The sequence below is a fragment of the Caloenas nicobarica genome, chromosome 1 (assembly GCF_036013445.1).
Source record: "Caloenas nicobarica isolate bCalNic1 chromosome 1, bCalNic1.hap1, whole genome shotgun sequence".
Taxonomy (NCBI): domain Eukaryota; kingdom Metazoa; phylum Chordata; class Aves; order Columbiformes; family Columbidae; genus Caloenas; species Caloenas nicobarica.
This window is the reverse complement of record NC_088245.1, coordinates 147,603,565-147,743,792: the sequence shown is the minus strand read 5'-3', so window position 1 is coordinate 147,743,792 and position 140,228 is coordinate 147,603,565. Positions and strand designations below refer to the sequence as shown.

Below are 140,228 nucleotides of genomic sequence, written 5' to 3'. Positions count from 1 at the left end.
CTAGCAGAAGTGTCTAGCGGAGAAAGCAGAGTGGTACGTTCTCCTGTGTACACTTGGCTTCTGGTGATCTGCTGTTTGGGTGATTTCCTGAGTGGGAGGTGGAATGCTCATCCCTGTGATTCTCAGCCCCAAGGATATGTTCTTCCTTGAGCTCCTCTTAAGCACTCTATGAAACCGTTTCTAATTTTGGCCTGCCTAAAGCCCCATGGCAATGAGTTCTGCAGTTTAAGAACCACGCTGTGCATACCAGGACTTCCTCTCCACTCTCTTCATTGCTCATAATTCTCTGCATCTCTTATCATGTCTTACCTCAGTTGTTCCTTTCTAAGGTCACATTCCCTTCTGTGGCATCCTCATTCTGCCATTGGCTTTAAACTCAAAAAAGGTAGATTTAGATGAGGTATCGGGAATAAATTATTCAGCATGAGGGTGGTGAGGCACTGTGACAGGCTGCCCAGAGAAGCTGTGGATGGCCCACCCCTGAAAGTGTTCAAGCTCAGGTTGGGTGAGGCTTTGAGCAACCTGGTCTCATGGAAGGAGGGGGTCTCTGGCCATGGCAGGGGGGTTCGAACTAGATGATCTCTAAGGTCCCATCCAACCCAAACCATTCTATGATTTAATTCCGTCATGCAATATTGCAAAAGCCTCTTGCAGTGCCTTACTGCCAGTGTTAGTTTTTACAGTCCTGAAGGATTTTGTCACACCAGGAAACTTAGCATGTACCTGGAAGGCCGCATACTCCCTCACTTTACGCACACATGGCAGGTTACTCCTCTGTCTCCCCTGTGCGTGCCCAAGTTCTGGTCATTGCTGTAGTTTCATGCAATTTGCTTAGTACAGAAATTGGACTTGCGGTTTGTAGTCCTTTTTAAAGATCGGTATCAGAATTGCTACCCTTATACTGAGACCATTTCGATGAGCAGGTTGCACATCGCAGTTCATAGTTCAGTATCTTCATCCTTCAGCTGATGATCCTGGTGATGAATAGTGACTCATTTTATGCATTTCATTTCACATCTTTTACTAGCACTTCACTGTGAGACAGTTCTTTTCACTTGTACCCCATCAGCAAAGGTTCTTGTCTGGGAACGTCTCCAAGATCTCATGTAGAGATGCAAAGAATTAATTTAGCTTTTCTCCTAATCCTTCCGTGAGGATTTTGTGTGTTGCGCTCATCTGTTGGCCTCAGGCTGACCAGCAGCTTTTCTGTTTCTGATGTGCTGACAAAAGTTGTATTTGTTTGATTTTGGAATGAAGTTTGTGGTTAGAAATGATCATGCCTAAACTTGTGCCTTAAATTGCAGGATGGTTTGCTGGGTCCTAATCCAGAGTCAAATATACCTGTGATGCTTCTGTCCGGGTGGTCTTTCTAGTACAGCCTGCTCCTAATAACAAACTCTGCTGAAGAGAGCAAAGGAAAAAGAATAAACATATTTAGAAAGAGAAAGCTGTCTCTTCATCTAAATTTCAGAAATGTAAGCCACTCTTGGATAATGTACTTACTGGAATAGTGGATGTGGAATTGCAGAAATGGACTTCAGAGCAATAAAAAGTTTCCCCAGTGACTGAGATAGCAAAAAAATTATGTGACTCATATGTGGCTAATGCAGCCTTCTGAAATTATTATGTCCAAATTAAAAGGTTTCTGGTCAGAGCAGGAAAGATAACAGTTTAGAAGATGGAATTTTGAAGTCACAATGATTTCAAAACAGATTGCCATTTCAGGTAGCAAAAATCTTAATCTAAGAAAAAGATGGGGGTAACGTACTCCTGGGACATGAAGTGTAGTAAATGTGCTGCAAGAGAGGGTTTCTGTAACTCCACAGGGTGCTATATTTTGTGGGCATACGTGTTGGATATTCTTGGGCTGAAAACTTGTGTAAAGAAGAAGCAAGAGTGTGTGATACTAGTGTGGACTCAAATACATGAGTTCTCAGCCAGATTTGATTTCTGAAACGGATCACATTACACTTGAGGAGGAAGGTTGGGGCCCCAGTTACCTCCATGGGCCTGGGGGAAGTCGGATTCTGCAGGAGATATATCACTTCAGCACAGTCTCACGGTGTAAAGGGAAGGTTTGGTTTTCTGCCTTTGCAGAACAGCTCCTCTGGGAGCAGGCTGAGCATATTCCATTTCTTTTAGATGGCTTTATAGAATAGCTATTAAGTGGTCAATAAAAGCATAAAATATACCCATCACTCCTCATGTTTGGGTTTGAGTAAGAACCTCAGTAAAAATCATGCTTTGAGTTCCTAAAGAGGGATAAAGGGATTTGGGCTGTACTTAAATTACTGACTCTCAGTCTCCTTGTCGAACTCAGTCCTCTTGGCTCATAAATGCTAATACAGATGCACAGATTCCAAACTAGCACAGACACAGACAATCCAGCTTGGCAGGTAACCCTTTGCAAATGCAAATAAACCTTTACAAATTATTTGGCTGTTAGTATGCAATTGTTTTAGTATTTAAATGAACACCAGCCTTAGATAAATTGTAATTTACTGGAAAATTAGATCCATGACAAAAGGAGCACATTCAGTTTTTATTTGATTTCCTGAGCTAAGAGAAAAGCCGTGTAATTTATTATAACTGTAAAAGATTTTTTCTTCCTTCCCTTATTAAAATTGATTAAGTTATTTTTTGCTATTGTATTTTAGATGACTGCCAAGGAACAAGAACTGCATTGTGGGCACTAGGAAAAATAACTGCTAATGAAGGCGCAATAGAAAAAGACAGCATTAGGAAGGAGAAAGAAAAAGTGACAAAGAAGATGTATTAAACTGACTTGCTCTGCAGCAGGTATTTGAGTTTCTTCTAGCAAAGAGGCTGAATATTTAAGAAACAACTCCCACCAGCATATCTTTTATCCCACATTTCATTTGGAAAGGACACAGTGGGAAGGAATTAAATCACACCTTAAAATCAAAGGGGAAATTAAAGCACTTCCAGATTGTTCTGTTTATTCTCATGAGACTTCTCTCTTGTACACAGATTCCTTTCTGTCATAATTTAAGTGACCCGTCCCATCTACAGTGTGTTTTCAATAGCAGCATATCAGAAAGGGGAAGGAGATGGCGTATTTTGTAGGCAGCCCTTCATGTGTGTCTTTTTAGTGACCATTGAGTGTTTTTCTTCTAAATTCGTCTCTTCAATTGAAAACACAAGATGAGACCACCAGTGCAGAAACAGATTTTGTTATTCCTGGAGCAATCAACAATATTGGCACACTAACAATGCCTAAAAGCCTTCCTGAGTAACTGTATGAGAACACATCTTCACTTGTTAGTCAGACCTCAAAGATGCCAAGGAATTCTTGGATACCGCTTGAGGAGCACTTAAGAAACACCAAAAACATCAACACATGAATGGCTTCATAAGTGCCGAGCACTGGGTGGCTTAGAAATAAACATGTTTGTTGCTGAGTTCTTTACTGTGAATTTTAGTGGTATCTCTGCATTTGAAGCCAATTTGCAAATGGCAGATGCTCACACATGTACATTCATGTTAGTCCACTCACTTGGTTTCTTGAGTATGTTAGACACTTCCAGAAGAGATGGTGTTTCGGCCCCAATTAAAATCAATGGTGAAACTCTAGCAGAGTCATACTGCCACATAAAGGCAGCATACAGTATGAGTATTTGCATATATATCTTTGTGTAGACCCTTCTTCTGACTAGGAAACCCTTCTCTGATAATTCAGAAACATTTTCTCATTAAAAAAATATTTGAAGCAAAATAATATTTTCATTTGTCCTTTTTCTTACTATTTAATCAGACAGGAATTTTAAAAATCCATCTGTAATTCTAAAATAGCTGAGCGTGTGTTTTGTGTGAAAACATTCAGTATATGGATTGCTCAGGAACTCTTCACTCTGAACTTTAATTTGAGCATTCAGCATTTATAATGTGAGCTATGCAATTGCCCATCTGACTCAAATGGCACTATTTCCGTTCCCTGGCTCGATGACTTATGCTTTATGTTTCTGTTTTCATCCAAAATCAATTCCAGCTGAATCTTTACCTATGCAGATAAAATTGCAGGAGGAAGGACTTTATGCTTAAACTACAAATTTGAAATTCACCTTCTGAAATAGTATTCAATAATTTAGAAAGCTCTTGTCCAGGAAGTGGGAGATTCAGGTTCTGTTTTTTCTTCTGCCCACAGGCTGTTCCTATTAGGAGTAGAGGGGAGCGTTCATGTCCTCTGGCTGAAGTGACTTTGCTTTGTTTACAGGGAATAAAGATTTGCTGCAAGGGAAAGGGAGCGAAAAGCAGAGTCTGATGGTTTTAGTGAGAATGTGCTCAGTGTGATGCAGTGTGGTGGTCTGCTCCAGAACAAGTCACGCATGTGCTCGGTGGCAATCGGGTACAAAAGCATAAAAATGAAGGGACTGGAAATCTGTTGTCCCTCTTGCCCATTTAAACTCCCAGCCATTGGGAGAGTCACTTCTTCCCATTATTTCCCTTTAGAAAGAAAATTTTGGAAATTTAGTAAGGAAGCTCTCTTTCTCTCATATGTATGTAACTGTATATGCACATACTTATTCGTGTATAAACATAAACACTCATATTTAAATATTAAACCAGAAGTTTCTCATTAGAAATCTATTTCAGGTAGGGAAGAAGTCAGAGTATCTCATGGTGTGACACTTTTCCACATGACATTTGACCGGAAGGATGCTTAGAAAAGCTAATTTATAAATGTGCTTTTAGGACTAAACACAATCCTTTTGTGCAAGGAGGCAAAAAGTCAGTAGTATTTTTAGGGACATCACTGAGCATTGTGGTACAGCACTATATATAAACCAGGCAAAGAGAGAACCTCAAACTGCAAAGACCAATTTATAAAAATGTCTTTAAAAATATTTGCCGATTTTGTTTTCCTCTAGCAGTGGTGTGGCTCCACTTATTTGTCTGTATCCTGAGTTTTGCATCATTCGTTTTCTCACATTCCCATCTGTTTCAAACACCCAGTGAGCTCTTTACGGGGCTTTCTTTCCAAGTACCTACAAAGTTTCTCCTATGCGTGACTCTTTTATTGCCTCCTAAGTATGCTGCACACCCTCAAAGTGTCTTGTTATTCATCCCATCTCCTGTTTTGTGCTGAAAGCTTTTAAATACATTTTAATGATGCGTAACTGCAATATAATGAGCCTAATAGCATGCTATTGATTTTCATTTGAAACAGTGACATTTGAACATTTCGATAGCCTTTCAGCATTGTGTATATTTAATGTGATTCAAAGACAAGGCAAATGCAATATCCCTCTACTAAAAAAACTCGACAATCTTTATCTACTGAATGTCTCCCCCACCTTGCCGGCAATCTGTTTGTTACTGTCAACTGCGTTAGATGTATATAATTTTCAGTGTCTTAAAACAAGCAAGCTATAATCCTTGGTACAAGGAAACAAAAGGGAAAACCACAAAATCACTATATCCAGACAGAGCTTTGCTTGTCTGCTTTGGTCACAATGAAGTTATTAATGATCCATATCCAGTCAGTGCTGTCAGAGAATGCAACACGTTCGCTCCATAGTGAAGTAAACTGTCCAAGGATGCCCTCTAGACATCTAACTCTAACTCAAACCAAGTGGGTGGATTAAGAAACACAAAAAGAAAAATTAAATCAGCAAATGTACATCAGCGTAAGATAACAGTTCCCTTTTGATGAATAACTCAGTAGTTACATTGTATGGAAAGTTTTGTTTACTGGAAGGGTTTCTGAGAAGTCAATGGGCAGGCTGTGAAGCAGTCATACAGGGCCCTGAGTAGCCTGCCTGTGTGGCTATTTGGACATAAAGTTAACAGCAGCGTTGCCAGGCTGCACCAGCTGTATATCTTCTTTGTGTTAATAGTAAAGACCTTTTTTCCAGTGTTGTGACATGTTTTTTTTTCAGGGAGTGTTTATAACAAAAGAATACAAGTCAAATTTATATGAAGTATTAACCTCACCCTTCTAGCTTTTCACAGCATCACTGATATTTTTTACACATTATCCGTATGGCAACATAAATGTGCGTGACACTATCAAGGTATTAGGAAATACAGTTTCTGCCCTATGGGTTTATTGAACATAAGGTAATAGAAAAGAGAGAAAAGCAAAGGACCAGAGAAACAAGGAAGACCTATGCTTTTGTAAGGTCTTCAGTTCGCTTGCTTTCCCAATCTGCAGCTGTTGGTTTGTAACCACATCAACCAAGAGGATCATCTGACAAGTTGTGACTCAGACTTGATTGCAGTTGAGTATCATTAGACTGAGTTTTTAGCTTTTGAGCTTAAAAAAAAAAAAATCAGCTGCTTTGATTACCGTTTTGTTCTTGTCTTTTCCAGTCTCTGTGCTTTGCTTTCAAGATGATGAGAATATTTCTGATAATATGTGATTTTGAAATTTAAGATGCTTTTTGAATTAGTAGTAGTTCCCAGTGTGCAAGCTAGGCTGAAATTATGATATACAATTCTCAGAGGTTACCTAAGAAATTCAAAACTATTCAACAAATAAGGTACGTAAGACAGACATACGCACATGTTTTGTGACTAAAATGGAAGTAAAGTTCTATTTCTTCCCATACCAGAGTCACTAACTAGCGACAGAGGTGATCAAGAAGACCATCTTCATTTGGTTTACAAATTTGGAAACAGGAAAAATAACCTATCTTGAGTAGACGGTGGTAGTAAGGAGTCACTCTGCTGAAAGCAGTAGAAGATGGGTTTTAAACTACTCTGAGAAGAAATCTCAGATGCTGTAGACAGAAGAAATGGCTGTTACCATTTTATGTGAGATAGGACACATGAACTGTCTCTGGAAGTACCTAATTCTCTTGGCTGACCACACAGGGACTGTAGAATGATCAGCTCAGATGTTTATTTTTTGACTTCTAACTTAGGACAGATCAATACCATCCGTAAAGTCGTGCTGAATCCCCTGGGGAAGCAAGACCAAGTCTGAGGCGGAGCTGAGGCTAACTCCTCATAAGAGCCCTAGTTATATCTGCAGGTGAGATATATGTTCCTTTCTTATCTTCCGACAGTGTATTGCATCCTTTTTTCTTCAGACTGTGCTGGTCTTTCATATTTTAAACTTAACTTCTTCAGGACAAGTACTGCCTCTAGTGACAGCCCTCAGTGTAGCATTTGCTGGGACCGCAAAGTATACCTGTAAGGGAAATTCTAGCTGGTCTCAAGAATAAGGGACTTCTGTGCATAGGCCATTGAAGCAAAAACTAAAAGGTAGTGCAAAAGCAAAGGAGATGGATGATAGAGCTGCTTCTGTTCTGCCAACCCGCTAGGAGGGAAGTCCCCCTCAGCTCCTGCCAAACCGTTCTCTTTTTTTTGATGTTATGTCAGCTCTCATGTCTCGCAACAATCAAAAGTTTCTAGAGGATGTGGAACTACTTTGTTCCCTGTCTGTTAAGTGTGACTATAAAAGCCCAAGTCCACAATGCTGCCAGTTCAAAGAAACCGAAAGGCAGTACATTCAAATCTTGTAAACAAAAAGCATTTTATATACGATGTGCATAAAAAGAACTTACTGCCACAGACTATCACCAAGGCCAAGGTTGTAACGAGGCATACGACATTTTCAAAGATAACAAAAATATCTAGAGTTAATGCAGGAAAGGAGTAATTTAGAAGGCGTATAAGTGCTTCTTCAGCTTACACAATCTGTTAATGATGGACGAGACCTTTTTGGGGAGTATTTCCTCTGAAGTAGCTAGTCTTGGTCACCATCAGACAGGAATCTCTAGACCATAAATCTGACCAAATATAGCAATTTCTGTGTTGCTCCCTTATACCTGCAGGAGTCTGCTGACTTCCAAATTGCATGAAGGATTTGATGTAAAGCGCATCATCCACCGTCAGTGCAGAAGAAGTGCGTTCATTCTGTGGTGGTGTGAAAAATTGCCCAACAGGCAGTTGGTTTGCAAGCCAACAATATACACACATGGGTAATGTGGCGTTAGTGTACGAGACCTTGCAGTGGTTGCTATGCTGTCGTATGTCTAAAAGGATCCCAGGTTTTGAAATTCACGTACCTCCTGCTCTTCCTTTTAATGCTCTGCTCAAAATCCAGTGCAAACTTCCTCTCCCATCCTGACTATTTATAAGTATACATAGAAACAAATGTTTTGTAAAGATGTGAGAGACATTCTGCTTTATTCCCAGGGGCAAATAAAGCCTTTTATTTTTAGTCCAGTTTCCTAAGGAAATGAGACTGATGCAATCACATTGTCTATTTGTCTGTCTATCAAACCAGCCCCCTCCCCCGCTTCAACTTCTGACCATTAATCTTTCCAGCCAGATCTGACAGAGAGGCAAAATTCTTTCCAAAGTGTTAAATGCACATGAGTGTTATGAAAATCAGTGGCTGGGCCAGAGGCGAGACCTTACCAGTTCTGTCACTGGAGAAGTACTGGTTGAGTTCAGCAAATAGGCAGGAACACGCTGGGAAGTCACCTTCTGCATAGCTGTAACACTGACATGGTGCATGTTGTCCCCCAGAGGTGGAAGAACAAGAGGGGCTGAGGTGGCATTTCAGAGATACTTCTGGAGAGGCTCTCTGGGTACCTGGCAGAATTGCAGGGGTGGGGAGAGAGAGGAGGCACAGGGAAAGGGAAGGAGCAGGGAGGCAGGGGTCAGAGCACGCTTGGGGTTTTTCTTTATATGTCCTCTGCTGTGAGGACAGGCTGAGGGAGTTGGGATTGTTCAGTCTGGAGAAGAGAAGGCTCTGGGGAGACCTTATTGTGGCCTTTCAGTACTTAAAAGGGGCCTGTAAGAAAGATAGGGACAGACTTTTTAGCAGGGCCTGTTGCAATAGGACAAGGGGTAATGGTTTTAAACTAAAGGAGGGGAGATTCAGGCCAGACATGAGGAAGAAATTTTTTACAATGAGAGTGATGAAACACTGGAGCAGGTTGCTCAGAATGGTGGTCGATGCCCCATCCCTGGAGACATTCCAGGCCAGGCTGGACGGGGCTCTGAGCAACCTGATCTAGTTACAGATGACCCTGCTCATTGCAGGGGGTTGGATTAGATGAGCTTTGAAGTTCCAACCCAATCTATTCTATGATTCCGTGATTCTATATCCCAAAAGGACTGAATGTTAAGGTCACGTTCTGGGGAGCTTCCGAGTGGCTTCAGTGGTGGCTAAAAGACTGAGTGGAAAATAAATGCAGAAGCAATGCTAGAGAAGTGGTCATTACTGACTTTGCCGTTACCTAACAAGTGTTTCTCAGGTAATTCCTGTCATGGAAAATAATACACACTGGAAAAAAAGGGATAGGTTCACATCCAACCAGTTATTTGATAAAACCTTTGCAAGTGCATGTGCTGCCTCAAATGGAGAGTGCAGATCAGCCCACACATTAAGTTGTGAGCAGTCTCTGAGCTTTTCCAGTGTCACTGGTGGGAGACTTTTACCTGCTGAACGTATGGAGTATAATCAGACCAAGGCAGACAGCCAGCCTGTCCCTTGGCTGCCTGTTCCACCATAAGGTGTGGTCCTGAGCAGTGTGTGTGTTTCTGTGTTGGAGGGAAGTATGTACATCAGTATTTATTTACTCGTGTTTGCAGTGTTGTCTGGAAAGTAGTCCAGATGCCTGGAAAATAGTCTTAGATAAAGCTAAGATTGTAAGCCTACTGAACATGAGTTCATATTTCCACTATGACATAAATATTCTCTTATATTTCAGCATCACAGCATTGTCCCCAGTGACCTGTATTTCAAGTCTCAGTGGTAATGGAAGTGTGTAAACATCTTGGAGATGTGTAGCTTCTTCAATTTCGACATTTGCTAATGCCTTTCTAACATCCTTATTGTGAAGTCTGAGAATTATTTTTATTATTGAGAACATGGTAAGATCATTTAGGAGACTAAGCTTCCTTTAGTTCCTCCCTGTTCAACAATATGCTTGTCAGTAGATAATGTTTACATGTATTTTTAGCAAAGATATAAGGTCTCACAGCTCCCTCCTTAACAAAAAAAAGAAGCTTTCTTAGTAGGGGGAACAGAATACAGTTTTTTTCTTAGATAAGATGACAAGGCAGAAATCTGCTGGGGTTCGCTGTTCTCCTGCAAATTCTTAGCGATCTTGGATCCAAATTATTTTGAATGTGGTTGGCCTTGGAGTAGCATGGGAAAGGAAGAAGAGTCAAGAAGTACCTACAGCATGAAACTTCCTCTCACATACAGAAATTGTGATGCACATAAGTGCACAAACATGCAACTTGCAGTACAGAGACATGAGACCCTGTGGCATCCCTGATTTCTCTTGCTGTCCCTGCCTGTCACGTAAGACTGGTGTCCTCAACTGACACCCTCACAGAAGCTGTGAAGGTACAGTGTGCTGTGTCAACACAAATAGCGTGGAGCACGCTGGCATCCAAACAACGTTAAAGGCTGGGCCATTTTGCCTTCAGCAACTGAAACCATTCTGCAAGTATTTAATATATAATTAAACCTTCTTTTCCCTTCAGGTGATCTGACCTCAGCATATAACTGCATGCCAGGACAGAAAGTGGTGGGTGACATGGGTCAAGTAATGTAATAATGGGCAGAAATATTCTACTCGTAAGTATATTGTTGGAAATATTAATAAATAAACTGAATCCCTTGTCCAAAGGGGAAACCCTAGCTTGCCTCAGGATCCTTGTTTCATTCACTATGGACCCCATGCTTGTATCCATAAACGTTTCCCTGTGATCAGCCACCATCTGCAGATCTATGTCCCTGACTGCCAGTCATTCCTGCATCTCTTGCAGAGATCACACCAAGGACAGACAACATGCAGTCAGTGTAGCTGAAAAAGTGCACTCTCCCTCAGCCAGCTACTATTTCATGTGTATTGGCCACCGGGGCCTGTGGTTTGGCATCAGCAACCACAGCACAAACATCTTACTATCGCAGCGCTAGAAGTTGTCTAATCAACATGAAAATGGTTACCTAAGCCTGGTGCAGGCATTCCCTGGTTAGCAGTGATGACCCATTTGTGCACTGGCCCCCTTCTCTGCTTTATTCTAGCAGCTGTGGGTCAGAGAAAACTCTTCACAGGGCTCCCTGAAGGCGGCTTTCCCTACTCAACAACTCTGTAGCTGCTGCTCATCACCCCTACTCTAGATCGTGATGCCATTTCACAACACTGTGGCACCAGAGACCTCAGCTGGAGAGGGCTGAGGCAAACAGCAGCTGTCTGCATTCTGCTGCATCAGCAGCACCATTTCTTTGCCAGGAACCATTGCTGTCAAGTAAGGGTTAAAAAAAAACCCACTGTTGAAATACCCTTCTGTGTGCATCCTTCTGAAATAACATCACAGTCCAAAACAGGAACAGCTCATTCACTGGTAGAGGATCCATGTCTCGGCAGCAGCTGGAGAGGACACAAGGGAGAAAATGCTGAATGATAAGTATTTTATTTTTGGTGGTTTAATAATGCACTAGGAACGTTTGTGAGCAGGAGCTGAGGAAAGATAAACACGTCTTTCTGCAGCGTGCCGTGAAACAGTTCCTTAAGTACTTCATGCTGGTTACTCTTTGAAGTCCTACCCACCCTCCCAAAACTCCTCATGTGGACTTGCATATAGACCTGTGCACCAAATGTGTGCTCCCAGGCAGGTTTGGTTTGTCTGGGTATCTACATCCAGATGCGTAAGCCAGGGTAAAGCCTATGGCGAGAAGCGGGCAGAGGTACAGCTTGCCAGAGCTTTGAATGCATGGCAGAACTGAGAGTGTCAGGTCTCCAGAGCCCTCGAGCTGCTTCTCAGCCAAAAAAAATGGCAAAGTGCAAACACAACTAGCCAAATTTCAGTTCCCCCATGAGCTCACTGCTTTTCCCATGTAGGTATTGAAAGTGCCTGTATGGATGTACATGTTCCTGTATTTTTGTAGCTATGTTCTTTGTCTTTAGAAGATGGCATGTCTCTGCAAGCTCCTGGGTTTACAACATCCTTCCTCTGGCCAGGAGTTACTGCAGCTTCCACAGGCCATGCCAGGGCAGAGTAAACTTCATGTCACATTGCCACAAGGTAGATGGACTGAGAGCCACTACAGAATAGTTCGATAGCCTGAAAATGTTTCTGAAAATGCCTTTTTTGTTAATGTCCTGAGTCTTGTTGCTGGAGAATATAAACACATCCGTGACAAGCCACTGTGTCCTTCAGAAAACTGAATCTGTACCGTGAATGGATCAGCTCACACACACCCACCACTGTGAATGAAGCGTTGTAAAAAGTAGCAGAGAAGTGTCAACACTATACTTAGATAAATGGCTTCAACGGGAAAAAGTGAGTTTCCTCAATGTGGTTTATTTACAAGCTGAACATTCGGAACATTTAAAATGTCTACCTAATCAACGAAGGAAGAAATCAGCTCTGTGTTTACACAGGCTTGTAAGAACCTCCCTGTTTTCAGTAACACTGAAACCTGTAGTTAATTTCAACCAAAGGACAAAGAGGGGCAGAGGCCTGGAGGAGATGGAGCTTTACAAGTTCCGTCAGCTGGAAGCCTGGCAGGGGAGAAGGGCTATACAGTGGAGTCTGATGCCATTTTTGCACTTTGGTCCCTTGAGTCAATCACAGAACCATAGAACAGTTTGGGTTGGAACAGAACTTCAAAGGCCATCTAGTCCAACCCCCTGCAATGATCAGGGACATCTGCAACTAGATCAGGTTGCTCAGAGCCCTGTCCAGCCTGGCCTGGAATGTCTCCAGGGATGGGGCATCGACCACCTCTCTGGGCAACCTGGGCCAGTGTTTCACCACCCTCACTGTAAAAAATTACTTCCTCATGTCTGGCCTGAATCTCCCCTCCTTTAGTTTAAAACCATTACCCCTTGTCCTATTGCAACAGGCCCTGCTAAAAAGTCTGTCCCCATCTTTCTTACAGGCCCCTTTAAAGCACTGAAAGGCCACAATAAGGTCTCCTCAGAGCCTTCTTCAGGCTGAACAACCCCAGCTTGCATTCATGCTCTCACTTCTTGGCCACTCTGCAGATGTGTCAGACCAGTTGGCCTTGGCATGGAGGCCTTGGGAGAGAGTCCTAGACCATGCTGGAAGGAGGGGAGACAAGAGGATTGAAGACGTAAAGGCGACATGGAGATCTGGGAAGGGAGGTACAGGGAGACTGGTACAGGGAGGGAAGGCAGCGGGGAGAGCAGAGGCTCCTACAGGTTTTGCTGGTTCTGCTGCCTGCAAAATCCCCTTCTTTGACATGTGAAAGGAATGTGAAGGTGCAAGACAACAGGAATTAATAAATAATCAGCAATACTCAGTGCTTTTCAATTCCAAGCATTTTATAAACATTAATGAACTTTCATGAGCTGTTGGAGAGGTATTTAAGCCATATTCCATTTTCATAGACAAGGAGATGAAAGATCTGGCTTAAGTCCAAAGTTTTCAAAAGCAGAAACTACTTTTAAAAGCTTTCCTTGACAGTCAGCACCAGAACTCTGAAGGGATTGATTTCACTGTTGCCATCATTGCCAAGTATATGCTGATTACTTCTGCAAAGCTAGGTCTAAACCTGCACACTCAACAGCAGCAATAGCTTCTGAAAATTCAATTTCTGTTGGCTTGTTGGGTTTTCCCAAAGTATATAAGGAGAGACTGGTTTATGAGAGAAATAGATATGTAAAAACATTTTTAATTTGTTACTATTGCACCATGACAAGAATGGAAACCAAGACTTTGCAGGCTTAAGATAGTTACAAAAGGGGCAAAGTAAAACAAAGATTAAAAGAAAAGACTTCCAAGTAAACCCATTCATCTGTGCAAATGGGAAGGCAAACAGAGTATGTTTTCAAATCTTTCTACATCTCCCATAAAGACTAGGCAGATTCTTTGGGTGCATTTCTGTAAGTGTGTGATGAATACTTCATTCCTGAAAGGAACAGAAAACATGGATGTGTATTAGTCACAATCTTCACTGAAGTCAGGAAGAAACCACACAGGACTTCATTAGAAAACATGTGAACTGATAGTCCAGAGAAGAAAAAAATATATATTGTTTATAGCAATATAATAAAAAAAGGAAGAGAGAGTTATTTTCTTTGCAATGATGCATTCCCAGTTTTAATTGTTCTGTGGCTTTCTTTCAAAGACTAACCTCTTGTTTGCCTACCTGCCAAAACATGGGTGGTGAAATGGTGGGTGTCACATTTAAATTAGCCAGCAGCCAAAACAGGAGGAAATCACAGAGTTTTAAACAGAATATAGCAGTCAGGTAAAAGCAGAAATGCAGCGCTGATCAAAGAAAAAAGGTTCAAACCCAGTCCTAGGCATGTGCAGTGAGGTTCCTGCCCAGAGGTATCAGCAATGTGCCGAGTACAGCCTCAGCACAACCTTGAGTGTCATAGCAGATCAGTGAAAAGATGCAAGAATCACAACAGAAATGCTCCCAGTGCACAAAAATGAGTGCAAAATTGCCAGAAAAAAATTACCTTAAAGGGTACCTCAAAGGCACACACACAGACATTTTAAAACTCCTCTCAAAGCACCGACACTTCTGTGGCAACCAGGTTTGTGGTGTGGCACAGTTTTGCCATTCTGGCCTCCGCTGCTCCCTGTGGGTGGTTGGAAACACTCAGGAGACGAGCAGAAATGGTGGTTCCTTCCTACACCTTCTGCAATGCCGTGCCCAGCCCTGGCAGCCCCAGCAGCACCGGCAACACCGGCAGCCCCGGCGCGCTCACCCCGACACTGCCCGGGTGGTAACACAGCATTGAGCTCTACGGTGGGACACGCCAACTCTCCACAGCTGCCAAACAGGTGGGAAGGATTCACAAAAATGGAAAGCAGTGGAGTTTTATGAGGCGTCAAGCTGGTCGTAGGGTCCCGGTGTGTGAAGGGTTACGAGAAATCCCATGGAACAGGAGTACGGCATCAGATCCTTCTGCATGTGGGCAGGATGGAGAGCATAACGACTTCAATGAGGCGATATACTTCCATGTGTTTCTGTTCTGCAACTCCTGTGTGCTTTGACTCATCCCTGACTGAGAAAAAGGCATGGTTATTTCACAATTCAAAAAGGTTTTACTGTCTACACAAACGGTATTCCAGGGGATGAATGTTCCAAGGAAAACCAGGGCAGGCACCTGAAGGAAATCTATAAAAAAACAAGAGCCTGTGGCTCCATGTGCAGCAAAGCAAACTGGAATTTCAGCCAGCTTTCTAGGCCATACTTTTAGTCAAGGCAGATTGTACCCAGAACAAGAAAAAGGCAACTATGGTAGAAATACCACTGCCCGTCTTCATATGGAAACAAGATGGGCCACTGCAAACAAAGCTGGCATACTTTTGGGCATGGCTTGTGTGTGTGTGGGGGGGTTTGTTGGGTTTTTTTTTGTTTGGTTTTGGTTTGGTTTGGGTTTTTTTCCTCCAAAATCATCTAGCTATTGCTGAACTCCTGAGGACTTTTTGATCTTGGAAGATGAATTAGAATGGAGATTTTGGATCAGGAAACAGCCTTGGAGGAAGTCGCTGCTAACACTGGCCGCTCCACTCCAGGCTTCCTTTGAGACTGCCCAGCACGAGCGAATGCCGGCAGCTACGCTTTCAGTAGCGTGTCAGTGCAGCAATACCTTTTTTTTTTTTTTATCAAGGTCCTTTGTTTTAGCTGCTGAAACACCGCTGATCCACAGAAAATTGGAATTAGAAAATGGGCAGGCCGGAACCTCCGTTTAGGAAGTTTTGTCCTCTCTGCTCTGGGCTTTTCACTTTGTCACAGATTGCAGAGCCCTTATACCTTTACATCTGATTCCGCCACTTTTGTTCTTGGCACTGCTAATTTTTACGGTTGCTCAAAATCCCGTATCCCTGAATTTAATGTTACATTCCAAAAGGTATGAAAACCATTGGTTGCTTGCTTCATTCTCCTTAAGGAGTGCCAATGCATTTTAGGAGGCTAACTCCTCCGTACCCAATACACTACAGTGACTATGGCATGCCAAAAATAAATGGTATTTTTGGAGTGTAGTTTCTTATATAGGGCTGGGCGTTCCTCTCCTTTTGTACCAGAAAAATTTTAGTGTCTTTGTTCAATGTCAAACTGGGTAATATATAAAAGTCCTAAAAGGATGGGGTCTACCCACAGCTATGTCTTTGAGAATGAAAAAGCCTCTGAGATGAGGGTTTGGGCCTGCGGAGTATGAGCAGGGTGGGTAATTGGAGAAGTACTTTCTTCTTTCCATGATACCAGGAGTCATCAACGGCATCTCCTCTCGGCTTCCCAGGGTCGTTAGCAATGGGGTTGGGCAAGCTCTGGTGAGAGAGGTCTTCTGCACCTACTGAAGGCGGAGAGGAAAGCAGGTGTGGCTCAACTCTGGCAGAGTGCAGAAGCGTTATTAAGCACTGTGGAAGGGGTACCAAGTGATTGGCAGGGCAAGTCACGGTCACACTCCTGTCATTTGCAGAAACAGTGGCCAGGAAGCCCCTGCCTCAGTTTCCCCTCTATCACCTGCATGCTCTGCAGGGATTTGCTGCACATGAGTAAAGGGCTAAGGAACTTCTTCAGTATTTTGGAGAACTGGAAGTTGAAGGAGACAAGAAAAAAGGTGGAGAATTACTTCCTTAAACAACATGTATGTATTATTTCAATTACATGTCCTGAGAGGGGCTGTCTTCTTAGGAAATGTTTGTGAAACACCTTGAAATATGATAGCCCTTCTAGCATCACAGTAACCGTGTGGTTCCAGAAGAGATTTGGCAGTCCTAAATTGCAGAAGTGGGTTTTGCAACTGGAAGTCAGGGAGCGATGCTGGAAGTAAAACAAGAAGTGGAATCAGCAGCACAAACATTTTGGACATTTCTGTCCTAAATAGTTCATCAAAAGACCTAACACTTGAGTGAGCTCGGCCAGTCAAAATATAAAAATGCACATTATAATGTTGTTGACAGGGAAAAAGCCACAAGATACGGTTGCATAAAAGTATCAGTCAGGACCTCTGATTTGTTTTTACAGTGTTGCCTGTAGCTTAATTGCACTTATGCCTGATAGTGTATTATATCTTCATTACTACACAGGCATTAGTTTAATCAGAGATCATAAATGAAACTTCTGAAATTAATTACAGGTCATAACATTTTTGTTATTTTACTAGAGCAGGTGGGAAGACAAAAATATGTGGACCTATAAACATTAACTGGCTTTTGCAATCCAGTTGTTACAGGATGAAGATGATGAAATTACTTGGAAATGTAGCTGAGAATGCTCAGGCATTTCCACAGCAGTTCTTGGTCTTGGAAGACCTCAACTACCTTTGCCATCTTCTGGATCCTTTCAAATCCAAAATGCATCTTGTGTTTGAATCTATTTAAAAGATCTAAGCTTTCGAATTGCTTTTGCAGATTCCCGGGATCCGATGCATCTGGCAGGGGGGTCTTTGCAGCATGTTTTCAATGGAGGCACACTGCCAGGAGTTGGGAGCTGCGTGTGAATTGCCGTGATTTCCCTTTGGGCCCTCTCATTTCTGCCAAATTTGACGCGGACTTCTGCAAGTGAGAAGCAAACATGGACCCTTTCCAACAGGACAATGTGAAAAAACCTTGCAGAGGAGCCTTTCAAATCATCTTAAAATATCTCTTCTTGTAGGGGATTTCTTGTAGTGAAGGAAGTCATTAGCTGGGCATAGGAGGCAGAGAGTACTTTACTTGGTTGCCTAATCTTTCTGATCACAGAGTTACATTAGAAAGTAACTCTATCGTATATAAAATGATTCATCTTACACTATTTCTAAAATGCCTGTAGTCCTTCAACACACCATTCAGCACAGTAAAAAATCTCCTGGTCAGCAGGATTTGCTTAGTATTTAATCTAACCTTTCCTTTTAGAAAAAAACAAACAAACAAGCAAAAAACCTCTTACTGCTTTTAGTGAATTGCTTTTTAAATGCAATAAATACATCACCATCTTTGTGTTTAACACACCAATAGTTGTAGGCAGCTATTTTGTCTGCCACTTCAGTTGTCACTTCCAGCTGAGGTACATAAATCAGACCCATCCAATCTCAGCTTGCAAGTCAGCTTTAAACCCTTAATAATTTCTGTTGTTCTTTTCTTAGACTGTCTCTGCCAGATCTACATCGTTCAAGCACTGAAGTACTCTGAAACTGATATATCAGGGATAGTCCCTCTGGACTGCTATAGAGGACTCTTATCTACAGTGATTTGTCTCCATATGCAGGAAATATAATCCTCTGTTAAATGGAAAGCCTGGCAATCACAACAGGGTGGGAATTTTGGATTTTGAGAGTCCTTTCAAAGGTGACCCTGTGCCCAGAGCAATGTGCTGAGGGCTTGAGGCTGCTGCTGGGTGCTGCCCAAGTGTGTCACCACATCTGCTCCTCAGTACGGTGTAGGTGGGAGATAAGGTCTTTTCAAAATCCAACCACGTATCAATATAGAGAATCTGAAGACTTGTGGCTTCAGTTCTCCAGAAAAATCCCTTCCCCACCGTCAGAGTGAGCAATGGTTTTCAGCCAGAGGGCTGTGGACCTCTGCATTGGCAAGTAGTTTCAAGGGGACATGCCACTAAGAAAAGCAAATGCATTGATGTCTGCTGACAACTGGTCTATAGGAGGCTGAAGCTGTAGTGGAAAACTTCGGAGGTTGCAGAAAATAAAAGGTTAAAACCAGCAGCTGTTGGTTAATCTCTGGAAGACTTTTTTTTGGTCCCCTGGAATAAGTATATTTTAGTTATTTTTCCCTAGGTGTATTAGCCAGAAGTTTGAATTTCTAATGTTATATTTGCTAATGTCTATTATAAGTATAAATAAATTACGGTCCATCTTTAGGTTCTTATTTCATGATAAATGCAAATGAATCTGCCTACGGTCTCCTGCCTGAAAGATCACCCTGTTTGTTTCCCCCAGCCAAGGACATGCATTTTCACCCTAGTTTTCCTACAGTCGCAACATTACTAAAGAACTGACTTACCCAAAACACTTAAATAAATAAAAGGTTTTGACTAATTTAGTCACTGCACCTCACTACAGGAGGTCTGGCTGGGGAGGGGAGCATGGACAACCTGTTTTGGTGGGAGTCCATACGTGCATCAGCTTCAACTATGCAACAGCAAGCCTCAGAGCCTACCCTAGAGCATTGCACACCCTCCTAACTATGTTCAAGCATTATCAGCTCCACTTTGATGTAGGCTCAGAGGGTTTGGTACCTTCTGCAGGATGCCCAGACCCCTGCAGCTGCCTGTTTCCTACCTGTGGAGGCATCGTTCATTTTATGCACAGGAGGAATCTGCCTTCCCCAAGCATCTCGGTGGCATGCAGAATAAAAATTACATATTATGTGCTTGATGGATGAAAAATATGAAGCTGTGGGACATTAAGGGGCATGCTGAGGGCGGGGAAAGCAGCCGGGAAAGCAAAGTTTTCTCTGTGCCTGTCCCTTGCACCCTATGCAATCTGTACTCTGTCTCACGGACGCTTGGGAGCTGTGCAGTTTATTCCAGATATGACAGATGCTGTGCTCTAATGTAGTCTGAATGGCAGACTCCCTGCCTTCTGCTGTTTGGTACTGAAATCTAGGAAAGATACATAGCATCATAAATAACCCAAACACAGTCATTTCAGAGTGCATGTTAAGGGTGGCACAAAGCCAGAAACCCCATTTTCTTTCAGTGCTTTCCTTTCAAATACATCTTCATTTTTTCTAAAACTATTTTTCTACCACCTACTAACCTTAAGTACCTTCAGACAATTGAGTAAGATAGCCCTATCTTTTCTAGATGATACCAGAGAACATATAAAAAGGTCTACAACTTCTCACAGAACCCTGTTTTTTGTATAATAATCTACTAGATTCCTGTCCTACCTGGTTTTATTTACTCCTCTAGACACCAGCTTTATAAAAATATTACCTCACATGAGATTTCAGAAGATCCTCAGATGATTCAAATACTGGCTATGGAAATAGCAAGTACATTGCTGCAGGACTTTCTCCATGAACATAAACCTTTCCTTAGCTGTTGCCAAAGACTATCCAGTTAGCAGGTAGAAGCTGCGCCATTTGATGATGAGACATGTATGCGTGGGGTATTTTTCCTTGCTGTTTTTTGGTTAAATAATATAATAAGCAGGTTCAGCTTTTTTTCTGCAAACCTTTTTGACCTGGAGGCTATCGGCATCTGTTTCAGTGCCTAAGCGGCTGTGTTACTGCTTCCTCATGCCTGCGGATGCCCATCTGCCCAAGGTCAGGAGTGGCACAGAAGAGCCAGGGGAAGGGCATATGTGGATGGTCCCTGGCCCTGCCACAGCCAAGGCCAGGGACCATCCGAAATACCTGCCCTGGCAGCCTACGGAACATGGTGCACGACAAATGGCTTCATGCTCAAAGTGGTTCTGGCAGGTTCATGCATCCTGCTGACTTCTGTGGGAAAGGAGGTGCTCAGGGGTTGGGAGTGAGGGTGGTGGTGTCCTAACACTCATGGGTGTTTTGGCAGTGAGAGCCCTTCTGCAGCCTCCTTGGGATGTCAGGGTATGCCATTCACAACCACATCAAGAAAGAAGTATGCTCCTACTTTCAGTAGCTATGAAGTGTTTATTACAATATGTATTATGAAGCGCTTTCTTTTACGCCGTTGTCCTGGATCAGTTTTCCCTCATCTCATCCATCCTCTTTTTTTTCCTTTCTGAAGCCACTTCCCAGAGGCTCTTTGTTAATTACTTCCCACTGGTTCCATGTGTTGGAAAAGCTGCTTTATTTAAAAAGCATGAATGATACCATTTTGATTGAAATGTCTGCCAGGCCAACTCGGAGGTCATTACAAAGCCCATGACTTTGAAGGAGTACCAGTGGTGGGCTTCAAGAAGAAGCTTGTCTCAAGATGTAATTACAGAGGCAAGTGTGCATGACACTGAGCCTGAAACCAACTGCTTTACTCCTTTGCTACCTCTCAAGCTCAAAAGCACCTCAAAGGTCAACAATCTGTTTCGTCCTCTTCTCAATTCCACCTCAAATCAGCATGCCCAAAAAGCAAGGTTAAGTGTAAAAAAACACTCCAAAGACAATAGCAGAAATTAATATTCAAATATCTGAAAAGGGAAGAAATAGTTACCATCTCACTTCACCGAGCATTTAAACTTTCAAGACTTACGTGTCTTCAGGATTATTTTGGGGGCAGGGGAAACCTCTGAGCTATTCTTATCCTGAAAGAGCATTTTAAATAACCCCATCTTACACTCTCGTTAATTTTTAAATACATTGTTGTGTGGCTGTCCATCATCTCCTTTTAACAGCTTTTATTTTTGTATCAGACAAGCAGTATGCTCGCACTGCTTGCTTGCTATTCTATGTATGGAAACGAAATTGTTGCTTTACACGGGAATTGTAAAGAACACAGACCACACAGTGTTTACTAGACTGCAGCTGAGTACAGAATTTTGCCTGCTAAATGTTCCCACTGGCAGCTGGAAATCAGTCCACGTGGACACCTTCCAAATCGCAGTTAATAATTACTGCTGGCGGTGCTAAGTATCGCACTGCAGCATCAGTCTCAAAGAGTTGGGAAATTCACAACTCACATAACAATAGGTTGAGCTTGGTAAAGTGAAGCTCAGGTTTTTTTCCCTAATCAGCATTCTCTACTAAGAGGGATCTTTGCCCAACTGATGAGTTTGTGATTTAACCCACAGTGACTGGGGTCTTTAATCCAAATGAAGAGTGTGTGAGGTTTAGCAGCCTGCTACTGCAGTGGTTATAAAGAAATTATTTAATATTTGCTGTTAATTGGAAATGGAACATGACTGAGAAAAAGTATACCGGTCATGTTTTAATGGCAATCCGGGTTAACTGAAAGGTAAAATACAGTGTGAGAGGATTACCAGTGTAAGGTGCTGCAGCAGTAACCATTTGTGCAGGTTCACAAACGATCCTACCGACAGCTTAACCACAAGGAGTGCATGATTATTTGTTCGATGAGAAAAAAAAAAAACCTATAAAATTAAGATTCTGACTTTTCAGTTGAGATATGAAGTTTCAAGCACTGGCGTTCAAACATCAAACTAAGTATAGCTGCGAGCTCAGGCTTTAGGCTGTGATCTAGAAGAAAACAGGAAAGTAGAGCTCCCCCCATCCCTCCCCGAAACCACGGCATCCTTTCCTTCCCGCCATCTCTGACGGCCCCCCGCGGCGGGGACCGTGGGACACGGGTGGGGGTGTCCACCTCTGGGGCACATCCCGAGTGTGCCAGCACGGGCTGGGGAGACCTGGGGGCTGGATCCCGACGCCACCGCTGTCAAAAGGCGGGTGACCCCGGCACCGGGCTGCTGTGCGCCAGGCTGCGGTGCCGGTGCGCCGGGATGCGCCGGGATGCGCCGGGATGCGCCGGGATGCGCCGGGGTGCGCCAGCACGCCGGGGTGCCGTGGGCACCCCAATGTGTGGGGCTCGGGGCGTCACGGGACCCCCGAGAGGAAAAGCCGGGGACCCCTTTCCCACTCCTCCTCCCTCCGGCTGGAGTCGCCCCCACTCCGCCATCACTGCCCAGCACCCGGGACTGCGCGGATGGCGGCGACACCGGATCACAAAGCCCCCGGCGCCGCGGGAAGGGCGGCCCGTTCCCCGGGCTCCGCCTTCGGCCCCTCCCCGGCGGCCGAGCCCGCACGGAGGGAGCCGGAGCCGGCGCCGCGCCGCGCCGCCCGCGGGGGGCGATGTGACCCGGGCAGCCGGGGTGCGGGGCGGTGCGGGGCAGGTGGACGGGCTCGGGGGACGGGAGGGGAGGAGAGGGAGACTCCGAGCTGGGGAAAGATGTGGCTGAAGCCCGAGGAGGTGCTGCTGAAAAACGCCCTCAAGCTGTGGGTCACGCAGAAGAGCAGCGGCTACTTCATCCTGCAGCGGCGTCGGGGCCACGGAGACGGCGGCGGCCGCTTCACGGGTACCTGGTGGCGCGGGGGGGTCGGCGGGGCGCCGGGCCGGGTGGCGGGTTCCCCTTGCATCCGCTCGCTTCCCCTGCCTTTGCTCTGCGGGAACTTGGCCGCACCGGGGGACCCGGCGGTGGAGCGGGCTGCCGGAGGCGGGAGCGGCCTCTTTGTTCGGCCGGCGGCGGGGCCCCTCGCCGGGCCGGCTGGGCTCGGCACGGCTCGGCACGGCGCGGGGAATAACGCGGAACGGAGAGACGGGCGGGGGCGCGGAGCGGGCGAGGGACGCCGGCGGCCCGGGGCAGCGCGGCTCCCGCGCCGCGGGCGGTGCGGAGGCTCCCCCCGAGTTGCCTCGGGAGCAGCTTCGTGCTTCTGTAGCCTTGAGCACCGCTGAAGCCACTTTTTATTTTCCCCTCTCTCCCCTCCCGGTGGCTTGCTTAAGCGTGGCTAAGGGCGAGCTCGGAGCCCGTGTGCCGCGGTGCGGAGGAGCCGCGCCGGTGCCGGCGGAGTTGGCTGGGGGGAGCCGAACCGCCGGGGGGTCGGGGGCGGCCCCGCTGCGGCCGGAGCGGGGAGCGGGCGGGGGCCCCTGGGCTCGGCGGCGGGAGGTGGAGGGATGCCGGGGGGCTGCTGGGCTGTGTCCCCGTCCCCACCCCCGCAGACTGGCCGCGACCTGCGCTGGGGCTCGCCCCCCCCGTTACTATGTTGGGAGTTAGATAAATACATATAGGACTTGTGACTTTTGGCCGATACATGCGTTGAGGGGAGGGGGTTGTTAGTTCAGTGTGGTGCAAAAGTGGGTTCTGGCTTATTTTTGTATTAATTATCCTACGACTTGAGTGGCTGTAGATAGGGCATGTTACATCCATCTGGCACTCTAGGTACGCGTAGTGAAGGATAAATATGAAGAACAAGGATTACTCTTTTCCCTCGCAACAGTATAGATCTGTGAATAATTCCAGTGAGAACATTGTGTTAGGCTACGCTGACATTGTAGAGTAACCGAGTAAGGAATTTGGGCCAAACTTTCGGTTCAAAGTGATCAGCAACTGAATTCAAACAAACAATGCTTTGGAGAAAAAAATACAGTTTAATGTGTAATTCTCACTTAAAAGTAGATGAGGCTGGTTTGTACCTTTTAAAAAAATCAGGGTTTTTAAAGGTGCTTTGTATATTTGAAAGAATAGGTATTTTCAGAGTCAGTATGTTCTAGGCAGTTTAAGAAGCTACGTTACCAGGTTTGGTATTTATTTTATTAAAACCTTTTGTTCCTGAACCATTGACCGATAATACTGCTTTCTGCATTTTTTATTTTTTTTTTAATAAGAGCTAGTCCTAGCTGTGGAGTCATAAAGAAGCACAACGCTCAGTTGTGGCTTGGTAGATCCTGTGTTATCAATGTATTACTAATGAAATGCTAGCTGTGATAAGGTTAATGGAAGTTTTGCCGTCGAGTTAAACAACCGTCTACCCACATGTTTTCCCCTGCCCCATGCGTAGAAGTCACAGGGCACTCTTTTGTGATTTTAAGAACGATGTGGATTAATTTTCAGAGTTAAAAATAGCCGTTTACAGCTGCTTGATTTAGGTCCAGGACAATCATGAGGTTCAGATCCACAAATGTTAACTCCTCGTGCCTGAGCTTTCTGCCGCAGAAATTTGCAAGCTTAAGCTGAACAAACTGCTTTTCTTTCTGGTTAAGTTTCAGGTGAATCATTTTGCCGAATCTACAGTGCATGGGCTTGCATAAATCTGTTTTTGGCTGGCAAAGGAAAAGTGCTCCTGTCTCAGACAAAGTTTTCCAAGGGAATGATAAATTCTGACGGTCTTTTAAACCATTTGGAAATGTTTGTGTTTAAAAGGACTTAGAAATTAGAGTTCTATAGTCAAAAAGCAAGTGTGGGGGAGCATTAAGCATAGCTGGAGTTAGATGTATTACATTTTTCTTTTCATAGTTTTTACTTGGGACGAGCGAAATGGAGACCTGTATGGAGAAACAGTTGGGCTTTACTGGTAGCTCTGCTTTCGGTGCAAAGCTTACCTCCTGATTCCTGCTTTACAGGACGGTAGGGACACTGTGTTAGTACCTGCCTTTTCCAAACTGACAGGTACAAAGGGCAATTAAGCACTACCATATTTCAGAGTATGGTCTACCAAGCTATAGAGCTGTAAGCGAGAAGATTTTGTTTGTTTTATTGGGGAACCAAAGCTTAAGAGAGAGCAATATCCATATCTGTTTTCTTTTCCCTTTAGAAACTTGAGCCCTGGCCAACAGCAATTAAGTTTGATGGAAAGGTATATGTTTCAAAGATGTGAAGATCCTGTACGAGAAAGCAAGTGCCATGGTAAAAGGGAATCTCAGAGCTCCTCTGGTGAGGAGGAGGAGGCTGCCTGTGCTCAGGCTGTATTAGACCCATGTGGGATCAGGGGGACAAAACCTCCAGACTAGGTTTCGTAAGCAAAGAGTGCAGGTGGGGCAGTGGACCACTCGGGACATAATTTGCTTTAAACAGGGTGGGTGGACGCTGCCCTTCTGCCTCTTAACTACAACGTGGTATTTGTACTGAACCTGTGAGGGTGTCTGGTTTATGGCCCTGTTCTCATATTTGCATGGGCTTTTTTCTTACAGGACACTTCTATCTCCTGACCAGGGCATTTTGTCCATTATGTAAGTTAGTACAGCTGGAGGGTAAATTTCACGTGGATTTAGTTCCCGAAGGCTGGACTGGAGAATATATCTCACACAAAAGCGCTTTTCTTCTGTATCTACATTTCTTTCTTTGAGTACTGTGTTTCAGTCGGACTCTGAGCAGATGTTTGTAAGAGAGAGACTATATTTACTACTGTTATTTAATTTGGATCCTGGGGCAGTTACTGAATGCACACTGGGCTTGCAAGCAGCAAAAAGTGATGGAGGCTGTGTTTAACTCTTCATTACCTGACCAGTGCCATTCTGCTTTCTGTCTTCCTCAGGATACGCTTTTCACTTAAATATTTAACTTGCCACTTTACCTGGATCTCTACTTGAGAGTTCTGCTCGATCAGAGGCTTAAGAAGTAAATTGCTAATGTTTTAGAAATAATTTACAGAAACAGAGCTATAATTTTTTAACTAATAATTAATTTTAAAACTAATTTGAAGTTATAGATTTAAAAAAAAAATATTTAGCTCATCAATTTCTGTTGGTTCTGCATTTGTTTTGGTTTGGTTGGTTGGTGGTTTTTTTTGTTCTCCTAATTGGACATTGCCTTAGCTATCCCTACAAAAAAGACTTTTGATGTAGCCATGATTACCAGGTCAAAGTTGGCTGGATTTGGTACTTGCTGATATCTTTGTTTCTGAGGTTACATATTAATGACAAGCTCGAGATGCCATCAGTAGTCAAAAATACTGTCAAATCCCTTATGGTGGAATAGTGCAAGATGGTTTAGCCTGTAAGTGAATCACTACTTTCATTTTTATTGGGGGATGTTGAAAGCTTCATTCACCTTCCTGTTTGATTAGATTAGTTTTATATATTTTGACAGCAAAACTACTTCTTTTGGGAGGTGTTGGGAATGATTTCATCGTGAGTGCTTGGACTGAGAGGAGCTTTTCCCTCTTCCCAGGCAGCTAGCTTTGCAGTTGCTGTTTACACAGTACTTCACATTGCACACTCTTAGTATATTAAGACCCACTTAAGATTATTTAAATACTTGTGAATTTTTACCTTATATAAATAAGGTTAAATGAAACTTTAAAATGAACTCTTTGTTCCAAGCAGCAGTCTTTATTTTCTGAGATACAGTGATTCTTTAATTTCTTGCTTGAAGTAGATCAATAAAATATTATGTTTTGTTCCTGTTTTATCTGTGACTTTTAATTTAGTTATGCTATTTCTCCATACTATTCTTCTAGCCTCCATTTTCAGCTCAGGGCACTTTCCAAACTGGATGTGGTCTTACATTGTTTGCAACTCGCAGAGCATGAACATTTTGAAAAGAAATTAATTTCTCCTTCAGCTCATATAGACCTTTATAGTTCACAATTTTATAAGATAATATACTGGCAAAAAGAAGCATCTTCTGTACATGAATCTGAACCTTATTATTCCTATAATAAAAATAAATGTGGTAGGCAAGAGAAACATACTTCCTAGAGCTATATGCCAGCAATTGAAGTAAACTTCTGTCTTAGAATTTTATTTTTTCTTTTAAATAAAATTCTTGCAGGCTGATAGCTTTTGAAGCGATCTATGGAGCACCTCTTGGTTGTGAATGGAGATCTGAGTAGTTACATGATAAGAGCTCTCTTGCTTATTTTCCCCTTGCCTGGATTTTATTTTTTTAATGCGTACAGAAAAATGGCTATTAATAAACTGTGTCTCTTTTCTGGAAATTAAAAACCAAAAGATCTTTTGCTGTTCTTTCATGCTTTCCAGTCCAAACACTACTGTAATCATTGTGAATACATCACCTTTTAGTAGCCCTGTGCATCTCCCAAGGTCTAGGTAAATAATTTCATAATAGAGACAGTGAGGGGACCACAGAGGTTGAGGGTTCCTGGGACTTGGGTGAGGAATCCATCTAGTTTGCCCCTGTTGATTACATTTTAGCAGGAGAGGGTCACAAATATGGTGAAGACTTGTCTTTTTAGTAGAGAATACAAATGGGTATTCCTGTAAACTTTTACCTTTTGGATGAGTGAAAGGCAAAATGAGCAGCATATTAAAAGATCTGTCGCAATATAGTCTTCCAAACAGTTTGCCTTTTAGTCTTAAAATATGTCAAAGATACCAGAACAAGTTACAGATAGATAGACGCTCAATCTGAGCTCTAATTAAAAACCAAATAAAAACAAACAAAACCCTTCAAACAAACAACCCCTCCAAAACACCTCTCCCCCCCCAAAAAAAAACCCCAAATATAAACAAAGAACCCAAGCAAACAAAAAAGTTTCCAAAAAAACCAGCAAACAACAAAACCAACCAACCAACCATCACGGCTTTTATTTTAAAGGGAGCAGACTGAGGAGACGAAGACGCCACAATAATGAAGTTAATAAAGGATATTGGTGGTGCTCACTGTCTGTATTCATGGGCGTTTTTTGTTTGTTCGTTTGTTTGTTTTTTTGTTTTGTGGGTGTGTTTTTGTTTTGTTTTGTTTTTTAAGGCAGAGGTCTCTCTGAAGCCTTGCAGAAAGGGAGGGGGATATCTAAATACTTTACTGAAAGCTTGGACTCTGGTCAAAATATTATCTAGCCTTGCCCATAGCTGGAATTCAGATCGGCAGGTTTTATCCTCTTTTATTATTTTCCTCCTTATTTTACTGTAACATTTTTTTAAGGAGAATGCGTGCTTCTGAGCTCTTTCCCAAGAGGGTGGCTTCTCCATTAGAGCATTTGGCTGAGAGGCAGGAGCTGGAAGGAGGGATAGGAGCAGGAGGGCTCCTAACAGCAAGGCCGGGCACCCCTAATTCCTGAGCCCTGAGCCTCTGACCAAGCTGTGGGTGCTGCTCTGGCTCCCTCTGGCTGGGGTGGGTTTCCTCCTCCTAAGGCACAGCAATGCTGAGTTGGGTAAGGTGAAACACAGGTGCTGGTGTTGAAATGCTGATGTTGTGATAAATTCTGATATTAAAAGGTGATGATGGACCTGCACATGGAGAACGGGGTCTGGGTTGTGTCTGCTCGGAGACTGACCACCAGCCCGCACAACACTAATCCAGTGAACAGCTACGGTGGGTTTTTAGTTTCACATTGTGGAGGCCAAACGCCACAGAAAAAGGCAGGAAAATCAGACAATGGTTTGGGATGGAAGGGACCTTCAAAGATCATCTAGTTCCAACCCCCTGCCATGGGCAGGGACATTTTCACTAGACCAGATTGCTCAAAGCCCCATCCAACCTGACCTTGAACTCTTCCAGGGATGCGGCATTCATGTTTGGGCAACCTGGTCCAGTGTCTCACCACTTGCATCGTAAAAAACGTCTTCCTTAGAAAATAATGGCATGCGTTGGTGGTGGCAGAGTGTAAGTAATGCTAGAATGGTGTCTTCAGTGTTATTTACAGCACCCACCAAAAACGAGACAGACTTTTTTATTTTTTTACTGCCCCAAGTAGTATCCCATGTCTGGGTAATTCGCTGCTGCAGCAGCAGCTTGTGTGTCCCACCTTCTCGCCCGTCTTCAGGTGGAAAACAGCTTCAGGTATTTTCACTTGTAACGTGAGAATCGAAGCGTTTGGCTCTGCAGCTATAAAAATAGGCTCGGCCTGACCGGGGCCGGTGGCAGAGGACTCGAGATAAGCAGCTGTGAGAGCCCTGTCATGGCTGTGTGCCCGCCTGGGGAAACGGCCTGCGGGGAAATGGGGCCGAGGAGAAGTAACCAGTGCCCCGGGGCTGCCGTGGCGTTCCCGCCATTCCGGGAGAGCGGGTGCGCGGCTTCTGTTTCCCCGGTGTGGCCTTTCCCTCCCCATGCTGTGGGCCGGTGCTGGAGCAAGATCTCAGCATTACGCCCAGGGAAACGGGAGTCACGGGGACCGCGGGACACCGGCCTCCACAGTGGAACGCCCAAACTACCCTCGTTTCTCTTGTGCGGCCTCCCCAGAGTGCTGGGACTGAGGAGTTAATTTTGCTTCGATTTGTTTCTCCATGCCAGATTGGAAACCAAACAAACAAAACCCAAAACAACGAACAAAAAAACAAAACCACAAAACACACTCCCCCCCCCCAACCAACTAAAACTCCCCACCACACCAACAAAAACCCCAAACAAACCAAAACCCCAACAAATCCCAGTTTACCTAGTGGCAGTATTTGATCTGGCAGAGCCCATGTTGGCACTAGTGTAGAGGCTTGAATGTTGGGATTTCCATGGGTGAATAAATGCTTGGAGCGTTAGGTCTTTACACTGAAATCTAATGTTGTCTGTGCTTATCTTCAAGTGTGGTGAGCCCTAATCGTTGGAAAGGAAACACAGCCTTCCTACAGCCCTTGGAGGAGTCCTCCTTCATCCTTTTTCTTATGTACTTTCCCAGATAAGATCTGCAACTTTTTTTAGTGGGGAAAGCCTAACAAGAAGTACTTTCTCATAGGTGCTGTATTGTTTCAAAACCTGTTTGTAGAATTTTGCAGAATTCAGCAAAGACTGTGTGGCTGGTGTAAAGCCAAGACATTGCGCTGCTGTCGTTAGTGGCCTTGTATAACCGATGGGGCTCTTATCCAGCAAAAACGTGGATTTTAGGGAGTCCTGAGTGAAAATAACAACCCGTTAACCATCTGAGTCTTGAACTTTTAGAGAAATCAAATCAAGATGGTATGAAAGACCTACAGATGTCCCTGAATGTTTATGCTAGGGGTTACCGCTGGCCAGCAGTACCTTCATGCTCGCCATCCTGGGCTGTGTCCTACCTTGGTGCAGCTCGGAAGCCTCCACCTGAGCCTATAACACCCGGTTCTTGTGGTGCTCTCCTGCTGGGCTCTGAGGGGTGAGGATGAAGACAGAACTAAGGTGGTCCTCAGCACATCTGAGCTCCGGATCTCACCTTGGGTTGCGGTCACCAACTAGGTGCTCCTAGGTGGTGAGATGGTTGAGGCCATGTGGGATCCAGCTTCGTAACTGCCCCATCTCTCTCTCAGCAGGGATATTGGTCCTATGGAAAGCTTCGGAGATGCTGCACAGAGCCAGGCGAGCGACCCCTGCTATCTAGGACAGGGAACTGCTGGAGAGAGTCCAGCGCAGGGCCACGAAGATGATGAAGGGAGTGGAGCATCTCCCTTATGAGGAAAGGCTGAGGGAGCTGGGGCTCTCTAGCTTGGAGAAGAGGAGACTGAGGGGTGACCTCATGTATGTTTAGAAATATATAAAGGGTGAGTGTCACGAGGATGGAACCAGGCTGTTCTCGGTGACAACCAACAGTAAGACAAGGGGTAGTGGGTTCAAGCTGGAACACAAGAGGTTCCACTTAAATTTGAGAAGAAACTTCTTCTCAGTGAGGGTGACGGAACACTGGAACAGGCTGCCCAGGGAGGTTGTGGAGTCTCCTTCTCTGGAGACATTCAAAACCTGCCTGGACGCCTTCCTGTGTAACCTCACCTAGGTGTTCCTGCTCTGGCAGGGGGATTGGACTAGATGATCTTTTGAGGTCCCTTCCAATCCCTAACATTCTGTGATTCTGTGATCTAGAGTGCCCTTTTGGCAGGCTGAGGTTGTCTGGGTTGATGTGAAAACCACCTTTCTCCTGCAGCTGGAGCAGAGGGATGGTGAGGGGCTGGGGAGCGGGGACATCCACAAGTCCCTCCCTGTGTCCTGCTGCCTGGTGGGCTGCTGGTTCAGCCAGATGCTCGCCTCCTCTAGCAGGGCTAATTACTGCCACCATGGCTATTGTGAGACTCTAATTGTTTGTGAATCATTGCAAGATGGAGGAAACTAGGTGAAGAAGCATAATTAGGGTTCAGGGTTTAGCGTGCTTCTCTTCCTCAAAGAGCTGAGATTCTGCTTTATTTAAGCTGTTAGTTCAGTTTCACTGTCCTAAAAAAACCCCGGCTTTATTTTTATGGTCATCTGAATTGTTTGATTTTCTCTTTTCTCCCAATTCACATGCCTGAACAGCTTAGAGTGCCTCTTGCAGCTATTAACTGCATCCTCTGGGAAAGAACCTGTACTGTTAGCTCCTTCCACTTCTTGGGAAGAGCTTTCTCCCAATTTCAGGTAAAGTACTCTTTTGTCAGACTGCTGCTTTTGCTTTCTGGGCTTGTTTTTCTTTCAGCCCCCAGCTTTCTGAAGCAGGAACAGCAGCGAGCTTCTCAGGATGAATCTAGAGGCATGCTTTACACTTTGTGGCTTCATACCGGAGTGGGAGCCTGCCAAGAGTGCTGGGCTGTGGCCGTAGTCACAAATCCCTCCGTTTGGTGGCTTTGTCTTACAAAAATAACCTAGCCTGATTGAAGAAAAAAAAAAAACCACAAAAGGGTCTGAGTATTTAAAGCAGGGCTTTGTCACAATCCAGGTAAGCGTAGGTTGCCTGTGGCCAAGAGCAGCCTCAGCTTTGGAGTTGATGGGCATCTTGGCAAATTAGTGTGGGTCTAGGTACTGTGGTGGTGGTCCTCTGTCTGTTTTCTCCGAAAGGCTCGGTTTGGCAGATGTTCTTGAAGCACACCTTGTTCTCCAGGAGTGCTGGTCTCGGGTGCAATGGGAACCTCAAGTCTTTTTCTTCCAAGTAGGCCAAGAAGAAGTAGAAAGCAGTTTTCTCTCTGCTTCAAACTTCTGCGGTGGTCAGTTTGTTTGTGCAGTGGCTAAAGCTGTTACCCAGGATGCTGGAGGCGCAGGCTGGACTCTTGCCTTCTGTGTGACCCCTTTGGTTTTGGGAGAATGGGTATAAGCGCTTGATTTGGGGGGTTCAGGGCTGTGGCACATGGGTGGGAAGAGGTGCCTCCTTCTTCCTCGTGTCTGGCCTGCCGTTCCCCAGCTTTTAAAAGCGCCGTCAGAATTTCTGACCAACTAATTGCAGATACCACATGTTATTGCTTCTTTGAACTAGACTGACCTTTACTTCCCGCTTTGTGTTAAATTTATGACTGTGCGTTAAACAAAGGATCCCGGCTGTGGGGACCAGATGTCGTATTTAAAAACAAAGTAAAACTGTAAGGGTAATATTGCTCAGTATTGTGGTACTGCAGGCTTCCTTGTCACTTAGCCTCAGATTTAACTCTCTCTTTATTTTTTTTCTTTATTCCCCTCCCCCCCCCCCCCCCCCCGCAAAAAAAGGCAATAGCAGCTTTGGCCTTCAGGTTTTTTGTTTTATTTTTTGAATATTTTATTAATTTATTGGTCCAAGCCTCCTAAGTGATCAGTCCGAGTCCCTCTGCCTTGCAGCATGGCTTAACTGCCGAAGTGACCCCCCCCCCATTTATGGGAAGGTCTTTGAGTAGTTCTGAAATGTTTCCCTTTAAGGCCTTTAAAATATGACGGAGGTAAGCAGAAATCATCTTGCTCTATGTAGAGGGTTCCTTAATTCATGTGCTGTTGGGCCAGGAGTAATTATTAGTGCCTTGGACTGTCTCTTGAGTATTGTCCTAAAAGATGGAAATAATAGATAATTTTTCAGTTCCAGTTTTTAGTTTGGGTTCAGGTTTAATCACCCTCTGCCCAGCGTCTCAGTAGTTTAAAAGAATTTTTGAAATACCATGTGGATAATTAGCACTGATCTGGGAAGGGAGCTTGCATTCTTTAGTTTGAAAGATACGGTATGTTTAGTAAAAATTGGTGCTAGATTAACTTTCTGTAAACATGTTCCTTTTTCTAGATTAGTTATGAGCATGACACAGGATAACGTGTAATGGGATCTTTTATCTTTCTGGAAGCACGTAAGAAACCATGTGTTTAAAGCTGAAGAGCGCTGCGCTTGTGATAGTTCATTTGAGAACCTGATCGTCGTAAAATATCCTTGGCTTTTTTTTTTTACTGTGAAGAAGTGCTCAACAAGTTCATTGTGCATGATGTCCTGTTTGCATCTCATTTGGTTACAGACTGACCTCTCTAAAAGGGAGACACTCCCACCTCTTGCAGAATTTGAAGTGATTCCTTGCTGATTTTTATACTTCAGTTTATTTGTGGTATTGTATCCATAATATGCATGTACATATGATAAAATGGGTTTGCAATTAGAAGTACAACACTCTTGATTTACTTGGATTTTACTTCCAGTATTGAAGCAATAGATGTGTTTCAAAAATAGCAATGAAATACATACCAAGTAAGGTGTGGGATTTGTAGTGAGTTTCCCAGTTTTGTTTTCTAGACTCAATTCTGAAATAATACGGATAAGTGTTCCCTCTACCTGAAATCCACCTTACAGCTGAAGTAATCAGATTTATTGAGGAGAAGCATATAATTTCAGTAGAAGCGTGTCCTTTTCCACCTCTTTGGTATTTGTCGGAAGTATACATTACACCTGAAACTTGCATATGGATTTTAGCCTGGGAGCATTCTTTCTGCATGCAAAAAAACCCTCTACCTTTTGAGGAACCCGCAAAGGCTTTGCAAACCTACGTCTCTATCTCTCCTTAGTGCAGTTAGTGTGCAGTTTACTCCTTCCCTGACATAGTTCTGCATCTTGGGAGGTCAAAAAGTGGAGGAGAAGTTGGTGGGGTGGCTTGTTAAAAGGAAAGCGGTACTCTAGATTTTAAGTTCCTCCCAAAACTCTTGTCCCATATAGACTAAAAAGAAAAAAATGATGGGAATTTTGGAAACGAAACCATTGTAGCAATTCTTCTTTTCCCTGCCCTCTGTTTCTGTTTCCTTTTAATTTTTGGCTGTTCTGTGGGTATAAATGATTCACGGTTACCCGTGATACAGAAGAGGTCTGCTGCATCCTACCTGAAGGCATGTTAATGCATCAACATGTGAGCCAGAGACCCTTCATGTAATTTATATATACCTGCGAGCCAGAGATCCTTTTATTTTATGGACAGATCCTGTTTTATAAGAGACCCTTCCATGGAACCAGCTGTTAGGACATTTTATTAGAAAGGTGCTCACTCACAAGCTAGGTGTTTTTCAAAGCATGTTTCAAAATCAGTGTACAGTGTGAAGTTTCTTGTTTGTTTGTTCAGGGATTTTTAGGTTGTTTATTTTTTGATGATGCAGTGAGAAGTGTACACTCTTTTCCTTTCAGTCTTAGTTCTGGCTCCTCTTTGTTTTCCTTAGTTAATATTTTAGCTATGGGTAGTTTAGACAAGGGAGGTAATTAATTTGCAAAGTTGTAGGAGGAAACTTTTTTTTTGTAATACTTGGTAAGCAAAATGGAAATTGTAAGCAGAAGTAAACAGTGAGAAGAGGAATTGGGTTTTCTGGTCAGTTATTCAGGAACAGAAAAAGGACTTAATTTTGCACAGGCTAAGAAGTAAAACAAAATTTTGCAGCTACTTCTGTGCTTTCGTGCAGTTTTTCATGATTTCTGAAAAAGAAGTATTTCACAAATGAGATGTTCACTAAATGTTCTCTTGGGATTTTGGTAGCACTTACTGTTAGTTGACTTTTTTCCATGACTTTAGTGAAATGAAAAAGAAATTTTTCTCCTAGATCTATCATCCTGGGAAAATATGCAGGGCACTTCATAACTTTGTTCTGTTTCTTTCTTGTAATGCCCCAAGTTTTTTGAAATTTGGAAGTTAAACCCCATTTTTACTCTCTGCATCATTTAATGTTATCTTACTGGCTTTAACCCAGCACACTGAAGTTGGCACTCTACTTTCTGTGAACACGGATGGTTTGCTATCTTTTATACTTGGATTGAGTTTTTTTGTCTTTTTCTTGCAGTTACAGGAGTGCATTTAGTGTTTTCTGATATTATATGTATTACCAGTCTCCAAATTCAGTTCTCTTTTTTAAATAGATGGGTGTGATATCTTGACATAAGCAAACTGGAAGCGAAGTGGTGCAGAATAATATCTCACCCTGTAGTTTTAAAACATACTGTTTCCAGCTTCTGCTTGGCTTCGAAAGCATCATCGATGGTGTGTGTGAATGCAAGGAAGAAGTAGTTGATGCAATTTTCTTTGCTCTTGGAAGGTTTTTGATGCTGTTCCATGTGAGCTTCTTATACCTTCTAGACCAGAAGGTGGTTACGCTGCTGCTTTGTTGTGCCATACTCAAATTAATTAGCCGTGGTTTGTTGTCCAGGTGAGAAGGCATTTCAGGTGAGGACTTTGTAGGTCTCATTTCATTGTTTCTGTTAATCACTTAGGTGATGGGTTGGAGAACACAATTATAAAAACTGCACGTGGTGCCGAGGGCTGGCAAAGCCTTTGGAGGCTGAGAATCGTTCCTTTTATGTTGGATTAACGGCGAAGGAACAAAAATACAACTGTACATATAGCATTTAGGCTGGAAAAATTAAAGGTGCAAAGAGAAAATGTAATATTGTGGAAAACTTCCTAGAGAATCCAGCGGCTTCAGCACAGGTGGTAAAGCCACTCCTTGCTGTCTGTCGTCCCTCTCCATAGAGGTTGTGTCTCTGCAGGATATACAGTATAGGGGAATTGCATATAGAGCTGCTCCTGAATTGCTCTTTGTAGGTGCCATAAGCCAGTTCTGAGTTATTTGAATAAGCCAGCTTGCAAATCATGGCATTTGAATAACTTTTTGATGCATAGTTTGGTTCTGCAGGAAAGGCCAGCAACTCCAGCTGACCTCCAGACTGGAAAGTCTTTTGGGGGGACAGCAGTTGCCCCAGCTCTCAAAAACTGATTTGCCTGTGTTTATGTCAAGTGCCCAATTTACAGTGGGATACTGCTGCAAAGTTTTTTGGATACTTCGGTGTACACGCAAGATACAGGAGGTGATTTTCTACTCTTCTTACAGCTGGTACCTTACTGGTAGTGAGCATCATGTCCAGTTTGGAGTGTCGCACTTAAAAATAAGCTGGAGAGATTCCAATTTAAGCTCAAGAATAATGAGCTGTTGGAATAATATTACCCATAAGGATGAGATGAGGCAATTGGGCTTTTTAGAAAAAGAGAATTCATTCAAAGGTGGGCAAGTATGATGATACTTTTTCAGTACGTCAAGCATTAACATAAAAAGTGCTTGTGGTCAATTACTCTCTGTTTTCTGGGGAGCAGAATTAATTTCCAGCTAGAGAGTTTAAGATCGTGGTGGTTGGCTTGTTTGGTTGCTGGGGTTGGTTTGTTTGTTTTTCCTCTGAAAGAATACTTAGTGAAAATAGTGGAAGAGGCTAGCTGGGGAGGTTGTTGCATCTTGGTTGTGAGAGGTTTTGAAGAACAGGTTAGACAAATACCACTTGTGGCATAGGTGTATTTATCCAGCTTCAGAGTAGGGCTGGAACGGTAACTTCTTCAGGTGCCCTCAGGTCTTTCCACTTCAATTCTGTGTTTATATACGTATATATGAGGCAAAACTGGAAATGCAAAGAACTCGATATGTTTTTGATCTTCTAATCTAGTTTGCCTTTCACATTTTGAGCATTTGTACATCGCAGCGTAAAACAGGGAAAGAATTGCTATTGTTGTTGTTATATTCTGGATTTTAATTTTACAGCTTTAGATGTGAGAAGACTTGCAGGCTACAGAAGTAAAAGTTGGCATTAATTCTCTTTCCCCTGGCTTTTGTTTGCAGGTCGCTTGGTTGGCGCCCTGGATGCTGTGTTAGACTCTAATGCACGTGTCGCTCCGTTTCGAATTTTACTCCAAGTCCCAGGCTCACAGGTTTACTCTGCCATTGCATGTGGTGAGTTATTGAACGGATCAGAAGTTTACTGGGCCATAGCTATTGGTGAGTCACAGATGGGAAACCCCAAACCGGTTCTGAGCATGGTCAGTGTCAGCATGTCCAAGAAGCTCAAGGTAACCCCAGCTAGTAGTGTGTGTGTGGAAAGCTGTTGCCTATAGCTTGTTTAACAACCAAATTAACCCCTGGTTAAAATCCCAGATAGAAATTATGAGAAGATGTTAACGAGGAATATTAAGTTTCTATAGAAAGCTTGTTTGGCTGAGGGTGTTTTGCGTTAATTTTCTCTCTTGCAAAGTAGTATGGTTCTGTTCATATGCATAACTTTTCTTACAGTAGTAATAGTTCTCTATGGCAAGAAGCTACTTAGTCTAGGCTTTCACCGGTCTAGTCTTTCTCTTGCTTACTATGAAATGTCTTACCACACTTGATTATAATGAAATATAACTGGAAAAATCAGAAGATGCTATGTGATTTAGGAGATAAATAAAGTTGTTGAGGGGGAACGTCTCATTGCCTGGTCTGTTGTGCAGTAATCCCTTTTGCAGTGTCTCTGCAAGCTTTGAAGGTTGAGCTCATCTTCAGGACAGTGGTATCGATGTGAATTGCGCCTGGGCATGGCACACTAAGGGACATCTGAATGCGCTTATTCCATTCATCCTATTCTTGCTTGGACAGTCTGCAGGGCTGTTCTTATCCCTTCTGCTCCAGTCTACAAAATCCTAGCATTGAAATAGTAATAATGCTTTAACTTTCAGTCAGCCCTGAAGTGCTGAGGCAGTTGGACTAAATGATCATTGTACGTCCATTCCAACTGCTCCCTTCTCCTTCTCTTTCTCTTCCCTTTCTCTTCCCTTTCTCTTCCCTTTCTCTTCCCTTTCTCTTCCCTTTCTCTTCCCTTTCTCTTCCCTTTCTCTTCCCTTTCTCTTCCCTTTCTCTTCCCTTTCTCTTCCCTTTCTCTTCCCTTTCTCTTCCCTTTCTCTTCCCTTTCTCTTCTCTTCCATTCCATTCTCATATGGATCAAGTCATGAAATAGTTAGCTCATGTGAGTTTTTACATGTTGCTGGTGTTCGGCACAGTAGTCCTTTAAATAGCAGGGGCAATCTGTATATTCACCCCCTTCCTCTGTACAGGCTCATTCATTTCTCCCTTGGTTCAGCAGAGACCCCTCTGCGTGTTCCCTTGTTAATACTGGGAATTTTTCCCTGTGCCAGATGTCTGTGAAGAAGCTTACATAAAGTCCATTTGTGCTATTTCTGTTGTGGCTAGGTTTTCTTCATTTAGCAATTGCTCTATGCTTTATATCCCTACCCTCCTCCTTTTTACATTTAAATAATGCCATCTCATGGAGAAATTTAAGAGCTTCATGCTGTTACAGTCCTCTGATGAAGCCAGGTAGCTTTCACTGGAAAAGTAAGCTCAGTGTTGCTGTCATGGGCTTCTTGATCATTTGAGCATATGTAATATTCCTTTCCGGGGCTGATCCTTGCCCTATCCACACTCTTACTGCTTGCAGGTGGTTTTTTTTTAATATTAAAGGAACTACAGATCACTACAAAAAAACTTACCTGGTTGCAATGATTAAGGATTTTGCTGAGATAAACCGATTTGATTAATGTTTTCTAAAATTCTCTTTGGCTCTTCTGAATGGATGCTCAGCCCTGAGAAAATGAGATTTATTGTAACAGAGTGGAAAACAGAGGGCTCTACTTTATATGCTGTGTGGGTAGGGCATACGCGCTCGCCAGAGCTGCACAGAAATGGAGAACCGTGGTAGCAGAAGTTGTTTCTGAGTAGTATCTCTGCTGTGAAACCCTGACGTGAGAGTCCAGGGGAGAGAGCTGGCGCTGGCAATAGAAGTCAGAGGAGCATAGCGTCATAGAATCACAGAATAGTTTGGGTTGGAAGGGACCTTCAAAGGCCATCTAGTCCAACCCCCCTGCAATGATCTTCGACTAGATCAGGTTGCTCAGAGCCCCATCCGGTCTGACCTGGAATGTCTCCAGGGGTGGGACAAAGGACTTGCCCTGTGCAGAAGTGACCGTCGCTGCTCGCCCAGCTCTGCACTAACATGATGTTAAGAGTTTTGCTACTGGATTTGGAAGGAACAGTGAGTCATATTAAGGTTCCTGCTGTATAGCAAGGACAAGGAGTAGCTCCAGGAGCTCCTTCCAGTCTCCTGGTGTAACTTCATTAGGGGTAGCCATCATGTCATTAGGCAGTTAATTAAAATGACATTTTTTAATTGTATGTTGGCAGTTCTCTGTTCGAGGAGCTGTAGGCTTAAATGATGATATCTGTTTAAGGGTCAAATCTGTGTTACACACTTTTGCAGACCTCCGAGGGCTGCTAGGAGATCTGTTCCCTGCCCAGCATGGCTGTTCTGGCAGAGATGTTTCAATCCAGATGGCTAATCATGTTACACCACTACAGGAAGAAACAAAGCCTAACCTCAGCCCTAGTGCAGACCCACTTACTAATTTCCTTTCAGAAGGCTTGTGGGCAAAACCCAAGTCCCAGTTAGGTGAAGTAGCATTTAGGAGAGGGGGAGAGCAAAGGGATTGGTGAGAAGTGGGTTTAAAGGAGAGATTATGGGGAGTGGGGCTGTGGTTAGACTAAATATCCACTTGACACAGGCACACGAAGGTGGGTAAAAGGTGGAATAAAATGCTGTGCAGAGCATCGGCACAAGAGGAGGAATAAGGGAGAGATTGGCAGCGCTTGGGTCAAATCACAGGACGACAGTAAGCCATGAAACGGAAATTAGAAATAAAGAAAGGACCTGTGCAGCTGCAGAATTGGCCTGACCAAATAAAAGGAGCGAAGAAATCTTTCAGTGTTTGAGCAGAATCCTTGGAGATAGCTAAAGGCAGCCAGGAAGGATTGCAGTATCCACTGTGGGAGATGGCCACTGCCAGAGCCTGGGCTCAGAGCAGTGTGGATGCTGCTGTGAAAGGCATCTTGCTCACAGCTTATTTCACTTGTTTCACCAGCTCTCCCATACCGGTTGGTATCTTTTAGGCTGCTCAGAAATAACAATTCAACTCAGTATTTGCTTTGCACAGCCATTTTAATATAATTATATATTAATAATTTGTTTTCTTTACCTAAGGGGTATGTGTCTCTCTTTTTTTTTTTTTTAAATTATTTAACCTTGATTAATGATATTTGTGAAGTTCCATCACAAGGCCTTCCTGTCAAGGAAGTTAAAGCTTGGAAAGTTTCCCTGCCAGTTGGCATTCTGCATGGAAAACAGAGCAGAGGAAGGTGGAAAATCCTTAGCTAAATTTATCATTTTTTTGTTGTGAGGGAACATGATGCATCTCTGATGTACACACAAACCAAATTTTGAGATAATGAGTCTTCTGTTTGAGATTCATTTTATAGTTATATTCATCTGTGATTCATATGTCTCTAACATCCAAGTACTTCTCTCCTTTCTTCCACTAGCAAAATATTAGAAAAAGCAACTTTTACTGCCTTTACTTTTTTACCTATAAGATTTAATCACTGATCAGTAAGAGCTGTAGAGGCCAGATTTCCTGCTAATTGCCCTGTATGTTGCTCGTCTTGCTCTGAGTTTTCTGTCATTGTGCGATAAAGTGACATTTCAGTTAAAAGCAGAAACAGCAAAAGCAAGTAGTTTGTGACTGAAATATTATTTCTGAAGTTAATGTGAACACATTACATTTAAAAGAACAACAGCAAAACCCTTAAATAAGCCATTAAGAAAACCTTAAAGATTTGAAAGTCTTTACTTGACAAAGATTTTCTGTTCACTGTATTTCTTCCCCAAACTGCAGAAAAGTGCACTTGTGGACATTTTAGGTGTTGCTCAAGCAAAGTCCTTTATTTTTAGGTACTTTAATTATTACAGAGAACTTGTCAAACATGATGCCAGTTATGAACATGTAAATTCCTCTCAAAGTGTGTGCATGTGTGGGGGGGGTGTGTGCGTATGCATGTACGTACTGAAGGAGGGAGAAAGGAGGATCAGGGACTTTTGAGAACAGGACGTAAATCAAAGGTTTCCAGTGGCCGCTTAGGGAACATCATATCAAAAGAAGCTGCAGTCTGGCAGCTGAGAATGAAGTTTTGCTGGTTTTTCTGCTCTGACTTTTAATGAAGCATTTGCTGGCTGAGAGTGTTTGAGAAGATAAAACTAAAAGCACTAAAACTAAATCTCTAAAACAATGAGGCTTATGTTTTTCTCTAACACTACTGTTATGAATGAGACCTTTTTGACCTCTTTGCTACTAAGAATTTTGAGGTTGAGAGTTCAGTTTCTTGTAATGAATTTATGAAATAGAGGATTTTTAAACTTTTTTTCTTCCTTTCAATTTTGTTTCGTAGGATGAGTTTCAATACACTACTTTTTTACTTTTCTAGGTGCCACTGTAGAGGAGATAAACCACCACTGGGAATGGCTGGAACAAAACTTGCTCCATACTTTGTCTGTGTTTGACAATAAAGAAGATATTGTTAGTTTTGTCAAAGGGAAAGTGAAGGTAAGGAAGATGTCTTACTTTCACCCTTCCTTGCCCAATTACCTGTGGTTTATTAGAAACAATGCCACAAAGTTGTTGTCATTCGTATTTGGTTTTGTCCACCTAAACATTATTTTTTGGTAAAGTGTGCTGACCTACCTACAGTGTTCATCGTGGATTCAGCTCATCACAAAATCTGCTCGCTTCTCATGTTCGTGTGTGATTTCTACACTTCTGCGTATCAGCGGGCAGATCACTGATCTATTTTCACACTGACTTGTAAGAAGCTGGGAAGTATTTATGCTATTGCATTTTCATACATGGACTACAGAGGTAGAGTCTTCTCGTAGAGCAAGGATTCTTAAATCTTCTTTTGGCCATGTATTGCCATTGATGTAGTGGCGCCGGCTGTGGCTTCGCGGTGAGCAGCAGCACCTCCCTGCTCGATAGATACTTCACAAATAGTCTTACCCACGCCATGACTTGTAAGCCAGATTCATCCTGACCTGATGTAGGGTGAAAATACCGGTTCCATCCTGCAGTCAAAAGGACACCAGGGGTATGGCCAGTCTCTTTGCAGTGGTTAGAGATAGACGATGATGTATCAGTCTTCTGTGTGGCACTTGCATCTGATGTGGCCACCATCTGTGCACCTCCGCTCGCATTTCCTTGGAAGCATCTCAAAACCGAAGTATCAGATTGAATCATTAGCCCCCCATCCATTCTCAGCTTCGCTGTTCTTCTCTTCCTGGTGATGTGCAGCTGAGCTTTCTATAGCATCTGCTTTCAGTTCCTCTACCTCCCAAAACATTATGTTAAATACCTTCCCTTCCTATATCTCAGCTTTTCCTCCTTACTACATTTCTCCTCCCATCTCCCATGTTTTTCCTAGCTTTAACCCATCACTCTTGCCCATTTACATACTCCTGTCCCTCTTGATGGGGCTCAGAGGTGTCATCAGTTGACAGCCGCAGTGCCTGAATCTGCTGGCAGCACATCTTTGCGGACGACAACACCGTCCCCGCAGCACAGGGACAGGGGACGGGCCCTTGTGCAACATCACCTGTGTCACGGGGATCCGGCACGGAAACTGCCGGCGGCTTTACAGGATGCGAGGGTCATGGCTGGGCACGGCAGTGAAGCTGCTGGCTGGCCGGCTGCGGGGTTGCAGAAGCGAGCATCCTTTTGGACGGCAAAAGAATTTTAAAAGTTAGGGAACTCGGTGACTGAAGAAGACCAGATTTAAAGTAATAACGGCACCTGTGGTAAAGCTTGGAAAGCTTGATGTCCTTCTAGCAAAATACACACTCCAAGAGGAGCTTGGTGGTGGCTGGCGGGGGTGCAGGTCTGCTGGGGACTGCTGTACCTCAGGTCCTGCTGCATGCTTTTCCTTGCTGAGAGTTTTAGTGAGGTGCTCTTCCCCTCGTGCCCCCCTCTTTGGTCTGGAAAATTTGTGGGAACATCATGTTTTTGCTGAATTTCAGCCCTGCTGCTGTGATCTCTGTGGGCCCTGAAGTTAGGGAAGAGGGGAACAAGAGAGGCAAAAGATCACCTTGTTAATCTTAGTTTTTATCCTACTTTCTCAAAAGAACAACTTTATTTAAGTGTACTGAAAGGCTCTAATAAACTTAATCTCTCCTGATAACACTGTGGCAGCCTGTTACCTAGCATAGCACATATTTAAAATTCTTCAGGTTTTATTAGTTAATGTTAAGGCCAGGTTTTGGACCCTCGCCTTTGCTGTAGATTTTTGACATATTAGGACTGCTTGGTAACTGCAAATTGTACCAGGTACTGTAACATACAGATTGTTTGTCTGAACGGTACAACAGTACTCCTTTGTCGTAATACCGCTATTAACATTCTCAACACTTAATTATATTTACATAGATGTTCTTGAAACCATGTTTTTAACAGTTCCAAGCATGTTACAAGTTAATGAGATGTCTCACTGCATCACCTCTGCATAGGAAAATAGTACTGGTCAGCATACACAATTGTTAGTCTACCTTTGCTCTGCATGCCCCAAATAACAGCAGTCATAAGCAGTAGTGAAACTGTAAATATATGGTTTTGCCAGACTCATTGAAAAAACAATTTTAAAAAAGCCCCCAGAAGTTTTGATTTGGAAGCATTCAAAATATGTGAGAGATGTAAACACCACAGAAATTTCTCCCTTTGTGAAAACTGCAAATTAACTTGAATTTCTTTGTGAGAAAAGGTTGTGTTATTAAAATTTGGATGGGTAGCTTGTAGCAACTTGCTCGAGTGCGAATGCCATAGCTTTATCCTGATATATTATCTCGTTACGGATTTAGGCGCTGATTGCAGAGGAAACGAGCAGCAAGCTCGCCGAGCAGGAGGAAGAGCCCGAGAAGTTCCGAGAAGCCCTGGTGAAATTTGAATCCAGATTTAATTTTCCCGAAGCTGAGAAGCTGATCACCTATTATTCCTGTTGCTGTTGGAAAGGAAAAGTTCCTCGGCAAGGCTGGCTTTATTTGAGCATCAATCACCTCTGTTTTTATTCCTTCTTCCTGGGCAAAGAATGTAAGTGTAAATGTGTAAGAAATCTAATGCTGAGGAGAAATATAAATACAACTGGCTTTAAAAGCAAGAATAGCTAGAGTTTTTATGAAAAGCCTAATTCGCCTCTGCTGTTTCTGAGTTTTTTTGTTGCTCAGGTGAAACGTGCTGTTTAATTTAGTATTCATTTCATCCTTTATATTTTAGTATTAATCTGGTAATAAAAATGAGAGTATAAGAGCATGCAGACACAGCTGCTATCTGGTTCTTCTTCGTGCCGTGGTGAAGCGGCCTTAAAATGTAACAGGCCTCCTACAGATTCTGAAATTGAGGCTTTTAGTGCCAAAAAACGGGTCCGTCCCCACAGACAGGGTGCAAGGTGAGGGCTGCTGGGCGGCAGGGGAAGGGCTGGTGGGGCTGGGGGTGCCAGGGTCCATCTGTCTGCCTGAAAATAGCCCAGGAAACGTAACGGGGGCCGTGCCCTGGAGAACCAGGTGAAAATTCAGAGTTTTAAAGGTGAAACAACAGCAATTTAGGGATTTCTTTGTGTTTCTGAATAGCAGTGCAGGGAGGTCACATGAAGTGTGTCCCGAGGTTTTTGGACCTTCAGATGGTTCAGTGAGTTGTAAGACTTTGGTCGTGGTGTTCCTCTACAAAGGAAGGGTCGTGTGATGGTGAAAAGCCTGTCAGAATAGATATTGGAAGGTAAAAATGAGTGTAATAGACATTAGACAGTAAAAATAAATGTAGCCATTTAGACTCTGTAGCATTTCTCTGTTTAATAATGTTGTGCATGAACTGATAACATTTTAAGTCCTGTTTATCCTGCTGGAACTTCAGCAAGGACAGTAATGTAAACCTATAATGCTATAAATATAGCAAGAATTGTCAGTTACCAGAATTAGGAAAACTTTACCATTTACTGTCTGGATTTAACATTAAGATGGCTAGTCAAATAAAACCGTAGATTTAAAAATGAAATACATTAATGTAAAGATAAGAAAGATAGTAATTGGTAATTTCTTAGACCTAAAACATACGAAGACATGCTTAGAGTAAGAGGTCCTTTTTTCCCCATATATTATTTCAGACCAATTATTTTGTCATGTCTGTAAAAGGTGGCAGAGTTAGATTTAAAATGCTGTTAAGTTTGTTATTCATTATAAAAACAAAAGTTGAGTTTTGAGTCTAGTGATACATACTAGATATCCGAGTTCTTGTTTAATCATCTTGTTTTCTGTTTAGTATCAAATAATATCCTTTGTCAATCATTTCTTATTGCTGTCATCACAGGCTTTCTCTTATTAAATCTGAGATATCCAGTCTGCCAAAGCAGATAATGATAGATAATGGGGGAAGGAGGAGGGAGAGAGAAAAACTATATTGTTCAAAAAATTTTGTTTATGCAGTACAACAGATCGTTAAATGATACAGGAAGTACAACATCATGCTGTATTATTTAAGAAGAAATCGCTTCTCATCTCTTTTAATAACAATTCATTATGAAAATACAAAAACCCCACAGACGGCTACATGTTTGCAACTTTTAATTTTGACCATGTTCATTCAGTGTTACAACTGGTTGCATTGCCTTTATGTTCCAATGCATTTGCATGGAAACATGAAATAAAAACCTGAATTTTCTTCTGGTTAAACAGACTTCCGTAGCTCGGTGGGAAGCATCATATGTTGAAATGCGATTCTGATAAAGCAGGTTGCTTCTATTTCAAAGCTAGTATTTTGACACATTTGTGAAATACTTGTATTACATTGAATAATCCAGATTTAGTATAGTTCTGGTTGTTACTATTTGAGAAGCTGATGCTGATTATATGTAGAACAAGTGATTCATTGTCTTTTTTTCAGGTAGCAATCACAAATTAAATCTGGTTGAATCTAGTCTTGAAAATATTGCTAAGAAGTCACATATATGGCATTCTTTGATACAGCACAGGGGAAAAAAAAAATAGTTGCAATAAAAATAGTTCTTAAATGTCTTTTAACTCTATAAAAAATCCCCCCAAATTGTAGACTGAAATTTCTTTGTAAGCAAAGTGTTAAGTGTTCTGCTTTTGGCAAGCCTGTCCCCTTCCCCATGTTTTATTTTATGTTGAAATGACTTGGAATGCAATATTGGAACCTGCTTTCAGCTTCTCGTAAAATTAAGCTACGGCTTATGGGAGCATAAACTCCGTGCAACATTTTTTCCAGGACAAGTCCCCTTTTATCTAAGCCTCGAAGCATTTGCAGAATTTCAGAGGCTTAGAATGTCGGATTTCTTGAAAGGGTGTGCCAAGGTTTCTTCACATTCTTTATTTAAACTACTGTTTTTCTAAAACTTTGAAGACTTCGGACCTTTCATCAGTAGTTTGGGCCCCTTACAGTCTGCTGGGCTGTTTCTGCAACCAGCACTGTAGAGCCCGTGTGGTTCAGACCTGTGTGAACAATAGTGCTATTGCTATTTAATCATTCTTCCCTTGGCTGTGCCCGTACAGATGATTTTATGACCGTTCGCAGCCGTTTGTGCGTGTTGACGCAGCTGTGCTTCATTTAAGTAAGAAAAAAATGCTATCTGCAAATAATCTTGACAGCTGGGGTTCATGTACTGCAGAGAACTTGCTGAGGGTAGCTCCGTAGGTAATTAGTGATCACGGATAAGTGTCTTTTATATATGACAATGTTTGTTATTACTGCCTTTTTATAGCTTTATTGGCATCAGGAGACCGGCTAGGGATGTTGTGGGGTGTAGCCTTGAAGTTATTGGCACAGAGAATCTTGGGAAGCTTCCAGCAGTTGTTAAATAGAAATTTAATCTGTTTTAAAAGTCCTTTCCAGCCTAATTTCTACCCAGAGATTCATACGAGAGAGGCAAGTAACATCCTGCAGTGGTTATCTAAAATAAGCCGATTCTGTTTACCGTTTGCATTTATATGATTCAGCAGTGTTTAAGTATAGAGAACTGTTTCCTGTATTTTTTTCTTTTCTATAGACAAGTCTGACTACCGCAAATGTTTAGGGCAAGATTGGCCTGTGTGCCTTTTAAGTAAAAAGTAACCAAGATGGGAAGATCCCAATGCCTATGCAGCTTTTTTTTTTTTTAACTCCCTGTTTATAGTAACACTTAAACTCTATAAAAATGTCCATATGCAAAAGCTTCCTTTTGTATGGGAGTTAGCTTTATTTTAAAAGTTGAAGTACTGTGCATGTAATTCGGTTTCCACCTGCCTATGGTTTTATTTTTGGGAGATTACAAAGCATTTCCCTGTTTTCTTTCTCTTCTTGAAATGAACCGTTTATTCTGGTAGTAATGAAGCCGGCTGCAGAAATAGCTTGTAAAGGAGCTGGGAGCACAGCTTATGGCAGGTGTTCTGCAAAGGCGGAACTCCACAGTTCAGCAATTCTTAAGAAAATAAGTAAAATTTTGAGGGGGAGATTCTGAAGAAGACAGTCTTTTGTGGTGGGGGGGAGAATGAACGTAGAGTAATAACAAGGATTTCAGCTTTTGCTTGGTCTTTATCTCTAAAAATGGGTCTCTCTCCTCTTCGGTTATTTGTGTTTCATTCCAAATTTGCTTATTTCCCAAATCTGAAAAATGTAGGCAGAGTTTCCAACCGGCTTTCGCTTTTTTTCTCCAATTGCAGTGAAACTTGTCATTCCTTGGGTTGAGGTCCAGAAGCTGGAAAGAACCTCCAACGTCTTTATGACTGACACGGTCCGCGTCACCACTCCGAATAAAGAGCGCGACTTCTCCACGTTCCTCAACATTGCCGAGGCTTTCAGGATCATGGAGCAACTGGCAGATGTGACTCTCCGAAGGCTACTGGATAATGAGATCTTTGAGCTGGATCCAGGCCTACAGGATCCTACTCAGATTACCAAGAGGTAAAAAGCTTAAATTGTTCTCCCTTGTGTGAGCAGAGGTGCAATGGTGGCTTCATGCTTTACTTTGTCAGCTGGGTAAGATTTCAAAGGTTTACTTGAATGGGCGCAGAAGAGATTTTGTAATATATTATGGTGTGTCAAATAGGTACATTTTGACTTGTGTGCAAGATACTTTTTTCCATTTTATATTCTTCCCTTAAGCATGCCTGTTGTTTTTTGTTTACTTGGTTTAAAATGACCATTCCCTTTAGAAGGGTAGATTTCAGCAGGGCATATTTTCAGTCTTCTCTGAGGAACAACATTATTTGGTTTGTAATTTTGGCAATGTGTGGGCTTTCCTAGTGCCGTCAATTCTGTAAAATTATTGCTTTTGATTGTATCTGAAGTGTGGAGTTTCCCACTAGTGTGGTTGCTGTAGCTGACTTAGCACGTAGTTATAGTACTTAAAAAACCCACAGGCAGTTGCAGCAGATTAATATGCTATTGTCAGCTCTACCCTCTGCGTCCCCAAAATGCATCTCTGCATTCCTCTCCCACTACAGAAATGCGTTGGGCTCTCAGGGAGAAGGTCGATAACTATTTCTCTGCTGGTAGCACAACACACAACTTTTGTGTTTTATTTGCTGCTGTGGGAAAGGGGAAGGGAAACTGCCCAGCGGAATTTTAGGTGGGCAGGGTGGAATAGGCCAAACCGGAATTTGGCTGAAGCGTCAGGGTTAAGGTGCTGGTTTAAAATACTTCTCTTCTGAGTGGGGTGTGTGTGGAGTGCTCATCCCCTTCCCTGCTCTTGTGTCCTCTCCCTCTGCCAGAGCTATGAAGGGAATTACCCAGGTGTTGCTTCCTGGCCAAAATATAAGGCACATGTGTTATCGTTTCCCAAAAAACAGAGATGTGTCCAGTAGCCATTTCATTGTTTCTGAGGGGCATTTTTGCAGTGATGTTGGATATACATATCGGCTAAATGCTTCTGCAAAGTTTCATAATGGAGTTTAAAACAATAAAATGCACTTTCTCTGCAATTTCATGTGTACACACAATAAGGAAAATCACCAACACCAGGATTTCATCAAGGGTTTCATTTGAGGTGACCAGTGGTGAGCAGCCACAAACATCTTTGCAGGCTTTTTTTTTTTTCCCCATAGCCAGGGTTCCTTTAAACACAAGAGCTGCTGTTCTTTTTACAGTGTGTGTAACTGGATGTTTTTAACATTGTAAGCTTTTAGCCCAAGAAATGTAGGATACGTACTTCGACTAATGTAGGATATGGCTTTGAGTCATAGGTTGTATCTAAGCCCCTTCTCTGCTTTACCATTCCACCCTACTGCTTTTGCACTGAAAAGTTAGATGCACAAAGCAAGGAAAGTAAATCCAGAGGAGATGTAACAAAAAACTGTGGGGAGTTATTTTCAGCATCTACTGATTTTTTTTTTTTTTTTTTTTTTTTTAAATTTTAACTCATCGTTGTCACTTCCCAAAAGAGTCTTTGAATCAGGGACACTAACTGAATGGAAAACTACAAAGCAACTAAAATTACAGTTGCAAAGAGAAATGTAAGCTTAGCAATATGCTATAATAAAGAGATTCTCAGGGTATCAACCTGTATGTACCTTGTGGCATTTTTGAAAAGTAGTATGTCTATTAGCAAACAAGCAACAGAAACCATCCCACACACTCAGTTTTTTTTCCTCGCCTTCCCTCCAACTTAAAAAAAAAAAAAAAAAAAAAAAAGGAGGTGGGCGGAGGAGAAGTAAGGATAAAAATATATTTACTGGATAGTTCCTTGGCAAGAAGTTCTCTAACCTGTGCTGATACTGATGTGCTGGAACTTGAGATGGCAGAAAGGAAAACATGGAAACATGGAAGATGCCCAAATCCAATTTCCTTTTCACTAATTAAGTAGTGGTTGGATAAGTTGCTGTTTCTAGTGCCCTTTGTCACACTTCAGCAACCACTTTGATGTAACATGATTAAGCAAGACTGTAGTTTAAATAGTGGATAAACTGGTTTTTAATGCTAACATGAGCTTTTTTGGTGTGTCAAGTTTTTGTTCCTGATTTTTTTCCTGAAGCCTTTGTAGTACTACAAGAACAACTATTTTTCTCTCAACATTTTTTAGTTAATAATTGTCTTTGCTAATTCCTGTGCATGATTTGGAGGCAAATAGTAGTGCGTCAAAATGAAGGCAGCAATCCACACATCATTAAAACTATTCCAGCTGTATCAAATAATTAAGTTGCTGCAGATTCCTTTTGTTTGTTAGGCTTTCTTTTGCAAGAAGCTCATCTCAGTATCTTTATTTTAAAAAAAATGCATTCTTAATGCCATCATGGCCTGTATATTCTCCATTCTGAAAACCAGAAACCTTTGCTGCTGTTCCTGAGGCTCTTAGGGGATCATCCTGCTGAGCAGCGAAGGGATGGGACTCAGAGAGGCTGCAGGATTAGTCCCTCAGTCTGTGACACAAATTATGTTATGGCCAGAGTCAAACAAGTTAATGTACAAGTTTCCATGCTGCTTAATGAGAGGATAAGGCTTGGAACTATGGGTTATGAAGGAATTAATGGCAATTAAGTTAATTGCCGTAAAGAGCAAAAGAAAGCTGAGGTGTTTGCTAACTGCAAATGCCATTTCTTGCAGATATTTTCATGTGCCGTACAACTGTGCTGGAACATAGGGCAGCTGTTTTTCATTTTTAATAAGAAGGTAGCTAAAATCTCTGGTATAGGTTTCTTGTGCTTCTTATTTCCATCTCTTTCAGGATGCAAGAACATCCGTTGCATTCCTCAAACATAACGAGGAAATTGGCCAGAGCAGAACCCACAATTTAAAAGCTTTAGCGCTGGTGTCAGTAAAGTTTCAAACGTAGGATGTGTTTCTGCAGGCTTTAACCACCTCGGTTTATTTTCTTTGTGTCTAACTGTGACTTGCCAATGAGGGTGGGTTTGCTTCATATGAAGGCAAAGAAGGTTTTTAACACCGATCTAAGCTGAACAGAAATGGTTTGAAGTTTCTTGAATCGTAAATGTCACTTCAGCCCACATTAATTCCTTCAGAGAGGGAATCCGAGAATGCCATAAACCTTCAGCTACAAGGAGGATGTGACTAGGAACAGCCTTCTTTTATTTCGTCTGCTTGGTGAAAGGCAGGGTTTGGATTATCTCCACGTGTCATTCATGACAGATGATTGCCTAACATGTCTTAAGGATTTCCAGTAGTGGAAATATCAGGATCCATACCGGTACTTCACTGACCTGTCATTGAAAAGTCTTTCTGAAGCCTAACTTGAATCTTCTGTGCTGTGTTTTAAGTCTGTTACTTCTTGTCCTGCCCAGTACTATTGAAGAGATCAGATGTTCTTTCTCTAGAGCAACTATTTGTGTATTTGGAGGTTGGTATGCATCTCCTCACCTCCACTGCCCTAGTTCAGCCAGGTTTTTCTTATTGGCCCTGATTTTAGCCCTTCTGGCTGCTCTTCTCTGGACATCTGTGGTAGGCCTGGGGTGGTGAGATACAGGATCGCCCTTGATGGTCAGCTGGTGCTGACCAGGGCAGGAACAATATGATGATCTCTGCGGCAGCTCCGGGACTGCTGTGCTTCATCTTGGTGCAGCTTCTGCAGCCCGGCGTGGTGCTCCTCTTATTCCTGTGAGCCTGAAGCTCTTGGCTGATGTTCGGCTTGTGGTCCCTTGTAGGGCTTAATAGCGACAATCTCTGATCCGTCATGCAGGTGGCTGATGAAGAGGTTGAACCTGTCCATGACAGACCCCCATGGAGGTCCTCTCGATACAGCCTTCCACTTTACCGGGGAGCCTTTGAGGGCTGCTTTTTGGGGTACCCTTTTTCAGCTGCCTTGGTACAACAGTTTTTCCCTTTGATCCAGTTTTATTAGTTCCACGTCAGGCAATATCAAGACTTGCATGAAGTCCGGCTAAAGATATGCATTGCACCTCCTCCATCTACAAGTCCAGTGTTCCTGCTATGTAAGGGAACGATGTTCAGTTTACATGTGTCCTGACAAGTCTTTGTTGGCTCTTCTCAGATAACTTCTTCCAGCTTGCTTACAAGAAGCCTTTCTTGCCACACAAATTCAGCAGTTCTTCCAATAAGCAAGACTTACATTGTTGCATGTGTTATTTCCAAAATCTGTAACTGTGGACTCGGAAGAGCAAGAAGAGTCTAGTAATCCATGTCTAAAAGCAAGATGTCAACTAGTCCATTTAGATGTTAGGCAGCAAGTGACTCAGCAGAGCTAAAATTTTGCCAAGTTCTGTTAGTTTTAAAGCAGAGAAAAACATTTGACGGCGAGGACACACATTATAGTGTCCTGATTCTTTTAGGCATTCTGCTAGTTTTGTGTGTTATTTCCTTTAATTTAAAATTCTTGGAAGGTAACGTAGGGGTCACGCACAAGGAGTTATCGCAGTTGAGACTTGCCGTTCACTTTGAAGTGCCGGAGTTGGAGGCAGTCCAGGATCCCGAAACGTGCAGGTCGGGAACTGTGCTTGGAAAGAATTGCTGAGTTTTCTGAAAAGTAGGGAACAAGGCAATTGCATCTTCTCGCCTTTTATTCTTCCGATGCACGTGTAAATACTCAATAAACATTTTTACATAACGATACGATTCCTTCTTTTTCTTAGGTAGAGCTCGGTACGCTGCATTTGCTTAAAAACCAAACCACCATGGAAATTGTTAAGTTAGAGGAGAAAATTACAAACACATTGGGCCGCAGGTAGAAAGTTTGCATTTCTGTTTGGCGGTGGAGGTTTTGTGAAACTCAAAATGGGAGCTGTGGGTCCTGGTGATGTGGGCCAGTCGCTGCGTCTTTGTTGTGTCATGTTTAAACAATTGCCTGTCTTGTTTCAGGAGCTAATTTTGTTCGTGGGGTTTTTTTGGAGTTACAGGGTTTGGGTTTTTTTAACGAGCTCTAATTTTGTTTGACTGCATTTACAAAGGGAAGCAATTGCTTTAAGCCCTAGCGTTTGCCTCCCTGACAGGAAATATTTTCACGGTGTGCCACTTTCTAATAAAACCTCTTATTCGAGCACACGGTGGTAGGTGCTGACAGCATTTCATCCGTGTGCTACCATTTTTGTTTCTGGGATCCCTCCCACCAGCAGTCTGGCCCCTGTTTTGGGACTGGTCCCCGGGGCAGCCCTGGCTGCGGGATGGTCTCTGTGGTGGCCCTGTGTGACCCGTGAGTCACAGGGGACAGGCAGTTCCAGGGATGTTGGGGTTGGCAGCCTTTCCCTGGAGTGGGGTGAGGGGGCTGGACGCAGTGCTCGGTGAATTTACGTAGTTTCAGATACGGGAAATGTCATTCTTCAGCTTAAAAACGTGTGGCTTCTTGTCTGAATAGGCCCCGCACCTGGAGCCTGCAGCCCAAAGAGATGGTGCAAAATCCCGAAAACTCAGAAACTGCAGATTTTGGAGCATTAGAAACAGTCAGCTCTTAAATAACAGACAATCTATGCCTCAACAGAGGTCCCCCTGTTCTATATGATGCCTCTTTTCACATAAAGGTATAGAAATTTTAACAGCTGAGTAGATTCAGGGAGGGTCTTACCTTCGCAGCACAATAGCAGGAGAGCACAGCTCTACCCGGACCCGACTGCAGATGCTATCAGCAGCATTCATCTGTGCTGTGCAGAAATGGAAAATATTTTACTGGTGAGTTAACTAGGAAGGCATATCCTGATCCAGCTTTGTCACAATAGCAGATCGCTGCGGGCACTTATCAGAGTTGCTCTCGCTGTGGAATTTTAACTCGGGAGCAACCTTTTTGTCTTCCTTCACAAAGAGGGTTTCTCTTTGTTCTTTGTGAAAAAAACCAAAACAAAACAGGAGACAATTTGTCTGTTTTCCTTGGATAATCTTATTAAGGAAGATAATGCTTGAGAAGGAAACAGCAGCGCAATGCTGGTCGAGTGCATTCTGTCTTTTCTGTTGGTCGCAGATACAGATCCTCCCTTCTCAGGTCTCGCTTTGTTCTCGATTGTCTTCCTCCCTGTTTCACATGGCTTTAGTTTTCCCCGCAATTGATTTACTTACTGAAGCAGCAGCTTCATGTGTCTCAACTTATTTTTAAACAGCAGGGCTGGGGGAGGGTGTCTGCAGAAGAGGAGGGTGAAGGAAGGAGCGGAGAGGGGACTTACAGCACCAAGGTACCACTCCCTGTTATGCTTCAGCCCACGCATTAAATTTCTTTCAATGGAACAAAGTCAAGCTATTTTTTTTTTCCCTAAGGTGAATCATGTTTGGAAAAATTTACTTATAGTAAAGAAAATGATGGAATTTAAGCTCTAATGTTTCTGGAACTGCTGGCGGTGAGCTAACAGCCATGGCCTGTTTATAATGTAATTGCATAGCTCTTGAAATTGCTGCAGACTTCTTCATAAAAAAGGAGAAAAAAAATCCCCAAAGCCAAGTCTGTATAACCATAGCTCGGTAATGAAAGCTTCATTTATGTAAATTTCTTCTCTCCACATAAATGTGGATGGATGACTGGAAGGAAGCCAAGTCCAAACTGAAGGTATCAGGTGCTGTTATTCCCAACCGAGTCTGTAAGTGACCTGACACTGTTCTGCGTTTTGCGACTGTTCTGAGGGCTCTCAGAGGCTGATACCTCTGCAAGTCAAGGATGTGATGATGTAAATGCCACCATCATTAGCTCTTCTATTACTGACCACTTCAGACGTGCTCACTGAGCAAATGCGTCACTTTTGGGTGCAGGTGCAAATCCCTGAGGTGATGTTGGTAATGCCACTGGGAAGGGAAACAAGGAACATAAAGCTAATCTCCCATTGCTCAATGTATGTTCATCAGATGAAAGATTTAGTTGTCTCCTGGGCATTGAAAACTGTAACTCTTTCAAGCTGGAAAGTGGTACAGCAGCCACAGAAAATACATGGCTAAATAATAATTAAAAAAACCCACAACAAACCAGTTGATTTAAATTAATATCCTTTCCTAGTTACTACAGTAGTTGCTTTTGACCTTATTATTAAACAAGCAAGTGTTGCTAGTGATTCTTTTTTGTATTTCAAAGCCAGTCTTTAATCGATGTGTTCACATAGGCAACGAAGATTGCTGTGCACAGTGCTTCAACTCTATATCCCTCACTCTTGGTGATGCTAACAAGAAAATGAACCTTGCACTGGATGTCCTTCTGGGATCTTGTGATTTGATCTCACTGCTTTCTTTTAAGGGATCTTGAAGCCAGAGCGCAGAATGAATTCTTTCGGGCCTTCTTCAGATTGCCCAGGAAGGAGAAACTGCATGAAGTTGTAGACTGTTCTCTCTGGACGCCGTTTAGTCGCTGTCACACAGCGGGAAGGATGTATACTTCAGACAGCTATATCTGTTTTGCCAGCAAAGAGAACGGCTGCTGCAATGTTATCATCCCACTTAGAGAGGTAGAGTTGTTTGTTTCATTTCAGGTCTCTTATCTGCCTTTTTGTGCCGTAAGCATCCACTGTTGACTTATCTGCGAACTATCGTTTGATGAAAAAGCGTAGGATGCCTGTGTGGGTCATGCCTATGGAATAGTTGTGAAGCTCATTCTGGGACTCATTAGGGCATAACCTCCTAAAAATACGTATGGGTAACTCAACTTGATCCTCAGAGTGAAGTATAGACAGGTAATGCAGCGGGATGGAGCACCACAAAAGCAGAGCCTGCTCAGTCCAAGACTCGGTCAGTGTCCCCCTCCCAGCTCCACAAATGCAGACGTCCAGCTTGATGTTGATGGAGACTTCAGCCTGGACTCTTCTAGCACTATAAAAGCATCCTTGGCTGGGGTCGACAATTAGAAGTGTTGAAGCTCTCCCTCCACAGATGAACTCTAGCAAACCTGTGGAGACTTTGCAGACTTGTTGGGCAGAGAGAAAAAGGGGACATTCTGGAGGCGGTGACGAGCTGCCATATTTCCATGAAATCAGAGACTTATTTAAATGGAACGCAGGATGCTTGGGAAGGTGGTGGGAGTAGAAGAGGAGAAGGAAGCTGTCAGCAAACACCTGCCTGATCTGCTGTGGATACAAGACTATTATGATCTTTTAATTATAGCTTTCCTTTTATCCTTGACTAATAACAGAGTAACATTGAACTATCCTAACTGTAGAAACTTACCTTCCACTGTTACAGAAATAGAAAACAATAAGGGAACAGTGTTATATACTAAATCAGAAACAACAAAACAACTGTTTTCCCCTGTCCTCAGGAGTGTGAAAGTAAATTACCTCCTCCATTCCCCAGAATTTGATCAAGTTGATCCTCTTCTCAATCTTGTTTTTATCATCAATCTCTTATCTTTCCCCTCAGTCTGTTCACCTGAAGTGGGTGGCAAAGTCATTAAAATGAAAAAAAAAAGGCAGCTGAGATACTTTTTGGTGCCTGGTTTGGGCTTCTAAAGAGACCATAAACTTTGGGCAACAGGATGTATCTGATCAAGGAAAGCCAATATGAATAGCCATGTTTAAAGCATGTGTGTAAATGAACGTCATGTTTGTACATTTTGGTACATGTAGGATATTTGAAGATGTTTCTGTGGATGTGGTGCATAATATGTTTTCTGTGATGTTTCTGGAAAAGGTAATCAGTATAGAGAAGATGGAGGACACAAGCCTTCTCCCTAATCCCATCATCGTTAGCATAAGGAGCAAGACGGCCTTTCAGTTCATTGAGCTGAAGGACCGAGATACTTTGGTGGAGAACCTCCTTCAGAGGCTAAAACAAGTGAACGCCAGCAACCCAGTGCACTGTAACAACTTGCAAAATAAGAACCAGGTACTGAACTTCTGGGGTTTTTTGGATTATGAGTTCACTGGTCCATTGGCTGCAGACTCCCCTTCCTTGGAGCTACTCAACTAGACACAACCCCCAGCAACCTGGTCTGAGGGGCCCTGCTTTGAGCAGGGGATTGAAAAAGATGGTCCCCTTCAACCTAAATTGTTCTCTAATTTTGTTTATCAAATCCTAACCAAAGTAGAAGATTGTTTGGTAGCTTGTCATGAAGGACACTAAGAATTTACTAACAACTTATGTTGTAAAGTAACAACCCTTTTTCTAACATACCAGTGAATGATAATTCGAATAAAGTCTTGTGTAAAGCCTTTCCCACTGAAAAGTGTGAAACATTTTGATGGAAAAGACAAAGGCTAACCCAGCTCTGTGTCTTTAAGACAGTTAAGGACATAGTTCTTGGCCTCTTCTCAGTCATTACTACTTGGATTCTGCGTTACAGAACACTCCTGCCTTTGGACCCACATGTGTGCTGAGGGACGGTGAGCCTGCGTGTCCGGGAACAGAGGCTTCACAAAGCAAGGAGAGAAGTGAATGCAGAAAGGAAAACAGTTATTTGCTCAATGCAGAAGGACTAAGGTCGGATTTCCATCAGTCAGGATCAGTGGGCCTTGATTTTGGAAAGGTATGTCAAATTTGGGAAGAGTTGTAAGAAGGTTTTTTTCTCTTAAAAAAACCTGGGATGGCATTCAAACAGATCCTCATTTATAGAAAAATGAACTCTGTATTGGCTACAGAAGTTATATATGGGATAGTGTCATTTCTGTTGGCTTGGATTTTTTTCTTGCCCCTTTCCCGCGTTTCTTTTTCATTAGTATTTGTAATTTTTCTCCCTGTCTGATCAGCTCTGCTCTTCCCTATGTGGTTAATTGTATGTGCAAAATGGGGAAAGCTGTAGTCCTTAGAGCAGACTTTCCATATCCGTTGGTAATGCACATACCTTGCAGAATTTCTGCTATGTAAAATGTTTCTCTTTACCAGTTCTCAGATGCACATGATTTGTTCTTTTAAAAGATATCTTCTTCTTCCCAGTCTAGAGAGCAAATCAAAGAGAGTCTGTGGGATGACCATTTTGTAGAATATGGCAGAACTGTGTGCATGTTTCGCACAGAGAAGATCAGAAAACTTGTTGCTATGGGAATCCCTGAATCCTTAAGAGGCAAACTCTGGCTGCTCTTCTCAGGTGGGCACACTTAGAAATGTTGGCTGTAGGCATCATCTGATTGTGAACATGGCAAAACATTTAGGCAAGAGGACAATTAAATGTCATTTATGTGGAGCTTACGATAGTTCTTATAGAAGAGAGATGATCAGCTACTGAACTAATAAGTGCAAGAAAGTACCTAGGTAGATCTGTAAAAATTTTATCTCTGGCTAATATGACAATGGCACGCAGAAGAATCAAAATAACATCTGCTTCATCTGTGTAATTTTAAATTAATGTCATGTTTTCACAAAATAATGTTTGTCTTCAAGCAACAATTAGATTTAACCCTAGACAAATCAAATTATTGCAAAATAATGACATCTTAAAGTCAGCAGTCCTGCTCCTACTTCTTGTTGAATGTTGGCAGGAGTAATAGAAACTGGAGATGGAAAAAACAACTCATTTCATCCACAGATCTGGCAGAGCCAGAATGTGCCTACAATATGATCTCAAGTTTAGGCCTTAATCCAGTATATGACATGTTCAAACATTTGTAAAACCATTCCTTCACGTGGAGTTTGCCCTCCTTGGAGGGCATCAACAATGCTGAGTACATTTCTTCCAGGACTACTTTCTGCTGCTCAATGTCAGTATTAAGGTGTTTTGAATGGTGCTGCACCATATATGTTTTGCTGATATTTATTTTGTTTTCAAGACACTTACTCTGCCAGGACTTTATTTCTTCTAGGTCTGGAGATTTCACCAAATTCAGAGACCCTGGGGAAAACCATCTTGCTTACATCCTTTCGAGCAGTAATACTCACAACATTTAAGTTTAGCATCATCCTAATCCACTGAGCAACATGGTCTAGTAGATGATGTCCCTGCTCATTGCCGGGGGTTGGACTAGATGAGCTTTGAAGGTCCCTTCCAGCCCAAACTATTCCATGATTCCATGATTCTATGATTTGTCTTTCTCCCTTCCTGCTGCCTTTAGACGCCGTGACGGATCTCACCTCGCATCCCGGTTACTACGTGCACTTGGTGGAGGCGTCAATGGGCAAGTCCTGTATGGCGACGGAGGAGATCGAGCGTGACCTCCACCGCTCGCTGCCCGAACACCCTGCTTTCCAGAGTGAGACAGGGATCGCTGCCCTGAGAAGGGTGCTCACGGCGTATGCCCACAGGAACCCCAAAATTGGATACTGCCAGGTGGGAAACTCCCAGCGGGATAACAGTCACTGCTTTTTTCCCCCTCTTCCTGCTATCTCAGTTTTATCATTCTCTTGGGAGTGTTTTTAACAGTGGTTTTGATAAATAATGTCTTTTTACTTAAGAAAAATACCTAATTTTAGATATTAAATGTAATTTACTCTGGAAAACAAGTGCATAGGCTGGTGCTCTGGCTTAACAAAAGTCTTCCCTCAGCATTTTGCAAATTGCCTTTAAAGGAGGGGAAAAAAATGTTTCTGATGTTCTGTTTGTGTGAAAGTGCATTTCTTACCCAATACTTGGAGATAGTTTGAAGTAAACTGGCCTGCACAGATGAGGTTCATGTAGAGCACTGGGACAGAGGTTTAATGAACGAGAGTTCTCCTTTCTGCCAAAATTGATGACAAATTATGAAGTACTTTACCCAGCTGGCCAGCTAAACTTTACCTTCTGTGCAGCTCCCTGAATTCTGATTAACATCAGATCTGTTCCAGATCCCTTGTCTTCTTTTGAAATACAAATACGGGGAGAGGGGGAACACAGCCCCAAAACATCTCGCATTATCAGTTACCTACTTTGTACCTGGGCAAATCCAGTACTGTGCTTTTCTCTGTTGTTTCCTATTGCTCTTAGGAAAAGCGGTATACATAAGCTTGAAAAACTTGTTATGCCTTTGGGTTGCAATTACGCATTCACCGTCGATTACTCTTGCTATTATTTTTTTGGTTGTTTACATCATGTTAGGCTACTTTCTTTAAAAATAGACATAATTTAGCTTTTGTCAGTAGGATTTGCTGTCACTAAAAAATGCCGTTTTCTTCTTTGCCCTTGTAAGTCTATGAATATTTTGACCTCGGTGTTGCTGTTGTATGCCAAAGAGGAAGAAGCCTTTTGGCTGCTGGTTGCCGTGTGTGAGCGAATGCTGCCGGATTACTTCAACCACCGAGTGATAGGTGAGCTTATGCCCCTCTTCTTGCTAACTGGGAAGGGGCAGCCAAATGGCACTGGGGTGAGTAAGATGCTCTCAGGTCCCTCCTGACGGGTGAGGTGGTCTGTCAACTTGGGCGGTGTGCAGGGACAGCAGCGGTGGCTGCTCGTGTTCCAGCTGGGGTTGGTTTTGTTTTCATAGAATCATAGAATAGTTTGGGTTGGAAGGGACCTTCAAAGGCCATCTAGACCAACCCCCTACAATGAGCAGGGACATCTGCAACTAGATCAGGTTGCTCAGAGCCCCGTCCAGCCTGGCCTGGAATGTCTCCAGGGATGGGGCATCGACCACCTCTCCGGGCAACCTGGGCCAGTGTTTCACCACTCTCACTGTAAAAAATTTCTTCCTCATGTCTGGCCTGAATCTCCCCTCATTTAGTTTAAAGCCACTACCCCTTGTCCTGTTGCAACCGGTTTGAAGGGTTTGAACTGCAAGAGCTATAGATATATGCTCAGCTTTTACATTTTTTTTCTCCCTGTTGGTCAGAAGGCGGTGACACTTTTGCCTGTTAGGTAAAAATAGAAGAGCTTGTGTGTCTTGGTTAGGAGCGTTCAGTATTAGAGACCTGAGCTGTTTGAGATGGACCCAGGAAAGATCTTCTATGGTAGCGATTTCTGATATGACATGTCTGCATTGCCTGGAGTAATACAGGCTTGCATCTAAACTGGCTCTTTGTAATGAGGGCGGATACAAAACCCTCTGAATGTGACATGCAACTTTAAGAAATAAGCCAGTCCCTTGTACTGAATGTGCTATGTCTCCTGTTCTTTGCAATGCAACTATTTTTAAGTCTGTTGTGCAAAAACCTGCCTAGTGCACAGAAAGAGAGGGGCTGAGCTGCTTGGCGCAGTAAGTGCAGGTATGCATGCAAGAAAGAGTTTTTGTTCTTTGCAGTCACTTTACTTCCTCTCACAGAAATCTTTGATAGCTTTTCCCTCTTTAATGCTAACCTTGCTCTTTTGCTATAGTGTCTGCTGTTACACCATCGCTGTACCAAAGGGAGGGATCACGGACACTTGTGAGGAGGTGGGGACAGGAGGAAATCCCTGGTGGTAGTGGTTCTGGGAGGCAGAAATGGTGTGGGCACTTCTCGTGCTGCCTGGGGAGCCGGAGGAGAGGTCAGAGGAGATTGCCAGTCTTTTACCTGGAGGGTGGGATTGTCACACCTCCCTGACACTGTGCTGCTGCACAGTTACAGTCTTGTCACTGAACTAGCAGGTAGGCTAAATTAAAGCAGACTTTTTCTGAAGTTAGCCGGATGCTTAGGATGTTTTGTGGTGCTTTCAATACTGTTGGTATTTTCAGCTAATCGATTGGGCGCTGTAACTGTCCCACTTGTCAGAACTTTGGTTCTTGTCTCCAAACCTGACTTTAAGCTGCCATCTCAATGGCTTACTCCACATTTGTCTGTCTCCTTCCTTGATTAAAAAAGAAACACAGCTTTATGTGTCCTTGTGCATTTCCAGATATCGTCAGCCTAGGGGCCTGCTTTGAATGACTCATAACTTTGGTGCTTAGTGGGTTATTGCCCTTAAGCAGCATTCTTCACACCCAAATAAACTTAAATGGTCCCACATAGACAGCCATATCACTGTCCTGAGTTGTACGTTTGGGTTGCTGTCTTGCCCGTCACCCGCCGTGGCTACAGCCTATATATTAAGTGCTGGTAGTCTTGGTTGTCCTGTCTCTCTGTTTTCCTGTCCTTTGTATCCAGAGGAGCAGTACCACGGGCAAGTAGTACGTGAAGGGTACTGCCTGCTTCACTGCTGTGCAGAGAGCCAGCGGCTTCAGCTCAGAAGTGCCCTTACTCCTCATAGCCAAATGGCAGCACTGTAGTTTTGCAGCATGGATGCTTCACTGAGCAGTTACTTCCGTGGCTTTTTTTACCCCAGACCTTTTCGTGGCCAAATCGGTGCTGCTGATCTTGTCCACCCTGCCCCTCCTCTGGTTCCTGTTGCTTGAGTTAGTGTTCTTGGCTTCACATTCCAGCTGACCTTCTTTTTTGATTTGCAGATGGGTCTTGTCTAAACTTTGTATTGTTTCTTCCTGCATAATACTTCCAACACCCAACTCTTCCTCTTTGTCCACACTGCCAACACTGCTGTCCAGGTTTTGATCTCCCTCTAACTTTGATCTGTGACCTTGGTACCCGTCCATCACTGTGCTTTTCCTCTTCGGTGTCAGACAGTAATCTCTGCAGTCAAAGCAGCTACTGAATTGATGACTTTGAGTATTCCAGGCCTTCCTAGCTCCCTCTTCTCTTGGGCCTTTTCTTTATGAGATTCAGAATATTTAAAAAAAAAATATTTTCAATTTTTGCTTTCAAAACTTAGGCAATTCAGTCCTACTCAACCTTTTTACTTTTATCACATGACCACATCCCTCCGCCAGCCTTGCCAGCTGTGACCACTCTGTCTTTTAACAAGCTTTTACATCATTTCACTGCTTGCAAATGGGAAAAGCCTGCAGGCAGGGTTGGCACTCGGTCTCTCCTCCTTCAGGAGCTCTCTGCATCCTTCTCCCTTCTGCAATGCATTGAGGAAATTATAAGCAGACAGCTGCAAGATAGAAACAAGTCATACTTGGGCCAAGATTGGTGACAAGGGTCGTGCGTATCCTATTCTCACGTTACTGTGACTTTTCCATCCTCTCCGTAAACAGACAGGCCATCTCACCCCACTTTATCTGATAGACTGTCATCATCTGGAGGGTGTTGGTTTCTTCTCCCAAGTAACGAGCGACAGGACAAGGGGAAGTGGCCTCAAGTTATACCAAGGGAGGTTTAGATTGGGTATTAGGAAAAAAATTCTTCCCGGGAAGGGTTGTTGGGCATTGGAACAGGCTGCCCAGGGAAGTGGTCGAGTCACCATCCCTGGAGGGGTTTAAAAAAGGCATAGATGAGATCCTTAGGGACATGGTTTCGTGGTGGATTTGGCAGTGTTAGGTTAACGGTTGGACTTGATGATCTTAAAGGTCTTTTTCAACTGAAATGATTCTATTATTATAATTCTTGAAACAGTGAAAACCTCACTTCATTTTTCTGACTTGCATTTTCAGTCTTGGAGATGTAATTTAGTTTGTGTCTTGGGTCATCATTTTTTAAACAGATACTCTGGTATTTTCCTACCTCTTCATGGTTTCATGCTATAATACATTAGAGGTTCAATGGCTCAGATATCATGGTTTCTAGGAGCCTATGGAAAAGGTGGGCATAATAGTCACTTTGAATACACATGCTTGACTTTTTGACTTGACTACAATGTCAACAGTTAATTATAATATAATATGATCTTCTGCAAAAGATCTGGGTGGCATCACCCATTTCTTTTAAACCTCTGCTTTTGCCGGTCTCTCCTGTGCTGCCTCAGAGCCTGGAACGATCTTTTCATATGTGTCTGCTTGTCTGTCTCTGGCTTCCTCCAAATACCCCTAAACCTGGCTTTGTTTTTTTGGTCTATGTTAACTATGGCTAGTAAATTGTTTGTATTAAGCTTGTTAAACAAACAAACAAGAACCTGCCCTGTGTTGAGTAATCCCAGTCTGTTTTCTCCTCTGCTTTCTTTACCCTTTTTATTTATGACCATCTGACGTGAGAAGGCTATTTCTTCAAAGCAAAGCACTGTGCTTCATGTGTTTCTCTGAAGTTCTTTATATGTCCCTGAGCATTTATTTTTGATTTGTGGTGCTGTAATGTTTGTTCAGCCACCAGCAGATACTCTTTGTGGCTTGATGTGAAAAGTTCTAAGACAGAGAAATGTCAAAGCTGGGTGTTTTTTTATGATTTGGATGCAAAGCCAAAAGATGCTGGCTCTCTGCCACAAGTTGTCCAGGTTTTTTTCTGCTTTGGGTCAACAGAAGTTTTGAGTGCTAAGGGTATATATGTCTCAGGAATTTCAGAGCAATTAAACTTGTCTCCTAATATTAGCAGAATATGAGACTGTGGCAAAGAAATGAAATAACTTGAAAGGAAAGACAAAATAATTGAAAAGCTAACTGCGTTTTGGATTCAGGAACATTTTAAACTTCTGGTGACTTTGGTTAGAGCCCCTGTGGCAGATCTGGTTTGTAGACACAGACCACGTCAGTGATAAGAAACTTGATTCTACAATAGCTGCTGACACAGCAGGACTGAGCTGGTGGCTGAAACAGCCCGAATCTGCTCCTTTTGGAAAGACTGGTTGGGACAGTTAGGAAAGCTTATATCTGGTCATTGCAGAGATCTTTTGTTCTTAAAATACATATATATGTGCGTGTAAGTATATATTTATATATGCACAGAGATTTTTGTGTAAATATTTTTCTTCCGGCTTAGTGTGTGCAGCCATGTCTGGATTTTTATCTTCTATTTTCATAGAATGAAAGCTCTACTGCCCACTTGCTTGAGTGCATACACAGGAGGGAAATAGTACTGTCTTATGTTCATTGCATAGATCCCAAGTCAAACAGTAAAAGGCTTTAAGATTGCTTTTGCTAGCATTAATTATTATGTGCTCTTTTAGATGAAAACAACAGCTGCTGCTATTACTGTTGCATTGCACCCTGAAGGCACTTAGGAGAATCAACACGGTCTTTTTGCAGAAAGTTATAAGGATTGTGGATATAAGGGTTGGGGCTGAGATCACAGCAGGAAGATAATGGAATTTTTCTTTGTAGGTGTGTGCATATCTTGACAGTTGAAATTTTAAGAAAGTCCTGTGGTTAATAGTTGATAGCAATCATTAGCTTTAAAGAATATGTTTTGCTGTGTCAGTCCTGGCTAATAGTGTTTCTTTATGGCTTGCAGGTGCTCAGGTAGACCAGTCGGTGTTCGAAGAGCTCATAAAAGAGCAACTTCCAGAGCTGGCTGAACATATGAAAGATCTGACAACCTTAGCGTCCATCTCGCTTTCATGGTTCCTTACCCTTTTCCTTAGCATCATGCCTCTGGAAAGCGCTGTTAATGTTGTGGACTGCTTCTTCTATGACGGGATCAAAGCCATTTTCCAGCTGGGCTTGGCCATCCTGGAAGCCAACGCCGTGGATCTGTGCAACAGCAAGGACGATGGGCAGGCCCTGATGATCCTGAGCAGGTACGGCCACCCAGGAGCGCTCCTGCTATCACAGGCCATTCTGCTGTAAACCAAAGGAATTTGGGTGCCGCTGTGACATCGATGGGACGCTGCAGGCACCAGCGGGACCCTCCGTGTTACCTTTGCTGCTTTTGCGGTGTCTGCCTTAAACAATGGGCTTTGTACAGGGGACGAGTAGACGTCCTGTGAAATTTCCTGGCCGTGCCGAGACATGCATGGACTGCGTCAATGTGCAATATTTACTGCTGCTCTTCGTGCCTTCCCTAGAGTGACGGGCTTCCTGCTCCAAACTTCAAGGAGACAGAAGTTTTCTTCCTTGGGCAGCGTTTAGTCATTTGGCTGGCTTGCTGTTCCTTGGATGAGTAATCATGAAGGCATTTTTGAGCAGCATAGCAGCCTGAAAAACAATTTATTTCCAAGTCTGAGCCGTAAGACTTGTTTGCTTATTTATATTGAGAAGAGCACAGTGCAGAGTAACCTGTGTTGCTTTTGTTTCTTCCCTTCAGGTTTTTAGAGCATGTCAAAAATGAGGAAAGCCCTCTGCCACCTATTGGTAATCACCATGCGTTCTTCAGCGACGACCAGGACGCCTCTCCAGTGACTGAAATAGCTAACCTGATTCATGACTCCTATGAGGTAAAATATTGCTCAGCATCTACTGGTCAGTTAAGTTGGAATTTTGCAAAAGGTGAAATTCAACATGGATGTTTTGAAAGCTAATACACATCTTTACAGATTCTTTGAATAATTGCTCAAATGCACAATGCTAGGTGTAGTATAAATACCTGCGCCGACAGATCAGTTAGAGGCTGGGTATGCTTTTTCTTCAAGGACTCACAACACTTTGGAAGTTGTATTTCCAGTAAACGAGAAATACAAATATCACAAAATACTATAAAAATAATAAACTTCTGTTCCTCCCTTGCAGAAGTTTGGAGACCACTCTGTGGCGCAGATAGAGCACATGCGCTACAAACACCGAATCCGTGTCCTGCAGAGCCACGAAGACACGACCAAGCAAAATGTGGTGAGTAGGGCACTGTTTCACCATGAGTAGAATATTGTTTCGACTGAAGCAGTTTAACATCTCCTCTCTCCCCCAGCATTGTCAGGCAGCAGCCGGCTCTTGTTTTTTAAAAGGCATCACCAGATCTTGAAAAAAGGAAGAATCATTACTGACTCTGGAAAAGCTCTTTGTGATGGGTTTGGTTTTTCTTCTGTGGCCACGTGCATCATTTTCTGGAGCTGCTTTAACATTAAGAACAACTGCAGGACCGCCCAGCCCAGCACCTTGTCTTGGACCATGGCCCTGGGCAGATGCCCGGGGAAGAGTGTAAGAAGAGAGTGAGCACGACGTGGTGCTTCCCTGGCCTCCTGTGACCTGTAGCTTAGGGACTTCCTGTCTTTGTTTCTAATAACCCTTGAGGGATTTCTCTTTTCACAAATCTGTACAACCAGTGAGCCTAAAGAAGGGGGAAAAATTACAAAGATTTTGGGATACTGCCATATAAACACAGTCCCTGTGGGGCTCGTGGACCTGCCCGTGTCAGTGATGGCAGGAGAAAAGATTGTTGCTAACGTGATTTTCTTTCTTTTCAAGCTCCGAGTTGTCATCCCAGATGTTTCGATTCTTCCTGAAGATTTAGAGGAACTGTATGACTTGTTCAAGGTTGGTCTCCCTGAAAAGTAGGAGATGCACCTGTTCGAGGCTTCTGGGTGCAAATTCCAGCTGTTGCTTTGCAGAGCCGCCTTGGACCTCATGTTTTGTGCCTGGGCAGTACTGTACAGTTGCAGTCTTGTCATGGTGTCCTTTCTGTGTCTGCCTGGTTGTTAAAGAGGAGCAGTAACATACTGATCCATCAAAGGAGAATTGCTTAAGAGTTTCCTTTCTTGCTGCTTGGAAATGGTCCATGAGAAATTAGGTTCTGGTAATTTTCACATGCAGAATAAATTTAATAATATGTAGCTCTGCTCACTGGGAGCTCTGCAGGACTTAAAAGTTCTGCTCTCTTATTGCTCTTTAAAGGCAGACTCTCTTTTCCATGGGGGAAAAAATCCCTACAAGCTATTTGTTCCTAATTTTCTAATAGTTTTTGTTTGTTTGTTTGGTTGTTTTTTTTCCAACTAAAAGCAGTTTCTACCTCAGTTTCTTTCTGTCAAGCTGATGTTTGGAAGAGCTATTATGAAAGTTATTTGGAGACAGGGACCTCTAAGCTTAGATAACTATGCTTGATTTAGAGGTCCAGGCATGTAATTATCGCCCTTAATGGACCATTTCTTTTGCGTATTGTTCATAGCTGTAAATAGTAGCTACTGAGAATATGACTGTGGTATGTTCTTACTGTTATGTACTTTTGTGGCCAAGAGCAGCTGTATCCTCCCCCCATTAGTGGTTGTAAGATGATGCTGCTGGCGCTTGCTCTGCAGTGCGTCCCTCGTGCTCCTTGCTGCTTTGTTTTTGAGCTTTGACTGGCTTGCACTTCTCCTTTTTCCTCATTTAATTTCTTGGTCGTGGTGGTGGTGGTGGTTCATTTTTTGTTAGCTCCCTTGCTCCCCTGGGACAGCTTGTTTTGTTAGGACTCTTGGTTTTGCATCAGCCTGTCCCTTAGGGAAGACTAGTAGTTGCAGTATCCAAATGGAGACGTCTGAGAGAGAATAAATGAGCGGGTCAAGTCTATATAATGCTTACCCTGGATTTTCTCCTACCCTCTGTACCTTTGGCTGGTTAGAGACATCCTGAGCCACCTGTGGCTAAAAGAGTTTCGGTAGCCTGCAGTGAATTTTTTTACAATGATGGTGGTGAAACTCTGGCCCTGGTTGCCCAGAGAGGTGGTCGATGCCCCATCCCTGGAGACATTCCAGGCCAGGCTGGACGGGGCTCTGAGCAACCTGATCTAGTTGCAGATGTCCCTGCTCATTGCAGGGGAGTTGGACTAGATGACCTTTGAAGGTCCCTTCTAACGCAAACTATTCTATGATTCTATGATACTGCACACCGCAATCTCCCCTCTCCCCTCTCTGATTTCTCGTAGAGGGAACATTTAATAAGGTGTTACTGGGAAATGCCGAGTCCGGTTGTCGAGCGGCACGACCCCAGCAGGCCGTACGCCGAGCAGTATCGCATCGACGCCCAGCAGTTCGCCAACCTGTACAGGCTGGTCTCGCCCTGGACCTGCGGGGACCACACCGACGTCCTTGCCCAAAGGACCTTCCGGCTCCTGGATGAGAACATGGACAGGCTGATTGAATTCAAGGGGCTCGCCAGCTGCTTAGGTATTGGCAGAGGTGGGGGGTAGCACGTGGGTGAGACGCAGATGTTGAAATGTCGTACAACTGGCGGGGCAGGATGCGGGCAGATGGTTTTCTTGGGCTTGGAATTAGCCTAACCAGTGACCTTTTACTAATTTTTTGTGTTGAAATCACCTGAAAGTCGATTAGATTTAAAAGACAGCCTAAAGACATGATTCAATATTGTATTAAGATATTTGATTTCTCGGACAATAGTAATTTTGTTGAAAATATTTTATGAGTCAAAATGATACTTGGTTTCACAGGAAAGGCTAGGAAATCCTCTCTACAGGATTGTTGCTCTCAGTATACCTCTGAAATCTCAGTGTACCTCCTTGTACCTGCTTCTTGAAGACTTAATCTTACACAACCTACCGCTGCTTGCCTTCTGTGTCAACAAGCAGAACAAAAAAAAAAAACATATGGCCAGCAGGAACTGAGAGCTGTGCTAAGCTTGGTCTTGAGGCCACCAGCTGTTCTTATGAGACGAGGCTGCTCATCCCCAAATCTGGCTGATGAAGGAAGTGTCACATCTCAACTGTAGCCTGACCCCAAGTTAAAAAACCCTATTCAACATTCAAAGCTTCAGCAAAAATCACTAAATACGTATTTTTGCCACTTAAGCTGTCAGAATTTTTTGCTGTGAACCAAGCCAAGCTGTATTATGTTGTTACATGATTTTGATTCTTAGAGGGATAGAACTTTAAAGAAGAAGAAAAAAAAAGTATTTCAGTGCATTTGAAAGTTTAGAATTTCTGTTGGTCATTGAAAAGATGAATTCTATTACATGTGAAGTAGTTATTGCTTTTGGGCTTATTCTACAGAACAGCAGTAAGGGTGGAAGGGGAGAAAGATTAAGGATATGATGGTTTTCTGTCTCTCCCTTCTCACATTCCTGTTAACCTGTGGCAGCAAACAGCCTTTGCTAGCTTCCCTGCCATTCTCCTTGGTATTTTTAAATGATGCTGATGCTCCATAGGGTCAGGTACTCCCAGTCTATTTTACCAGAACAAAGACCAAAGCAGATGGCTCTCACCTGCTGTTCCTTATTGACAGGCACAACTTAAAATATTTTTATGTAATATACCGGCCATATGTTTTCATGTATTGTCTATGCAAACAATTATCTTTTGTGCACAGAGATCCCTGATTTATTTTAAACTGTGGAAGTAAATGCTCTGATCCACTTCTTCCTTCCTTTTTCTTTTTTTTTTTCTTGCAGATGTTATGTATAATGGAGAAATGAATGAAAAGATAAAGTTACTGTATAAGCTTCATATCCCACCGGGTAAGAAATCTGAGAGGGAATTAATACCTCATTTTTCCCCAAAATTTCTTGCTTAAAACTTTTGGGAAAAGGCTGCTTAATGAAGAATTCTGTCTTGCTTCTTTCAGCTGGGAGCATATAGGATTTGCATTTGTTAACTAAGCTCACCTCATTTTAAAAATTACTCCTGTCAAAACCTTTTTGGATGAAATTTGTAGATATACAAGGTCAAGGCTCACATCTGCTGCATTCAGAGGGCTTTTGCAGACAATTATGTGGTTACTTCTAGGCAAAACATGAACTGAAATAACAATTTTGGCTGGTTTTCACTCTGTGTCCATTAGAAATCTCCCTATCACATCTTGATCCAGTTTTGATTAGGTGACAAAATTCTGTGGTAGTTTCTCTGTGCAAAGTTTTTAATTAAATGTGCCATTCTTGGCAAACTTCCGATTCTCTTGCTGCAGTACCAGTCTTACTTACATTAACATAATTTTACGGTACGATTTAATGAAGTACTGTTTAAAAACATCTTTGCCCAATTATTTTGCTTTCTTCAAATATGTAAATTTTAAAAGCATACATAACCAATTATGCAGCATTGGAAGGATTAATCATGACATTTTTCGCTTTTTTTTGGCTAGCTCTCACAGAAAATGAACGAGACAGCCAGTCACCATTAAAGAATCCTTTGCTGTCAACTTCAAGACCACTAGTCATTGGAAAAGCAAATGGTATGTCCGAAATGGTTCTCTAATGCATGTGCATATGAGATAACTCCATTATCTCCACTCTCTGAGGTTTATTTTGAAATGTTAATTTTCTCTAGCGACTTGAAAATAAATTCTCCTTTCTGTGTCTGCTCCACAAAAGGTGATGCAGTAGATTACCAGAAGCAGTTGAAGCAGATGCTGAAGGATCTAGCCAAAGAAAAGGATACTAAAACTGAAAAAGAATTGCCAAAAATGAGCCAGGTATGTATACTAGGGGCTGTAGTCTGTTTTTAAAGTGGAGACTGCTAAAAAAAATGAAAGGACTGAATACAACAGTTTAGCTCTTTCTGAGAATGTGTAACTTCAGCCTGAGCTTAGATTCAGGCCTTTATCCAGGATTGGGCTACTCTGACCCAAGGAGCATGCATCATGTTTAAAAACTCTCAGCCACCTTTCTTGCAGCTCCCCTTGCTTCAAGCTGCCTAGTGAATAGGAAGAATGTCAGACCTGCCTTCACCTGCAGCATAACAGGCTGGAAAACAGGCTCTAGCAGGCTGGAAAAAGCCTTCCTGCTAAGCCCAAAGAATTCCAGCTAATGCATTTTGCTGTTCGCTCTTCCCTGACCTCCCCTCCACCCAACCGAGAATTTCTCTCTTAGGCAGTCACCAACTGGGACTTGCACCATCATAGCTAAATGCTGAGTAGAACTGCATGGAATAAGACAGTTGGAGGCTCTTGTAATCTTACCATCTCCTCCCTAATGCCAGTAGAGCCTCGTGCATATTAAGGAAATCTACTGGAGAGAAAAGGGTCCCATATTAGTAAAATGAATGTACAGACATGCATAGAAAGATGGGGACTACACCCAGAATTCTTTCTGTGCTGCTGTTGCTAAGTCAAGTTTTAAACGGGTGGCATGTACCAACCTTTTAGCTCAGCAGGACCACTTAATCTCTCGTAACAGCATCACTTAATTGAATTTCCTGAGTTAGCGATCCTAGGACTATATGAAACTTGAGGGCTCACAAATTTTGTAACTGGATATGGAAACATCCTCTCTAGCCTGATAATTATCTGTGATGGGTGAGTGAAGGAGAGGAAGGGGCTGGGCACAGAAGATGTCTGCGTTTTATTATTAGAAGAAAAAGAGCTGGAGAGAGATGGAGAGAAATTGCAGAAGGGGAGTTGCCTGCAGGTCTGCGGATGGCTAGTTTGGTTGCAGTTTGTTCTGTAAAACAGCTACCAGTTTACCCCCAGTAACGGATTGTTTCCCTTGCTTTGTATCGCACTTGCTCTTTGGTCATCTGGGAGGCCCTGATCACCTTCATCAAGGCAGCAAAATATTTTTGTGCTGTGTTCCCTTTCTGATTTTCAGCACCAAGGTCTCCTAGCATCACTGGAGGTTTAAATCCTTTCACTAGCTTTTTTTTTTTTTAAGCAGGCAGAAGTTACAAAAGAGCAAGTCTGTACAGTGCATTCTGCCTTCCTTTGCAGTACTGTGCCCTTGCCTGACTCCCACAGTTAGCCACAGCGTGGCTGTTCAGTAACTTTTGGTTTTTCATCCTTTACAGAGGGAGTTCATTCAGTTCTGCAAAACCTTGTACAGCATGTTTCATGAAGATCCCGAGGAGAACGATTTGTATCAAGCCATTGCCACTGTGACCACGCTGTTACTTCAGATTGGAGAAGTAGGACAAAGAAGCATCAGCCTGGGGAGTGGATCAGACGAGTTCACTGAAGACTTGCAGCCCGAGGCCTCTGCTTCAGACCAGGACGCTGTTTTTACTGACACTGTGAAGACCCCTCACAAAGACTCTCAACCTTCACCTGTGACTGAAGGGGACTGGACTGTCTCTTTTGAACATATTTTAGCATCCCTCTTGACTGAGCAGTCGTTAGTTAACTTCTTTGAAAAACCCTTAGAACTGAAGCCAAAACTTGAGAATGCAAAACTAAATCAATACAGTCTCAAAACAAATGGAATAAGCTGCCAGTCCCGGGGTGAACAGACAAAACTGAACACACAGTGGTAGCAAACCTGTCAAAAATCAAATGCACTGAAATTATGCCAAAGCACATACTGTAAAAGGCTTTCAGTTAGCAGTGGACTTCTGATAAAAAAGAAAAAAAATCATTGGTCTGTGGTTTTCAGTTGAAGAGCTTTAAAAGCTAAAGGGTGTGTAGGTTTCTTTTGTGCGATTGATTTATTAGTTATGTTATTGTTTTGAATGTAAAAGGAAACATCTGTCTACAACATGAACACTGAAGTCTTCTTCCGCACCGGGAGAGTAGAGGCTGGCTCCAGTTGTCCTTTTTTTTTTTTAAACAGGGGAAAAACGCTTCTCAGCTACTGTCCGCAGTTTGTTTGGGTTGCCTTTTTTGCACTAATACTGAAAACTGTTTCAATGCTGGCAATTGAAACTATTTTAATATATTTGATTGTATTCCAATTTGTATGTCTTGCTGAAACGTTAAGTGTACATGGACTGTGCTTCTGATGTTGGTCTGTGAAACCATGCACTTTTCAATAAACCTTTTTTGTACTAGACTTGAATTGACAGTATTTATTGATTTATGGAAGGTAAGTGCCTTTAGTCCCTACTTCATTAAACAAATTCCCTGAGCTAGTAAGCTCACAATTAATTCACTGGTCAGAAAGCCATGTTTCACTGTAGTGCACAGACTTGCTTGAGAGGAGCCTACTCATCCTGCCTGAGACCAGCAGGGGACCAACTACAGGGAGTTTATCCACAAGAGATTACGTACAGGAAGTAGTGATCTAACAGTTTGGGGAGTTCATGGGTTTTGTTGCTGTTGTTTTTCAGGGGTGGGGGGGGTGGCTTGTTTTGTTTATTTAAAACAAACTTGGCCTTAACTTAAAATAACCTTTGTAGTGGCTCTTTATTCCAATAGGAACAAAACAAGAACACTAGGACTTTACCACCCACATAGGAACATTTGCATTGCCTCTTATTCCATTAGCATCGAACAGAAGTCCACAGTATCTTTAATTAAGAAAACTACACCATTATGTACAAGCCCAAAGAAAGCAAGATACTTTTAAGAGTTTGTCACCTGTTCAACTCAATGCTTCACGGATGAGAGCTTGAAGAGACTGGACAATAAAAAAAATTTAGGAGTAAAATTTCTTTTTATCCTTTTATTGTAATGAAAATCAGTTTAATTTTCATCCACATTGACTGTCTGTAGACCTGCAAAACAAGAAATTGTATCACCACTAAGACAATTCTCTTTATGTATATGTAGTACATGTACATTCACAAGGAAGTACACCTACAGTTTCAAAGCTAGTTTGCTGATCTACTTCTGGAAAAGCAAACTACATAGGCAAGTATTTCACCAAATGTTAAAACAAAAACTTCATGTTAAATCAATTCTGCAAATAAGATACTTCTCAGATGACAAGCAGAAAAGGCTCAACCTGCTTAAGCTTTTGACATCGGAGAACATACTTTATATAGGAAAACATAAACCTTAGAGTGCCATAACAACTAGGGCCAGTGTTGTTCATTTTCTCAAAAATAACAGGACTATTTCACTGAATTCTCTATTTGCTTCATAATGCTGATCAGGCAAACTAACAGTCTGCTTTCTACAGCAGAGCTAGTTTAAGCCAGCAGTTTGACACTTGCAGCAGGTTTTTAATCTGAATTTTGCATTGCAGGAGGAGCCATCCAACTTACGCTTACTTGTTCAGAAAAACACGGCATGGAGGAAGAGAGACAGTACGCAACCTTACCTTTGAATGTTGTGACTGGTACATAGGTAACCAGTGTATATAGCTTGTTTGGTGAATCTTCATCCTCATTGCGCTTTCTGGACAAACGCACACGGATACGGTAAGGAACATTCCTGAAATGAAGATGACAGATTAATTGTCAATAAAATATGTACTGAAACCTGTTAATTCATAGAAAATAAAAGTTGTCTGCTATATGGTTCCTTCTCCCCTGCCCGCCCCCCACTCCCCAATTCTTAAGCTTTGCCTGTTGGTGCAAAGACAGGGTGAGTCAATTCTGTTTCTATCTCACCATCATAACAAGCAAAATCCTGTACCTTAGAGGTTGTATTGTTTGCCTTAGGGGAGCCTTTTGTTTTGTTAAAAGAGAGCAGGCAAGATTTAACTGAGCCTTGAACAAGATGAATCCATAATCCAGTGGGAGCATGAAGTCAGAAGAGCATCATCAGTCCACGACTCATTCAGGAAATATACTATGAAGACGATCATGAAGCACAGCGCAAATATGATCACAAGCAGCTGTTACTAACAAGCATTTCTTACTTCAATAGAAAATAGTGAATAAAAAAACCACCCAACAATCTGTTCTGGAAGCCAGAAGCCCCTGTCAAGAGTCAGAGCACCTCCCCATCTGTATGCCAGAAGTCACATGGAAATTCTAGCGAGCATTAGACCTCAACCAAGATCTTGTTTATGGATATACAACTGATCAACATTTCTTCTTCATAAAACCCATGGAACCACAACAAAATTGCTTCGATTATTTTGTTCTTAACAGGCAAGTCACAACATAGCGTCCTCTCCTAATGCTGCCCAAAATATGCTGCTGAGGGAAGGCAAAAAATTCTTTGTCCACGCCATTTTTAAGTAACCTCCCACATGAAATGAACTCAGTATCTTGGGAAACTCCTGTTCAGAGGACTTTGTTCCATAGGATGTAAGAAGGAACATCCTCCTTGCTGTACATTCTCAGAGCATCTTTACTAAAATCACATGGATGCAGTTATTAAGACACAAGAACTTGCTTCAATTTACTCACTTAAAACAAGTCAAAAGCATTTTTCACTACTTAGATCACTATCGCACTAGCCAACACAGTGATTGTAGCCTCTCCTGATCTTTCCAAAGGAAAACATTTTACTTTGCATCCATTATCTACTCTAACTAGTGAAAACTGCAGTTAACCTCATGCTGGAAAGATGTGATGGCTCCACAGAATGCACTTCGACCAGCTAATGTAAGGAAGTCTTGATTAGTAGCCTCACTACTAAGCTCTGAAGTTATGCTGTCACCTGGCTCAATTGCTACTTCTTCATTGTCTATGAACTGGAAAAGCTCAACAGGAAGGACAGAGAACCCCAGAAGACGCAGTAAATTAGTCCCATCTTCCCACTCTGTTTTTGAAGGAAGGGTTGGCACACAACTCCAAGTAAAGGATTGTAAATACATCATAGGCCAGCCAGGAATCAAATTCCTAGCAGACATGGTTTAAAACAAGGGTTCATGCATATCCAGTGTTATCACTCACAGTATAGACCTTGTAACAGTTAACCTTTTATTATGGTTTAAGAGTGGGCTGGGATCAAGCGCACCCTCAGCAAGTTTGTGGATGACACCAAGCTGAGTGGTGCAATTGACACACCTGAAGGACAGAATGCCATCCAGAGGGACCTGGACAAGCTCAAGAAGTGGGCCCATGTGAACCTCATGAGGTTCAACATGCCAAGTGCAAGGTCCTGCACCTGGGTCAGGGCAACCCCTGGTATCAATACAGGCTGAGGGATGAAGGGATTGAGAGCAGCCCTGCTGAGAAGGACTTGGGGGTACTGTCGGGTGAAAAGCTGGACATGAGCCGGCAATTTGTGCTTGTTGATTGGAAGGCCAATTGTATCCTGGGCTGCATCAAAAAGAGCGTGGCCAGCAGGTCGAGGGAGGTGATTCTGCCCCTCTGCTCTGCTCTGGTGAGACCCCACCTGGAGTCTCGTGTCCAGCTCTGGAACCCTCAGTACAGGAAAGACATGGAGCTGTTGGAGGGGGGCCAGAGGAGGCCACAAAAATGATCATAGGGCTGGAACACCTCTGCTTTGAGGACAGGCTGAGAGAGTTGGGGTTGTTCAGCCTGGAGAAGAGAAGGCTCTGGGGACACCTTCATGGTGCCTTTCAGTACTTAAAAGTGGTCTATAAGAAAGATAGGGACAGAGTTTTTAGAAGGGCCTGTTGTAATAAGACAAGGGATGATGGTTTTAAACTAAAGGAGGGAAGATCCAGGCCAGACATGAGGAAGAAATTTTTTACAATGTGGCTGGTGAAACACTGGCCCAGGTTGCCCAGAGAGGTAGTAGATGACCCATCCCTGGAGACATTCCAGGCCAGGCTGGATGGGGCTCTGAGCAACCTGATCTAGTTGCAGATGTCTCTGATCATTGCAGGGGCTTGGACTAGATGACCTTTGAAGGTCCCTTCCAACACAAACTATTCTAAGACTCAATGATTCTAAGAGGTCTCACTTCTCACAGGAGTCCCTTTGAACCACATTCACACATGCCAAAAGCCAAATCAGCTGCCTGTGCACCAGCGTTTTAACAGAAGTTGTCACTTTTTGGCCCCCAAACTACTTGTACTTTTAAGACAAGATTAATGCCCCTATTTAAAACACACCTCATTATTTCTTTGTGCAGCGTTTATCAATTCAGCATGCTTCCAAACACCATCCTGTTTAGATACACTACACAAAACCCAAGTACTTAGCCTGAGACTATAAGTAGTACCAAAAAAGCCATGTTTCTAAAAACTGCCTGCTACAATATGGATTGGGGTATTACAGTATTACAATACCCCAGTCCTCCTTGCCAAATCTGCATTCCTTCTTTCGTTTACTTTATTCTTATTAGAGGTAGAATAAAGTTCTCTCAATTCCAGAGTTTACTGAAGCTTTGCTACAAGTACACTGAGAGCGCTGACCAGAACACAGAGGTGACAGAAAGATCGACCTGGTGTGCACACTGTAAGAAAGGAAGCATTTGCAAAGAAAATGCAAATACTGCAGGAAGGATACAAATTTTTCTACCCCTCCAAGTCCTGCACCTCCACATACGACAGTTAAAAGGTTCTTCATCACCCAGTAAGGGAAGTCGCAGAAACCTACCTTATTCCTTTAGCCCAGACTGCTTTGTTCAATCTGGTGTCAATGCGAACGTCAGGAGTACCCATTTCCTTCATCGCAAACTTGCGGATTTCCTTGAGAGCACGCGGTGCTCGTTTCTTGAAGCCCCTAGGACAAACACAAGAGCAATCTCTTTAGCTTCAGGAAACTGTCAGCATTGGACACTTGTTGCAGCACTCAACCACTGACATTCTCTAAACACGCAATAAAAGGACTGTGTTCAACAGCAGTTCAGTAGCTGCATCACACTTATGACCAGACCTTTACCCTGGTAGGCAACTGCTATTCTTCATGTCTATGCCTAATAGAAACCACATATAGCTATGTAAAAAAATTTCAGAAAAATTTTGCAACTACAAGAACTCCTGGATCTACATGAAAATTTCTAGTACTACTGAAGAGATCAGAGCCTTCACAGACACTCTAAATGAAAGGCCTATGAGAAAAGCATTGCAACGATACATTGAAATAAACAGCAGAACAGAACTGATGCTATTCTGAATAATAGCTCCTGCTAAACGATATTTGATGGTTACTTTTTTAATGTCATCATGACTGGACCGCCATAACTGTTTTTTTGCAAGTACAGCATTTCTCATGCCTATTACGGACAGATTCTGCATGACTGGGCTAAGTTAGAGCTGCACCTTGAGTACTCTGATGCAGATACTATGCCCACATGGTGTGACATGTGACTATAGTGACAGTAGGGTCAAATGTCCCACAGTGGGTTATATTTTATTATTTGTACCTTACTGTTGATATTTAGTACTAGAAATCGGGAGTGGGTGAGCGACAAGCATTAAACAAAAACTATTTCATACCTAGCACTTATTGCCTAAAGAGAAGAGAGGATGACCCCAAAAGAAAAAAGGATATCAGGATTGTCATCATTAAGAGTAGACTGAATTGCCATAAACACTCAACAGGTGAGGTCAGAACACCTCATTTCCATTTAAAAGTACCACTGCCTCCCATCCTCACCCATAGTTTTGTAATAGTCTACTGTCTCATTTCTCTCCTAAGTTAACTTAGCAATGTCACCAATCGTTTTGATTTGGATACAGTTTTCTGTCACATGACTGCAGCCATACACATACAGAAGGAATCCAAGAGAGACACAGTTTCTCAACAAGTCCTCTCAAGCACTTTACTACTACACGGTTGTATGAGGTTCAATGTTTTGTCAGGTAAAAAGTTACTCTGATCTACACACAACCAATACTGTTAAACTCAAACCATACCCCAATCTACACCTCACATGATTTAGTGACAAGCATGAGCCAATCATTTTATTACAACACTTATTTTCTAAACCTTACTAAAGTGGGCTAAACTTTAAACTTTGCTTGGGAAAGAATGGCGGTCTGTGCACAGAGGTAAATAGACCTAATTTCAAATTATGCCCAGGAACACTCACCAATTAAAGAAACAAGCTTGTTCCTAATGTCGGTAAGGATTGTCATTCTCTGCAGTTTGAAACTGACCGAACCCACTCCCAAATGCCGCTTTACCTGAGGCAAATTCTTTTTAGAACTTACACGCCATGGATCCGCTTGTGAATGTTGATGGTATATTCTCTCGTTACCACCTCATTGATGGCAGAGCGTCCCTTCTTCTTCTCGCCACCTTTCTTTGCAGGAGCCATCGGAGCAACGCTGAAAAGCATCCGTGCACCCGTCAAACGCAGACCCAACTTGCCTCAGACCTTTCCCCCGGCACCTTCCCTCCCCTCGTCCCCAGCTCCTTACAGGCCACACAACTGCCACATTCAGAAGCTTAAGTTAAATTCATCCCCTGGGGCCGCACCAGTTGCAGATTTTAAGCAGCAACTTTTCAGCATCACAAATGGTTTACTCCCTGACAGGAATATGAAATGCGTCTGAGACTCTTCGGACACTTCCCGAGATGAGTGGGCTCCTGGCCAGCCCCAAGCGCCCCTAAAGCCACACCGTCCTGCTTCTGTATGTCCAAGCCCCTTCCTTCTCCAACGCGACCCAGGAGGGCAGCTCAGCCCATCCTGGACAGGAGACGATGGTGCCAGAGAGGCTCTTTCCAGGGCCTGACTGCAGCCTACGGCTTCCTCCTCCCTCGCCAAGGCCCAGTACGGGCTGTAACCCCCTCCCCAATTGCCCCGCAGGCCTCCCCAGGGCTCCGCCCTGCCCGGCTCAAGACAGGCCTAAGGGGGCAGGGAGATAAGCGCCAGCTCCGCCGAACGCGGGCCCGCCGGGAGAAACCACCCGGTGCCCCCCGCGCCGGGCCGCCCCCCGCACCGGGCCAGACCAAGAACACCCCCCCGCCGCGGGGTCTGCAGGGCGGATGGAGGCGGATTCGGCAAACCGCCTCCCGGGTCCGCCACTCACCCTGCCCGGGCACAGGCCGGAAAAGAGCGCGCAAGGGACTGTGGGAGCGAGGAGCCCTTCCGGGATGCAGGTGGAGTGCCGACTGCGCAGGCGCAGGGACGGGGCTCAGTCAGGCGGTGGCGCGCATGCGCGCTACTTGCGCGCAGGGGGCGCGGGCTCGGGCTGGGGCTCGTCCGTTGGTGCGTTGTCTGTCAGCCGGTAGCGGGGAGGGGGCGGCGGGGCGGCCCGGAGCGGCGCTGCACAACCTGGGGGGAGCTGCTGATCCCGGAGGGAGCGGCCCCCGGCTCTTCCGCCGCGACCGCGGGTCTGCCGTTGAGTTGCGTCGGGCGCAGCCTGCAGCCGGAGCCCCGAGGGGTCGCCAAGGTGGGGAGAGCCCGGCCGTCCCTGAGGCGTCCACCTGCCTGCTCGCCCCGCATTCAGGAGTCTTCTATAGGTGGTGCGTTATGCGGGGACCTCGGCTCGGGAGTTGTGCTGCGAGGAAGGAAGAGTGCCTTGTTCGGGTCTGCAGCTCCTGTTCCTGAGGCACAAACTGAGTATCCCACCCCGTCTGGCCGCCCGCCCAGAAGAATGACCCGAGCTGAGTGATGGTGTTGGAACAAGCTGGATCTCAGCCGTAATGAACTAGAGCAACAGCCCAGCTCTGTGAAGCGGAGTGGTGTTGCCTTGTGTGTGCAACTTGGAACAAGTGCAATAACCAAAACTAGAATGAGTGTACAGGGGAGCAGTGAGAGCATGAGAAACCAGGTGTTGACATAAATCTGCTCTTGGAAGTGCTCTGTATCTTTTCAAACAATATAATAAGCCAGTTTATTGGAAGGCAACTTCACTGTATTTACAGCTTCTCCCTGTAAACAGAGTGCTGCTGATTTTAGAAAAGTGTTTGCTCCGAGGCCAGGCATGGTTTGGACAAAGCCACTGGCAATCAAGAGAGATGTGGGTGTATTACAACTATTCCTGAGAGTAAAACAAATTCTTAAAGGAATTTTCTCTTCCTGTGACTTCCGTCATAGTAGTTGAGATGCATCGAGTGGTGCTTCCACAGGTATTTCCTCTGAGGTGCACACCTTCCTTCAATGACCTCTTTCCTGCATGAATTTTCTGGCCTACAGACAGATTTCCCCTCCCCTTGCCTAGAGTAAGCCCTTACAGGAGTGGGTGGCATTTATGAAGTCAGCCGCTAACTTAGCTGACTGGCCTTTGCTGAGGTGTGTCTACAGTTGACAGAGAGAAGTTCCTTCACACATCAAGTGCAAGCATGTTAAGGTTTAGCTCTTTAATTTTCATCAGGTGGGGTCACTCTTGCTTCACTGAATGCAAGAATTTAAAGAGATGAGCAGGCTAACTCAGACCAGTACCTAAAGTCAGCAGTAAAAACACTTTCTAAGAGACCAGATCTGATCTCTAAAACATTTCTGAGACACCAAATACTTGATTCCCTCATCTTCCTTCAATGAAGTAAGACAAAGGGGTTGCATGGATTGAAATACACATGCATCAATCAGTCCTACCAGCCAGTCTTGCTGTGGAAGCAGCGGGGTCATTCTACCAGTGGTTTTTCTCCAGGAGATTTTTACTTTTAGGAGGTTTTTCAGAACTCAGGGCAAATAAACCTGTTTTTTTTTCTGAAAGTTTACTGTTAGCCTTTCCAGCTCCCAGCCCAATTTTCTCCATTGTTCCTCTACAGCATAGAAACCAGAGCTGAACACGTGGGCCCTGGCGACGTCATCCTTGGTACCAAAGGGAAGCATGGCCTACGCTCTCTTGAAGCTAACGCCGGCTTGGGCGGCTGCAAGCCCCTTCCAGACTCCCCCTGGTGAACGAAAACATTACCAAGCTCAGTTATCCACTTCATTCTGTGTTGGAGGAGCTTAAAGCAAACTGTCTTGGCTGGCAGCTAGTATAACTTCCTGAGCTACCATTCTCATTGTCTATGTCATGACAAAGATCCCGCAGGATAATACTTGTTTTTGCTAACTGGGAGCTAAACACCTTACCAGGCTACAGCTAATATTAACAGTCTAAAGCGAATCACGTAGTTGAACAGCCACAGGAAAATGTGTGCAAGTCCTGCAATAAAGCCTTTTGGCTATTTTATTTTATTCTACAAATAAAGACAACTATCCATCATTAAATGGAAAAAAAATAATAGTTTGAGTTGTATATAGCATGAAACAGTAGTTCACTTCACAAGACATTTCTAATTCATTAGTTTATTACAAAATATCCACTCACAAAAAAGCACAAGCACAATCTTTATACTTGTGAAATGAGTTGATATTTCATATACAAAATAATTTCCACATAATTCCATATAATTATATTTTATATAGAAATAGGTCATTATTACAACAGCTGTACAATACACTACTTTTCATTTAATAATTACATAAAATCTTTCTTAGAAACTTATCAACAGAAAACATACAAAAAAAGCGAAAAGTGCATTTCTTTTTTTCTCCCCAAAGGAAAATTCAATCCTAAATGTTATAATGAAAGAGATATGTAATAGTCTGCAGCATCCCAAGTCAGTGGGCCAAAACACAGTGCATATTTCTCAGAGACTTGCAGTGGGTGAGTTTAGTTTGAAGAAGGATCCATGTTGTACTATTGGAGAGTTGCATGATTGTGCTTACAATTTGAGTTCTCCTTTGCAATCACAATTCAAATAGAAAACAGTCCAGTGTGGGTTGTGGGGTTTCTTGTTTGGTTTTTAGTAATGAAGAACAGTTAGGGGAAGCTGCATAATACCTTTCAGATTCTAAATCAAGGGTTATGAGCTGTAGACCATCTTCACCAATGACTGGGCTTTCTCCTCCATTGGATGTGCTAATTTGGCCACAAGAATAAGGAAACAAACTTCTCTTTACAGAAAGTGCCTAGGTTTTGTCCTCTGTGCAGTTGTGCAAAATAATAACAATAATCATAATAAAAATAATCTCTTGTTCTCTCCGCAATAGACCTTTGACGCAGTGCTTTTCATACACAGAAGAAGAACTGAAACAGTGAAGGCCAAGTACCTCATGAGTCTGTCGACAGTCTTTTGGAATTGCCAGATAGCTTTCAGAGTGACACGCTGAGACTGAACACCTCCTCCCGTGCACCCATTGATGATGGAGGCTGCACAGGAGAGCGTTCCTTTTTGTTTTGCTCTGTCAGTACATACTGTGCTCACAAGACAGCACAAACTGAATCCAGCATGCCGTAAATGCACTGTCTGTGGCAGTCTGCACTCTGTGCCGTACTTCTGTCATAGAGCTTTGAAAGAAACGCTTGTGCAAAAGCCAAAACAGTAAGTACAAAGTCATTCTCTTCTGCCCCATGTGCCCATTGGTTAAAGCTAATCGTGCATTGATTGTGCTGGTGGGACTCTATTGCAGTGGCTGTGGTAAATTTGATGATTCTGATAAGCTATTGCTTCTTCTTGATGTTAGTTGCTGCTGCTGCTGCTGCTGTGTCTGATGATACCCCATATTTCCTTGCTGTGGCGAGTAAGATGGCAAGAGCAAAGAATTGGGTTGCTCATTGTGCAAAGAACTTGGTGTTTGCACCTACAGATAAAATAAAATTCATCGTGGTGTTCGATTCTTTCACATGTTAAAGCTCTTCGTCCTCAATGTACAGAGTGCTTAAAAATACTACTAGTTTGCTGGCTTTTATTTCTGGGGCTGTTGGCATGGGGTAAGCTTACCTAATGCTAGAAGGAATGGACATAAATTGCAACAAAGAACATTACAATTAGGCATTGAGAAGGGTTTTCTAACAAGAATGTACTGCCTAGCATTTGCAGTTTATCCTGAAAAGCCTGTTTAGGAACAGGGTGGGCGAATGTGTCAGAAATGACACAGATGGATGATAGAAATGAAACAGAAACAAAACAGGATCCTAGTGATCCTCATGCTGTCCCTTCCAGCCCTTCCTTTTTATGAGTTTGTGGTAGAGTGTGACCTTGCAGTGGTGAAGCTGATGTGAATTTTGCAGCTTTTTTTATTGGGAACAGTATCTGTTATAGTTTTTTCATTAATTCTCAGCTATGATAAAGATATCATTTCAATAACAAGAGTTTAATCATTTGAGGATGATGATACTCTTTCAATGATTCCAGTGGATATGTGATCAGGTTTTTACAGGCCGAGTTCAGCTCCTTTTTAGTTAATACTGAGACACCTCATTTTCCCCCTTGCTCTTTAATATCTATTGAATTAGGTCAAAAAATAAGTATCTTTACATCTTCAAATCACCTAGTTCTTCCAGGCAGTTTGCTCCAATTTATCTTCTTTGCCTTGTGGAGTTGAGGAAATATGTTAATTTACTGAAGAGATCCAGATATCTGATCCAGACCTCTTTTTATGTTGGTGCTGGTAATTAAAAGTCATCTTTTGACTTGTAAACTAAGGAAATTTTATACTGAACAAAGAGTACAGAATAAATCCTAGGGCAGTGATTTTCTTCATCTAGAAATACACATTAAATATATCCAGGATAATCTGATTATGTTTCTATGGTACAGAATTAGTAATTTCCTTTGAAATATTCTGACTGTTCTTACTGCTCCCTTGCTATATGGGAAAAGTACGCAACACTGTATCAGTGTCTTGCACATTTCAGTATCTCTAAAGTGGCCATTTCTGCCCTAAGCTGTCTCCCTCTGAAACCGGAGGCCCATTTGCACATTACTCTGTGTGTACATTTTATATATTGTCCTCTTTGTCCTATCCTACCTGCAGGTAGCGTTGTTGCTGATGCTGTTGGTGCTGGAGTTGCATAGGTGGCAGAGAGGATGCCTGGGAAGGAGGTGTAGTGGCGAACCCTTGGTTTAACACTGCTTGTCCCATCAGTACGATCGGAGAGCCGCTGCTGGAAGTCTGCACTTCCAAACTTTGAAACATTTGTTGTGTTTGAGAATACCTGTGGAAGAAAGAAGCAATCATGAACAAACTGTTGGAAGCAAAGGTCTTCTCTTAGGATAGGGGTAGAAGTCCCTAGTCTTTGTAAATAATTCCTAATAAAGATTTCTAGTGCATGTGACCTAATATGAGCGATAGCACTGCTGGCAGCACTGTTTCCCCTTTGTGCATGAGCTGGATTTGGAGGGCAGCGCACATTTCACCTCAAAATCCAGACCACATTTTAGATTCATTAAAGATACTGGTTTATGCATGTCTTCTCTTTGGCTGCAGCATTCACATCGCAGGCTCAAAACAAATGGTCTTTGATTCTCTATTAATATGCCGAGCTCTGAACTGCAGCGCAGCGAATTAAATGCACCTCCCATTCTGCTGCCTGTGGTCCCCTGCGACTGCCTGTGGGGGTGGTAATCTCTTGCAGAAGGATGGCCAGGGGTGATGACTTCCTAAGCTGCTCATGTTCATACTGCCAAATATGGGCAGCAGTTCCCATCACTGTGAACCACATGGTAGGAACAGAAGAAACCTCTAGAAGTCCTCTGGAATGAGGGATGGGCCAGAAACGAAATACTCAGCTCCTCTTGCCAGTCTGCTTTTGCTTAGCAAAACTTAAATATGTGTTGTTTTGTGGAAGGCTGTGGGCAAAACCACAACGGAGATATTGCCAACCCAGCCTAATTCTGTTTATTCTGTAATGGGTGATGAGATCATAGTGTGGTGTGTGTTCGCTCAACAGCTGCTCAACATTAGAGGTTAGTCAGAAATGCTACAGTTTGGGTACTTATTCTAGGATGTGAGCGCCTAAAAAAGAGTCCCATGAGTCAGGAAGTCTACATAAACTGGGAGATGTATTTTTGTGCATCAGGCCTCTATTATTTAGGTGCTTAAAAGCTGATCTAAAATGATGTATATTTAAAGTTGAAAATTTTAAATCAAGATAATCTTAAAAAGCAATAGTGATGTTTAAAAAAAAGAAGTACTGAATACCTGCATTGCTGAAATGACATACAGAATTACTTTTAAAGGAATTACATGCAAACAGCTGCCCTGTTATTTTAGACACTGACAATTAAGTACAGCGACAAAAAACAGCTAAGAAAAAAAAAGGTATTTTGTGACTGATGTTTTCTGCTTCCCTCATCTGAGTTTTGAGGAGACAAACAACTGAGGTAGTTTGTTCAGCAGTTTTTCTGAGACTGCTCAGATGCAAGGGCCTGTTGGTTCTTTCAGATCTGCTGGTGTAGATCAGGTGTAGCTCCACTGGTGTTACACCAGCATCCCACTGCCTAGAGGGCAGGGGCTTTCTTGGCACCCATCATTTCAACTAGGCCAGTGCTGACTTTCTCACATCTGCCTTGGTAGGCTGGGAGTTCCAGTGCTGAAGCAAGAGTCATGTGAGGGAGAAAAAATCCCTAAGCTTCTTAAAACACCACTGGCACATTGTGTTTCTCTCTGTTGTCCTTTCTGGTGTGACCAGGCAGGGTAAGGCTGACCCTGACACTGGAACGCAGGCTCAGCACAGTAACATGTTCCTGATATTTATAACTCCTTCGTCATCTTACTAAAGAAGGCTATATCCTCTCAAAAGCAACTTTGATGTTTTATCTTTGACAAGTCACATACTTAGCCTGGGATCCCACCATGCTGAGGTCTGAAGGGTGTCTTGCATGACAGGACGCAGGCATCATGGGCTGAATGGGCTGGCTGAGCAACAGTCTGGCACGTGGAGAAAAGACAAAGTGACATTGCTGTGACAGAAGGACCAGACAAACCCCACATTTTGAAAACAGAAACAGGAGGCTTTTATAGGCATGGCACAAGGCTGAGCGTTAGGAGAACTAACAGCAGCTCCAACATCCTGTGCACTGTGAGGTGGAGATTTGGGGCAGCGCATGCCCTCTGTGGTAACAATGTGGGCACCTTGCTGGCAGACTGGGCACTAGGATTTCGGGAGTGTGAAATTTCTTTTGCTCCTGCTGGTGGGAATGGCTTGTATTTGAGCTTTCTGAATATCAGAGTGTAATTTTTTTGGTTCGCATGTCTCGTTGGATGAAAAGGCCCTGGCCGTCCTCCACCGCCCACCCAGGAGAGCTTGGGACAGTGAAGTGAAAAGCAGAGACATCCCACCACCCCAGAGCTGGGCGGCCGGAGGAGGCGCGGCAGCCGTGACCGCGCACGCCGAATCCCAACCGAGTGCAGCCGGGGTCCTCATGCGCGGGGGCCGGGGCTGAAGGCGAGGCCGGGGCCGGGCCGTACCTGAGCTGCTGGTCGTGGCTGCAGCCGGGGGCGGGCGGGCCGGCAGGGGGAGCCGCGGTGCCGCCGGCGGGGGCCGCGGCGAAGGGCGGGGGCGCGGCGCGGGGGGAGCGGCCGCCGCCCGGCGTCAGCTCCGCGCTCCTCGGCGCCTTCGGGCCCTGGAAGACACAGAGAGGGGTGGGAGAGCGATAGCCGAGCGCTCCGTGACCGCTGCCTGGAGGCAGCCTAAAAGCGCGCACCGTGACAGCGCGACGGGGGCGCGGCGCCGCCAATAACTGGCGGTACGTTCCCCCCTCCGGCTGCTGTCGGACTCAAGAAACGACAGCGTCGCTATAACCTGCCGCGGCTTTCGGACCCGCTGCTGAGCCCCGCTTCGGTGTACCGGCCCGCAAAACCCTCGGGGCCAGAGCTCTGTGAACGCGAAGCAGCCCCGGTTGTGCTACCGAGCAGCTGAGAAAAACGACACCCCGTGAACACACGAGCAAAGTTGGGTGCGAATAGCACTGCTGTGAAAGCCCAGTGATGGGAATAAACCTTATCAAATAATTTTTTTCCCCCTGTTTATAATACAGATGCAGTTTTTGTTTTAATAGAGTCATTACAATACAGGTGTGTAGGAGGTTAAAAGCTACAGCTGAGGGGTCTGAAGATCACGGTGCGGCTATATTTGCTGCACATTCAGGTAGCAGAAACAGGAACTAAGTTGTCTGTCAAGGGAGGTACAACAGATGGGTGGAAGAGCAAACACTGGAAATGCCCAAAAACCTGCAATAAGAGAAAAAAAAAAAAAAGTCCCATGCCAAACCTACTCCTGGCTTTCATCTGCCTCAGTTACAACTCACTGAGGCAGAACTTTACTTCCCTGTGCAGGAATCTGTTACGCTCACAACCTGGGGGTCTGATACAAATCTGCATGTGTTCCGGCTGTGTGCCCCCACAGCAGACAGGAGGTCTCGCTGTGTTGGTGGCATCCAGCTGCATTCAGGTAGCAAGCACGGGTAAAGCTTATTTTGAGAGCTCATGCTGCTGACACCACTAGTGCTGGTTTCCAGTGTGGTTGGTCTAGTTTCTTTCAGGACCAGCTGAAGAACAGTAAGTCATCCACATCTTTTACCTGCCCAGTTTTCAAGTGGAAACAGCTGCTCAAGTAACTGTCCTGGCTGAGGTCTTAAAAAAGGGATTTAAGGTAAATGCTGCAGAGACAGCCCTTACAGAGACTGCCCTTATATAGGAGAATGGGGAAGGAAAGGCAAAGGCACACTTACAGGACTGACATGATTTTACTTGCTTGTGTAATAACAGCATCTTCTTTCCATATAAATGCTTCTCTGTTCAAAGAAATTATTACCTGGCTAGATATCACGCTTGCTTCTCTCAGCGCTTGCTGGTTTGCTGTTTGTGAAGACACAGTTTGCCCTTGAAGTTGAGGACTGGGGACAAGCTGCTGCTGAGAAATGGCCCCTGACCTCTGCTGTAGCTGTTGTGGCTCTGGCTGCTGAGTATTGCTAAAGCTCAGAGAAACCATCGGCTGCTGTAGGAACATCTGGAAAAGAAGGGGAAGGGTTTAATTTACATAGCCCAGCTGTCTTGGATAACGAAGGTGACAGAATTAAATCCAAAGATTTATTCTCAAACCAAGTTATCATGTTTCTGGATTCACTGTGCATTTACTGTTAGTTGGAAATCACCTCTTTCCTACATTAACAATGCTGTTGTCTCTAGTTTCTTGATTTCTTGTTCTGCAAGTGCACTCATTACTCACAAAATGTGTCCTGAAGGTACAAATCCTCTCTCTGTGGGGCAGGCACAGCCCTCCTAAGAGCAGTTCCCTGTACATTCACCATGTTCTGGGGCATCCTGACCAGAGAGAACAGAGTAACTCCGTGTCTTTTCAGTCCTTTACTTTTTTTCCTTTCAACAAAGTCAGTCTGCCTTTCAGACAGGGCCACTTTTGAATTTATCCCTGGAAATTCAACACCTTACAGAGAGTTGGGCTGTTGAATGTTTTTAATGAGGCCACAGTCGGGCCAGAGCTGTCCGTGTTGAATGGCTGTGTCCTTATCATTGAGAAGATGTGTAAACAGCCAGCCAGTGTCATTTATCTGATTTCCCATCAGGTAACTGTCACCTGGTGTTCTTCCTAACCGTGCCATGCATTTGACTTGTGCAAAAGAGCTAGCAGCTCCTCTGTTAGTGTTTCTGTAAACAATACCCTCTCCATGCCTGCACTGCAAGATGAGGTTTTCTTCTTTAAAAGTTGTAGGGCTTAGGAATTTTTGCTTTTCCAGGGGCCATTTCTTTTATTACAGCTGTACAGAGGAAAAAGGCATGTTTTAAAGCAATTAATTATTAATGCTACAAGCTATCTTTGCAATATTTCAAACCTAGTCCCTCACTACCAAGGACTGTATGGAGGTACGCACCCCAAGTAGTTGAAGACATTTTTGGATCTGATTCCGATTCCACACCACTACTACCTGTGTGGAACTCCATTAGTTTAAGTGGAGCTACTTAGTGTTTAAATGAAATCAGAATCACAATTATTCTCTTCATTATTCATCTATCAGTCTCATGCCTAACAGTACATCTGAGGTACGCCCAGTAATTAGTACACCTTTCGGCAGCTTATTGCTACATTAACAATTCTCTAAACTATCATGTCCCCTCTAATTTTTCTTGGAAAAAACCCCATACCTCTCTCCAACGGACTGGCACAATGCAGTGCTTTTCTTTGCATAAGTATGGGTTGATCCATCATATTTGTACTTACTTATCTAGCTTTTTAAACACAGATTTTATTTAAATATGATAATTTTTTAATGATTCGTGTGCCAAGATTTTACTCAGAAAAAAAGGTGCAAACAAAGCTTACATTAATCAGCTGGCAGAGGGGGGCAATTAATGAAAATGTTAATGGACCTAAAGCAACGGCTTGTTTCAGGTGCTGTAGGCTAACCACATCTCAAAGATGTCTGATAGAAATAAATGGGTCAAGTAACAGAGTTGGGGCTGCTCGCAGCAGATCTGAAACTAGCTCCGAGTGTTTTCTTCTAAAAACATTGCTCACTGAGTTTGGAGCTGTTACATATCAGAAAGGCAGATGGTCTCACAACTTCTGCCAAGTAAATAGGTCTTATTATGAATAAATCAAAGACAGAAATTATGAAAATTCATTTTCTTGTTTATTTTCTGTATATAGAAGCTAAGCTTTGGACAAGTTTAGTAAATGAACTCACTTGATTAGCTCTAGCAATGAAACTGGTCACCATTGATATAAAATTTGATATAAAACACTTGATATAAAATTCAGAACAGGTAAAGCAAATGGTGTGTTTCAAAACTGTGATGGGGAATGTGAGCCCACTACTACTGGCCAGATCACTGCAATTTAAGGCCTTAAGGAGGATTATCTTAAGTGTTCTCCCTGGATGTGGTGCACAGGGCTGGAGAAATACCAGGTTCATCCAATGCAAAGTCAACATCTATCCATGCAAATGTCAGGCAGGGTATGAACTCGTGGTGAAGGACTTACTCTGTAGGTCCCTGTGTGCGTGTCTTACTTCCAGATGAAGCCCAAGGAGCTTTTCCTTGAAAGAAAGCAGAGTAACCTACTTTGCAATTACCAGAGTGTGCCACTGGGTAGTAACGTGCACGGTTGATGGTTGGCAGCTAGCTAGTACACTATAAATTTACAACCAAGTCTATCCCAGTAAACCAATTTCATTTGTTCATGTGTTCATACCCTGAGAGGGCTGTGTTTCATACCTAGGGACTCTCTGTTGCATTCTAATGGCAAAAGCAGCATCATTACCATCTGAACATAAATGTCCTGGAAAAAACAAGCTCAGGGCAGGAAGCGATGGTGCCATTTAACCTGTGTCCCCATAGAACTGGGAGACTCAAGATGCCTCATCAAAACAAGAGTTAACCTGAGAGAGGATTGAAGCGTGGAATTTCTGCCTGCTGGTTAAGCCTAAAAGCAACAACATGCTTCATTTGTACACAACTTAATGGTGTTCTTTTTTATTATGTGCCTCTTTTGTGATAGTCCTGCCTGAACCCCCTGAAACACTGACATAGAGCAGCTTTAAATAACAACAGAAACCCCCTAATAAAGATCGAAATCTTTCCTGGTCTGAGCACATCCAAGTAGGTAAATTAGCAACCCCCTAACTTCACTGCTGCTAATGACATGTCTCGTGGCTTATTTTGTGGACTGCAAGGTCAGTGAAGCATTTTACAAATATTTTTTAATTGGCCAGCTTGTTAACGTATGCAGCAAAGCAGCGAGGGAGAGGAGGGACCCTCTGACACTGCTGCCCCCTCATTCCAAGATAGATGGTCCCTACAGCTAATGGATGAATCACATTGGCAAGACATCATGAGGAAAATGGCTCTTTGACTCTACCTGTCCTTTGGATAATCAGAGGATTATAGCCTCTGGGCTCATCATTACAGACATCAAGATTCTTTCTTTATGTAAAATACGGAAAGATGAGAAGCACAGCACCAGGGAGCTGAGATTCACTGACTTCGAAGGGAGACTGGTTTGCAAATGATGGGTGGCTTTGGGCAGCCTCATTTGTAGTTCTTGGAGGCTGGTGAGGCACAACCCTTCTGCCTTCCTCCCCATCTGCGATTCATTAGCCAGACTGTTCAAATCTGGAGCAGATACAGCATCCGTCAGACTTCTGAGGTTACTCTTGCTGCTCCTGTCCTTCACACTTTCCTTTGTCAGGAAAAGCAGTCACAGGGATTTAATGGAGTTTTGAACAATTTTGTTCAGGGCCCAGAACCCTCCTGCTAGTTTCATCTTTCATCGCACAAGGCTCTTGGAAATAGTTTCTAATGCAGACTACCATGCTCAACATCTGTCCGGTTGGGAAAGCATTTCTTGGTGGACTGCTGTACTGCAGTTTTGAAGATCTCTGAAGGAAATGGAAATCGAGCTTAATTCTCCGTAGAGCTACTTGTACACTTCTGTGTGGAAGGGAGTGAACCAGTGGGGAAGATATGCTAATAAATCAGCTAACGAGGGAAAATCGCAGAACACTTCCCCCCTTTCAGACAGCCTACGGCACTCCTCCATGCTTATAGCTCTGCTATGTGTAATATTAAAGGGACCAGAAATGTGCTTGATCGTAATGCTTGCCTATTTGCTACTATGCTTTGTAGCTCTGATAATAGACACAGATCAATGTCTGCAGACAACCAGCTCTCTGAAAGATGAAATCTCTGTGGCAAAGCACGTGGTTGGATTTCTGATTTAACAGTTTACTCCTAGCTGCTTGTGAGTCACAGAAGTGCTACATGCGAAAGTGTGAGGCTTGCTTTCAAGTTGCCCCTAGCCAAATAAATCAAAGGCAGTTCCTGGTCTCACTCTATCCCTGCAACAGCACAGTCATTTTTTTGGGTTTTTTTAACCTAGAGAAAGTGGAAGTAGGAAAATGACCTGTCCGTGGAGGAAAAGGACCAGGCCATGAGTCGACATGTCTGCTTGCATCTCATCTGCTTGTTTGATTGCTCTGAGGGGACTAAAGGCACTCAAACTACAGAGGATGATCCTCCCCATCCAGCATTGCCCCTTCAGGCAGATAGGGGACCCCTGCATCTCTGAGCTGCCCTCTATTTCCCCCCACTCTCAGTTCTGCATCTGCAGTAAGCTAGGAGATGGTCAGTACTGGCACTAGAGAATTTGTATTGGTCTGAAAACACTTGGTCTAACCTGGTACAGATTTCATGGGGGAGAGTACCACCCAAATAGCATAACTCAGAGCTACAAATTGGTATGAGTTGGGCAATACAGAACTACCTGCCATTTTCCCACTGGGCCTCTTCTCTCTGCTTGAGCTCCCTATGAGCATATCTGAGAATCTGTCCCTTGGTCTTTGGGTTATTAAATGTACCATAGCACATACGGGGGGACAACTATGTAAAAATAGAATCTGTTTCCTGTGTATAAGAAGGTGCTCTGATCTTCTATTTTTGCCTGAATTATTGAAAACATAAAAAAAAAAAAAAAGAAGGGATGAGTGTATGTGACTATTGAAGACTTTGCTAGGAGAGAGTAATGGTTTTCACCCAATTAAAAGAGAGGAAGTGAGAATATCATGTCTTTTGATATTCATAATAACAATAATAGCTTTCAGACATATGACATGATTCTGAACTGAAGGCCAGTTAATTGCAGAGAGATTTTCCCTTCCCATTAATCAAAGTCAGTGCAGAACCAATAGAAGAAATGCCCTGAAGTTAAACCTGGTCTACCTATGTGGTTCTATGTCACCAGGAACAGAGAGTCCTGGTTGTGGGACCCACCATTGCTGTGCTGTCTTACAGCAGTGCACATGCAGCAACTTAGGTGAGTGGAGTGTCCAGTTTGGCTTCACTAATCCCTTAATTGCCTAAACATACAATCCCAATTTGTTTTAATACGTGAAACTGCATTTCACAGATGCTGATGATGGGTGAGAGTCTATTTCTGTGGAAGTCGGGAGCAAAATTCCCGCTGTCTTCAGCAGGTCCCAGGTTTTCATCCTGTGCTTAAAATGTTCTTTGAGACATTCGTTTCTGTGATAGAACTTGTCTTCTAAAAAGATCTTGTTAGTGTAATACTCACAGTGGGTCCCTGATGCAACATTTCTAGCAAGGGTCATGTAACCTGAGATTTATAGTTAAATTATGACAAACACAGCAGTAATCACCCCACACTCAGAAAACTTCCATAAAACTGGATGATTTGTCCATTTGGCATTAAGTACAACCTGCGACATACTGAACTGCACTTGCTGTTATTTCTGAGCTTTGGTGGACATAAGGGGTAGTACAAAGCAGATACTGTTCTTGGTGAATTAAAAGCAGATACTGTATTTAGTGAATTCTAGCTCTGTGTAGGAGATATCAAAGGCAGAAGAAGAGCAGGCTCAGTCAGCTTCGCCCTAAAGGCTTAAGCTGATCCAGTGAGGAACAAATTCAGATACCTCCCAGGTGTGAACAAATGAACATCAGCAGAGGTTTGGGGTTTTTTTAATGTGACAAGGAAATTAATCTCTTGTGCTCTGTATCTGGGCTGGGGTAGGGTCAGGAAAACAGGGAGTGAATGAAGGAGATGAGCGCTGCCTGAAGGAGGGCTGTTGGCTAAGGAAGAGCTGGACAGACAAGATGCCGAGTGTGGGTGATGCCAACATGAAGCAAGCAGTGACTGGATGGAAGTTAATGAACTGGAGAGACAGAATCATTCGCAAGTCTGAACTTGAACATTTTCCTACTACAGCTGCTCCCTCTGAAGACTCAGTAGATAAAGTATTAAAATGCTACTGTAAATGACCCAAATTCTTCTCCTCCTACTAAGGTTGAGATATTTCTGCCTTCTCTTCTTCCAGAGAGCTCTTAAATCTTTCTGGTCATAGGTACTCAAGGAGCTTTCAGAGGGCAACATCCTCATTCTGATGAGCTGGTTTCCACATGTCCAGATTCCCTGGCCTCTGCAGCTAATTTTAATTTGCCAGCTCTATCAATGGCCACATGAGAGAGGATGCTTCGCTCTGCCCCTCCCAGCAGTAACACACCTGTATGCTGGAGTCCTGGACCAGGCAGAGCTGCTCCTGTATCTTCTGGAGCTCCTCCTGCTGCCACCGAATGTTGGCCTGCAGGATCCGGGTCCGCTGCTCTAGCTGGTCCTTGATGGTCTGGAACATGCTGAACTGTGCTGAGAACTGAAAAAAGGAGGGAAAAAAATCAGTCATTATAATGCAAACAGGTCTCAGTAGAACATTGTTCTGTAAGAAGTTATTGGTTTCTTAATTGTAAAGCACAGCCAAAGGAATAAAATATGTGTTTGTAATATACTAATGTCTGGGCAGAGATAAATCTTGTTCATGTTCAATTTTATGCACATATATTAAATTGCATCAGTTACAGTGATCTGCTTACAACTGACCCTGTTCTGTTAGCGAATTATCAGAAGGACTGTTTTTGAGAGTATGCCACTTTAAAATATCAAGAGCATCCTAACTGGATGGCAATTGAGTACATTATTTTTATTAGCCTGTAGTTTGGAGCCCTCAGTGTGGCATAACCATATATTCTGGACATGTTTTACTAATGCTTTCCTTTTTCTGCACAGATACAGCAGCATGCAATGGTTTATTCTGCTGATGAATTACTATATCATCACACAACAGCTGGCCACAATAAAGATTTACTAGATTTCTACAGCTGAGTAGTAGTGAAGCTACAAGAAATACTCATTAATTTATTTTTATACATGGCGTAAGAAGGGCTATTTTAAATAATAATATAAAATGGAGATCACTAATGAGCATCAAGAAGAAAGTGCAGTCTCCAGTAGCAGCAATACCTGGCACAAAGCGGAATCATTCATTAAGTGTGGAGGGGACTAACATGGCAATAAATTCCTAGTTTTATTTGATGTTTTCGGTTATGATTCAAAGTCCATCAAAGTTAACTTTAATAGGCTTTGGAATAGTTGCTTTGTATGAGCTTGCATTCCAAAAGTAAAAAACAGTCTTTGGAAAACAAAACAAAACAAAACTTCAAAAAATCAGTAAGCTTTTCTGTAACTGCAGCATCCAAAACATCACTGAAAACATGTGGTGCTGTGAGTGTCCAGGCAAATGAAAAATAATAATTTTGCTGTGACTTGAAAGTGATACCCTGTTCCTGTGGCTGTTCCAGGGGCTTTGTGCCAGTGGGTGAACTGAAGCACACTGCTGGAGCCCTCCGGCTCCACGGAGGTGCACTTGCTTACACCGTTTCTGGCTTTTTAATAGGAAAACAAAAATGATAACAAGAAGGGAATTAAGGAGAGCCCTGGTGCTACAAATACTGTACAGTTAAATGAAATTTCTGGCTACTTAGAGAAATCTAAATGCGACAGGTCTGATTTGTATCAGCTAACTGCTTTGCCTTAAACCAGCTAAATACATGAAGTATCTTCACATTCCCTCCAGCAAAGCTAAAATCTCCAAGTAAATGGCGTTTAGGTGAGAAAGGACAAGAACTTCAGAGGGTTTATTTCTGTTTATCGGGTGGTGGGTGGCTTTTCCGTGCAATGCGGGAGGTCACCGCTCCAAGAGAGGTGACAAGGTGGAGGGGAGTTCCATGGCCAGCGCTGTTTTTGGGAACGGAGGGCTGCTAAGGTGGCACGTGCTGTTGCTGGCAGAGGTCCCCCAAGTTTGCTTTGATGTGAGTGCTCGCAGCTTGCACCCTCTGCCTGAGGAGATGATGTGGGCACTTGCCCTCCGGTGCTTTTACCTTCAGACAGCAGCACTGTCATCTGCAACCCCGTTCCCTCCACAGACCAGAAAAATGGTGTCAAAGCTCCCAAAGGGGAGTTTGTGTTACTTCTAATCAGTGTTAGAGGGGAGAAGTCAGACTGGGGTCTCTCTCTTTTTCTATTCCATGTATAAAGTATTAACCCAAGGAATGGATGAGTGGAAATCTCTGATGTTTGGGAATAAGGACAAGCGACTCACAGGGTGTCTGGTGCTGCTTGTTGTAGCCCAGCTCCATGTTTCTGAAGATTGCAGGTACCCTTATTTTAGGAGGAGAATGATGCTATGGCTTGCTTAGATGAGATGCAGCTAAGTCCTGCTTTAACCTGGGTCTGTATGGGATTTTTTAAGAAGCCAATTCTTGCAACCTAACTCTCTCTATGTGAGCTCTGTTAGTGAGGACTACTCTTAAGTCTTTGAAAGTGTCCTTATCAGAAAGGAATTAAAAACACTTTTAGCCAAAAGCTGCCTGGCTTGCTGCTAGCAGTCTTTCACTCACATGTGAGCTCCTTGAAGACACTTTGGGAAAGGAACCCAATTTTCTTCAATTAATATATGTAAGGAATTTTATAACAGATAATTTTACAATCATTTTATACTACCATAAGACACAAAATCCATTTCCAGGCCTTAGTTTTGAATCTGAATTTGCTTTGCAAAGTTGCACGCAAAAATATGTTGCTGTTGATTTTAAATTATTATTCCTTATTTTTTTCCTGCACCTTCGTATATTTAGAATATGCACCTAGTATTGCCTTTTTCTTCTTTCATGTGCTTTTTTTTATTAACACACTTAACACCAATGATTAGCTGGTCTACTAGAGTGAGAGATATTGCAGAACAAGACAAGGAACTTTCTCTTTTGCTCTTTTCCCTTTCTCACTCTAATCCTCAAATTTGTTGATAACTCTAGCCATGACCCCTGTGATTACAAAGCTTCTATTGTTTTTGTACAATGAGACACTAACAGCAACTGACCTGCACCAGAGAGTATTTATCTCAAGATCATTAACCCCTCTACTAATTAAGGAAGAAAGCTGTAATTGTGTAACAAATTAAAAGAGCTTAACTCTTTTCTTTCCACAGAAAGCACTGCAGAGCTTTAACTCTGCCACTGTCATCAGATGAAGTTGCTCTTCATCTCACTTATTTACAAATTTCTATAGGATCCTTGGAAAAGTGCATGTCATACTTGTGCTGGCTTTCTAGATGCAGTCAAACGTGGAAGACTAAACCCGTGAAATATCTGTAATTGCAGAGGATCACCAATTTAATAAAGGATTGTTAACGCAGATAAAAAAACCCACAGCAAGAATTTTAGTTTGGTTTCTCAAAAGAAAAAAAAAAAGCGATGCTCTTGGGATCGTGTTGGCGGGTGTTGGGGCAGGGATGGGCACAATCCACTGGGCTCAATGCACCAGCGCTGGTGGTCCAGACGGGTTGTACAGCCCAGGGAGAGGGACCCGCACTTCTGGGCTGTGCCTCCTCCCCACCAGCATGGACACCTGAAACGGGCCAGCTGGACCATGCTCCAGGAGGAGCATTACTCTCCACTGGGTGCCACCCCAGGGTGCCAGGGTTAATGCCTCTCTCTAGGTGCTGGGGGGGGCTGCAGCCAGGGAAGGGCACCTATGGCCCTTGTGTCTATCAAGATGGTCTTCCTTTGCAGATAGATGAACAAGATATGATGAACAAGAAGATGGACACCTCAATGACATTCTCTTCCCACTGTTTTCATGGCAATAGGTAGCTAGGTAAAGAGAAGAGACCCTATTTATTTTTTAGCTTGGTTTTCTTTGAACCTTTCATTTCTGCCTACCTTCCACCTTTCCATCCTTCTGGCCAATGCTAGAGACATGGAGCAGAGTTGTAGGAGTCTCAAAAATACCAGGCTGCTGTAATTTCATGAAAACTATAGCTGAGCAAAGGAGAGAGGGATCCACTCGCCCCTCCTCCAGGAAAGGCTGGGTCCGTGCTCCAGCCCTGCAAGGAGCAGCCCCTGGGAAACCGGGTTTCATTAGTTTTGCAGCTCACTGAACAACTTGTTCCTTCTTTCTGTCTTCTGAATAACACCTGCGTAATCCCAAATGGATTATTAGTGCTAATTATTATTCAGTCATCAACATCCACTGTGTTGTAGGGGATTTTAATTTATTACAATAAGGAAGGCAAACAAACAAATATTCTAAATGGGAGCACTTGGTTCAAAGTAAACCATTTACATTCTGGTGACATCTACTGCAGCGCTGTCTGTTCATTCAGACAAGCAAGGCAGAAGCTAAAACCGCATTTTGGTGGAGACAAAACCACCGCAGCCTTTGCTCAAAATGAAACTAATCCAAGTTCAAGCAGATGGTGCCCGAGGCAGGAGCGAGTTGCGAGCTGCGGATGCAGTTGTGGCCACTTAAAATGTCCTTCCCCGCCACTGCCACCCCGTGGGCAAATGCTAGCCACAAGGATGCCCATCAGAGTGCTGGGGCCCTGGGTGGCCAGGCTGAGCGCACTGCCTTTGGGGTCCTGTCATCGGTCACCTTCAGCTGAGGACAAGCAGCAGGAAGGCAGCGGGGAGCAGCCTGTGCAGCTCCTCCTCCTGCACTGGCAGCAAGAAGCCCGGCCAGGAGATTTCTAAAAGCAATGAGCTGGTGTTCTGCTACCAAACTGCTGTGAAATGGTCAACTAGGAACCTGAAGAGATGTTCGTGGTGGGAAGCATGCGTATCTGGGTTTCACCATTCATTTGCTTAGCACTGCAGGCACCTTGTCTTTTAAATAATGGATTCTCTTGCTGTAGGCTGGCATGTTTATTTTAAGGTGGGAGGTAAGCAACTGAAGGAAGCAATTAATAGTTTATGAAAATCACCCAAGTCTGGGGACAATTGCTGCCTTTCCCAGGAGTATCTTTATGATGTGTGAGCCTCAACAACCTGAGCTGCAGCATCCTGATGCTATTTTCCTACTCCACATCAAGGGAAGCTCCATCTCGAGCTTCACCAGGAGCATTGCTGTGACTTTGCTGCCAGTCGAGAAGAGGGCTGCCTGTGTAAACAGACTCGAGTCAGCCCTCTTCCTTTCACCAAGATTTAGTCAGCCCAAAGGGGCTGAGCCAGCGGCCGTGTGACTGGACAGCACTCCGATTTGGTGGAGAAGAAATGGAGACGGGGTGGAGTAAGAGCGTTTTACTGGGAACAGGCAAGGCAGTGAGGCTCTTGATTAATGACTGGAAAGCATCTCTTCACAAACAGCTTTGATGGAGAAGAAAGTGAGGTAGAAAAAAGTCAAACAAAACACATGCAGGTTTATAATAAATAAACTAATTGATGCTTGGAAGCGCATTAATGAATAACAGAGAGAAATATCTGTAAAAGAAAATGAATGCTCAGAGCAGATAATTGATATGCTGTTTCTTTGCTGCATGGTGATGTGGAGTCGTGAAAAGAATATTAAACACAGAAGATAAATGAGAATTTGTTATTTAAAGCAGGGTTGCTCAGGACTTTATAGGTTTTATATGCTACAGGCAAAAACTCCAGGATCTTGTGAGGGAGTACAGGGTACCAGTAGAAGAAGCAGCCTAGTTTCAGGGCTACTCTGGACCTTTTAGGACATCCTAAGTTTGAGGATGATGGGGTGTATCATCACAGCATGACCACAGGGGAGAAACTATGTAATGGGAACATTGTACTCAAATTTGCTTCTTCAAAATCCACTGCAAATGAAACACTGAGGTGTTTTTTTCGGCCATCACCCACTTTTGAGATATGGGTTAATAGATTTCATTGGAATAATTTGTCTCCAGATGCATCCTCACCATTAATGGCACATGAAATGGGTTTTTTTGAACTTTCATGTCCTTTACTGCTGGTTAGTTCTGCCTCAGCACAGCCAAATGGGTGTTTTTAGGAGGACTGGGTGTCTTTGTTAGTTTTTGGTTTTAATTCTCATTGTGATCTTGATTGTGATGGGACTTAATCCTGTAGAATCAAATTTGAAAACTCTTTGTTCCATCTGTTTTTTGTCCTCCTGTGAAATAGATATGTGTACACACCTGAACCTACCTGCACCTGGGGTTCTGCTCTAACTGCCTGTATGCAGTTACATGTTTAAACACTCAAGTGGACAATTCAGATTACTTCCCCACAATATTTTAAGCCTTTGAGAGCTGAGATTCGGAGATATTAGCTACTAAGAAGATGATAACCTAAAAGACCCAAAAAAGCTGGACCCTATTGATTAATTTATTTACTAGATGAAAGGAGAAAATATCAGGAGATAGGCAAGTGACATATTCCACTTCCAAATCCCCAACTAACCTGTGCCAGAGGTGCAGGCTGAGTTTGCAGAGCTGCTTGAGGCAACAGCTGCTGTGAGAGAAGCTCACATGGAGGCTGAGAAGGCGAAGAAACCTAGGTTTAAAACAAAAAAGAACTTTTTTTGTAAGTTGGGCTCCTTTAAATTTTAGGTTTCTTCCAGTGCCATGGATTTAGTGTCATTTCTATTTGCTAAACTGCCTATGTGGCACATACTTTATACTGTCTGCCTATTTTGATGACTCTTTGTGAAGTTACCTGAAGAGTAGTAGGTTGACTGAGTCTATGCACGGATAAATCCTGCTGCGTGCTCGGTGTTCTTGGCAAGGGAGTGTTTGACTCTGCAATCAGCTTTGTTGGTGTAGCTGCAAGAGAAGTACTGGTGAGTTCTCACGCACTGGAAATCATCCCCGTTTGAAGTGGGAATTAAAAGACCTAGCTAGAAATGATTAGAGCCTGGCTAAATTCCAGCAGGAGTCAAGGCTGTTCTTGTTGACTTCAGTGGCAGTAAAATTAAACTGATAAGGAGGGCCTGGGCAAACATAAAAGTAAATGAGACAGATTATGATTCTGTGCTCCAATGAATGGAGCAAAAGGACCCAAGAGCTATTCCAAAACAGCTGGAACTCCCCTCATATGGGCAGAATAACTATAAGTTTAGGTTAGTTCATTGGCTTTTCTTCCAGATCAGAGAGCAGAAGGAGTGTGTAAGGTGTGCCCAAGTCTTGGCTTGAGCATCCTGAATCTTGGCCAGAAAAGAATCACCCACAGACTGTTATTACTCATGTAAGTCTAGAGGGCCCACGTATTGCTTATATTGATGCCCTCAAATCTGAAGAGGGCATCAATATAATGCGTCCCCATTTCCATAACAGATCGAAACAGCAGGTTTCACGGCTAGTCCTGCTGCCCATTTTTCCAAGGTATGGCTGGTTGCACTAGAACCTTTCCTCTTGTACATCACCATTTCAGATTATGCACTTCGTTGTCAGCGACAAACACATATCATCAATACCTCATAAATAAGCGTTAAATTAGCAGCTGTGGTATATAGACATGCATTCTGCAACTTGACTAAATTAAAAAGAATGCAGTAACCCAGAAATGCCACTCACATGCTGGGTCTGACTTGGGTGTATGGGAAGATTTTGGTGAGCTCCTGGATGATACTGAGGGTGTCCGACTAGCGCTGAGGACCGAGGCACCAATATCAAGTGCATTAAAGTGCTGTTCAGGATCCAAGCTGGTGCCACTTTCCTAAAACAAATGAAAAAAAGAGAATAGCTGTTACATGTATCAGGGTGAAAACATCTTGAAATGCATCTAGTAATGGTTGTGCACCCAATTCTTTGGCTGCCCTTAAAATGACTTGAGCAGAACTAATCCCAGGTAGGCCAGCAGAAGACCGGGGCATAGGTATCAGTGTCCCATCCAAAGAGCAGCTAACTAATCCATTTTACAAAGAGCTATCACTGAATTGGAAATAAAGAGCAAGCTACTGCCATAGTAATTTTGTGCCTTCAGTTGTTTTTCTGCATCTTTCTTTTGTGTTCGTTTGTATGTAACAGCAACTGCAACCTCTGTGAGACACTCAGACATGCACTGATGAGGAGCTTTTCTTTCTTCCCTCAGCAGGTCACTGAGATGAAGCCAGGACGGCTGATTGACAGAACATGTCCAAATTAATCTTTAAACTGTAGTACCTCATCAAGGAAAGGTGGAAATATCTCATAATGCCCCTGACCATGTTCAACTTAATGTGTGTCTGTTACTGATATCCAGGTTTATCCTTTCATGAGCTTATCTGATTTACTTCAAAATTATTCAAGTGAAAAGTGAATTCTGAAGTTGGGGCAATCCACCCTGAAAGACAATGCTGGAGTCTTCACTGATGTTAATGCAGCAACAAGTTGTGATTAATACATATATTAATGGAAAAAAGCTTTACTCATACCTTTAGTGCCGAGGATACAACCTCTGAGGACACTTCTTCCAAGCCCATCTCCTGTCTCCTCTCCACCCGAACATCTGCATAACTGAATGGAAAATATAATTCTAGGTATCAACATGGTATTGTTATATTTCATAAAATGTGCTTTAAGCAAGTGGAGGAACAAATTATTGTAACATTCTACACATTAAATGAACAGCTGAAAAATCACGTAAGTCAAATGCTAGTGAATAACATTTGAGAGACTGTTTTCATTTTGGTTTTGCTCTGTTCCTGTCTTCTTGAAGTCAAAATAGATATTAAGGAAGTGTACATATAAAGGTCAAGCTCCCACCCTATAACCACGTTATAAGTTCATTGGAAAGCTTCCACACATCTCTTTAAAAGTAATGTAAAATTTAGAGGAAGTGAATATTGAAGGGGTCTGTCTTTTCCCTATTTTTCCACAAAATGAAAAAATGCAACAGTTAATCTGCCCCGAAATTCATGATTGACAAATCAAACTTAGCATAAAGCATGGGTTAGTCTGATCATTTTTTTGTAATGTACATATTTCCTCCAGAGAGTTCAAGTTTCATTTTGGTTACATAAAAGACATCATGTTTCTAAGGGAAAATGTTGGCAGTCATGAGGATGCTCTTATCTTACTGGCCTTTATGTCCCACCGGTAGATATGACTTTCCGTACCTTACCACCATGTGTGTGCACACAATGAACTCTGGCTTGGAGTTCCACTGGTGGTAGGTGATATAGTAATGGGTCTGGAGCCAGATCCACTGCTGTCCTTTGGTCAGGAACCGATAGCAGCACGACTTCCCCTTGCCAAACTGCATCACTGTCAGCAGAAAACACACATGGCTAGTAGCACAATTTATGATGTGAAAATGACGTGACATGTGAAAAAAGCGATAAAAATATCTGTGGCCACCATCGATTCCCAAGGGAGACAGGAGGCTAAAAATCTTCCGAGTGAGCGGTCTTGTCAGTTGTATGATAGAGCAAATATCATTAAGGTCAGCAGGTGTCTTCTTCTGACACTTTGAATGGCACATTCCTACACAGTATAATTAACCTTAACTTTGGACACTAATGCATTAACGTCTGCTACAACTTAAACATAGATCTTAACCTGGTTTGTGTGCTGATCACATACTGCTTAATTAGGCATCCGAGATTAATTTTTAAGAGTGATCATCTTAATGTTCTATAGCAGAAAAGTACAGGATAAAAATGCTTGAAAAGATGAGTGTTCTCTGCAGAATGAAGTGATTATAGGAGATAACATCATGCAAAGACAAAAATAATTTTAAACTGAAAGAAAATTCCCAGACTGACAAGAATTCAAAGTGCAGTAAACTAGGGTATATTAAAGGTTTTAAAGAATCACCAACAAAATTAATCTCTTCTTTTTTCCCCAGTGATTTCAAGGGCTTCCTAAATATGCATATATTTAGCCTTTCTATATTTTAATGTCAACATATAAAAACTAATGTTGACAGGATATTTTCAGGACACCCAGAGGTGGTAAGCTGAGATGTTCCAGCCAGTTCTGTAAGCAAATATTTGAAAAACATTGCCGCATTTTCTTTACTTAGTGAAACAGTTTTTCAATTAAATCTTAACAGACTATATTTAAATAATCACAGGTAATCCCAAGCACATAGTGGGGGTACATTAGGGGAAATAATCTGCCAGAATTTTACAAAATAGGATCTCCTCTGAGATTGCCTGAACTATTCCTATATATTCTTTACTAGTGGAGCAGGTGTCCAATCTGGTGTATTTTATCCACTCAGTGAGTCTCACTGACTGCTTCTGGGAATACAGAAGGTAAAATTGCATTTTTCAGAGCTTGATAAGTCTGGCCCAGACGCCAATCAGCTGCGGTGACCCCAATCTGCTATAACACTGCTAAGACATACAGGCGTGAGGTAAGGGTCAAACCTCCCCGTACAAGTTTAAACCAATTTTAACTGCAGCTACATTTCAGTGAACAGAGGTGTCCCAGTGACTCCACAGGAGCCTGGGCTACGCGGTACTTACAGTGTTCATGGCACCTTGCTAGCAGCTCGAGGTCATCTATATGGTAATAGTCGTAGCCAGAAGTACCCAGCACTTCAAAAGGCAGGTATCCTATAATCGGCGGTGCTCTGCAGTTAGGCACAATGTAAGTGAATTCATAAACCACAAAAAAACGAGCAGTTTTGCATGTTGACGTGGATGTGTAAAAAGCCCAGATCTGCTCTCACTCACAGGCGTACGGTCACCCTTCAAAGGGGATCCCGACTCTTCCACCACCTTGTGCTCGGGATGCCTGCCTGGGCATGGCAGTGCTGGTGGGCACCTTCCCCCCAGGACAATCATCATAGAATCATAGAACGTCCTGAGCTGGAAAGGACCCACAAGGATCATCGAGTCCAACTCCTGTCCCTGCACAGGACAACCCCGCAGTTCACACCATGTGTCTGAGGGCCTTGTCCAGTCTCTGCTTGAACACTGTCAGGCTTGGGGCCGTGACACCTCCCTGGGGAGCCTGTTCCAGTGTCCACCACCCTCTGCGGGAAGAACCTTTTCCTAATGCCCAACCTAAACCTCCCCTGGCACATCTTCCTGCCGTTCCCTCGGGTTCTATCACTGGTTGCCAGAGAGATCAGCACCTGTCCCTCCTTCTCCCCTTGTGAGGCAGCTGTAGCCCCATGAGGTCTCCCCTCAGTGTCCTCTTCTCTAGGCCATAACATGACAAGGCCACCACAAGCCCATCTTTTCAGGGAACGTGTGGCTGTGGAAAGCAACTCAGCTTCTCAGGGACCTTCTCACAGGAACCTGCTGTGAGGGAGCCGCTCCCTGGCTGTTCCTTGGTCAGGGGCTTTGCTGCGGCTCCCGCACTCCCCACACTGGGGAAGACACGTGGCGAGGTGACAAGAAGCCATCATCTGCCGGGACTGGGGGGCTAGGAGGGGAGATCATCTGTCCTGCTTCCCTCTGGGTGCCTGCAGAGCTCATCCGTGGCGTGCTGAGGCAGGTGCTTTGTACCTTTGCCAGCACATTGCTGCAGGCCAGCGCAGACTTTCCCTCACTAACTCGGTGGGAATTGCACACACACAATCAATGGCTGGATTTAGAAAGAACAATTTCCGCATCTTTATCATAATTAGATCATTTTGCTGTGTGGACTTTGGCCCATTGATATTTTTAAAAGAAACAAGAACATGCTGATCACAAATTCGGCCCGAGAAACAGAGTAGTTTTGTTTTAGAAGACTAATAAAAATAAATTCAAAAATAAATGTAAAATAGTAAGCATTAGCTTTTTTAGGAATTTCAGTAGCAGCCCTCCTGTTCATGCAATTTAGATGTGAAACGGAGCACTATTTGAGAGAATTATACTTATAAAAATAGCCGTAGACAAACACTGAACACAACCAGGAGTGCTTCACTTGTCACTAACCTATGATCCAGGAATAAAAATTTCCACTCCAGACTGTGTCTTGATGTGAATTCCTCTAGAGGTTCCTCCACGATGCACATCTCCTGTATGGTGAAGAAAACTGACTTACTGAGTGTTGTGGCGTCATCCCTCTGCTTCATCTAGCTTTTATGAGCTATAAATACAGGGTGCATAAGAGGAGAAAATAGAGTATTCACATGTTTTCTGGCAATTCCAGAGAATGATCTATTGTATTTATCAGTGCCAACATTTTTGCAGGATGTTGGAGACAAGAACTTGTGATGCATGTGGACATGACTGTTCCTCCAGGTGTCAAGGTTTTTATGGCTTCGAAGCAGTGCCTGGAGTGTGAAAGCTGTGCCCCCCACAGCCCTGAGGAGCAATGCCCCTTCCCAGCATCCAGCCCCTGCTTGGTCCCACCTGGGTTTGCTATGCCTTTCCTCTTTGTGTTACTTAAGATACCCACGGCCCTTGCCTGGCCCTTTTGGACATCTGCCCCCCTGCTCCCTGGTGCCACCTCCCCGCACTGTGTATTGAGCTCAGTGACACTCCCCCATTGTCTCCACTTCTCTCTCTGTTGTCACTCTCCAGAAGAGAAGTCTTTCAGACCACCACTGTGTTAAACCCTCTTGGGACCAGAGGGCAAGCTGAGGTGCGCTGCCATCGAGCACTTCTTTGATACATATCAATACTCACAAATTTGCTTAAAGTTGCTGGCTGTAGAATGGCAAAAAGCTTTATGCATACCTTAAATTCCTTTCTTCCCCCCTCTCCAGTCTACACCAAAATCCATGCTAATGCCAAGAACATACCCTAAAATTCAAGGTGCAACATACAAACATTGCTGTGTGCAACCAAAATGCTGATTCTGCCTTCCTTAGCCAGTCAGATAAATATTTTTGCCTTCATTTTAGAGGTGGAAGTCAAGAAGAGGGATTAAATCAGTCATCCAGGTGTCCAGGATTTCATGGCCGCTTACAACTTTTCTGGGTTGTTCAGCAGCTGGTTCCCCCCGGCACTGGGCAGCTCATTGCCACGTGCAGCCCATTTAGTTTCCCTGTTTATTTTGAGATGTTAGCCACCCAAAGACAAGGGAATTTGCATTCAGGGTTCCTGGAGAACCTTAACTCAGCCCCTACTGCTAATATGATTACTGTGTTTAAGATTTATGGGAAGTGTCCTCACTTACCCAGAAGGGACTTTACATGCCTGTCAGGGCTGTCAATCAGTCTTGAGTACCCCGCAGGTCCCTGAGCAGTAATGGAGCCAGGCCAAGGGAGCAGTGATTTCATACCGGCTAGGTCTCAATTAGACTTTTTAATCTTTTAACCTCCCAGGACGAGACACTTGAGGCAGTAGCTCACATTTGTTAATTACAGAACCGCAGTGTCAGGCACAAGGTTGGGTGGTCTATTCTTATTTCCACAAGCAACTATCTAACTACCAGGATTTGGGAGGAAGGAAACTAGCAACAGTCACCTGAAGACACCAAGGGGCACAAATGAAAGCATCTGTACACTGCCCCATCGCAGGGACAGAAAGCAGTATCGAAGAACCAAATTTCAAAGTGACTTTGTAATCCCTAATGCAAGGGGAGCAGCAGTGACACTGCTTCTGCAGATCCTGGCTTGCACCGATAATCCTCTTCACTGGATTTTTTATGCCTGAAATGTGATATCTGTAATCCATTCAATTAGCAAAATTAAGAACTTTTCGTGTCATCCTGTCTGAAAGTGTTTTGAGAAGTTCTGAAATGAATGGGATCCAGGGTATGCACTTACCTTTAAAAACTGAGGCGTTGCCAAACGAACAGTTGCAACGAAACAGACCTGCTTTCCTGGGGATGTTCTGTAAACCCTTGGGACAGCCTCATCAAAGCCATTGCAAGTGGAGTTAGGCACTAGGTAGGGAAAAAACCAGAACCCAGAGTCATGCCTCACACAAGATTTGCTCCCCCTGAATATTTTGCACATTTGAAGCGTACTAATTCTAATTTTATTCAGAGTAGTGCTGTAAAAGCTTTTAAAGCTGATATGCATATATTTAAATCCAAGTCAGTCATGTCAGGCAGAAAGACATCAGAGCTTAACTTCAAGTATGAATCTTACAGGTTAATCCTGATAAAAAGAAGGCCAAACCTTATTACAGAGCATAAACCAGCTTTCTGGAAAGAAACCCCATGCATCCAATTGCTCTCTTTTTCACCACTCACAAGAAAAAATATATTGCTGCAGCATGCTTAGCGACCTAACTTCCATGAGGTAGTGAAAAAAAGCCTTGGCACAGGAGGTAGCTGAACGTTCATCAAGTCATCAGTGGCAAAACCCTGGGGGCCCACAGCCAGCGAGGCTTCATTGAGCCACCAAGAGGCTGCTTGCGATTCTCAGCTGCTTAATCGTGCTTTCCCCTTCTGCATCTAAGGAGAACTATCCCCAGGCATGCTCAAGTGCTGCTTGTTTGAAAGAAGAGCAAAGAGGACTCCACGTATGGCACTGGCTTCCAGAGCTGGGCATTTCTGGTGAGTCCGCAGATGGCCTGCTGTCTCCTGGGCAGAAGGAAAAACTGGATGTGATGTGGCTACAGATTCTGTGTATGGCTTTTTATCAGAATCTTACATAATTGCATGGATCTTATGTTGCTCTGAGGGCCCGCTAGCACCTCCTGCCTTAAAGATGTGATGCTGAAAGAATGCTTTGCCTTAAGCGAGCCCACAGTCCCATGTTAGAATGACACAATGCAAATTCTTCATCCAAACTGGAGCTGTTTAGAGGTGGTAATCCTGCTCCCACAGCAGTGAAAGAAAACTGCGTGCTAAGCTGCAGTGGGAACTGGGCTGGCCCCATGGGCTCTTGCCCTGCCCAGCCGTCTGTCTCCCATGGGGGCAGAGAAGGTCCCATCCAGCAGCCAGAATTCACGAGCATGAGGTTATTGAATGCTAATGGGGACCAGTGCTAACGTGAAACCCTCCTTACTATTAGGCCTCAATATCCAACTTTATGAAGCTTCCTACAGTTTGTCTCTTCTGCACAGGACAAAGCAAGGATAAGTGTGTCCATTTCTGTGAAAATGAAGACTTTTGTATCTGTCTGGGGAGGACATAACTAGCAATTTTTGTTCTGAGGTGCTTCTGCACTGGGCTTTAGTTCACTAGCATAAATTGTAGAGATGGAAGAAGTCTCAACTTATCACATGTGCTTTTGGAACCCAGATCAAAAGCCTTAGAATAACAATACATAGCCGATAACAAGGATAACAGGGTGTGAGACAAAAAGATAAGTACTCTGAGGAGAATTCACACCTGTGATTAACTGGTTTAGGCCACTGTGTGCACAATACATATTGCACCAAAAAGGGGAAGAAAGGTTCCTTATCCAAGAAGGCAACACAGACGTGAACATCCACAGAGATTACAGTCCTCCCTTGCAGTTGAGTCTGGAGGGCATGGCTGGCTGGATATTAAGGTAGAAAATGTGGGCAGAATTCTCCTCCTTTCACCAGCAAAGCACACTTGCTCTGGGGACTAGGAATATGTATTCATGTTCTGCTCCTGGGGTTATGTGCATATATGAGGGCTTCTATGGGATTATTAATACAAGAGGTGAAAAAAAAGAAGAAAGAGTTAGGAGCTACAGGAAACAGGAGAAGCCTGAGTAAAGAGTTGTTGGTTCTTTCCTGATATGATTATTTTGTGCAAGTCTATAGATTTCTGTAGTCAGTCCTGTTTAAAAACGGATGGGATTGCTATAAAACCACATTAAGGGCACTGTAAAAAGTTACTTTCAAGCTTATTACATAATACGTTGCCACATTTGAAGTCAATGGGGCCGTTTCTCTCTGTAATAGCCAAGTTCAGTAGCGAATGTTTGCACGCTGGGCTCTAAAATATGAAAATGAGATAAGCACATTCAGCCTCTGAAGTACTGGTATGATAAATTAACCTAGTTAGTGAAGCCATGGGCTTGCAGATGACATCAGATGCAGAAGAAAGTGGAGACGGAGTCACACCAAGGAGAGCGGATGGCTTTTTTACATCAGCTGTTTGATGTAAACAGCCATGAGCCTGAGACGTATTCCCAGAAGAGAGCAGAATACTTCCCTGAATGTGGCATTTGCCAAATAGGATTATATTTCCAAAAGGTAAATGCAATACTGAAAGGGTAATAATTATTGTATAGGACAGCTATGTTGTAAATTTGGGATTTCATCACAAGATTTGGGAATGTTGAACTTAAACAGCAGCAGTGGGTGAATAAGCCCAAGGAGATGAGACAGAGCTGGCCTGGTGGAAAGTCATCCTGTCTTCAGACAGCTGCTGTGCCATCTCCAAAGCTGCCTTTGACAAAGTCCAGAGCATTAAAAGCCTCGACGATGCAGGCAGGTAGCTACCACCTCACAGGGTACATCTCCATCTGAAAATAACGACTACAGTAGCTGAAAGAAAAAAAAAAAAAGCCCACATTTGTTTCTGAATTACTTTGCTGCCTGACTTATTTTGTTAGTATCTGTTCTTCCCGCAACTCCATCTGCACAGTCTGTTTTGCTCTGCTCTTGCAAATTTCAACTTTTTTTTTTTTTTAGGTGTAGTTAGAAAAAGAGATCATTACATGAGTTAAAATAAAATAAATCCTGGTATCATCTTTTAAGCATGTGTTCTGAAAAATCATACTTTAAAATTCTCCAAATCTCTTTAAAAGAAACAATATCTTGAAGTAGCAAAGTTCAGGAGCGAACTTTCTGAGAGCACCACAGAAGAATAGTGGAATGGAAAATATAGGATGAAGTCTGAGGCTATGATGATATTAACATTATAAGTCAAATACAGGTCTTGGAGTGCTTTTGTCAGAAGGTGCCTGATGAAAATGTTAAGCTGGCTTGGGTAAATGAGGGCATGTGTGTTTCACAGTTAAATGATCTAGGCAAAATATCCTGAGTAGGGAACTAGAAGCTTGTGTGACAAACCTAAATACATAATCAGAAAGGTGAAACAGTTGTCTCATATATATTGGTTAGCTGATGCTCTTTAGCATGAATTTTAATAGTTTTTGTGGTTACCTATCAGACTTGCTGCTCCTAGGGCTACCACAAAATTCTTTTGTAGAAGAAGTATTAAATTACCTGCAAATATCATATCAGAAGATAGAAAGAAACTGATTTGCCTATATACAGGATTGTTGTTGTTGTTTAGTTTTGTTTTCTTAAAAAAAGACCAGGACACTAAGGACAAGATGTTAAAAAAAAAGTACTATACATAAGGAACCAAGCCCTTAACTACCATAGACAAAAAGATGTTTATCCTTAGGGATACAAATCATGCCACATGAAATGAATGAAAATGTGTTTAAAACCCCTCAGATGCCACATTATTCAGTTAATAATAGTACAGCAGTCAGTTGCTCGGTCATCGTATTTTAACTTAAGATGTTTAAAATATATTCTTCCTATAACAGCAAACCTCTCATTTATGCCTTTTGAAAGAAGAAATCCCTCCTTCCTATTTTGTCAGTAGATGTTAACGTTTAAAGAACCAGTCTTAGTGACTGTCAAACAAACTGAACAGTGATTTCAAAAAACACAAGCCAAACAGACCTGAATAAAATCAAGACTGTTTCATATAAATAAATTCAGACCACAGATAAACAGTATATTCAGCAATTAGTAAATATCATGTAAGGTGCTAGTGGCAAGCCAGACTGCACTCAGTAGTTTCGGATGAGTAACAGTGATGGTGCCCAGACACCACTTGTCTGCTTTGACCTGCTCTCACCTTGCTCTTCCTCCTGTTTCTCCCCTCACCATCGTCTCTTGATATGAACCCCAAGTAAATTCTTTGGGACAGGAATGGTGCCTTTTTTCTGAAGTGCTCATAGAGTGCCCAGCATAAGCGCTGCAGATTGCTAGCTGCAGCTCCTATGATGTTGCTAATAGTAAATAATAATATGCGGCTGTCAGTTCTGATCAAAACATTCACTTCAGTTTGAGTTATTGTTGTTATCAGATGTTTCTGCATATGCTTATGGAGGCTCACGATCAATGTATCTTCTGTAGAAATCTGTTTATTTCCTTTAAAAGGGAATTCAGATTGAATTAATTGTTCTGGGACTGAAAATATTTTTTCTCTCCAGTGTAGTAATTTTTTTGATGGTTATTCTTATCTCTAAGAGATGTATCTGCTAACAGTAGAGTATCTGCTATTATTAGCATCCAGCAACCAGATACTTCCCAAGTATCCATGTAATTGGGAACAAAAATGCACAGTTTTGAATTCCACTATAATAATTAATTATATTTCTTGATCAGTAACTCTTCACGTAACAGTTATCTCCTCCTTTAAGAGGAAACTTCAGGCATTTAAGATTAAAGGATGGATCTGCCACTTGACAGATGCTGGTGGTTATTTTTTCTTTCGGTGAACATTTTGAAAAGCAAGACTTTGGCTTTGTCATTAACAGGAGTTTTTAAGCAAGTATGTCACCTCAGAAATAGGATACCAAAGCCAATATTTGGTTGTGTAATTGTGAGAGATCTTCTTCTGTTTACATATGTACAAAAAATTTTCACAGGAGGGACAAATCCAGCTCACCTTATCTTTTCTTATCAGAGTGAGCTATTAAGCGGCTTTGTAAAATAATTTATTCACATTTAATTTGACATTTTATACCGGGGGCTAAGCATTCCCTTGGATTTTTTTGAGAGTTATCTTTATTACTCGCCTCCCTCCTCATCCCTCAGGCAAAACTGGATGGGAGCCACTTTGTTATTCATTGGTGGTGCTAACTCGACTCTACCCCCTATCAGGTACCACTGGTCAACAGGTGCAGTGATGGCACTCGGCTCCCTCACATGTTTGCATATATTCATCCCTCTTGTTAAAATCTGGACTATATGACCAGAACCCAAAATACATAAAAATATTGGAACAAGTTCCTATTTGCAAATTAAAAAAAAAAAAAAAAAGTTTGCTTTGAGAACAAGTAGGCGTTTCTCATAGAAGTAAAGAGAGAACTCTGCCTTCCTCTTCTGCGTGGCCCATGGGCCACCTCCCCTCCTCTCAAGGGGCTACTGCATCTTCACATCAGGTTACAGTCCTGCTTTACTCATTGAAGCTTAATTAATGATGATTATATAATCCTCCCAAATGGAAAATCAAATCTCCCGTATTTGATTCAGCGCAGCCAGTGACTCATGCAGTCACTTGCATTGCCGTTGCGCTGGGCGGCCGCTCTCGCTTGGGCACAGCTGATTCAAGGGGTGGGTCACTCATGTGCAGGCGGCTCGTGTCACATCCCCGGTGTGGATCCAGCTGCAGGAATGTCCTTGCAGCAGGGGTGACAGTGTGTGGCTTCCCGCACACCATCCCTGGGACCAGCCCCAGCGTGGACCCTCCTGCTAACCCTGGCACCGGCCCGTTGCAGCTCCAAGAGCCTCCAGCCATAGCTGAGCCCAGGAGCTCTTGGGATGACGATCTTCTGAAAGACTGAGCACACACCGTGAGCTATGTGAACTTTCCCGGGCAATATCTGGGGCTTGCACATTCATCTCCCTGCCCCTTCTTGGCTAGGGGAAAGGTGCTGGTGACTGTTCCTCTCGGGGAGCAGCATGGGTTTGATGTAGGTTGTGTGTGACCTGGCTCCCTGACAGCAAACCTGGTGACAAGTCACCTTGGTAGATATCAGGCATTTGTTCTACTTTAGCAGAAAAAAAAAAATCTCTTTGGCATCTCAGTACAATGGCCTTTAAAGCTCCAGAGCTCCCACTAAAGTTAGGGAGAGCAGCTAAGCCCCTAACTGGCTTTCTAAGCCTCAGTCCTTCAAATTAATCCATTCAAACCCATCCCTGTATGATGTTCTCAGCCATAAGTCACAATGCGATTAACGGAGAAGGTATGAGGGAGGAGGGATGGGGGGGCAAAGTCACTGGGACCCCAGCAGGCATGACCTCTTCCACCAAGCACCATCATTATATGAGCAATGAACAATAATAAAATGAGCCTAAGAAGACAATAATTCAAGGGAGGTTACGTAAAAGGTTATGTGGAAGTAGAATAAAACTGGTGACATTTCTGTTAAAGAGGGAAAAAAAGGACCTACCAGTTCTTCAAAACATTAGCGAAGGTTAAGTGAGAGAAGGAAAGGTGAGACATTCACTAGGACTGTCACTGCCGTGACCCTACATTAATGAGAATGGAATAGTTAAGTATCCTGATGAGATCCTGATGGGGTACAGCCTGCCCAGGGATAAGAGAGCCTCCCCATCCAAAGATGCTCTGATGTCCCCGCAGCAGGAACACGCAGGCAGGCCAGACTCAGAGTACACGCAGCAAATCCTTGGAAACAAAGGTAGGATTTAGCATCGGGCAGCTAAAAAGCAACGGCAGAGATTTGTATTTAGAGAAGAACATCCTGTATCAGTCTCCCATGTGTAAAAACAAGCTCACACTTCCACTGCTGTGAAAAGCTACAGGGAAAAGCATTCTTGAATACATTCCTAAGGAACGTCTCCTGCTAATTAAGCTTAATTTGCAATTTCTGTCTTCCTCTCCCAACAGTATGCTCAGCTAACTCTTTCCTTATCTTTAGCTTAGCCTCCTTCCTCCACAAACACCTCCAAAACCCAGGATTTGGGGCCAGCTGATCCTACACACGTAGGATGAGCACTGCCCTGTGAGCCACCCGTCTCTGCTCCACCACCCTTCCCACCACTGTCTTTCTTGCCTGCTTGGCCTCACACCTGGAGATGGTGCTGCCTGGAGAACAGGCATTTATTTAATGGGAGGAAAAACAGAGCAACTATCGGCAGGGCCAGCAGCTGACAGCCCCAGCATGCGTGGCTTAGGGGACAGTGCCCATAACAGGGTGCCCTGGAGTGCGGAGGGCCAAGCAGAGGTGGGAACCCAGCCCACCACTGCACCCAGCAGATGCTCAAAGGTGTCCATGCCACAAGGCCCTGTGGCCAAGCACAGCTGCTTGTCCCCAGCCCCGGGGCTGGAAAGCTGCCCAAAGGGCAGCTGCATTCACACGGTGCTCGCTGGAGCTGATGTCCCCCATGCCTTGCTCAGGGTGCAGCCGCCTGATGCAAGAAGCAAGTATTTCCACTAGGCTCTGCACCGAACTAGGGAAACTGGTCAGGATGGGCAAGCTGCTGTCCTGCAACAGGGAGAAAAGGAGGTGCCTAGGAGGCACCATCTCAGACTGGGGGCAAGGGCCATCCCATCTTTATTGACCAGAGTGTCAGACTGCAGCAGAGATGGGAAGAAAGTGGAAGAGACAAAATAAAGTGAATGATTTAGAAAAAGGTAGCACAAGGAAAAAAAATAAGCAGAAAGCACATATCTTATTTGAAAGCTATAAGCTGGGGTCTTTGGAAAATGATTTGGTGTCTTCTGAAATCAATATTTTCCCATTTAGTTTATATGCATTAAGCTAGAGAAGTTATCTGTAATGCAAGTTTTATCTTTCTTCTGAGAAACAGCCACTGATACAAATGCTGGGATATGAAATCCTAATGGGTAAGAGGGCAGTATTGAAGTCATGCCAAAATAAAAGGCTGAAAATCCTTGGAAGAAATGGATCAGATATTCCCCTGGTAGAAATGTATCTTTATGAGTCAGCACCCCAAATCCGGTTTCTGCTCTAGAAAACAGAACAGTTTGGTCTGCGCGTCTGTCAGGCAGCCGCATTTCGCTTCATTCAAACTAGAAAGCATACAGGCAGTTTTATTTCTTTATACAAATAAAGTCTCAAATCAGATGGCACCAACAAGAAATACATCTCTCCATCCTGCACGTAGGTTTCTATTCTAGTCATGTGGAGCAAGAGCAGAAAGTTAAATGGGGACAGGGACATTTTTTTTTTCACAGTGTGGTGTGCGGTTTTTGGAAAGCACGGTGGGGAATTTTTTTGCTGAGGATGACCTATTTGGAACAATACCAGCAACTTTGGAAATGCCACTCTGGAGTTCAATCAGGCAAGTAACTAAAGCAAACTTGGGCAGGCAGGAGAAGGGAAAGTAATAAAAGAGTGTTTCATTTCTGACACTAATGGCCGTACAGCAATCTGGTTGTTACGGAATGGGCGAGGTGGAAATTTGCTCTTCCTCCCTTGAAAGATGGTTTCCCTAGACTGACTGTGGTGCATTAGTGATGATGCTGACTGTATTTCTTTCCTTTTTTTTTTTTTTTTTTTGGAGCTTGTTGGGTTCTGCAGTGCAGAAAAGGAATGTAAAATGGTATCTGGAGAGGGAGGCAGGTGGCAGCATCCTCAGCTGCTCCAATGCCTGTAGCAGGGGACCCCTCACCGTGGCAAGGGGCGGGGGGTGCAGGCATTCAAGTATGTGACACTGCCATTTTTTCCCAAAAAAATTTCCAGAGAAGGATGAGAGAGCAGATTTGGCAAATTATCAGTTCTCGCACAGAATTCATGATTAATGCAAGTCAGCAGATAAGGTAGCAAACTTATTATTTAGCTAATAGATAGAGTCTTAGAACACAGTATTAATGAGCACAAACAAACCCTCCTCTGAACCTGTCATTATTTGCAAACTTACCCCGAGTCCAGGATCACTGCTACCAAGCGAAGCGTAGTAACAAAAGCAACTGACAGTTTCACTTTTCATAGGTATACGTCCAGCTTTTGCAAATCAGCTGCGAGATCCATGTGAAGCAAATTTTACCCCATAGTGTTAAAAATTTTCCTTTCAGTTAAAAGCCTGTCTTGTTCAATGGAGCAATACTTTTATTTTACACAGCTAGAGTAACATTCATACAACAGTTAAAGCTTACCATTGCTGTAAGACCGAAAATTTCCTACAAACTTTATGTATTCATATGTTGGAAATTCCTTTGGGTTCAAACTTCCTCTCAGAAGATGACAATAAAACTCTAGTTCATTGTCAGCTGGATTGTTAAAAGAAGAAGAAGAAGAAATAAATATACTATTTAAACTAAACGCAACCAATGGTGTCTTCCAACCCCAATCTTGCTGCAACCGGCAACACGAGAGCGGCTTGTTACCACTCAGGGTCCTGCCCTCGAGACTCACTCACCCTTCTCTTACACCGCCTTCCTTGGAGGAGTTAAACTGACATTGCTTTGGTGGAGCCAAGGAGAGAATTGGATCCTTCGTTTATAGCTTTTTTTTTCTTTTCTATGTAGGCTTTTCATGACTCACAGCTGTTCTACATCTTGTGTTGGAAAACTATGCCTAATTACCTCAAAATATCTATTAAATTAACTTTGCCATATTAGCTACCAGCTGCAGGTTTTGTATATACAGTAGATTAAGCTGCTGTACATTTTATATTATTGTGTGTTTCCTTACCTTACCTCCTAGAGTGAATAAGGATGAGGCAAGTAAAAGGGTCTTTACAAAAAACAAAATTCAATTTGCAAAAGAATTACGATGATTTTACAGATACTTTTCAACTTTAATGCAAACCAAAGGTGAGTGACATTAACGGATCTCTGAACACCATTTTACTTGAACAGGTTGAAATATCAATTAAGATGTGATTTGTCTCAGGCGAACTCTCAGTTTCCATTTGCTAACCTATTTTCCTTAGCTGTCTCAAAAGATACAATATTTAATAATTAACATGACTGCAAGCAGTCTTAGCCTAGTAAAATAAAGGCCATGTGTTTCATTTAAAAATAGTACTGAAGGGTCATTCCAGGTGGCAAGATCTTTTTAAAAGGCTATACACTTGTTTTATATTGCACATCACAGAAAAAACTCTTTATGAGAGAACATTTTTATCCTGTCCATGCTTTTTCATTTACTGGGAAAGATAAAACTTACTTTTTAGGTAATCTGATGATGCAGAATCTGTCATAAGCATACAAGAAGATAACATCTTATAAATTTCTGAATGTTCTTGTTCTGGGAGGAAATTTAACAAATTCTGATCCAAGACATCACACTGCAAAGAAAAAGAACCTTTGAGAAAAATAGAAATATCACAATGAGCATGCAGAGATGTGCAGCAATGCGGACACGAAGCCTGTGGCAGTCAACAGGAGTTTTCCCACTAATTTCACAGAATCACAGAATGGTTGGGGTTGGCAGGGACCTCTGGAGATCATCTACTCCAACCCACCTGCTAAAGCAGGTTCACCCGGAGCAGATCACACAGGAATGTGTCCAGGTGGGTCTTGAATGTCTCCAGAGAAGGAGACTCCACAGCCTCTCTGGGCAGCCTGTTCCAGTGCTGCGGCACACTCAAAGAAGTTTCTCCTCATATTCAGATGGAACCTCCTATGCTTCAGTCTGTGCCTGTTGCCCCTCATCCTATCGTTGGGCACCACTGAAAGGAGTCTGGTCCCATCCTCTTGTCATCCACCCTTCAGATATTCATAAGCATCTCCAGGGAATCTTGACAAAATCTAAACCAGGGGGGATGACTGGGCAAACAGAGTGGCCACTTCTCTATGGGCTGGTTCTCAGCTTAATTCTTAGCACTCAGTGATGCTCGTCTAATATTTCTCAGAGACCATGGGGTGCAATGCGTATGTCCGCACACCTAGATGACAAGACCTGGGAGTGAGCTGGAAAACTGGTGCCTGGCTCCCTGTACCGCTCACCAGCTCCATGCATGGGGCTCTTGTGGATCATCCCAGCCTGGTGTCTCCCCAGCAAACCCCGACTGGCAGGAGCAGTGGGGCTGGATGCTGGGTCAGTCCTGAATCCAGCCCCCTCTCCCTCAGCTCCTGGGAAGTGCCCTCAGGGTGGCAGCCCTTGCTCCCCGCTTCCTGCATCCTGGCAGGTGGGAGCAGGGAGAAGGGGACTCCCCAGTCTGGACATCGTTGTGCAGCAGCAGTAGTTAGTTCCCAGGGAGGTGGACTTCATGGTGCCACCAGCACAAGCCCTCTGGCCAGCCATGGGCTGAATGTATGGGTGTCTCCAGCCCCAAGATCAGCTGGCACGAACCTGAAATCCATCCACAATCTAGGTACTGAGGTTGGGGAATGGAAAAAGGAGATGGATTTGTGCAAAAGGCCATGACTGGCCCGGGGTGAAGACAAGCGTTGAGGAAGGTCTCACTATGTTCACCATGGTGACAAACCCAACGCTAGAAAGGTGTATCTGAAAGGACATCCTGAGATGAGTGACCCTCCGATGGCATTGACTTGCATCCATCCCACTTGAGACTCCCTTGGGCAGCGCTGGCACACTGACACAGCTTTGTGTGTCCTCAGAGCAGCTGCTGTCAGACTGTATAGTCGTGCTGAAAATCTGTTAGCCCTGTATGAGACTGGAAAGTTATTGATCATCATCATTTATTTATGTATTTACTTAAGACTGTGCTTTGGTTTCCCTCTGCTTTCCACCCATGCCTGCTGTTCTGTGTGGAATTCCTGTTTAGAGTAGTGAAATGCACCAAGTACACTTTGAAAATCAGAGTGCTATGCTTTACACGCTTATCTTGATGCAACAATATATTACTTTAGGTTATGAAGTTATAAGTATTACGTGCTCATTACTTGAATATTCCTTTTGTGATGAATACTTCAAAATTACTTTTGTGACTTTAGTATATATCTTATTAATACGCATCCTACTGATACTGCATGTAATTCAGTTTTTTATGTATGTATATAAAGATTATATTTATATTTACACAAAATAGGGTACATCGTTCATGCAATTTTGGGCATATGAGGAAAGAACACCTGACAGGAAACTGCAGAGGTGAGTCCTTTTCAAGCCTTATGGTACAATCTCAGAAAAGTAGTTTTTCCTTCTCATTCCTTTTCTACCTGTAAATGGCAGATAATGACACTTATCCACCAGTTTCACATAAGTCTCATGGGGGTTAATTAATCTCCCGTTCACTCAGCAGTAGCTGCAGGAGGATTAGATGTGAGCCGTCACCACTCCTCAAACTCATTATGGCTTCTTCAGTGACCTGAGGATGTACCACCTTTTGTCACCCTGTTGTGACCAAGCTCAGATTCAAAACCTATTATCGGTTCTGCAGTGTCATTTCTGTTTAGGGTGATAGCTGTAGAGCCCTGCAACTATGTGTAAGGTAGGAGTTGCAAGAGACTTCTTTTCCATGCACCCGTCAGAGCAACTTCCATATCTGAGCATCAGCTATTCACTGATTTGCAAGTCTGGGCATTTATATTTTTTGCCACCATCATGTACCATATCCAGAATTTAATGTTTAGTTTCCATCTTTGCTGTTAGAAAATACCAACTTTTTTAAAAATGAGTTCTAAAAAGAAATAAAGTGTCTACTTCTTAATGTGTTTCACAGCTCTTGCCTCCTGCGGAGGTCAGGCACACCCCTAAAGCAGCACACGGAACAGAATTTCTGGATCTTGTATGTGTCAAGACTCTTGAATCAATATGTCAGCCAAGAATATATTGACAGGTCAAATAGAGAGAAGGAAGCAAATATTCCATGATCTCACTGGAGCTGTAGGAAATGCCAGGCAAGCTATTCCGTGCTAATTCTGCACCAGACCTGAAAGGCGGACATGTGGTGCCATAGCAGAAAGGTGACCAGAGAGACGGACAAAATTTGATCACCACAATCAAAAATGCATTGGTTGGAGGGGAATGGTTTGCACCTTTGTCTAATTATTCTAATTATTCTGCAGCAGGCAGTTCTGCCCTGCTGGCAGAGACAGCCACAAAGCATTGCCGAATGAGACAGGCAAAGCAGATAAAAGATAAATTGCAGTGGCTGCAGGTGAAGTGGTTAAATGAACTACATTAATGCATATTTACGCTGCTAAGCTTGGAATCTTCTCTGCACCTTTGAATCTATGGATCTCGCTGGAAGAAAATTCTGGGTATTTACTCCTCATAGCTATGGCAGGCGAAGAAACAAAACCTTTGCATCCATGGGTGCTGGTCCATTCTAAATACAATACACCAAGCTCTGCAATCATTCGATGCATAGCTGAAATCTCTGTGCAGTTTCAAGGAGACAGCTATACTCCAAAATGGAGCTCCTTCCTCACCTTTTCACTGCTCTTTGGTGCAGAGTGAGGAGGAAATATGAGTTATTCCTGCTGCAGGGAAAAAAACCCCAGGGGAACAGAGCAAACATGGTCACTACAGGAATGGGAAGGTGGATGGCTGCAAATGAGACAGGCTTCTTTCCCAGCAACCAAAAAAAAAATCAAGGTAGCTCTGTTCTGTGTGCTGGGATTTGGCCCCTGTGTCAATCTGTATATCCTGCAGTGATGCCCATTGCTACCCTGTAACAGCAACACTGCATGCAAAACTTTTGTACGCTATAAGGTGCTACGTGCTGAATTCTTCCACCCAGACATTTAACTAAAGCCCCCAAGCAGAGCAGAGCAGCTACCTGTGCTTCACCTGGGAGTCCCTGGGGAGAAAGAGCCCTCCAGGAGAAGCTCAGCCCTGCCAGGGACCTCCTACCTTTGCATAGCCACCTCCCCTACTGACCCTCAAGGCTATGGGACTAAAGCTGGGTGAGATGGACACCACCCTCCCAATCTGTGAGCAGGTGCAGCACCTTCTGTTGGAGGCTGTGGACAGACAACGTCCATGAGAAAGCTGCGTCTCCTCCTGTAGCTTGGAAATAGTCACTCTGCTGCCTGTGTTTAACTGTTTCACTCAGCAAAGCAGGCAAGAAGGGACAGGGAGGACACTCCTCCAGAGACCTGCGTAGTCATGAGGTCATAGTGTACCTGCTATGAGTTGTGACTGGACTTCCAGGAGTTCGCTTCAGCTGTAGTCAATCTTACCGTGTGAGATGAACTTCTTTTTACATCAACTGACCCTAGGCATAGCCTCTAGATCTTGTAAGAACAGACTATTTAGAATTACAACGGAGGAAGTCTGTGTTTGAAAATGCTCTATGGAACTTATAGAAGCTGTATTAAAGAGAATTGGATGTATTTGTTCTCAGCACCAGAGTCTTTCATGATTTTAATGAAAGAAAATACATCAGATTTCTTGATAGGGGCCCTCAGAGAGCCCTGCTCTGCATTCTGCCCAGTTTCGCTTTCCTTTCAGTGCTCAAAGCAGAAGATTTGCAGACTATTTTTTTTCCCCTGCAGTCACAGAGGGGAACGAATTGGTATTTCGTCCCTCAACAGTGACTGAATTGAGCTTACAAATAGATCCTGGAGGTAAACAACATAAGCCACGTAGATTTTCCAGATAGCACTCTGATCAGTCTTAAAACTTGAAATGACATATGGTAAGGGCAGCATGGGACTAAAATGCCCAGTGTGCACCAAACTGCGCACTCAGATGTGCCCCTGCCCATGGCCAGAGCCACTTGCCCATCTCCAGCAGGCAGAATCCCTTATAGCTTGCTCAGCTGTGGTCTCTGGGATGCAACCAGTCACTCCGCACACGTGGGCTGGTGTGGCAGTTGTTGACCATTATCACTCCATCAGCTCCAAGAAGGTCTGTGGGAGCTCCTGCTCCACCTCCAGCCCCAGCAGGTTGGTCCCTGGGTTGGGCTGCTATATGCTGCTTCTGTGGGAACGAAAAATAATGCCCATCTTTGTCCTCATTTTGGGCTGGATAACGTGCAAGATTCTCACACAAGGCATGACTATGGGAGGAAAAAACAATTCAGTCTCTGATGGTACAACTCAGGAATTATGAACCTGAATCCACTCGTGTTCAGCCAGGGCTTAAAGTTTCAGGCATAGGGTCTGAAATGTATCTTCCTAAAGATCAATACTTTCTTGCAGCAGATCTACTGTCTCTGCTAAGACTCAGTATTTGGAAGTGATAGCAATGAAACCCCCAAACCATGAAAGACAATGAAATTCCATGGAAATCAGTAAATGTATGAAGACCCAACAGCCTGCGTGAAGGACAGGGTTCTCTCTGCCTTTGAAACAAAGGCAAATGTCAGAAAACAGCCAACTACTGGTTTCCTCAACTGTTGAGGATTAAAGAAAACTGAAATAGATTGATTCAGTTCAATATGTTGTTGCATAGCAATATTCTTGCATTTACCAGGAGCTGCTGCCTTTCATCAAGTTCCTTTCGTCTCAGAAGAAAATAATTTTTGTTCATATTACAGCAAGGTAGTGTGTGTGAAATACATTTGTCTGTGTGGAAAACATAATGCATATTTAGTGAAAAAGTAAACGAGAGAAAAAGAATTGTAATTTTCCTAAGAACATGGCAGGGGAGGGTGGTACAATAATGATTTGGCAGCTATTCTTTTTCTCCTGGGCATGTATTTATTTGAAACCGAGCTACTAAAAATGAGTGTGAGGATTAATCCTTCATTATTGTGCCATTTCTCCTGGAGCAGCCTTAGCAACAGGAGCAGGGTTTGGAGCAGTCCCTCTCCCCTGCTCCTCCAGTCCACACCAGCAGACACAAGAGAGTCTCCCACACCAAGACGCAGCATCCTACAGATGAAACAAGCCCTTTGAGCCCCTGAGCACCAAGCATCAGCTCCACCAGCTCCTCCCAACAGCTTTCTTCTGGGGAAAGCAGAACTGAGCTGCAGGGACAGCTCAGCCACAACCACCAGCGAACTCACACTTCTCTGAATTCCATGGGGGTTTTGTCCTTTGCCTCCCTGGGAGCAGAATAAAGCCCTTAACAAGCTTCTTGCCGGGCTGCCAGTGGCACTGGTGCTATTATCTGCTAGCTTAGAAATCAGAGATGGAAAAGATCAGGCAGGTCACCCTGTGCCTCCCCTGGCCACAGTATTCCTGCAGAGCTTTTTCCATTCAAGCTGAAGTGCCTCATAGCAACAAAAACCTGAAGGGTATGAATCAGATGGAGAGAGAACAGAGCTGATCAACAGCAGCGCCCAGCATAACACAGGGACAAAACTCCTCACCACAGGAAAACACCACCCACTCACCACCCTTTTACATATGCTTCTAAAGATGCAGGGCCCGATCCTACGATGTATAGTGAAAGAGCCAATACCAGAATTACTCACCGGTAAATGCCCTAGAAGAGGTGTGATGCTGTCAGACACATAGATGATGCTTCCACCTGTGGTTACTGCTATAATGAAGCCATCTAATGCCTATGGAAAACAGAGAAGTGGAGAGCGCTTTAATACAGGAGCGAGGGGTGTAAACGGGGCGTCTCATCGTGTGTTGATCAAAACTGTTTTGACTTCAGCACCATATTGTTATCGAGTTGTAGGAACATTATCTCAAGTTGCAGAACAGTAATTCTCTGATTTCACAGTCTGATTTAACTTTTACAACATTCTTTGTAGTCTAGTAAAACCTACTATTGAAGCAACAAAGGGCTCACAGGAACATTTCATGTCTCGGTTTTTAAATTAATCACACATTTTAATAATGCAAAATGACTAAGACTGGATCCCTTGGAAGTTATTAAAATGAACATTTGAGCTCTGTGTAAATATCAAAGGACGATGAAAGGATGCGGTCCTATCTCAAAAAGGTAGTTCTCTGCAAACCCAATAAATCTCAGTTTGTATTAATGTAACATTGTGTATTACTGGGCTTTCATGTAAGTAAAAGCAATGCAAATGATCAAATACTCCTTAGCCTGAGTTTTAATTGAGTGATTTATTTCAAAGGTCATAGTATTAGATTACTCATTCCAAGCGAAATTTACCCTTCTGCAGAGTTTCTTCTTCACTTTGGTCCCACCTTGCGGAATGTCAGCCTTATCCCCATCTTCTGCACAGGAGCAATTTCTCCTACCAAATTAGTCTTGTCTTTAGTCTGAGCTGCAAAGTTTTGAGCTAAATCGTGTTCAAAGTTAAATATAGGTAGATGTCAAGATCTAAAGCAACCTACTCTAAACAATACCCCCCTAAAATTTAAGAATAAATAGCAGGTGCTCAGAGACTATGTTAAAACCTTCCCATTGTAATTAAGGAGTCATTGGTGAAGCTCCCAATGCCTGCAAGTGGAGCAGATCTGGATCATCCTCCTGTACTCAGCACTGGTGAGGCTGCACCTCGAATTCTGTGTTCAGTTTTGGGCCCCTCACTACAAGAAAGACATTGAGGTGCTGGAGCGAGTTCACAGAAGGACAATGAAGCTGGTGAGGGGTCTGGAGCACAAATCTGATGAAGAGCGGCTGAGGGAACTGGGGCTGTTGAGCCTGGAGAAAAGGAGGCTGAGGGGAGACCTGATCGCTGTCTGCAACCACCTGAAAGGAGGTTGTAGCATGGAGGGGCTTGGTCTCTTCTCCCAAGTAGCAAGTGACAGGATGAGAGGAAATGGCCTCAAGTTGTGCCAGGGGAGGTTTAGACTGGATATTAGGAACAATTTATTCCCTGAAAGGGTTGTCAGGCATTGGAACAGGCTGCCCAGGGAAGTGGTGGAGTCACCATCCCTGAAGGTGTTTAAAAGACGTGTAGATGAGGTTCTTAGTGGCATGGTTTAGTGGTGGACTTGACAGTGTTAGGTTAATGGTTTGACTCGATGATCTTAGAGGTCTTTTCCAGCCAAAATGATTCTATGATTCTGTCAGTTCACTGGTGATACGGAGTCGGTGTTGCCTGCAGTATTTGAGCAGTACAAGCACTGCAAGCATGACTGAATCAGAGCAGATTTTGACTATACTCTGGAGGCAATACCTGTTCAGGAGGCAGGTGTACAGCAAACAGCTCATGGTGGCACGGTGTTACAAAACCTTACTGCAAACCCCGGCATGCCTCCAAGCCAGACTAGCAGTTGATCCTGTGAGCTGCAGCACATCCTTCCCCCCTGCTGACTTCAATAAGGGAAAGAATTCTAAGAACACTGGAAAATGCTAATTGTTTTCAAAAAAAAAGGAAAACACAAAGCCTTGAATAAAGACACAAACATATGTTCCATTTTCCAGAGAATGCTGAGCACCCACAACTATTTAAGTCAATGGGAATCTGCTGGTGCTACAATCCTTTGAAAAGCAGGTCAATAACTTATACCCCAGTAGAAGAGTGTGTGTTTAGCATCTCTGAAAACCCTCCAGCTGCTATAGTTAGTTTGATTTTGTTAATCTAAGTGCAGAGAATATGTTTTTCTTTAGCGTAGTACATTCAAGCTGTTTTCTAAAAAAGCATGATAGCTGTTAACCCATAGAAGAGAGAAGTGGTTTTACAAGGCAGTTGGATTGTGCATGTTACTATGGTGAAGGTGGTGTTTTGGTTTTTTTTTTTGGTTGTTGTGTTGGTTTTTGGTTTTGGCTTTTGGTTTTGGTTTTTTTTTAATCAAGTCTTTATTTCATATCCAATGCAAATTAAACAAAGTGAGTCATATCAGACATTTGTGGTAAAATCAAGTTAATTTATGTATATGTAATTCTATTTTTATTTATGTGCAACTGGTCTTTCCAGCATTAAGAAGGCATATCCTTCTTCAAAGATTTCACTACTGCAACAGTACTAGATGGACAAACAGAGTCTAATACTCCTATGTAATCTGATGACAGCCTTTTCAATAGGGTAAGAAAAGGCCATTTTCAGGAAAGCTGATGTATTACTGCAGTCAATTATGCTCTGATTCTTTCAAATCAGCTCTTGAAAAAACCCTTCTCATATTTTAATAACAGGATGGGAAAAACTTCAAGCAGTCTTGTCCAAATGTTAATAAAATAAGATTAGTAGAAAGGCAAAAAAACAGAGAATGATGAACAGCTGGCTCAACAGGACATCCCAGTACCCAGTGTTATCTTGAAGGGCATGGAAAATCACAGTAGCAAGAAGGTGATTTATAAGCTGGGAAACTAAAAGCAATTGTTTTAGTCTAAAATTGTGTGACATACAAGCAGAATCAACAAAGACCCAGCCAGTCAAGCCAGCTGCCAATTTATTGCTATCTGAGGAAATATTTCAGTGCAGACCGAAGAAGTTATGTACATTAAGTTCCTGTGCACTGAGAAGGGTATTGGGGGTTGTCGGTGCAATGGGAGCAAAGCGCCTCTTCACACTCAACCAGGGGAGTCTCGACATAACCAACTGCAATGGCCAAGGGACCACCAGTCCCTGGGGGCCAGCAACATGCCCAGGCTTCATGCCACCCCTCAGTGGGTCAGGCTGCTCCTCAGAATCCATCCCTGCCCACAGCCAGAGCCTGGATCACGCCCCGTGTTTACGTCCTTTGTGGTAGGAGAAGCTTGTTCCCAAAGGACGCTGCAGGGCCACCCAACCTCCACATGTTTAGTATGGGAGAAGATCCTTGCTAAAGAAGGTTCCAGCTGTTACTGAGAGTGAAAAATACATTTTAGCAGCTCATTTGCATTTCATCTCGAACCTACATAAATGCCATTGAGTCACCTCCCTTCAAATCCCAGCTAGCATTAAAAGCACCCATGGTATAATTTAAAGGTAATTTAAAAACTATCATCGCAAAATAACCCTGCTCCCTGTTCGAGTAAAAGGTGTTTGATAAGGGCCTTGAAAATCTTTACAGTGGAAGTATTAACTGTATGAAACCAAGAGGAGCTGTCAGGTTTTATCTGCTTGTACAGCACCTAGCACTAGAGGGACGCAACACTGCTGCTTTTTAGGTGCTAGTTGTGCATAAATATTAAGTAATAATAACGCCTTCCAAGAACAGGAAAAAAACTGCTGCGTGCCCTTCTCCTCACCTCTGTTTGTAAAAATAAAATGTAACCTGTGATGTGAACCTCTCCCCTGGATTGCCTTTCTTGGGAGTCCCTGCCCAGCTTTGCAGGCATGGTCCAGGGTGAAAAGCAACGTGTGGGGAATCTAATCCCTTGTCTCAGGAACACCTCTGCTTGATGGTCAAATACAGCAGTACCTGAAACCTCCTCTTTTGGAACGGCAGGTGACATTTAATTCTAGACACATGGGCATTTCCATGATTGCTAGACAAAATTAGGAAAGGTATAAATGCATGTTCACCTCCAACATCAGCTGGGTGAATTCTTCATTGCTGAGAAATGAAGGCTTCCAGTCCTGCTGAATTTCAGAAATCTCCGTCTGTGCCGAGACTTCTAGAGAAATAAAACATTTCGCTTTTTAAAATTCAAAAAACCCTTGTATTTTGCAAGTCTGCTATGAAAAGGGTGAAATCACCTTTATGTTCAAAAATTGCAGTTTTCAAGCACGGGTTTTCCATACAGAGACAATAATGTCTATCTAAATTGGGCCCCATCCTGAAAAGTTTTCCTCATTTTTTACTCAGCTCAGCTTAAGTTGACTTCAGTGAGAGTCTGTTTTCATGTAGCCATTGGCCTCAATCAGCCTTACTTAAGGGTATTGATCAAAAGATAAAACCACTTTGCCTGAAATTAAAATCAAGGCAAGGATTAGCATGTGTCAAATTTATATTTACAATTCACAGCTTCAAAATTAGGATGCCAGGGAGCTAGGGTTCAGCCTATAGCTTCTGTGCCAAATAGAGGGGAGCAAATTCTTCAAAATGTGAGTGGAACATGAGCATTTGCACCAGCCTTGCACTGGAGCACTGGTGTCTCATGCCAAATCCTCCCTAGAGAGGGGAGTGTTCTGTGCTGTCATTATGCCGGGGCTGGTTTGCCCTGTTGTTGGCCAAGCCTGGCTAGCAGCAGCCTGAGGACACTGGGTCCCCAAAGGATTTCCGTGGAGAAGTGCAGGTGCACCGAGGTAACAAGTCATGGCTTCACACTGAAACTGGAGACCATACCACAGGTAGCTGGATGCTCCATGGTGACCTGTTTCCTTCAAAAAACAGCCACTCACATCAGCTCTGCCTGAGCCAGACAGGATTATGGGGGACGGATCTTATAATTCAGAGAGACTTGAGGTGATTTTGTTCACTGCTCGCTCCACTTGTCTAAAAGTGCTCCCTCATTCAGCACTAGCAGTGAGGGGATGCTGAGTGCAGCCTGCCTTCTCCTCTAATTAATCCTATTGATTAACACTTCTGGTGCATGTAATACCCAACACTCCCTATTCGGAGCATATAGGTAAACTGGCCAGGGAAATGCAAGTGGCTCAATGATAGATGGTAGATGCCCCATCCCTGGAGATGTTCCAGGCCAGGCTGGACGGGGCTCTGAGCAACCTGATCTAGTTGCAGATGTCCCTGCTCATTGCAGGGGAGTTGGACTAGGTGACCTTGGAAGGGCCCTTCCAACCCAAACTATTCTGTGATTCTTTGATATTAAAGACCGTAAATTTATACAAATGCCTGTGCATATTGTTGCCTATAAAGAAATCAAAGCCTCCGTTCAGGCTTTATTAGTGGAGATGCAGCCGTCTGCTTCTACCAGCTCATTCGACTTGCTTTCTGCTCTGCTGGGGGCTGTCAGTGGTAGTGTGGTGGCTTTCCACAGCCCCTGTAGTCTTATACAGAGATTTCAAAAACAGGTTAAGGAAAAAGAAAGACTAGGCATGATCAGAGTTTTATTATATAGTCTCAGAATCTAGGATACTTTCAGCAGATCCATAGCTTGGAAAAGCTGATATACATGAAACAGCAACTGCTCAGACAATTATTTGAGATTTGGGAAATTCTCTGGATTACAAAGAAGGAGGCTGTTTATGAAGCAAAAAGATCTGAAAATTGACATCCTCCTCCATTATAACTAAAATCTTGTTTTAGCCTATTAAATGAAAGGGAAATATGATTGAATAAACCAGATCCAAAGTACATTGAAGATAATCAACGTTTTAAAATGCTGATGCTTTGTACTATATTGTGTGACTAATAATCTAGTTTAAAAATAGATAACGTTTGCTTTTTTTAGCAAGTGCACAAAAACCAGTTGCGGTTTGACCCAATTGCTGTGGAAGGATTTGTGACTGTTAGCTTTCTTTTACCTAGTTGTTCTTCCAGAAGTGAAGTGCCTTTTGGAGTAAATTATTTGGGCTATCAGCTACACTTCTCTACACTTACTTAAATCTTGTGTGAATGTTCTTTGCTTGGCTTTATAATTGAGCATATTTGCATCCTCCTTTACTCTGCCTTGGGCAGATAAAAGAAAAAAAGAAATGTTATTACTGTCATTTTTAATAGGTATATGCGATTATTAAACTTTGAGATGTCCTAGTCATGCCCTTCTGTATGAAATCACAATGTCTGTGGCAAAAATTCATTTAAGGAGAAACTGCGCTCTAACAACAGAACTGCTATAACTATTTCCCCAGTAAGTTTGACATTTGTGACTCTGTTATGTTGGGAGTCATGATGTAAGAGTTTTTATGGTATTTTTTATTTCACCCAGAGCTCTCCAGGAAACAAGGACTGGAGGTGATGGATGAGTGAAGGCGAACCTAGTTATGCAGTGCATCAGCTTGTGAGAGCCCTTTCTGCTTTGTGGGACCAGGGACATTCCCCACAGTCACCTGCTGAAGCCTCTTCCTCACAAGAGAAAAGAAAGTCCCATTTTAAACCAGTGCCCTGATTTATAAGGGAAAAGCATTTCAATTATCTGCTACTGGTGCATGTCCAAGCATCAGGGAGCCCAGAGTGCACGTTCCTCTCATCAACTAGAAACTAGATCAACCCAGACAAGATCAGCAGGGTCAGAAATCTCCTCTGTCTTCTGTGAGGGTATATTTTTAAGGGACTTAACTGTCACTGCTGTATGCATTTTAAAAAACAAACGCCTGGTTTTCCAGGGTTGAACTTTTCTGTTGCAACTGCACACTGTGCAAATGTGACGTAGTTTCTGCTTCTGCAAATAGGGTGAAGCACGTCAGCTACCTGTGGATGCAATTTGCTGAAGCCGGCTTCAAAAACTGGGGCTTTTTCTGGTCTGTCTTTTCTGCTTACTGTGGAAAATTGAGTCCTACACAGTCCATTGAGGAGCAGGGGGGCTGAACAGATTGTTTCCCTGCATTTTTCTGCAGAAAAGCTGGGGCACATGCTTTGTTCTCTGCTCAGAATATTGCAAATTTCAAGGAACGGAATCTTCCCTCTGGTCCCAAAGCTCTCTTGTTCAAAGCATCTCTCTTCTTCACCTGTGCTGCAGGGCACTGCTGCCCTCCTTCCCTTGGTTCCTGTCATTCACCCCTTTCTCTAGCAGGCTGAGAGTCATCCTCAACTAAAGAGCAGCCAAGGAGATGGATTTGGGCAGCACAGTGCCTGCAAATGATCTTTTTTGATGAGAGAAAAAAAAATACCTAATGTTGGTAATTTTAGGCCCCTTGAGCCATTCTGATAATCACTGAGGGAAATAGGATACTGTAGTCACCATCTGGCAAGTGCATGAAGAGCTGCAGTAAATCTTACCATTGTGTTTCTGCAGAAAGCCGATGACTTTTTCCAGCACAGTAGTTTTGTCCATTTTGCGAGTGTTGCCTGGAAGCATGGAGCTGAGCTCTTTGATGAGAACATTGAACTGATCACGCCTCTTCTTCTCAGACTTGTTACGCGAAGCCCTGTAGAAGGGGATAAAAAAAGAAAGATGAGCAGACGGAGAGGAAAAATCATCGTGTACCTGCACTTTGCAGGGTATACACATGGAAATTAGCTTGCTGCGTGCCTCAGTATGTGAAGATCGACATCGGCCTCCAGCAAAGCTGCAGAGATAAGTAGGAAGTGACTGTTCCTACCTCCTGCTCTTGTCTTTGGGTCCCCTTTACAGTCCAGTGGAGAGATGGAGGCTCTGCTTGCCCCTTTGTGCTGTCTCTGGACACTCTGGTCAAGTCTATCAGGTTGGCATTAAGCCTGTAGGTGAAGCAGCTCTGTCCATCTCCTGGGTATGTGCAGGGTCTTGAAAGTTCACATAGACTCTGAGGAGGTACTCAGAGCAAGATGAAATAGAAATATGGTGACAACAGTAAAATCATCCATAAAGGAGAAGAGTGGGGACTGGTAAAACTTTTTTTAGACTGATAGACTAAAAAAACTATGGTTCATACTCATCTGTGCAGTATTAACAGGAGAGAGGGACCCTGGTCCTGCAGCTTGCCATTGCACTGGGGCTGGGTCCACCTAGAAGGACCTGCCCAGTTTGGTCCTCTGGCTACCTCCAAGCTGCTTACAGAGAGGAACTGAGCTGTCATCTTCCAGTCATTAAGATCAGGGACCTGACCAGACATTGCGGCAGCTGCCATCTAGGTCATATGCCACCTAGTTCAGTCTCCTTTACAAGGTGAAAAGGGCAAGCAGGGGAGAGAGCATCAGCACATCTCATCCCAGCATGGACCGGGTCTGAGGCCAGGATGTGCTCCCAGGCCTGGGGGCTCAGAAGTGCTAGCACGGGTCCCCTGCTTTGCCCCTAATCCCTGTATGCCTCTGGGCAAATCGCTTAATGTCACGGTGCCCCAAATCTTTAGGTGCAAAATGGGGACTCCACAGCTTTCATTGCCAGCCTTGTCTCTAGCTTGCAGGCTCCTCAGAGAGACCCTGCTTCTGCTGCTGTGCTTAAAGAGCTCATATGAAGAAAGGACTTGATTTCATTTGGGGTGTTTTGACACCATCATAATACTGTCATTAAGGCTGTTGATGATATTTTCAGCATGTGCACTTTATTTAAAATTAGATGTAAACCTATACACAAGCAAGTGTTTTCTGAATTCTTCCCATGAACATGACAATCATTCTACTTGGAGAGTATCACCCAGATTTCTGTAGCCATGTGAAAATAGAAAAAAAATATAACCCAGAAGGTTTGTTTGTTCTTCTGAAAGGTCTTTAAGCAGACAAGATTTGCCTTATTAATTACGTAAATATCTAAAAATCTAGTTACATGTAGACGGGGAAGAGAAGCCAAGAGGCCGGTTCTCACTCTGAGTTGTTCAGTCCCAGCCAACTCCGCTGTACCTCATAAAGCAGCTCTGGATGCACGCTGGTGAAAATCAGGGCAGAATTTAGCCCAGCATCTACATATCCCCCAAGGATCAGGATGGCAATAAACATTTTCAGCAGAGAAATCACTGCAGAGGCTTCTGGATGTTGCTACTGACAGAGGGGTAATTTTTGTTTGTCTTGTTCTCAACCCTGAACACACTTGGAGATACACTGGATAGAAGCCAACACTTGATTATTTTACAGCTTTGAACACAAGAGATTGGGTGGATACTGCCTGACTGATTTCAGCCTGTTCTTATTACAGTGCAAAAGGCTGTCAGAACAAGATGTGAAAAGCTCCAGCCTTATCCTATTTCTGTACAGTTCAAGGGGATGTTAGGAATATCAACATTTTCAACATTTTATGTCCTCGTAATTCAACCCTCAGTTCATTTTAAGCTCAAAGGGTCTTGATCTTCCTGAAAATAAAATAAAACACCAACTGTCTATAGGGAAAGTATTGCTTTAAAAAAAAATAAAGATGCCTTGATAGAAATTTAAAGTATCTATTTTTAACACATGACATTTTATTCACAAAGGAAATATAAAAATTCCTCTAGTGGAAATAACTCAACGAAGATCTGAATCGATGATCACAGTAAAATCTTAAAAAGAAAAAAAAAAAGAGAAACAACCCCACAATTAGGTCATCTAAACTATCCCTGCACTGTTGTAAATGCTTTGTTCAGTCCAGTTGTAAATGTCTTAAATATTGCAGTTTTCATCACTTCCCTTGGAAGATTATTCCCTAGCCTTGCTTACTTCACTGGTAGGGCATAACATTTACAGCAAACCAAAACAGTCTCTTTCTTAATTCCATGCTATTCATCCCAGTTCTCCACCCTCCTTGCTACTCCAAAAAAAAGGGCATATCCAAGGGGAAGAGACACAGTATGAATAAAACCTGGATTTTTTTGTGAACATAGCTAAAGGCAATACAGGACTGCTTGAATTCAGAATGATCAAAAACACTCATTTAAAATGTGTTTCAAATAGCCATTTTTATTCTCTTGTATATTTGCTGCTTGTTGCCTTAAAGAGAGACTGATACTTGCTGACTAGTAGCCATTACATCTCGACGATTTACAATGAAATGTGACTTTGCATAAGATTTCATACTTCTTTTTGCTCTCCAAGGGGATATGCTATACATGCATCAAAGCAAGTAACTGTACCACACACCTTCATTCAGATTTGTAAATTTACTTTTTATTGGAGTGAAAAATGGCAAGTGGTAGTCCTCATTTATTAAGTGTTTTCTCATGGTTCGTTTAAATGTAATTTTGTTTGGAATTCAGAATTCAACTGAATTGCAAAAGCATTATTTTAAAACAATTTACTATTAAAGCAAACTAAAAGAAAAGAAGATAGAGAAAAAAGTGGACAAAGCACAATTTTTGTTTAAAATTAATAAATCTAGAAAACAAAATAAACCTCGTCTTGCATCAAAGAACTGAAAATGAAATTATGGTTTCTCATCTCCAGAAGATCAGAAGACCTCAAAGAGGTCTTCGATGCTCCTGAGTGTGGAGCCATCATATCCACATTTTAGTCCTCTGGTTTTTGAAGTTTTGCCTTACGGAGTCAGATAATGCAGAATGGGGCTCAAAATAACCAGTGTCCTGAAGGAAGAGCTATGAGTTGTGGACATATATCAAACACTTGGCTCAGGGGTGGGAGTGCAGATGCCACTTGTCAGGAGAGGACAGACCTTCTCCTCCATGTAGGTGAAATGCAACCTGTATGTGCCTACTAAATTGCAGCAGGTAGTAAACGGTGTCCATGTGTGTGTGTGCTAATCACACTTCCAACTTGGGAAACTTAGCTCCTAACTTGGGTCCATCCCTGAAGAGTTAGGTCGAGAAATTTCCAGTCTTACCTACTCTTAACTCAGAAAGAAGAGAACAATCTTCTTGGGTTTTTTACCCCCTCTAGTGTTTCTCAGCACTGAGGGACCTGGTGCTTATACCAAATAGAAGAAAACAAAACAAGTGTTTTGCCTGCAGCATGGGACAAATGAGAGCGCTCAGTTTCCAAGACACAATAGTGAAATGTTCAGCCAATGGCTTCTCCCAAGTTTGACTCTCTTTAAAGCTTTGGAAGAAAAAATGTAGCTATTAATTGAGTTTGAATGGTTTTAGTACACTGTAGTAACTTTAGACCTTCATGAAGCTTCTCATGATTTCAAATTTAATTTCAAATTTAGATTTATAAAACACAAAATGTACTTAGATTACAATTTAAAGAAGCAATTTATTTTTTTTCATTTTCAAAGTTATCATTTTTCTATTCACCTGGATAGAGGCCTGCCGCAAGGTATGACAAAAATTCCCTCCAGGAACAAACAGCACAAAAACCATACCAGATGGTGACAACAATCACTGATAGAGAGGATGTGTGTTATCCTATTTTTTGTCTTAGATGGATTCATTTAATGCATTTTTTTTAAACAATTAGCACACAAATATCGTAACGATCATCAGGCCATAAGCATGTGGAGCAGCAATGCAAGGGGGGCTCCCCCTGCTCCTTTCTTCCCTGATCGGGGGGCTCTGGAGAAGTGTGACAGCTCCCGCTGTCCTACACCCTCTCCAAAGAGAATCATAGAATGTCCTGAGTTGGAAGGGACCCACAAGGATCATCGAGTCCAACTCCTGTCCCTGCACAGGACAACCCTGCAGTTCACACCATGTGTCCGAGGGCCTTGTCCAGTCTCTGCTTGAACACTGTCAGGTTGGGGCCGTGACACCTCCCTGGGGAGCCTGTTCCAGTGTCCACCACCCTCTGGGGGAAGAACCTTTTCCTAATGCCCAACCTAATCCTCCCCTGGCACATCTTCCTGCCATTCCCTCGGGTTCTGTCACTGGTCACTAAAGAGAAGAGCTCAGCGCCTGCCCTTCCTCCTCCCCTTGTGAGGCAGCTGGAGCCCCATGAGGTCTCCCCTCAGTCTCCTCCAGGCTCAACAAACCAAGTGACTTTAGCCGTTCCACATATGGCTTCCCCTCTTTGTTAAGTGGTGTGGTCTTGGGGGGCATCCCTTCCCTGAATGCACCTCCCACCCGTCCCCAGGTGCCTGCCTGGTTGACAGATGGTTGGGCAGAGCTGCACACAGAGCTGTACTCCATATCAGCCTTCTCCTGCCCATGAAGCCCCCCGTGGAGAGCAGCAGCCGGCTGGCCCCTGGCCTCAGCAGATAGTGCCTCACAGTTCTAAGGGAAGCTGGTTAGGTCAGGGCTTTGCTCCTAGTACCAGAGTCAGGCTGAGGGAGTTGGGGTTGTTCAGCCTGCAGAAGAGAAGGCTCCAGGGTGACCTTATTGCGGCCTTTCAGTGCTTAAAAGGGGCCTGTAAGAAAGATGGGAACAGACATTTTAGGAGGGCCTGTTGTGATAGGACAAGGGATAATGGTTTTAAACTAAAGGAGGAGAGATTCAGGCCAGACATGAGGAAGAAATTTTTTACAGTGAGAGTGGTGAAACACTGGCCCAGGTTGCCCAGAGAGGTGGTCGATGCCCCATCCCTGGAGACATTCCAGGCCAGGCTGGACGGGGCTCTGAGCAACCTGATCTAGTTACAGATGTCCCTGCTCATTGCAGGGGAGTTGGACTAGATGGCCTTTGAAGGTCCTTTCCAACCCAAACTATTCTATGATTCTATGAAAGTCAGGCCTTCTGCAGCCTGAGCATGCTCACATTAAGAGAAGGAAGCAAAGGGGAATGGTTGAGCTGGGTTGCAGCCCGTGCTGACCTATATTGGTGAGAAAAAGCTGCGGGGAAGAAAGAAGCAGAGAAGGAATCAAAAGAGATGAAACTGGATCAACTAGTTGTGCCTGGACTGGAAATATTCTCATTAGAGGGAACCATGGGGAAAAATGTGGGCAACCCATGGCTCCCTTTAAAGCAATGAAACTGTGGGCTGCAGTATTGATAACATGTCCAGAAAAAACCCCTTCAAATGCTTCCAAACAGCTTTTCTGCAGAGGCCAGTCAGATCTGACAGTTATTAAGAGTTTTATTGCCAAAGGTTGCCTGTCTTGAAACCCTTTTCCTCCCCACAAAGTGTTCATGACAATTTCCCACCAACCAGGACCTGATGATGGAGTGCACAATGTATCTGAGTCAAGGTTTGTGCCAGTTTAGGGCTGACACAGCACTTTCCCTGGTCTTTCTCTGCTCTGAATGTAACTTCTGGGTGTTTTCATTACTGTGAGACAGGCATTGCTGAATAAATGACCATCATAATTGGAGAAAAAAACCCCCACTGTTTCAGTTCTCTTTCTTTTGCAAAATGTTTTTTGTAAAAAGCCCACATTTTTATACACTTGGGAGGTTTGTATGATGTATTATAGCGGCAGGAGTATGTTGTTGATTCTTCAGTTCTCATGTTCTGCAGTAATGTGAAGAAAACGTTCAATGCCTTTGCTTTTTTGACATTTTCCACAGGAAACATTGCTATGTTATTTTCTTCTAACAGGGTAGCCAAGAATAGGAATCCGCGAGATGGCAGTTTTTCAAGTTGTGCTTGGCTGTATTTTACTCTCTCTCTCTTTGATTAATTGATTATGGATAAAACAGCTTCTGCAGCAACAAACAGTATCAAGCTCATCACAAGTTAAACAGAGAGTTATAAAAGAAAAAGTGCTCACCTCTTTGCCCTGTCTTTCTCATCTTCATCCATTAGATTGTCTATGCAGTTTTTTCTGTTGAAGGAATACGAGAATCATTATGAACTGTCATTTTGTTAGCACTGCTTTGCAGGTTAATCTCAGAGTTGCTCTATTTCATTTTAATAACACAGTGATGATATCCAGGTCAGATAAATGTGTCAGCAGTGCTTTATGCTACAGTCTTTGATTTTAGGATACATTCACTGTGGATAATGTTGTTCCTGAGCACCACACCAGCCTTAGGGGCTCAGCTGGAGATCAAGGCTCCCAGGCACAACATGGTGCACCAGCACAGTACAAAACCAGTTACTTCTTGGGGTTTTTTTCAGTGTGGAGGTTACTCTCTGCAAACTTGCAGGCTGGATGAACCCTGGGATCCGCTCAAGTCAAAAAGGCATTTTCAGCAACCCCATGTTTCCCCAAAAACCATCCCCAGTGCAAGTGCCTCTGACTCCTCAGGTGGCGCTTTTTACTGGGAGGCTGTTCATCATCCTTAGTGGGTCCCGACCCAAAGCCCAAAGTACAGTCGCAACTCTACTGAACTATGCCCCAAATTCAAAGAGTCCTCATAAATCCCACTGCCTAAGCCACACTGCAAAAAAACTCTCCCACGGCCAGCAGTGGCCAACAGATTGCCTGCCTGGCACTGCCGGCACCGAGCGTGGGGGCACATCATCCCCGTCACTCTTTTTGACGATCTTCACCAGGTTTATAGTCCAATTGCTCCAGCAGTTTGAGCTGCGAGGAGAAAGTACTCCAAGCACAAAACGTGTTCATAAAACCACAGAGTAAAAGGGGGTCAGCGGGGTAAACTAAGTAAATTCATGTAGGCAAGGTGAAGGGAAAAACACAAGACCAGCCCAGTTGAAGGCTGAGATCCTCAGAAACACTGGTCCTCAGCTCAGTGCCTTCCCCTCCTTTGCTCCATGGTCTTATGAGAAACTGACACTTCAGCCGTGACCACTTCATTCTGAGGAGGAAGCCCGGATCTGCTGCAGCTTCTCCAGGCACCTTGTGCCCAGGTCAGAGCACAAAAGCCCCTGCATCCCACACAAATATTCTCCGAACCGGCAGCACCATGCTGCTGCAAACCCTGAATATTGTCAAAGAGACGTTTTCAAAGTAGCGGTGTAACGACAGGCAATGATAACACTGTTTTTTCAAAAATCAATGTTTCTCATTTAATGAGTGCTCAACATGTAAGACATGAATAAAATCGGAGGAGGGGAGGAGGGAAGTTAATTGCTAGGCATTATTTAAGCCCATGGTATTTTCCACATATGAGTCACACATAAATTTGCCTGCTAAAGAACATTTTATGAAAAAAACAGGAGTGAAAACTTATTGATAGTAAGAACAGTGGATAAATTCCCTTCTTCTGCTACTAGTTCTCTTATAGCAATATTCCACCTGCTCATTACTCAACCGTTCTCTAAGAATATGAAACTACCTTGTAATTTTTTAACAAATATAAGAGTTACGAGGAATTAAAGCCACGGGTCACTGTTTGGAGGGTAAAGCTACTGCTTCAAGGCATTCAGCTCGCTGACGGAGGGGCATAAATTGGAAATATGAAGGCCGAGGAACCGGCTTTTTTAGTCATAACTGGCAAATTTAAGTGGCTGAACTCTATCATACACAACAAATTAACAAATAATACCATGTAGTTTTTAGATTTTTTTTTTCCAGATATTTATTTGGCCTTGCAAAACAGCCAGTCAGCCATATCACAACCCATATTTTAGACGAGGAGAATTTATAGACCAAATTAAATTTTACTTATCAGTGTTTTACAAATATTCTAGGTGTCTACTTGCCCGGTCCTAGAATCAGCCTGCTAGCCCAACAAGAGTGTTTTCAAATAATTCAGGCTAAAATGTAGTGACAACATTCGGTGTTTTTTGTTGTTATTTGCTCACTTACTGCAACCAAAATGTTCATCTATACTATTCAAGAATAAAGAAGGCATCAGTAATATGGGCAAGGGTTAGCATTTAGGATTTTGCTATCTTTCTTTGCTCAAAATGCTCTGTTGCAGGCACCCTTGTTGAATCTAGAGTATGACAAGCAAAATGGGGCAGCGGCAGCAGCAGAAGTCATTTCCTCTGAATCCCTGAAGGTCTTCCTCTGCTGAAGGCCTCCTCTGGTTGTAACAGATTCCCAGCAGAAAGGAGGAACATGGGGGTGAGAGCTCTGAGGAAGGATGGGGGTGCATGGGGCAATCAGCACCACTGCGGCTCAGCCCCAGCTGTTTTGGAGTGGCACAACATACCTAATGGAAGGGGGCTTCCTACAGCTGTGCCCTATAAACCATCAAGGAATCACACTGCTGGGAGGCCTCTACCCTCACAGGAGAGCAACAGGTCTAACTGGTCTGTTCTGCCAAGGATTTGGCAGGATCTGTAAAGCAATTTGTGGCCAGCTTCCAGTAAACAAGGCTTCTCACTGACTGACATGAAATTCTGGACCTGCTGTGCTGTTGCTAGTGTTAGACAAGATCTAATTGTCATTTTGCTTCTGTTTGCTCACACAGCAAAATCTCCAGAGCATCGTAAGAATTGCTAACAGCGTTTGCCAGTACATATGTACCATGCGAAATTAAAACTGTTCTCAATAAAATAGATATGGCAGAGTATACAACTGCTGTAAATTGGTACTGCCATCCATGTCCTGAGCTGCACCAGATGCTGGCTTACACCTGGAGGAGAAACCCATGGCATGGAGTTTTGGTACCTGCTTAGTGCAACCTGCTTGCTTTACATTATTTTCCCAGTCCTTGAGCTGGGAGAGTCCCAAATAGCAAGCTGGAAACCTACTCTTTCATTCCCATCAGTGCCTGGTTTAAGAGGCAACTCTGGCTCATTGCAATGAGGGAGGCAGGCAGTAAATGCCATGGCTCTGTGCCATGGTTCGCCTGCACAGAACTGACATAAAAGCCAAGCAGCACAAGGATTTATCAAAATTTGAACTATCCTTTCATGCTAACAAAGA

General features: G+C 43.3%; 3 protein-coding genes across 4 annotated transcripts; 1 reads left to right on the top strand and 2 right to left on the bottom strand.

Moving 5' to 3' along the window:
• The first annotated feature begins 22,667 nt into the window (after positions 1 to 22,667).
• TBC1D8 (TBC1 domain family member 8) lies at positions 22,668 to 72,989 on the top strand. Of its 2 annotated transcripts, none has more exons than XM_065630610.1 (20): positions 22,668 to 22,874; positions 36,966 to 37,076; positions 41,466 to 41,584; positions 43,882 to 44,110; positions 47,728 to 47,968; positions 55,173 to 55,380; positions 56,558 to 56,752; positions 57,210 to 57,392; positions 57,800 to 57,950; positions 58,912 to 59,126; positions 59,962 to 60,079; positions 64,898 to 65,183; positions 65,690 to 65,819; positions 66,112 to 66,210; positions 66,784 to 66,852; positions 68,216 to 68,456; positions 69,694 to 69,759; positions 70,383 to 70,472; positions 70,612 to 70,712; positions 72,023 to 72,989. In XM_065630610.1, exons 1-20 carry the CDS (start codon positions 22,748 to 22,750, stop codon positions 72,482 to 72,484), a joined length of 3,441 nt encoding a protein of 1,146 aa, XP_065486682.1. In that variant the 5' UTR covers positions 22,668 to 22,747; the 3' UTR covers positions 72,485 to 72,989. The 2 variants fall into 2 exon arrangements, with proteins under 2 accessions (XP_065486682.1, XP_065486672.1); XM_065630600.1 differs by having other exon boundaries at positions 36,966 to 37,121.
• Positions 72,990 to 73,596: 607 nt separating this feature from the next.
• Positions 73,597 to 79,808, bottom strand: RPL31 (ribosomal protein L31). The gene is made up of 5 exons (XM_065630624.1): positions 79,738 to 79,808; positions 78,916 to 79,032; positions 77,357 to 77,482; positions 74,212 to 74,324; positions 73,597 to 73,663 (listed from the first exon to the last, which is right to left on the bottom strand). Exons 2-5 carry the CDS (start codon positions 79,020 to 79,022, stop codon positions 73,632 to 73,634), a joined length of 378 nt encoding a protein of 125 aa, XP_065486696.1. The 5' UTR covers positions 79,023 to 79,032; positions 79,738 to 79,808; the 3' UTR covers positions 73,597 to 73,631.
• A 2,388-nt stretch (positions 79,809 to 82,196) lies between these two features.
• On the bottom strand, positions 82,197 to 137,270 carry NPAS2 (neuronal PAS domain protein 2). Its single transcript, XM_065633701.1, has 20 exons — positions 137,217 to 137,270; positions 131,012 to 131,160; positions 127,696 to 127,787; positions 123,796 to 123,885; positions 117,687 to 117,807; positions 116,672 to 116,785; positions 107,676 to 107,794; positions 105,895 to 105,977; positions 104,491 to 104,597; positions 103,135 to 103,282; positions 102,451 to 102,532; positions 101,612 to 101,753; positions 100,755 to 100,861; positions 100,500 to 100,592; positions 94,463 to 94,609; positions 88,243 to 88,437; positions 86,898 to 87,052; positions 86,265 to 86,357; positions 84,456 to 84,642; positions 82,197 to 83,285 (listed from the first exon to the last, which is right to left on the bottom strand). Exons 1-20 carry the CDS (start codon positions 137,246 to 137,248, stop codon positions 83,106 to 83,108), a joined length of 2,436 nt encoding a protein of 811 aa, XP_065489773.1. The 5' UTR covers positions 137,249 to 137,270; the 3' UTR covers positions 82,197 to 83,105.
• Between the last annotated feature and the right edge of the window lie 2,958 nt (positions 137,271 to 140,228).

What these genes read in the sequence shown, in the direction of transcription:
- TBC1D8 (XM_065630600.1), top strand. Translation starts at nt 22,748, where the DNA reads ATGTGGCTGAAGCCCGAGGAGGTGCTGCTGAAAAACGCCCTCAAGCTG. An exon ending in TTACTGGGCCATAGCTATTG is followed by an intron (nt 37,122 to 41,465) that starts GTGAGTCACAGA and finishes TTACTTTTCTAG; the next exon opens with GTGCCACTGTAGAGGAGATA. An exon ending in GGGGCTCGCCAGCTGCTTAG is followed by an intron (nt 68,457 to 69,693) that starts GTATTGGCAGAG and finishes TTTTTCTTGCAG; the next exon opens with ATGTTATGTATAATGGAGAA.
- RPL31 (XM_065630624.1), bottom strand. Translation starts at nt 79,022, where the DNA reads ATGGCTCCTGCAAAGAAAGGTGGCGAGAAGAAGAAGGGACGCTCTGCC. An exon ending in GTCTGGGCTAAAGGAATAAG is followed by an intron (nt 74,325 to 77,356) that starts GTAGGTTTCTGC and finishes TCTTCATTTCAG; the next exon opens with GAATGTTCCTTACCGTATCC. An exon ending in ACCAGTCACAACATTCAAAG is followed by an intron (nt 73,664 to 74,211) that starts GTAAGGTTGCGT and finishes CTTGTTTTGCAG; the next exon opens with GTCTACAGACAGTCAATGTG.
- NPAS2 (XM_065633701.1), bottom strand. Translation starts at nt 137,248, where the DNA reads ATGGATGAAGATGAGAAAGACAGGGCAAAGAG. An exon ending in CAACGCCTCAGTTTTTAAAG is followed by an intron (nt 105,978 to 107,675) that starts GTAAGTGCATAC and finishes TTCACCATACAG; the next exon opens with GAGATGTGCATCGTGGAGGA. An exon ending in AGCCACGACCAGCAGCTCAG is followed by an intron (nt 86,358 to 86,897) that starts GTACGGCCCGGC and finishes TCCACGTGCCAG; the next exon opens with ACTGTTGCTCAGCCAGCCCA.